Raw genomic sequence first — 103809 nt, 5'->3', positions numbered from 1 at the left:
TGAGAGAATAAATCTTTTTAAAATCTCATGAACAAAGAGAGATAACAAAGAATCTTATGGTCCTTGCCTAAGCTTTGAAGTGTTAGTAGAAATATCCCCTAAAAATTTATAATCATAGTTTGTATCATTAAGTATAGGGTTTAAATTAATACTACCTACTTTGGCCAGTAACTCATATTACATGAAATTACATTAAAAACTAATCCTGATAGATTTCTGAAATAGTCACAACAGAATTAGTAGGAAATGACATTTAAAAGTTATTACAATCACATCTGATACATCTAAAAGGTTAGTGGAGAAATGAAGGATATAAAAATGACCCAAATCAAACTTCTAAAGATGAAAATTTGTAAGGTGCAATAAAAATACATTGGATGGGATTAACAGCAGATGAGACATTACAGTAAAAAAGATGAGTGAATTTGAAGACAGCAATAGAAACTATTCAAAAAGGAAACACAGAGAAAAAGAAATTGAAAATAAATGTGCAGGATTGAGAAGTCCTGTTTTCTTCACTTACTAGCTATGAGACCTTGGGCAACCACCTAGCTTTTCTGAAATTCCATTAATTCATCTGAAAAATGAATAATGCATAGTTGCTGTAAATACTACACATGCATACAACATAAAGTGCATACAACATAAAGTACATACAACAGGGACCAGGATTCAGTAGTTGCTCAATTAATGTTACTTTTCCCCTCCTCTAACTTATTTGTGAACCTGATTATACCTTTTGTCAATAAGGGAGTTATTAATGCATAAATTTGTAAATATGACATACTATAACTAGGAGAAAGACCTACAGTGCCAAACTCCTTCCAAGTTTTTTGTACATAACCTCACAGAAACTTGCTAACAACAATCAAGTTCAGAAGCTTTTTACCACAGAGAAAGCAGATCCAATCCATTGTATATTTCTGAAAGGAGGTTAACCGGTGGGGGTTAGCAAGTGAAAAGAGGGTATGAAAAAGAATCAAGGAGCCTGTCTCCAAATGAATACAATATACCTTATTTCTCACATGCATTGCCTGATAGTTTGCTTATATGTGCCTAGGAAGAGCCCTGACCATTCTTCCTTAGGTAATACAACAAGTTAGTACACATTTTCCCCTAACTTGAAGGATGTTGGCCTCCAGAATAACACAACTATACTAGCTACCAATCCCATAGAGCTCCCAAGGGAGTCAGTCCAATTATCAGCTTTGATGCTGAAGTTCCTAGAAAGAAGAGAATCCCAACCCCCACCTTGTTGTAAAGAACCTTCTAAAGGACTGCTGACTTTAGAGGATTACAATTTCCAGGTACACAGGAGTCGGAAGTCCCAGGAAATTAACAGTGACCACTGCAACGTGTGTTGATATCATCCAGGTACAAGGGATGGCAGTAGAAAACAACGAAGCTGTGGTGCTGTCCAAGGTGCTAGTTCCAACTCGTGTCTGTGGAGCTCTCCAAGGTTCTGGGGCTGCCTCGAAACCATCGTCCTCCAACCTTGTGCTACTCCCCTCTGTGAGCGGTGGTTCACACCTGTAATTCCAGCACTTTGGGAGGCCAAAAGCACAGGGGGGCAGATCACCTGAGGTCGAGAGTTCGAGACCCACCTGACCAACAAGGAGAAACCCCGTCTCTACTAAAAATAAAATTAGCTGGGGTATGGTGGCACGTGCCTCTAATCCCAGCTACTTGGGAGACTGAGGCAGGAGAATCGCTTGAACTCAGGAGGCGGAGGTTGCAGTGAGCCAAGAGTATGCCATTGCACTCCAGCCTGGGCAACAGAGCGAAACTCCATCTCAAAAAAAAAAAGCAAGGTGTGTTTAGGAGATAATATCAAGGGACATTTCGTTACCTCCATTTTAACTGGGAGGTAAGGAAAGGCTTGAGGAAGTGACCTTGGACTGAGACTTGAGAAATATGAGTGAGATATCTGGGCACATAATCAAAGAGAGAACATTCCAAGCAGGAGGAATAACATTTGTAGGCCCTTCTGTGGAAAAAAAGAAAGCTTGACACATCATGGGTAGAGAAGAGGGAGGAAGTGCAGTCATTAGAGCTTTGCAGCCCATGTTAAAGAGCTTAGATTTTATTTCAAGGTCAATGGAAACATATTGAAATTTTTTAAGAGAAGCATGTTATGTTTTATATTTTTAAAAGCACACTCTGGCTGCTGATTGGCAGATAGATTAGAAAGATTCAAGAGCAGAAGTGGGAAGACTACTTAAGGAGCAATTGTGGTAGTCTGGGAAACAAATGTTCGTGGCTCAGAACAGGGTGGTAGCAGCCAGAACTGGAGAAAGGCTCCATGTTGCTCATCAGTAACCTGCTCTATCATCATGTGCTATCAGCTAGCATGTTGCTTAGCACACAGAAGTCACTAAATAAATATTTGTTGCCAGGCATAGTGACCCATGCCTGTAATTCCAGCACTTTGGGAGGCCAACGTGGGATGATTGCTTGACCTCAGTTCTAGGCAAGCCTGGGCAACATAGTAAAACTCTGTCTCTACAGAAAATATAAAAATTAGCTGGGTGTGGTGGCACATGCCTGTAGTCCCAGCTACTAGGGAGGCTAAGGTATGAGAATCACTTGAGACTGGGAGGTCAAGGCTGCAGTGAGCCACGATCATGCCACTGCACTCCAGCCTAGGTGGAAGAGCAAGATCCTGTCTCCAAAAAAATTTTGAGTAATTAATAAAATCATTTATTGTATGTGGCACACTTCTAAGGACTCTTTCATTTGCATGACCCCAAGTGCTCAGTTTAGTTGATAATCTGAGGGACATGCCTTGCCAGCTCCTCCTCACAGGCTGATCACTGTGATATTTACCATGTTTTAGCTCCTGAATACACAGAGCTAGTTACACAAATAACTTAGTCTATTTAAAATTATGCACATTACTGATACACAGAAAAACATTGTGCCCCACAGCACAGTTTCTCTGAGAGGAAGCTTCTTTGAAGCAGAAATCAGAAATGTGCAGCCACCACTGAAAACAGAATGGGATTCCATCACAGAAATGCTTATTGGGGCCATCCTCTAACATCTAAAAGATTCCAGTTGAGTAGACTACTCATATTCACTACTGGAATATAAGACACATTCTCATTGCCTGAAGGTTCTGTCTTCCTCTCTTTAGTTTGGGTTCCCATGAAGGCAGGGCTTGAGACAAGGACTCGAATGCCCATTTATTCAGGAGATGATCTCAGGAAGCAGGACTGAAAGAACCCTGTGAGTGAGACAGAATAGGAGGAAATTACAATATAAAGTGTTGTAAAGGTTGATGCTATCAGCACTGGGAGCTCCAGAAAAGAGTAAAAAATTCCTCCTCTAATTGTCCATTTGAAAGATGAGAGACTGGAACCTTAATCCTCAAGCTCTTGTCTAGCATTATTAAGGGTTTTTCTGGGATTGCTAACTTGCCCTGTGTATTCCCAGGCTGTGCTTCCTAGTCAAGTGAGCTCTTGAAAAGCGCCTGAGGCAGAATGTCAAAAGGCATGCGGAGTGTCTGAGCAGTGCAAGGGAGCTCTAAGTTAACATACAACTGTTCACCACAGCTACAGCGAAAGCCAGAGGTGTGCCAAAGTGATGTGAGTGCATTTCAGAGGCATCTGCTGTATCCTCCCATCAATGTGCTGGATTTCACTGTTCCCAACCTGTAAACTGGGGATAAATATAACACCTATCCTAGAGTTATTACACATATTTAAATTCAAAGAGCACAGCCAGCTGTACACCAAAGTTTTTTTGTTATCCGAAGTTTTTAGACATGTAGAATTCAATGGCAGTCATACACCATGGCAAAGGCTGCTAGTTACCCACTCAAACATTTGCTCTCCTTCCTCCTCCTAAACAAACTGTGAAGTCATTTGATGTAGCACACTGCCACTCAACTAGAGGATATAGTGTCCTTGGCAGCCAGGTATAGTCATGTGACTAAGTTCTTGACACAAACATTTAACTGGAAGTGCTCTGCAGTACTTACAGAAAGTCTTCTTTAAGGCAAAGTAGAATGCTCTTCTTCCTCTTCCTCTACTGTCCAGAACAAGCTCTTGGTAGTTGGAGTTCTAGGAGCCACCTTGGATATGAAGAAAATGGCCCCATTAAGGATGGCCAAGTGGTAATTTGGAAGGAGATTGGGTCCCCACTGACATTATACAACTGCCTTAGCTGCCTTGGGCTATCTCCAGACTCCTGAGACAAATTCTATCTTGTATTAAGGTGTCTTGTTTGGGGGGTTTTCTACAGATGAAGCTCAGTGACGGTGGTGAGCTGAATAATAGCCATCCATACCAGGTCCTCATTCCTGGAACCTATGAATGTTGCCTTAAATGGCAAAGTTCTTGTAGGTGTGACTAAATTAAAGGTCCTAAGATAAGGAATTATCCTGGATTATCTGGGTGGGTCCTAAATGCCATCACAAATGCCCTCATGAGAGAGAGGCCAGGGAGATTGGACAGAGAAGGTGATATGAAGAGAGCAGAGGCTGGAGTGATGTTGCTACTAGGGAATGCTGGCAGTCACCAACAGCTTAAAGAAAGACCAGGTTCCACCCTAGAGCCTTCTGAGGGAGTGTGGCTTTGCTGACAAACCATTTCTGCCCAGGGAAACTGTTTTCAGATTTCTAGCCTCTAGAACTGTGAGAACAGATTTCTGTTGTTAAGAAGCCAAAGAAAACTAATACATTAATCATAACTGATTCAGGGACAGTTACTCAATTAGAGGGGGCTTCCTGACAGTGGCACTGGGGTAAGGGCAGAGGGAGCTAACTACTCAGTAGTGAAGTCCTGAAGAAAGGAAACAAACCTCACTCAGCTATCCCTACACCTCAAAGCTGACGTGAGGGAGTCTCACTTGGACCTCAGTGGAGCCAGATCTCTGGTTCAGGCACATGACATGAAGACACCCATTTCAGACGGTGTTGAGAGATACAAAGCCAATTAAGTAGGGAACCAGATCCTCTGCATACTGGAGGCATGCTACCTCCTTCAAGACAGCTCTGCTGGGACAGTCTGTACTGGACATGTCTTATGATTCCATCTCAACCTATAGTTTCCTCTCTGATGCCAATTTCCCACCTCCCATTGTGTGAAGCCAAGCACAGCCTCCCCAACTTGACTTGATCCTAATATTCTCCTCCACCCCAAAGGAGCATATCGGTTTCTTCCAACAGTCTCTTGTTACCAAGACACAGCGTCACATACTTTACATACAACCTCTATAGGGCCATAGCGTGCAACAGTTAGAACACAAGTTCTGAAACCAGACAGCCTGGGTTTGAATACCTACTCCACTACTGCATCCTTGGGCAACCTAATTAATGATTCCTCAACTGTAATATGGAGCTAATTATAGCATGCTCTTCATAAAGTGATCATACTGAGTAAATGTGTGATTAGTGTGTCATATGTTAAGTGCCAAAAAAATGTACTGCTGTTATCATTTACTACAGGGTAGCTGGGCTGATGCAGCACCATTTGAAGCAGCCCCTGACCACCATTACTTTAAACAGTTTTTTTTCTGGGTGGCTTTTAGATTTTCTGCCTCCAAAATGATCCCCCTTGAAATAACCCAAATGCCCACCAACAGTAAGCAATAAATTGTGGTATATTCATGTAATGAAATACTACATAGCAATGAGAATGAATCTGTACTGATTATTCCATTGACACAAAAGAACAAAATAATTTCTGGTGACAGAAGTCAGGGTAGAGGTTCCATAAGAACCGTAATAAGGTACAGGGAGACTCGCAAGGTGCTATGTTCTATTTCTTTATCTTGGTGATTATAAGGCTATGTTCTTTGAAAAAACTCAAGTTGTACAACCATGACTCACGGTTTTTTTGTTTTTTTAGAGGGAGTCTCGCTCTTTCACCAGGCTGGAGTGCAGTGATGCAATCTCAGCTCACTGCAACCTCCACCTCCGGGGTTCAAGTGATTCTCCTGCCTCAGCCTCTCAAGTAGCTGGGACTACAGGCGTGCGCCACCACACCCAGCTAATTTTTGTATTTTTAGTAGAGACAGGGTTTCACCACGTTGGCCAGGATGGTCTCAATCTCTTGACCTTGTTAATTGCCCGCCTCAGCCTCCCAAAATGCTAGGATTACAGGCGTGAGCTGCCGCGCCCAGCCAACTCATGCATTTTTATGTTTGTGCTAGATTTCAATTAAAAAGCATTTACTTAATTCCCCAAGTCTGTCATTCATTGTTCAACCAAAGCACAGGATACAACTGCTCATTCATCTGCTGGCAAGTATGAAAGAGGTGGTGAAGCCACCCAATTGTTAGACTCAGTAAGCCATTAAGTCTGAAATTGGGTAAAAAGATTCCAACACTGGCTGGCAGCAGGAGGGCACATGGGAGAAAAAGAAGTGTGCAGATTATGATTATCTCCAAAGAAAAGGGCCAGCTCTGTTTTCCTAGTGAGATATCTCTACAGTGTCTTATGACTAAGAACCATAGCATTTCCTTGGCTCCCTAGCCAGGTCAAAGGCCAAAGCGAGCATGCTGTCCTAGGAATTAAAATGGCAAATGCCAAGCTACAATAGCCTGGCATTTCCCAGTTTAATGCCTAGAGTAGCATTCATTCCAAATAAAAAACTGAATAAGCAGAAAATAAAAGCTTTAAGAGTGAAAGCCTTTAGTTTCCTAGTTAAGACTTTCCTTGAGAACAGATTCACCGGTGCAGATATAATTTTGTTATATGAGATTTTTGTTACAGAGCTCAAGTTGTTAGAACTTCTATTTACTTGTGGTGTCTAATACAACCTGGGCTCTCCAGTGTCACAGTGGGCTTCTCAATCTCATTACAATTACGGGGTTTAGGAGCCGCCATGGCTATTACTAAAGACTTTCCTACGTAACATATGCACAAAACATTTCTCCATCCGTTCGGGTATGTTATTCCTGAAGCCTTTTCAAATAAGTCTTCAGGGATAACGTGTTGAAGACTAACAACACCGTTTAAGTCAAAATTCTGTTCCAAGGGAAGAACAGTCAACTCGAATGTGCCAAAGCCAAAAACGGCCAAACAAAAATGGAATTTATTGGCTACTGCAATTCAAAACCCATTTGTATTTTTTGGTTCAGTCATGGTCTGATGTGGCTGTTCAAACACTACCTTCAGTCCTTAACTGCTCTCCAATTCTCAGATGCCTTTTTTACTGTGTTGACTTCATTCTCAGCCTCTGTGAGAATCTAGTTCTTCTCAGCGTTAAAACCAATTGGGGTGGGGAAGGAGAGTATTTCTTCTGATTAGCTCTTGCAGTCCTGGAACTCTAATTAGAATATCTTTGGTCATATACTAACATGTGAATCAGTAAATGTGGCTTGAGGGATAATCAGAGGCTGAGCCAGGCCTGTGTCACACATTCCATTCCTGAGTAGAAGACAGAATCCACTCAGTACATTTCACTGGAGTGTACTATTACCAGTAAAAGGGGGTAAAAAATTCCGGGAGGCCAAAACGACAAACATCCAGCACAGGCTTCTCTCCAGAGTGCACATGCTCAAGATAACCTAGCTGGGAAGAAGTCCTAAAGGCCTTCTCATACTTGCTACACCCATAGGGTTTCTCTCCAGTATGGATTCTTTGATGCTGATGAAGGTTTCTTTTGCTAGTGAAGGTTTTTCCACACTCATCACATACATAGGAAGATTCCTGAATATGAATTCTCAGATGCCTTTTTAATTGTCCCTGGGCACTGAAGGCTTTTCCACAATCTACACAGTCAAAGGACTTCTCCTCACTGTGAATTCTCTGGTGCCGAGTTAGTTTTGTATGACAACTGAAGGCTTGTCTACATACTTTACAAGAATAAGGCTTTTCCCCTGTGTGAATATGCTGATGTTGGCTTAGATGGGAAATCCTTCCAAAGCTTTTGCCACACTCATTACACTCATAGGGTTTCTTTCCAGTGTGGATTTTCTGATGCCGAAGTAGGGGTGAATTGCCAACAAAAGCTTTGCCACACTCGTTACACTCATAGGGTTTCTCCCCAGTGTGGATTCTATGATGTATAACAAACTCAGAACTACTGGTAAAACTATTTCCACACTCTATACAGTAATAGGGTCTGTCCCCACTGTGGATTCTCTGATGCCTGATCAGATTTGCATTATCATTAAAGGCTCGCCCACACTTCTCACACTGATAGGGTTTCTCTCCAGTGTGAATCCTCTGGTGCCGAATAAATGAAGAATTGCCATTAAAGGCTTTTCCACACTCTTTACACACAAAGGGTTTCTCCCTAGAATGGATTCTATGGTGTCTAAGATAGTAAGAAAAATAGCTGAAGGATTTCCCACACTCCTCACATATGAAAGGTTTCCTTGCACAGTGGATTCTTGGAAACTTTCCTCGGATGTTTTTTACTGTGGGGATGTCCTGGTACTTCTCCACATCACATGTTTCTGGGAAGTCAGTTCTCTGAGGGACACTCTTCAGCTGCCCATGTGACATCATCCCATCTCTTTCTTCAGAAATGTTCTGGGTTAATGTGGACTCGCTGTCAGTGTTGGTCTCAGCATCTGACGTTAACAGAGAGAAAACACAAACAATGCCACCTGAAAACTATACTAGATAGAGCACTGAAAATTACAAGGCTTTAAAACAGATCATTTCAACTTTCACATCAGTACCTGGAACTCATCTGCAGGTTAATCAAGTTCATCCTATGAGTGTGAGTTAAAGGAGTAAGGGAACTCCAAAGGAGAATGCTGGGAGAGGAGTAATCTGAGATGGAAGTAAAGGTGGTAACCAAGAGTCTGAAAAAGAATCATCACCAGAGAAAGGAGTGTGAGAACAGACCACCACGTTCTCAATTGTCTTGATGATTCTTTTTCAGATTCTTAGAATAAGAGACTGAAGTGCTGCCCCAGCTTTATCACTTTCCATTTACTTATTCTCTGCAGACCAACTGCACTGAAACGCCTGTCTCTGCCTTCAACCTCACTATTTGCTCCTGGTGGCACCCATCTGACCACTTGACTGTCTACTTTCTCTTCCTTCTCTCACTGAAATTAAATATACCTTAATGGTTAAGATTCAGCCCTCCTTTTTTTCTCCCTGGGGGTCATTTCAGCCCAGCTGTGTTAAAGTACCCTTTCAGACCTGCCTTTTATCTCAGACTCTCCACCCACCTTCTCAATGGCCTGCTCTAGTCATCCACTTGCCTATTCTAAAGGAACCTCCCATCCTGTGCTCAGTTCTGAATTCCTTTGAATTAAAAAAAAAAAACTCCTCTCATGCCCTGACTTCCCAGTGTTATCTGACTCAGCTCTCCCCGTTTATGGCCAACCTTTGGGAAGACCTGGTCCATTTTACCTTCACATTGTCTATCCTATTCCTAATAGCACTTAAAACTTTTCTTTTTAGCTTTTTACATCTGTCTCCATAACTTGTATCTTCCAGAACTTCTTAAACAAAGTTCAGTACATAGCAAGTTGCTCAAAAACTGCTCCTGAATAAATCCATCCCAACCAAGGAAGACCACTGAGGTAGGCAATGTTGCAGCTAGGAAAGGGGCAACGGATTCAAGGATTGTTGACGAGACGTACTGAGTGGTTAAAAGTTAGTAAGAGTTAAGATTGGTGGGAAAGGTTTCATATTTTAGCTATTAGGTGAAATCATCTATTATATTTAAATCCTGCCCAGCATGGTTCACTTTTAAATACAGTGCTCCATAAAACTCTATAGTTGTTGGTTCTAAACCTGCCTCACCTACCTTTACAGATGTTTTTGGTCCCCTCTGCCAGGGGATCATCCTGTGCTTCCAGGCCCCAAGCCATGTCCCCTCCCTCGAGGAGTGAGATCAGTGCAGGTTTGGGAACTAGGTACCCTGAAAAGAGGAAGAAAATGGTACTTTTCAGCCCTGTATCTGGTGTTTCAAAAGAAGGAAAACCCTAGGAGTCTCAGTAAGAATAAGACCCAGAGAACAAGAGTTCTTGACTGGGGAAGGCCAAAGAGATTCTGATCAAGAGGAAACTGAGCATTTGTGACTTCTTCCTAAAAAACAATCAAGAAACATTAAGTTAGTGAGATCTGCAAGGCATGAGCAAACACAGGGAAGAAGTCACATTCTTGCCCAGACAACAAACACTACTTATTCCTTTCTGGGCAGAGCCCCTTGGAAGAAAAATCATACTCCTACCAGGGGACAGTAATTCCCTACACTGGGAGACCAAAGTGACTCAAGACCTCTCCCTACCCAGCAATCTTTGAAGTTGGTCACTGAGCCTCAGCCCTGTAGTCTCTCAGTGGAGGACACAAGAGTCAACTTCTCCTCTCCACACCACACCCATCACCCAGTCTGTAAAAGAAGGAAGAAAACTGAAAAGTACAGATCTGAGTCCTAGGAGGAAAATGGTCTTACCCATAGCAGTCAGGTTCCCATAATTCTCCAACATCACACTTCTGTACAGGGCCCTCTGAGCAGGAGAAAGGCCAGTCCATTCTGTCTTAGTGAAGTGCACAGCCACATCCTCGAAGGTCACCGTCTCCTAAAACAACAGGTTCCTGCTACCCCAGAGCCAATCCTCTGGCTACGGGCCAGAATATGGGGCAGAGAGGGCAGGTAGGGAGTTGAGGGAAGGTCCTGTGAGGGATGCGTAATGAGAAAAGGTGAAAAGAACTGGATGTTAGACCACTATATGACTATTTCTACAAGCAAAAATCTGGAACTTCTCTCACCAGCAGAAGAGCTTCCATTAGGATACAAAATTTACTGTCATAAAATGTGATTTAACATTTTTATACCCTAAGAAAGAAGTTTCTTATTAGTTAACCTTCCTATGGCAAAATCTTTGATTTAGTAAATATTTTCAGTTTTTTGGTGTTGCACCTACAAGTGAACAATTTGCTTCAAATGGTATCTCAGGACTTATGCGTTCCTATTAGATACTCCCTACTCTCAGCCAATCCATCTCTTCCCCACATGTGCTCACCCTGCCCCAATCCTTATGCCCATGAAACAAGAACAGAATCATGGTTTGCACTGATTGGCCTGTCTCATTCAACTCCCATATGATTCTTGATAAAGGGCTGTGCTGCCTGTGCCCAACAGCATCCTGCAGAGGGAGCTGAGCGTCTCCTGGTACAATCCATGCTGCTCCTTGATGGGTTTTCCCAGAAAATGATGCTTCTAGAATTAAATGGCTGCTGCTGGGTAGCTCTTTCAGCTCCTTATCTTTATACCTCAAGACAATCTGTAATAGCTTCTGCCAACCAAGATTCATGCATCTTGGGGTTTCAGTTTTAGTTTTTGTTATTTTTCTCCTTTTTTGTTTTTTGTTCTTTTTTGACAGTGTCTTGCTCTGTCACCCAGGTTGGAGTGCCGTGGCACAATCTCAGCTCACCTCTGGCTCAGATGAGACTCCCACCTCAACCTCCTGAGTAGCTGGAACTGTAGGTGCACACCACCATGCCTGGCTACTGTTTGTATTTTCTGTAGAGACACGATTTTGCCATCTTCCTCAGGCTGGTCTTGAACTCCTGGGCTCAAGGGTTCCGTCTGCGTTAGCCTCCCAAAGTGTAATCCCAAAGTGCCGGGATTACAGGTATGAGCCACCATGCCCAGTGCCTCATGCTTTTTCAATAGATACTCTTTTCCCTCCCTGCTGGCCTCAACTCTACCTTTCCACAAAGTCCTGGCATCTGGTTTAGAGCCTCTAGCCACTCCTCAGATGTGGGTATTAAACTTCATTACCAGGGTGCTCAGGGAATATACTCCCACCTTCCAATGCCTCAACTGATTTTGCACATCTCCACATCCCCCTCACCCCAGCACTGCCTCAGACTCTCTGGATGACCCAATACACTGGCTCATCATGCAACACCAAACTTATCTTCCCCCAAATGGCTCCCATTCTAATTTATATAAACTAAGTGGCATAGTGAGTGACAGTATTTTTCCCTCTCTGTTAATAACACCAATTTCAGCCCACTCTCTAATGCTGGAACTTGAGATTAATCCTAGACATTCAAAGCCCCATCATCACTAACTGCTGATAGTTAATACTCAAGTCCTGCCAATTTTATCACCTACATATTTCTGGAATCTGACTCTTCCTCACCATGGTACAATCAGCATACTAGGTCAACAGCTGGGGACACTTTAGCTCCACTTCCAGGCTGGTCCCACAGTGAATCTATCCTCTGCCCAGCTGACAGCCTGACCCCATCAACTCCTGAAGGAACCTCTTGAATGAATTGCCACAAACTAGAACAGTGGTATTCAGGGTATGGTCTCAGCCTCCCAAGTAGCTGGGATTATAGGCATGTGCCACCACACCTGGTGCATTTTTGTAAATTTAGTAGACACAGGGTTTCATCATGTTGCCCAAGCTAGTCTCAAATTCCTGGCTTCAAATGATCCACCCACCTCGGCCTCCCAAAGTGCTGAGATTACAGGCATGAGCCACCGCACCCAGCCAAGTCATGCTTTTAATAACTACACTAAATTCTTTCCAACAGTAATCCTAACAGAAATGCTTTTAGAACTTGGCAAAATGATTTTAAGGTTAATATAAAAGAATAGACAAGAATGGCCAAGAAAAATCAAGTAGTCTTCCTTTACTCGGATCTGGGGCAGGCATCTTTTTTGTTCATTGCCCCATTCAAGGGCCCAGTGATAACCAGAAACTGACTACCCAAAAGATTCTGAAGGGCCACCTCAACACACTAAAACACTGGGTTTATAGTTTTTACTATATCATTCCCTATGGACACTTTATATTCTTGTAGCTGGTGCATCACTTGGGAACTTGTTAGGCAAATTCTTGGGCCCCATTGTGAGAGCAGTCCTCACTGCAGTGAGTCTTCCAGGTAATTCAGATGTACACTGAAGTTTGAGAACCCTGTATTGGAGGATAAAATCCACACTCAGGAAAATGAGGTGTATCAGTTGACAAGGTAATGGGAAGGTACACAACTATACATAGAGAATCTATCTAGGAAGCTCTGCAAACAAAATCCCAGAGAAGGAATGACAAACTCTCAATGTAATAGAAAAGATGGCCCAAGTGAAAGAGGGAGAAGAAAAAACAAGACTTCGTGTCTCTGTAGAAATGGTATTTGGATGAACACAGTCAATGATTACACAGCAATTTAGAAACTGATTAATCAGGACTACAATATAGTGTGATGTCAGAGACTTGTGGAAAAACCAGAAGAGGGTAGGAACTCCAAGGAAGCTGATGTATCAGTGAGACAGTCACATAGAGAAAACTGAAGGATGTGAGAAATACGAGATTGGGACTTGGGATATGGTTAATGGGTACTAAGTTACTAGATAAATAAGTGCCAGGAGGAAAGAAATGACCAAGCATCAACTCCGGCTCAAAAAGTTAAATATAATTCAGGAAATCAAGTCCCCTGTCCCATAAATGTAATGTACTTATGTGCATTTACAAATGAATCCAGTTAAGATGCAAAGCAGTCAATGACTTGCTCAAGGCTACCACGCTTCTGAGGCCTAATGAAATCCCTAACTCCAGGTGTCCTGTCCTAGTGTAGACTTTCTGATCACAGCCCACTGCCTCGCTTAGGCAGCAGTAGTGACCTCAAGGATATATGTTACCTGATTCTGAAGCCCAAACTTCCTTCTTTGTTTTGGAGGACAAATGAGATAGGCCCCCTTTCTTGTCTTCTTCCTGCTGTCCCTCCCCTCCTACTTTCCAAGAACCTTGTGCCCTTGCTGATCTTGATCACTTCCATCCTGTCCTCGATCCCTACGTCACCAGCCTGGGTCCCTCATTCTCAGAATTCCCTCTGCAGGAGGACAGCTACTGAACCTGGGGATTCTCCAGCCCAGGAGAAATTCTCAGTATTCAGGAGGCTGTACTTCGGCTTTCCAGGTAACTCTCTCCTGTTTCCATCTTCACTGGCCCTAGCTCTTTCCCCAGCACCCAGTCCTACCTCTTTCCCCAGCACCCAGTTGAGGGAATCAACAGGGGTCTTCTTATTGTTTTGGCTTTAAGACTTGCCAGGATCACTGTTATCTACCGACTCCCACCCCTCACTACTTTCAAATCAGAATTCCATAAAGCTGACCTCAGGGATCCACAGCTCACCTGGCATTGAGCTTTCAGAGGTATGGCTGCCATCACCTGGACTCCCTCTTAGGAGGCAAAGGCTGAGGGAAGAAACATAGAGAACCAACAGTGAGCTCAGCCCAGTAAAAGGCTTTCTTTAATACAATAAATTTGCCAATAACAAGCAGCAATCACTTACTAAATGCTCACTGGATAAGTGGTGTATACATACGTACTTTTTAGTCCACACCATACCATGAGGCTTTTAATTCTGAGGAAACAGATTTTGAAAGAATAAATAACTTATCCTAGGACACCAGAGCCTGTCCTCACCAATACCAAGCTAAATGAAGAGCAAAACAAGCAAAAGACACCAGTAAACTCAGAGCAAAACTTAACAAGAGGAATCCCAAACCTTTATTTTTAAATATCAACTTTACTGAGAACATAAAAGTTTAAAAAATAGGAAGTGTCATGTTTTTGGGTGGAAAATGCTATTATTTAGTCCTCACAACAATTTTTCAAACGTTTAATTTTTCCCAAATGAGAAGGCTAAGAGAAAAATTTCTTCTACCAAGACACTCAGCCAGCGAATGGATGACTTAGATCCCACACTAGATCTGCCCGGCTTCAAAGGTCATGTTTTAGTTTTTTTGTTTTTTGAGACAGAGTCTACCTCTGTCACCTGGGCTAGAGTGCAGTGGCACAATCGCAGCTCACTGCAACCACTGCCTCCCAGGTTCAAGCAATTCTCCTACCTCAGCCTCCCAAGTAGCTGGGATTATAGGCATGCATCACCACACCTGGCACATTTTCATAAAGTTAGTAGAGACGGGGTTTCATCATGTTGTCCAGGCTAAGTCTCAAACTCCTGGCCTCAAGTGATCCACCCACACTGGCATCCCAAAGTGCTTGGGATTACAGGCATGATCCACCGCACCTGGCCAAGTCATGCTTTTAATAACTACACTAAATTCGTTCCAATAGTAATCCTAACATGAATGCTTTTAGAACTTGGCAAAATGATTTAAGGTTAATATAAAAGAATAAACAAGTATTGGCCAAGAAAATTCATGAAAAAGTCCCAGAGTAAGTCTTCCTTTTCTTGGACCTGGGGCATGCATCTTTTTAGTTCACTGCCCCATTCAAGGGCCCGGTAATAACCAGAAACTAACTACCAAAGGATCCTGAAGGGCCACTTCAACACACTAAAACATCTGGATTATTGGTTTAACTATATCATCCCCTACAGACACTTTGTATTCTTTTTAAACAGCAATATTCTATAAAAAGCCAGCATCTTCCCTACAGGGACTTGATGCATGATGCAGTTTTCTGCCAGCCTCATCTTGTGCCACCTTTCTCTTTTCTCTGAGTTTAGCTACAATGGCCACCTTTCAGTTTCCTCTATGCTAACTCAGGACCTTCATATCTACTGTTTGTTCTGTATGAACTACTCTTCTCCAACCTCAGAACCACTGTAACTGAGATTCTCTACCTGTCATACTCTCCAGTAATATAGCCACCCTTCACCTTCAGATCATGATCTGTCTCTACAGGCCACGTCTGGTGTCCCTATTAAGCACTCCACTCATACCATATTCCTTTTCCTATATACCACTTATCCCAGTTTGAAATTATACACTGGTTTGTGCTTTCTTCATTCAACAAACATTTATCACATACCTATTTCATGCCTGGTCACATGTGACACAAGAGATGAAGTAGAGAGAGAAGGGGCACGATCCTGTCCCTTGAGGAGCTTTGTCTAAAGGAAAAACATACATTAACCAAGACTTTGTCTAAAGGAAAAACATACATTAACCAAGACTTTCTCAAATAATTTTTTTTTTTTAGACGGAGTTTCACTCTTGTTACCCAGGCTGGAGTGCAATGGCACGATCTCGGCTCACCTCAACCTCTGCCTCCTGGGTTCAAGCAATTCTCCTGCCTCAGTCTCCCGAGTAGCTGGGACTACAGGCATGTGCCACCATGCCCAGCTAACTTTTGTATTTTTAGTAGAGACAGGGTTTCACCATGTTGACCAGGATGGTCTTGATCTCTTGACCTCGTGATCCACGGCCTCCCAAAGTGCTGAGATTATAGGCGTGAGCCACCGCGCCCAGCCTCAAATAACTTTTAAGTTCACAACTTTGATCACTGCCAGGGGAAACTAACCTTGATGGGAAAGCTTAAGAATATAAATTAACTAAGGTATAAAGGAAATCTTTACAAAAGTAGCAGCATATGCAAAAGCTATGTTCTAGTAGTGAATCGTTAAGAAGACTGTGGTAGCACAGTCAAGGGGGAGTGTGCTCCTAGATGATGCTGAATAAGTCACAAGGGACAAAACCATGCTTTGTGCAGGTCAAGAACTTGGTCTTCGATCTACATGCACTAAGTCACGGGCAGGTGGAGTGAAATGACCAGAGGTGATTGATACATGCCTTTCCCATTGGGCTGAAAGCTCCCTGGGGGCGGAGTCCACGCCCTGTCAGATTGATGGCTGCATCTCCGGAATCTAGAGCAGCAAGTGGCACTTAGTTGCTCAGTAAGCAGCTGTGGCCCAATATGCAGATGAGGTCTCGGCTGTGTCAAGAGCACAAGCGTCCTTTCCATCCAGCCGCCTATATCCACAGTCTCCATTACCCAAGGTTCCGACGCGGGCGTTGGGGAGCGAAGGCACCCAAGGGAGAGCGTGACGGGTCCGCGAGCAGCCTTCGCTCCCCGGACCCGGAGGGGCCACCCTGACTCCCTCCACTGCGGCAGCAGGGACGAAGCTGACAGCCTTCTCTACAGCTGAAGTGCCTGCGCCTAGCAACGACTCCTGGGCGACAAACCACAACACTCACCTTGGGAAAAACGGAAAATGCTACGTCAACGGAAGTGTGTCATTACGTCGGCCTTGCGCCCAGCATCGCGAGCTTCCTCTCTAGGATGCCGGAGCGCTCTTCTCAGTGGTTCTACTCCCAGGAGGAGGTTAACCCCGAGGGATCCTTAGAGACCTTGAGTAGGAAATAAAGTATATCATTGTTTTCGCTAATCCCTAACCGAAATTTAGCATTTTCTTCTGTTATATGTTGGCAACAAACTACAGTAGTATCAGCTATACCTGTGACTGTCACCGATAGAAATCACAGATATTTTCATATCACATTACAATTTATGCAGCTCTCAGAATACCGCTATTCTCGTCACCAGTTTGAAATTATCCTTGTTGTTATTTGGGCCCACCTTTAAGTCTCATTATTTCATTTCATCACGTTGGGAAAGATGCAGTTATATTTCTGTATCACAAATTCTAAAAAACTTTTAATTGTATTTTAATTGGTTTTGAAAGTGTCATCAGATTGCCAAAGGGTCATTGGACAAAAAAAGCTATCCTCCTTAGAGGTAAACACTCAGACACATTAAGAAAGAGCAGGTCTGAGGAGGGATATATTAAGTAACTATTTAGGAAGTGAAAATGGTGAACATTTTAAAAAATAATTGAATATGAGGCAGCTAGAGCATCTATGATAGCCAGGAATTTTGGATGATCTAACAGCTGAGATCAGGTATTGAAGAAGAGGAGCTGGTTTCAGAAAAGAAGGTGAAATAATTTAGTTTTAGAAACACTGAACACTCACACATACCGCTTTATTAACATTTAATTCACACACCATGCTATTCATCCATGTAGAGTATAAACGTAAATAGGTTTTAGTGTGTTCACAGACTTGTGCAAGCATCACCACAGTCAATTTCAGGACATTGTCATCTCCCCAAAGGATATCTCATAACCATCAGCAGCCACTCTCCTTTTCCCTGTGGTAAGCAGAATAGTGTTTTTTCCCCTCAAAGATGTCTATGTCCCGATCTCTAGAATCTGTGAGTATGTTAGGTTACATGACAAAGGGAAAATGAGGTTGCAGGTGGAATTAAGATTGCTAGTCAGATGACTTTAAGATTACCTTGGGTCTGGGAGCAGTGGTTCACATCTGTAATCCCAGCACTGTGGGATGCCCAAGTGGGCAAATCATTTGAGCCTGGGAGTTTGGACAAGCCTGGGCAACATGACAAAACCCTGTCTCTACCAAAAAATATCCCAAAAAGGAACAAAAATTGGCCAGGTGTGGGCACAGGCCCATAGTCCCAGCTACTAGCTGAGTTGGGAGGATCACTTGGGCCTGGGAGATCAAGGCTACAGTGAGTCTGGATTGAGCGACTGCACTTCGGCCTGGGCAACAAAGTGAGACCCTGTCTTAGAGGAGGGTGGGGAAGGTTAACATGGGGAGAAATGCCAGATATAGTATGCATCTAAAGTAAAATAAATAAATTTTTTAAATTATCATCTTGGATTATTCAGATGGGCCCAGTGTCATCATAAGAGTTCTTGAACATGCAAGAGGGAATTGAAAGAGAATCACAGAGATGAGTGCACAAAAAGGACTTAGCCCAACTTCACTGGCTTTGAAAATGGAAGAAGAGGCCAAGGGTCAAGGACAGTGAGTGGCCTCCAGAGAATAAAAAAGGCAAGGAAACAGATTCTTTCCTTAGTCTAAATCCTGAATTTATATAAATGAGACCCACTTTGGATTTCTGACCTCCAAAACTGTAAGATAAATTAGTGTTGTTTTAAGCCACTACTCACGGTAATTTGTTGCAGCAGCAATAGAAAATTAATACACATAGAAGTATACACACTCTCTTCTTCCCCCAATTCTAGACAACCACTTTCTTACTTTATAGATTTGCTTATTCTGGATATCTACATTACATAAATGTCCATTAAGTCTAGGTATAAAACAAAAAAAAATTACTAATTGTATCAGTTTTTAGAAACATGGGAACCTGTGTGTTTACTTGGTGAAGAGTTGAGCATATTCTTGGCCAGAAGATGGGAGCACTAAAATAAAAAACAAAAAGAGTTGGGAATAACTTGTTTTTCTTTTGCAGGGAGTGGGAAGGAAGAAAATTTCCACTCTCATTTGTCTAGAAAGTCTCCCAGTTTTCAAGATGATTAATAGTAATAGCTAATTCACACTGGCCTGGCTCCCCAGCCATCGTATCACCTCTAAGGAAATATATACTTGATATGGTTTGGCTCTGTGTCCCCAGGCAAACCTCATGTTGAATTACAATCTTCAGTGTTGGAGGAGGGGCCTGGTGGAAGGTGATTGGATCATGGGGGTGATTTCCCCCTTACTGTTCTCTTGATAGTGAGTTCTCATGCAATCTGGTTATTTTACAGTTTGTAGCACTTCCTCCTTTGCTGTCTCTCTCCTGCTGGCCATATGAAGATTGTGCCTGCTTCCCCTTTGCTTTCCACCATGATTGTAAGTTTCCTGAGGCCTCCCAGCATGCCTCCCGTACAGCCTATGAAATTGTTAGCCAATTAAATATCTTTTCTTTATAAATTACTCATTCTCAGGTATGTCTGTATAGCATTGTGAGAACAGACTAATACTATACTGATATTCATGTCTATCACAGTCTCTCTCATCAAACATAATTATTTTCAAGCCTGACCATTCCTTAGATTCGAATGGGAGCCACCTTTCTGGTTACCTCACAGCCTAACTACCCAGGTCTCCCTCTAACTCCTACAATATCTTTAACTGAAGCTGTGAGTAATAGCAGATTATGGTACCCTGGCTATAGTATATGATCATGGCATATTTACTCTTACTCCTAACTTGAAAATGGTGGAAAAAATACTATCTTCTCTCCCACATCTCTGAAAATCCTAGCCACAAATTGGCTGAGTCTGTGGTGGAACTTAAGTATCACTCATGAAGTCATTTTTGTCTTGGCTGCCAAATATGTGTAGTTAAGCTAAATATTGTGCTGCAGTAGCTATACTGACATATAATTCAATGTTATTCTCTCCTTGCAGCTGAAAACATACTTAATGATGAAAGACAGAATGTCTTTCCCTCCAATATTGTGAATATGGCAGGTATGTCTGCACTTACTACTACTATTTAACATCATACTGGGAGTCCTAGCAAGAGCAAGGCCAGAAAAAACAAATAAAAGGCAGACAGGTCAGACACAGTGGCTCACATCTGTAATCCCAGCACTTTGGGAGGCCACGATGGGTGGACTGCTTGAGGCAAGGAGTTTGAGATCAGCCTGGCCAACCTGGCAAAACCACATCTCTATTAAAAATACAAAAATGAGCCAGGTGAGGTGGCACACACCTGTAATCTCAGCTACTCCGGAGGCTGAGACATGAGAATTGCTTGAACCCAGGAGGTGGAGGTTGCAGTGAGCTGAGAATGTGCCACTGCACTCCAGCCTGGATGACAGAATGAGACTGTGTCTAAAAAAAAATTTAAATAAAAGATACACGGATTGGAAAGGAAGGCCAAAACTGTTACTATCTGCAGGTGACATGATTATATATATAAGATGTCCCAAAGAATCTACAAAACAAGGTCCTAAAATTAAAAGTGAGTTCAATAAGGTACAGAATAGAAGTCAAGGTACAACATGCTAATTTTCTACAATGTATTTCCTACAATGCAATTTCAATAATTATTTTTAAAGTGCCATTTACAGCAGCACAGTAAATGCTTAGGTGTAAATCTAACCAAATATGTACAAGATATGCAAACCAAAAACTACAAAAAATAACAAAAGTAAGGAACAGCGAGCTATACCATGTTTATGGATTACAAAAGTCAATATTGTTAAGATGTCAATTCTCGGCCAGGCACAGTGGCTCACGCCTGTAATACCAGCGCTTTGGTAGGCTGAGGCAGGCAGATCACAAGGTCAGGAGTTTGAGACCAGCCTGGCCAATATGGTAAAACCCCGCCTGTACCAAAAAAAATACAAAAATTAGCCGGGTGTGGTGGTGCACGCCTGTAGTCCCAGCTACTCAAGAGGCTGAGGCAGGAGAATTGCTTGAACCCAGGAGGCAGAGGTGTGGTCAGCTGAGATTGTGCCATTGCACTCTAGTCTGGACAACAGAGCAAGACTCTGTCTCCAAAAAAAAAAAAAAGTCAATTATCCCAAAATCAATCAAATATTCAAAGCAATCCCATTCAAAATCCCAGTAAAACCTTTTGTGGAAATCAAGTATGCTACTCATATAATAAAGCTGAGGAAAAAAAAAAAACAATGGAGAAAGGAGGCATTATTCAATAAATAATAAAGGAACATTTGGATATCTCAATAGGAGAACAGAATTAGATTCTTCACACAATTACAAAAATTAATTCCAGGTGGATTAAAACGCTAAATGAAGTAAATCTAAAACTCTGAGAAAATATGGGTGGTATGATATATACCAATAAGCTTCATTTTGTCTGCCCCGACATCTGATGGCTAAACCCTGGAATGAACATCTTAACAAGGGGCTGGGCAGCCTGTGTTCCAGCACTACCCCCAGATGTCTCCAGAGGTATCTCAGATGGCCTCCCTGTGTCTGTACCCACTTGTAACCTACCTTGCCATAATAACCAAATGATACTGATTGCCAAGTCCTGTGTTTTCTCTTAGCTCCTCCTCTCTTCTCCTCCAACTTGTGGTGATAGTGAGGATAAGATTCTGCTCTGAGGGCTACTGGAGCCCCAGCCATTCCCTGAGGATGTGTGTTTTCCTGCTACAGGCCAGGGATACAAGTAAACATCCTACAGTGCACAGGACAGCCCCACCAAAAATGATCAGGTCCCAAATATCAATAGTGCCAAGTTTGAAAAATCTTGCTTCAGATTGTGAACCAAAAGCTCCCTAACCAGATCAAAGATCAGGAAGGGCATGCTGTTCTAGACATGATTATGATAATGTCAAGATTTTGCAAGTAAATGAGTAATAATAACTCTTGATAGAGGTTTTATAGACCAGTAAACTTGGGAATGACAGGGGCATATGTTGAAAATATTTTTTAAATAGGGCTGGGTGTGATGGCTCATGCCTATAACCCCAGCACTTTGGGAGGCCAAAGAGGGAGGACTGCTTGAGGCCAAGTGTTCATGACCAGCCTGGTCAATGCAGCAAGACCCTCTCTCTACTTACATACATATATATACAGGAAAGATCATTTGAATATATTTCTGAACTAATGGATTTTTAAATGTCAGTATGGAATTATAAATCATCAACATTGGCTCAAGAAGAAATTGAAAATGTAATTTATCAATGCCATGGAAGGAATTGATAAAGTTATCTTCCCTATTTCTACCTATAAAAGCATTGGCTCAGGCAGCTCTATAGATGGATTTTGTTTTCAAACATCCCAAGAACAGATAACTGTTTCTCAGCCTCTCCAGAATACAGAGAAAGAACAGCCTCTGAACTACATTTAGTAAACTGGTATGATCTAGTGCTCAAGTCTTCACAAAGATGGTGGGAAAATTAGAGGGAAATGTCACTTATGAATATAGGTGCCAATATCCTAAATATATGAACAAATACAATCCAGCAGGAGCTAAAGAAACTTAAGGCTGGGCACAGTGACTCACGCCTATAAAGCCAACATTTTGAGAGGCCGAGGCAGGTGGATTGCTTGAGCTTAGGAGTTCAAGACCAGCCTGGGCAACGTGGCAAAACCCCATCTCTAAAAAAAAATCACAAACGGCCAGGTGTGGTGGCATGCACCTATAGCCCCAGCTACTTGGAAGGCTGAGGTGGGAGGATCACCTGCACTTGGGAGGTCAAGGCTGCAGTCAGCTGTAATGATACCATTGCATTCCAGCCTGGGCAACAGAGTGAGACCCAGTCTCGAAAGAAAGGAAGAAGAAAGAGAGAAAGAAAGGAAAGAAGGAAGGAAGGAAGGAGAAAAAAGAAAGAGAAAAAGGAAAAAACTTAAGAATATCCAACTAAATTTATAAGAACATAAAGATGGGGGACCTCTAGGGGAGGAACATCCCTCAGATGTTCCAGGGCCCCAGAGTTCCAGCCCCATGGAGGATGAGCGACTACCCGGCTGACATTCACCCAAAATTCCTCAGGGTCCTGGGAACCTCTGGAGGAAACTTTATCCTCAGAGACAGATCAACCACCAACATCAGACTTCCTCCGCAAATTCCAAGAAAATGTACCTGGAGTGCGGGCTGAGACAAATTCCCCAGGCTTGGCAAGTCACTGTACCCCAGTCGTGGTCCAGGTATTGGCAATGGCAACTGCAGTCCAGGTACGACAATATCCCATGAGCCAGGAAGCCAGATGGGGAATTGCTCCATATATAACCAGACTCCTGAAAGGAGAGGTCTTTACTACCTGTAAGTCCCCTTGGAATACCCCCTTACTTCCTATCTTAAAACCAGGCACAAAGGACTATTTGCCTGTACAGGACTTAAGGGAGGTAAACAAATGAGTGGAAACTGTCCACCCTTGGTTCCAAATCTGTATGCCCTCCTAAGTCTCTTGGGTGCAGAACACCGCCATTACACTGTCTTGGATCTCAAGGATGCAGTCTTTTACATCCCACTGGCCCCTATTAGCCAGCCCATATTTGCTTTTGAATGAACTGACCCCAATACTGGGGTCTCAGGGCAACTCACTTGGACAAGACTGCCTCAGGGGTTTAAAAACCCCCCACTCTGTTTGATGGGGCACTTAGCCAAGATCTTGCCACCTTCCGAGCTGAGTTCCCCGAGTGCACCCTACTCCAATATGTGGATGACTTACTCTCGGCTACAAAAACCCAGGAGGCCTGTAAAGAGACCACCCAGTCATTATTAAAGACCCTACAGACTTTGGATTACTGGGTCTCAGCTAAAAAGGCCAAACTCTGCCAACCGAAAGTTACTTACCTGGGCTATATCATAGAGAAGGGCAACCGAGCACTGGCACCTAGCTGAGTCCAAGCGGTGCTGCAAATACCCACCCCCACCAGGAAATGCCAAGTTTGAGAATTCCTGGGGGCAGTAGGGTACTGCAGGCTATGGATTTTGGGGTTTGCCAAGATAGCCAAGCCCCTGTATGCCTGCACTGGAGGAAATCAGCCCTTGACATGGACAGAGATAGAGCAACGGGCTTTTAACAAGCTCAAGACTGCCCTGACTACAGCCCCAGCCTTGGCCTTGCTAGACATCTCTAAACTTTTCCAGTTGTTTGTGCATGAAAAACAGGGAGTCGCTAAGGGGGTGCTCACCTAGACGTTGGGACCATGGTCCCGGCCAGTCGCCTTCCTTTCAAAAAGACTTGATCCCATAACCTCTGGGTGGCCAGGTTGTCTGAGGTCAGTGGCAGCTACAGCCCTGTTAGTCAAGCAGGTGGACAAACTAACCTTGGGGCAGGAGTTAAATTTACTAACACCCCACGTGGTGGAGTCACTACTCCCTGGAGCTCCAGGAAAAAGAATGTCAAATGCCCACATAGTTCAATATCAGGCTTTACTTTTGGACCAGCCCTGCATAAAGTTTTTAAAGGCTACAGTTTTAAACCCCGCCACACTGCTACCAGACAGCGAGCTGGAGGAGCCCATACACGACTGCCAACAACAATGGACGTCCTCCATGCTGCTCAACCAGACCTCACCAACGTCCCCCTGCAGAACCCAGAGGAGGTACTGTATACGGATGGCAGCAGTTTCATGGTCGATGGAGTCAGGTATGCTGGGGCAGCTGTAGTCACCCTAGAGCGGGTTGTCTGGGCCCAGCTCTTCCACATGGAACCTCAGCCCAAAAGGCAGAACTCATAGCTCTGACAAAGGCCTTAGACTGGGCGGAGGGAAAAACTGTTAACATCTACATGGATAGCCGGTATGCCTTTGCTACAGCTCATGTACATGGAGCCATTTGTAAAGAAAGAGAACTACTTACCTCAGAGGGAAAAACCGTCAAAAATAAAGAAATCCTAGCCCTACTAGAGGCTATATGGAAGCCCAAGGCAGTGGCATTAATACACTGCAAAGGACACCAGAAGGGAAATTCACCAGAAGTGAGGGGAAATAGGGCAGCTGACCTACAAGCCAGACAGGCAGCCTTGGGACCAGTAAAACCTCTGACTCTTCTTGTAACTCTGCTGGCCCCAACCCTGCCCCCTACCCCTACGTACTAATGAAGAAAACTTTGCTAAACAATAAGGGGGTGCACAAGATTCCACAGGATGGTGGATTCTACCGGACACAAGGATTGTGGTCCCCAAAGCTCTAGGATGGGCCCTAGTTAAGGACACACACCAGGCCACTCACTTAGGACAGACCAAACTAACTGAGCTGCTAAAAGCCAAATACTACATTCCTCACTTACATGAACTTATCAAGGACATTACTACTCGGTGTGATGTATGTTTCTGAGTAAATCTGGGAGGGAACAGGTCTAGCCAGGTAGGAGTAAGACTCAGAGGGGCTAGCCCTGGGGAGCACTGGGAAGTAGATTTTACTGAAATAAAACCCCCAGCAAATGGCTATAAATACCTCCTGGTGTTTATAGATACGTTCTCTGGATGGGTTGAAGCCTTCCCCACTAGGTCTGAGACTGCTTTGCTGGTCACAATAAAACTATTACAGGACCTTGTTCCTCAGTTCGGCCTCCCTCTAATGCTGGAGTTAGACAATGGGCCCGCCTTTATTGCACAAATTTCTCAGGGCCTAGCCAAGGTCCTGGCTATATCCCGGAAATTACACTATGCCTATCATCCCCAGAGTTCAGGGCAAGGTGAACGAATGAATCGGACCTTAAAAGAAACCCTGACAAAGTTCTTTCCTAAAGACCGGTGAAAACTGGGCCAGCCTACTTCCTTTTGTCGTCCTCCACGTCCGATGCACACCCTATCAAAAGGGTTTCTCCCCTTTTGAAATCATGTTGGGTAGATCCCCTCCCTTACTCCCCAAACCTGTGTATACTATGCATGCTGAAGTCCACAACTATACACTCCTTAAGTCCTTACAGGCACTCCAGTCTGTTCAATCCCAGACACACCAGCTCGTTAAGGATACCCATCCCACCCACTGGACCTCACAGAGGTCCCTTCCAGCCAGGAGATTCTGTCCTTGTTAAAGGATTCGCCACCTCCGGCCTCACCCCGCCCCCGTTGGAAGGGACCCTACATGGTTATCCTGACCACACCCACCGCACTCAAGGTGAACGGACTAACGGCCTGGATTCATCACACCCACGTCAAGACTGCCCCACTGGAAGGACAATGGAGCGGCAAACACTCATCCCCCGATTCACTAAAGCTAAGACTTGTGCGCTCTTTGCGGTCACCACCCTCGCCACCCTAATCTGTGCTGTAAATCCCTATAGCAACCCCCCCCAGAACCCACCTACTATTAATGGGTCCTCACCGAGGGCTCCACTGAAGGATATGTTAGTTCCTTAACCGGGAAGGGATCCACCCGAGTCAACTTAACCCTGGAGAACATTCCAAAGAGCCCCATTACCTTCTCCCTAGACCTCTGTGCCCTCCTGGGCCCCAACCTAAATTTCAGAACAAGTGGAAGTGTAGCTGGGTGCGGCAGTTCAGGGGCAGAACAACAACTATCTGCGTCCAGGATCCACCCCCCCCCAAAAAAAATGAATTCTTTTGCCCCCATTGGGGTTGTGAAACTATCTCCACTATATCAGGGTACACCAAAAACATAGACTGAACCCTTAGAACCAACAAACAGTACTAACCTGTTGGAGGAATCAATAATTTAATTCCTGTAAATAAAACAAGGGGGGAATGTGACATGGTAAAATACCTCTGCTCTCTATAACCCAAATGTGAATAAGTAATTACGGACTGTAATTTCCACCCTACCCAGACAATGTGTAAACAAATGCTAATCTTGACTTTTGTGAACCACGTAAGTAACAATCAGAGTGTCAAAAAGTCCCCTGGCCATGCCCAGCTAATTTTTTGTATTTTTAGTAGAGACGGGCTTTCATCATGTTGACCAGGATGGTCTCAATCTCTTGACCTCGTGATCCACCCGCCTCAGCCTCCCAAAGTGCTGGGATTACAGGCATGAGCCACCAAGCCTGGCCCAAATTTTTTTAGATTAAAAACACATAAGACTAGATTCAAATAGAGAGTTAATTTTTTAAAAATTCTCACCAGAGGTGAGAGCACATAGGAGAGCTAAGTATTGATCTGAAACTTTGGTTTCAATTATATACACAAGTGTATATACTGGATTGCAACATAAAATGGATTTCTTACCGTAGGTTATACTGAAAACCGTTTGCAAAACATTGGCTTAGCTACTATTTAGTCTTTCCTTTCACTCCTAAACCTCACAAAAAAAGGCTTCGTAAGTGCTGCCTCGATTTGTTCAGTGCCCAATTACCCCTCAACTGTCTTATTCGCCACTGCCCACCATCATCCTTGAAAATCTTTCTGCCCTTAGCTTCATTTCACCCTTCTTTCTTGGTGGTGCTCCTGGTTATCTCTACTTCACCTTCCCTCTCTTCTTAACCCTAAGTATTCCTTAAGATTCTGTCCCCTGTCCTTTTCTCTATTCTGAAGACATTTCAGCTACATAATCTTTTAAAGAGAGCAAAGTTTCTTAATCTCAGCACTATTGACATTTGAGGCAAGATAATTTTTTACTCAGGGAGCTGTCCTGCACATTGCTGAGCACCATCCCTGATAAAATAGCAGCTCTTTTCTCTGGTTTGGACACACAAATATGTTTCCAGACATTGCCAAATGTCCTTTAGAGTACAGAATTGCCCTCGATTGAGAACTCCTGGTTAGAGGAGTCTCACATATACAGGGTGACCATAGTCTGGAAACACAGATAATAATATTTCTTAATAGATGGAGGATGTGCCTAACACCATTATATATGTTTGCATATGTTTCCAGACTTTATGACACCCTAATTCCAGACCCAACCATGTCCAACATTATAGAGTGTTATTGTCAACAGCCTATTACACCCAGGGAGTTGTGTGTCCCAAGGAAGCCTCATCTCCACCATAAAGCTGTTCTTAAATCATGACTTCCCTTTGTTATCTAATTTACACTTTTCCTTTGTCAATGCTATCGCCACACTCCTCACAATCCTTTCATCCCTAATTCCTAGTCCCCACCCTTGGGTAGACCGCCAATGTCATTAACTGAAATATAAAAACAATGCAACAGAGTTTTATGCCTTTGTTTTCCCTTCAGTCCAATCAACCCACATACTTCATGAATATTACAGGCTTGTGTCATAGTAGCAAGGTCGCTGCTCCTGCTCCATGCTCTGTCTTGTCTGCTCTCTGATTTCCTCTTCGCACGTCATGAGTTCCCTGGGACAGAACTCTTCAGGTCTGCAATGATTCTGTTCTAGATTTTCCACCTACACCAGTGCTGTTTGTATATGGCTGGCTAGGTGAGGGCACTGAAGAATATTACTATGGTTTTGCTGTGTCCCCACCCAAGTCTCATCTTGAATTGTAGCTCCCATAATTCCTATGTGTCATGGGAAGGACCTAGTGGGAGGTAATTGAATCATGGGGGTGTGTTTTTTTCATGCTGTTCTAGTGATAGTGAATAAGTCTTATGAGATCTGATGGCTTTATAAAAGAGAGTTTCCCTATGCATACCTTCTTGCCTGCTGCCACCTAAGACATGCCTTTGCACTTCCTTCACCTTCACCTTTTGCCTATCTTTGCCAACATTTTTAAAAAGAAATGTTTCTTTTACAGCTAAATCCCCATTTTGCCCTATCCCCCCTCTTTTAAAAAAAATATGTATCCCAAGTCATCAAGCAATCCTCTTTTAATCCATCCCTTTCACCCCTTCCTGGCATAAATAACTATACTGGGTTTAGTATGTATTATTGAACCATGCACGTTTTCTTTTTAAAATATTAATTTATCTGTTTATTTTTAATTGATAAATCTTTTTTGGCTTTTGCTATGTGTCTGTGTCCATAATTATCCATAAGTAATACAACTCTTTAGGATTTACTTATTTTTAAGTGTAGAAAAACTTAATGCCATATCCTTTGCCACACACTTTTTATTTAACTAGACATGATCTTTATGATGTAAATAAACATACATAAAAAGTTTAAAGGCACCTATGGGCACAATGTTTAAGAACTCAGAGGATGACTACCTCTGGAGCCACAGAGGGAAATACAATGATGACTTCCTTTGCGATGGAGAGATTTACTTAAGCGTAGAAAAACTTTATGCCATATCCTTTGTCACATGCTTTTTATTTAACTGGACATGATCTGTATGATGTAAATAAACATATATAATAAGTTCAAAGGTATCTATGGGCACAATGTTTAAGCCACAGAGGGAAATACAATAAGAAAGAGGTACAACAACTCCATCTGCAATGCTTTAGTTCTTAAAAGCATGAAACTATAATAAAAGGTTCAGATTTAATCAAGAAAAGGGTAAATATGTATGTGTTCGTTATTCTCTATATTTTCTTCAACTGAAATAGTTCTAAATTTAAGGGAAAAAATCCCAATGATACCACTAGAAGAAAAATAGGAGACATATCTTCCAAAATAATAAAGGATGCTAAAAGAGCAAAGAAAGCAGCGTCCATATAACAAAAGGGACAAAATAGGAGCAAGTAAGCATTAAAAACTAAAAGCATTTAATATGACAGATGTCAGAGCAAAACTTACAATAAACATAAATAGATGGAATAGCTATTTTTAAAACTAACATACAATAAATAGATGAGCCAGTCTGACTCAAGACTAGGATACTTTCTGTAAGTCCAAAGGTAAATAAGCACATTAATAGGGTGAAATAAGCCTGTGACTAGGGTTATTGTCTTCGTCTAGAATAGATCACATAAATGAGAGCCCTCCTATTTCTAGTATCAGGAGAGTCCTTTTTTTTTTTTCCCACTGAGAACAAGATCTCACATGCCCATGCAGTATACTTCCTTCAACAGAAATCCCTAAACTACTAATGCAACAAGTGGTCTCTTCTCGCTAACCCTCTTCTATAGCTCATCTACAATCTGCTTTTCCTGTATTTCTTGCTAGAGCTCAGGAATCATTGAAGACTACAGGGACAGTCTACAGCCATGCTACCCTGGACCAGCCTGATCTAAGAAGCTTAGTAGGGTTAGGCCTGGTTAGTACTTGCAAGGGAGACGGCCTGGGAATACAGAGTGCTGTATAGACTTAAAAAGACTACAGAACAATGACGTGTGTTTGGACGCAGGTCCCCAAATCTGCCTCTTCAAAAGAAATGGTAACTGCAACAGCCTTGGTTAAAGACTCAGCCTTTGGTAACACAGTCCAGGGAGCTGTTGAGTCTCCAGGGCCAGGAAGTTTCCTCAACTAATAGTGGGGACAGCTTCCCTGGAGGTAGGAATCAGCTGGAGTCCCTGCCTCTCCCCTTCTGGTGCCCAGGTAATGCCATCTGCAGACACTTCTGTCATCCTCCCATCCTTGGGGGGCTCTTTCTCCAGCTCCAATTCGCGCGGGTCAAAGCTTGCAGCTGTACAGCCTCCAAGAAGCAAGCCCAGGTCCCACATGGCCACAGTTGCACAGACACGCCCTCCCCCTGTCCAGTTCTCTGAACTGCGCGCAAGGGATCAGCCTGGGCTGCTACACTGTCTCACTCCCAACGAAAGCTCTACCCAACTCTGAGTCCTTGCACATTAGACCCTTTGCCTGAGGGCGGGCGCAAAACAAACAGGCCGGAAGTGCACCACTAGTAGGAGGTGCTAGGAGTCCGAAAGTGCGTCACGCACGTGGGGCGCTTGGAGGCCGGAAGTGCGTCATGCACACGGCTGCTCTTGCTTTCTAAGGTGCAAGTCGTCCACATCTCGGCGTTTCTGATTGGGAGACATCCACCTCCCTTCCTTGTACACACTTTTTTCTCTTCTCAGGAACTTCATGCCTGGGTCATTCTCGATTTGGGTGGGTCAGGAAAGCGGTCGCATCTGCCTGGGATCAGTTGACTGTCAGGAAGGAATTCATGATAAAACTGCTGTCACTACAGGCCCAGATGGTGACGTTCGTTTCCTGGGTGCTTTCTTACTGGTCTTTTTGAGTTTGGGTTCACTTCACACTGAATCAACTTCCTTTCACAAGCTCTGCCACTTACAGGCCATCGAGGAAGACCCTTGTGTCTCTGAGGAGCTTTCGTCTTCTGTAAAATGAGCCTGTCAGATTATACCATTTAAGGTGTCCTTAATTCCACGCACTGTAATCTGCAATGACTTGCCACTATCCCTAGAGTCCAAGTCAGCATTCAAGGCTCCTCAGAGCCTTGCCCTCCTTCCCCTCTAAATGATAAGAAAATGCCAAAAGCATAGGGCATATGCTATGCCAAGCTTGGTAAGAGAGAGAGCTCCAAGGTGTTAGTGCCTGTGGCTTTCTGGGTCCACAGAAGAAAACTCTGGCCAGGATTTTGCCTGACTGTCAGAACGTTTGTGATCACTGTCACAGAATTACATAACAAACAGGGGACTTAGAGCTTCTCATTCCCAGCTCCTTTAAAACAGTATGACATAGTGGTAAGGAGCACAGCCTGGCATCAAGATGCTTTGTTTCAAAGGCCAGAAGACTACTCTGTGACCTTTGGTACATTATTTAACCTGTAATTTCTTTATTTCTAAAGTTGGGATAATAATAGTATTTATTCCTGGGATTGTGAGGATTAGATATTAGTACATGTAAATCAGTACAGTGTCTAGCACATAATAAACACTAGATATTAGCTGTCATTACACTCATTCAATATTAGCTATTAATCCAGTGCTCAACCCTTTTATTAAAACCTTTGAAAATGATTATTGTCCTCAGTGGGTTTGGGCATCTGTACATTTGTTACTACCAGACCAGATAGTATAAGCAAAGCCTGGTGGCAGTTCAGGGTTGGTTCTTAGGAGATCAGAATGCTAAAATGGCTAGCTCATCATGAGCTGAGGACTTCCAGGATGACTAGCTGGACTTGCTGTTCAGTTGGGATTTCTACAACACTAGTCCAGTGAAATGGGACCACGACCCAGGTCTTCAAGAGCAACCCTCAGGTTTTCTGCAGAGTGTAAGCTCCTCAAAGAAGAGGCTTTTCTATCTTGTCTATTACTGTATCCCAAGTTTCTAGAATAGTGTTTATAACACAGTTCATAATCAATAAGTATTTTTTGGATGAATAGAGTTGGACATAAATGATTATATGCCCTTACTATAAGGGAGAGTGGGACAGATAATATAGGCACTGAATGAAGAATGAATCATGAGAAAGAGAAAAATCAAGACTCAGAAAGTTGCTGTAAGGTCACGGCATATAATAGGTAGCAGAGTTAAGACTTAAACCCTAGATTCTTTCCACCACATCAAACTGGCTTTCCAGAACAATATACTAGATGGTATTCCAAGTTCCAATAAGCTTTTTTATGCTCTCACACCATGGGCACAAGCTCTCTGACCTCAGTCCCTTCAGTAAGAGAGAGAGAAGAGTGACAGTAATTATAAGAGGAAAAATCATCAAATTCTTAAATAAGGGCCAAAGAACCATATGAGATGACACCATTCCCATTTTACAGATGAGGAAACTAAACACAGAAAGATTAAATAACTTGCTCAAAGTCATGCACAGCTCCTATGTGGCAGAGCCAGAATTCAAACCATGATAGCTTGGTCTCAGTGTACACCCATAAGCACTTTATCACTGCCTCAGAAATGTAGTCCTATGTCTCATAGTGAAGAAAAATTTGAAATACATTAAGTCAAACTAATGTTTCCAAGCCTCCATTTACTAACTGTGATTTGGGGCAAGTTACCTAGAGTCTCTGTGTCTTCAATTTTCTCACCTACAAAATGGGTACAGTATTAATACCTACTTTGTAGGCTGTCGAGAAGATTAAACAACATATGAAAAATTTATCTTGTGTCTAACTTACTGTAAACATTCACTACATTTCTAATTGATTGTTTCATTTTTATTGAGTTAAAAAAAAATTTTTTTTAGAGTAGAGGTCTCTCTATGTTGCCCAGGCTGGATTTGCACTTCTGATTCTCCCCAGTCAGCCTCCCAAATAGCTGGGAATATAGGTGCATGCCACTATGCCCAGATGAGGGATAATTTGAGTAAAGAATACAAATCTTAAGTATACAACTTCATGAACATTTATATATGTAACTCCAACCGATCAAGATATAGAATATCTCCAGCACCCCAGAAACTTCTCTCTTATACCCTCTCCTAGTTGGTAGCCTCCCCAAAATAATCACTATTCTGACTTCCATCACCTTAGCTTTACCTGTATTTAAACTTTGTATAAATGGAATCATATTGTAATAGAACCATGCAGCTGGTTTCTTTCACTTAATATAATATCTTTGAGATTCATCTATTGGATGTAACTATAGTTCATTCATTTTTATCATTGTTTAATAGTTCATTGTTGAATAAACCACAGTTTTTTCCAAAAAAATCTACTGTGCTAGATATTTAGATGGTTCTTACTTTTTGGCTCTTATGAATAACCTTGAAGTTTACTTATGAATAATTGCAATAAAAATTTCCACACATGTCTGGTGAACGTAAGTTCTTATATCTCTTAAACATACCTAAGAGTGAATTTGCTGAGTCATTGGAGATCATACATTTCGCCTCAGTTAATAACTGCCACCAGACCAGGTGATATAAGCAAAAATATAACACAATTATCATTAATACATTTTTTCTTTTTTTATGTTTTAAAGATGTTGTCCAGGCTGGTCTTGAACTCCTGGGCTCAAGCAATCTGCTGCCTCAGCCTCCCAAAGTGCTGGGATTACAGGCATAAGCCACCATGTCCAGCTAATAACAATTTTTAATATCCTCTAATTCCCAGCCATAATCCATTTTCCCTGATTGTCTCAAAAATATCTTTTTACAAGTGGTTTATTCTAATCATGACCTAAACAAGGTCCTCGTGCTGCATTTAATGATATGTCTCTTAAGTCTGTGTCAAATGCAGTTTTTCATAATGCTTGTACCAATTTACCCTTTACTAGCAGCATATGAGAGTACCACCCGTTCTACATCACACTGAATAAATGTGAACCATTATGAGAATAGTAACTCTAATTATTTGGTGAGTCAGAGGAGGAAAGCTAAAATTATACTGGGTTTTGCCTGGGTGATGTTTCAGCGGGGAGGTGGATAAACAATAATGAGCTTTTGGTGTCTGCATGGAAACACATCTACTTGGACATATCATCTGAAGCCCAGGGGAAAGTGCAGGGCAGAGGCAGTGATATGGGTGGATAAAGATCTAAGACCAGATGGGATCACACTGAGCCAACAGAGAATTTGTAACCAAATAGCCTAGCCTGAAAATGCACTAAAACTTTTTTCTGTTTTTTCGCTAGTCTCAAGATACAACCTTGAAGCTTACTGCAGATACTATTGTTTTCTTCTCCTTCATCTTAAAATATAGCCTTGAAATTCACATTCTTTGAAACACCACGCCCCTCCCTTTCTCACCATACACTTCCTCACACCATGCACATTTGTCTAACTATATGCTTGTATCTAATTATGTGATTATGTAGAAATTCCAGGAGCTAATCTTGAAACAGACCAAGCATAGGGACCTAGCAGCAAAATTCCAGAAATTCAAGGCAGTTAGTCAACAACCTGGCCATTGTTGAGATGATGCCGGCCCATGCTCCAAGTGGACCACAGCTCAAGATAGCTACTGTAACAAGACACGCAGACCTTGTACTCAGCAGCCCCTCACATGACTCCCACACCAAGTTCCACTTTTTAAGCCCCTCTCCCCAGCCCAAAATTTGAAGTGGTTACTTTGGATGTGAATGCAGCCACTTCCCCATTGCAAGTTTTGGTAAATAATGTCACTTTCTTTCTATCATACCTCACTCTTGTTACTGGATTCTGCAAGCAGCAGAGACATGCATTCGTTACAGGTTCAAAGGCCAGGTGGCTCATTTAAATAGAATAGGGGCCTAGGCTTCTGCATTTTTTCACATGTCCCCTGCATGGTTATGACACACAGCAGTGTTTGAGCACCACTGATGTAAGCAGTGGGTTAAGGGAGGAACCCAAGAAAGCAATGACATTTTAAGAGGAAACAGAAAGAAGAACCTTCTCATGACATAGATTCAAAGTAAGAGAAGAGAACCAGGAGAATGTAGAATCTTGGAAGACACAGAAGTAGGGTTTTATGGAATGGGAGTTCAACTGTGTCAAATCAGCAGTTTAAATAAAAATGATATTAATAAAATAAGGATCACAACAGCACCACCTAATGGAACCTTCTGGGAGATGTAATCAGCTGTCCTCTCTCTTGCTCCTCTTGCCTGGAATCTAATCCTAACAGGAGGAAGAGCCATTGGTCAGTGCACTTGCAGAGATTTCATTACATATCTGTGTCCTCCAAGTTTCATTCCTGAGGTGTTTACCTTTCTTCACAAGCAGACCCAAAGTTTGCATCTAGTTTGTTATTTGCAATGTTATACCCTACTTCATGTGGTTTTTTTTTTTAGATGCTGTCTCACTCTGTCGCCCAGGCTGGAGTGCAGTGGCACAATCTTGGCTCACTGCAACCTCTGCCTCCTGAGTTCAAGCAATTTTCCTGCCTCAGCCTCTTAAGTAGCTGAGATTACAGATGCCCACCACCACGGCTGGCTAAATTTTGTATTTTTAGTAGAGACAGGGTTTCACCATGCTGGTCAGGCTGGCTTTAAACCCCTGATATACCTGCCTCAGCTTCCCAAAGTACTGGGATTACAGGTGTGAGCCACCATGCCTGGCTTACTTCATCTTAAATATTTAATTTAGGGTCTTTTCAAACATAGCTTGAATCTTTTCCCCATATTTGTTTGCTTTAATAATATAAATGTGGTCTCATACTGGGTAGAATTATCTTACGTGTTGCTCCTTGGAAAAACTTCTATGATCCCTGTCAGGTGAATATCAGAGCCCAGGCAATGGAAAGTGGTTGGCTTGCAGGTGGTAAAAAAATAATTTACAGTACAAGTTTGTAAAAAGAAAGTTCTGTTATAGAAAGAACACAGCAGAAGAGTGCAGTGGGGCACTTCAGCAAGAGACAACTGAGCGTGCTGGTGGGTTTGCCTTAGGGGTACTAATGAACCTTAAAGTGGGGGTTTAAGGGTAATTTGGACCACACTAGCAACGTAGGTCATGAAAAATGATCACATTTGTAGACGTTTTGGTGCCTGGATGTCAGCAAGGGTTGCACAATGAGTTTCGACGTGCATGTATTCTGGAGATGTATACAAATTCTAGTTACTTATAAATTTGGGGGAAAGCAGTCTGGTTCCAGATGCCAACTTTCAATAATAGGGAAATCTAATTACTTCCAAATTCCTCAGACAAAAAGTTTTGCCGCTGGACGGTCTGATAGCCACCAGGTGATCTCTGCTCCCTTCCATCATTATTAGTATCGTCATTTTTGAACCAGACCATATTCTGGCATCAAGAGAGAAGAAAAATTAACAATCTTCAACCATCTAAAGGGCCTGACTCTGTCCTGACTATCAAGTAGCACTCTGAGAAGCAGCTACATTTACATAGCAAATGGTGACATCTAGTGTCAGCTGGATAAATTTCAGGTAGCTCTGCAATTTACCTGAAATTTAAGCACAGGGTCTCAGTGCCTCAGAATCCTTGCCTCAACTTCCTTCAGGGCCAAGAAACATTTCCTTCCAACTTGTAATTTGCCTTTGGATTTTCTTAACAATCGCTCTTTAATTTTGTACATTATTGGGTTTAAAAGTAATGTACAATAGACCAGAGATGTTTAGAGTGTACAATGTAATGAGTTTTGACCAGAGAACAAAATAGAAAAGCAAACAAACAGAAAACCCTTGTCCACATAGAGCTTACATTCTTAATGGCCAAAATTATGTCACATAGCTGCTCTTGACAGGCATCTGGAAGGCAAGTTTTTTACTTTCTTGCTTCCATAGTAGGAAGAAGATGGAAAGGAGGTTGCATGAGCCCGTCCACAATTCCTGTCACAGTGAGACTGAAAAGCACTCCAATTACGTAAGTGCTTACATACAACAGTTAAGGTTAAAGCATGTTTCAGAATTATTGACATGCATGATCGTTACATCAGCCCTATTTATTATTCTACTATTATTAACTTAGATGCTTTCATATTTGATGGCATGTAAATACATCCTCTAGCACAAGACCTTGATTCACAGAGGATCTCCAGTCAATGATAGATCTTATGTTGGCACCAATAATGTACACCCTGTGGTTTTATAGTGTTGATTAGACCTTTCATTAGTTTGCATACCATGTTCACTGTAAAGGTTTTCTGTATGCTACAAGCTTGTCTGGCTTTGCTGGGTCTCAAATTGTTCATATACTGTTTGTTTTCCAGACTCCCCTTGATGGAAAGAAACAGATATATACAAGGTAGGATGAGTGGGTCCACTCATCTGGCTCAGAATATATTCATTCTTACTGAGTAGATATTATATCACAGTTTATAAAAGTGTACTCCAAAATTCCTGGGACTTACCACCAGGGTACACTTCCCAAGGGAAAAATCCAAGTTTGAGAATCTTGGCTGCACATTGGGATTACCTAGGAAGTTTAAAAAAAAAAAAACATAGTGCCTAAGACCCACCCCCAAATCAGCAATTCTTGATTAGGTGATTTGCCCCACTACTAGAAATACATGGATATGTCTTTTGGTCAGTACAAATAGGTCAGTGTGCTACTGGCATCTAGTGGGTAGAGCCCAAGATGCCTTTAAACAATCCACAATGCATGGAACAGCTCCTATAGCAAAGAGTTATCTCATTCCAAATGTCTATAGTGCCAAGGTGGAGAAACTCTGTCCAAAGAGGCAACTCTCCATATGCAATCAGCCTGGCATTGGATTTTTAAAACCTCCCCAGGTGATTATACTATGCAGTGAAGTTTGAGAACCACTGCTAGAGACCTGTTCCTGGAGAATATTCAATTATGTGGCTAAATTACTCTCAACCCCATGCCATTGAGCTCGAACTGAAAATTTCCATCTCTTCTTATTTGATTTGGGAGTTGTTTGTTTGGGAGGTGAGGGTGGTTGGAAGGAGGAAGAGCTAGTTGCTTCTGTGAGAAAGCCTGGGTTTCCCACAGCATGCTAGAAGGGGCATCTCCACAAATAGAAGTCTTGCTGTTATTATCCACCTTGTGAGTAATGATCCTCCCTGGCATAGCTCAGGAGGATCATTAACTACAGTCAAACACACACGTCCTGGGGTACAGGTCATTCAAAATTACATGTGGGAGGAGCAACTCCTTCACAAATGAACACTCCCTGATGTTTCACAGAATAACAACTTCTGCCACCTGTGAAATTAGGGGAAGCAGTCACATAGAATGCAATGCAAATGATGCTCCCAGGCTCCGTGGCCCTTAAAGTAAATTCTACATTCACCAGAATGCCTAGATTTCAAACCAGCACCCCCCCACACACACACACATACACACACACACACACACACACAAAGTGATTCTCCTACCTCAGCCTCCCAAGTAGCTGGGACTACAGGCACACACCACCATACCCAGCTAATTTTTATATTTTTAATAGAGACAGGATTTCACCATGTTGGCCAGGATGGTGTAACATGGTGAAATCTCTTGACCTCATGATCCTCCCAGCTCGGCCTCCCAAAGTTCTGGGATTACAGGCATGAGCCTCCACACCCAACCATATATATATATATACATATATTCAGAGACAGTGTCTCACTCTCTTGACCAGGCTGGAGAGTGCAATGGCACCATCATCACTCACTGCAGCCTTGGCCTGCTTGTCGAAAGCAGTCCCCCTGCCTCCGCCTTGTGAGTGGCTAGGACTACACATGCATGCCACCATGCCTGGCTAATTTTTAAATTTTTTTGTATAGCCAGGGTTTCATCATGTTGCCCATGCTGGTCTCAAACTCCTGGCCTTAAATGATCCTCCCGAAGTGCTGGGATTACAGGCATGAGCCACCACACCTGGCCCAGTCCAGGCCACATGAAATATTTAAATACTTTGGCTACATGAAAATATACCACTAGCTCCATGTGAGTGGAATGAACACAGGCATTTCCTGAGTCCCATAACATGACGCTTAAAGGACAAAAAGGATGCAGATTCACAAGGACAAGAGAGTGAGAAAGGAGACAAAAGCAGATGAGAGATGTTCGTCTTCACAGTTTGTGAAGATGGAAAAGGATGGAGACGCAGTAACCAGAAAAAGCCTTGCCTGGGAATGGAACTGGGAGGAGTGTAATCAGGACAATGGGTGGTACCAGGAAGCAATCTGATTCACCCAGTGGAACGGCGGAGGGATCGGGCATCAGGGACTCCACAAGGCAGAGGCAAGCCATGTGACAAATGTATAAGGAGCAATAGGACTGGCCAATCCCACTCCCGCCTGCAAAGCCCAGAGACCTCTCCTCCCAAAACTGTGTAACACAGGAGCTTTATTCTCTGGGGAAAACACAAGTGGAGGGCCAGATAGAGGCAGTGGATTTAACACAAGGACATGATTAACAGTGCATGCTGAACACACAGACATCACAAGGCCTTGCCACTGCCCCAGCCCCATTCTCCCACCTGGCTCTCAAAATACTATCAAGCAGGTTTATACCCTCTGCACAGGAACCTTAGAGGCAATGAATAACCCCAGATAAATCTACAAAACATCTAGGGTAAGGATCTATCTGCAAAAAAAATGCCACAGTCTCACCAATTCTTTACCACAGAGGACTGGGCGTGATTCTAGGATGTCAAACACAGCCATGCCTATAGGTAGCACAAACATAATAGAAATGACAAGGAAGGAGAGAATTTCTAGAAATAACGATCAAAAGTATACTTAGCACTAAAACTAGTGATCCAAGGGACACACTGGTAGGAGGTCATGGGGAACCATGGAGGATGTCAGACTGAGATGGACAGAGATGAAGGCGGAGCAGAAGCAGCACCCAGGATGTCTACCTCTTAATTCCCATCAAGGAGACAAGGGGGGCTTGACAGAGTTATCATGGGACAGAGATCAACAGTGACCAACCTGATTTAGCAGACACCTTGATGTACCTACTATGCACCAGGTTCTGTGTCAGGGAACACATAGGGATTTAGAAGTAGGATCTGTCCAACGATGTAGCAGTGCATCTAGGGAGATTGCCACTCATGACGTTCCCTGCTTTCCTAGAGTCTGGAGACTTTACAAGAGTAGGAAAGTCCTACTTTCACAGCTCTTTTCCCAGCCAGAAATCTATTTGCCTACATGCTTCCTAGTTCCCTCACTTTCCTCCAGCCTGACAGAGAAGTGTCTTTCCCAGTGCACTCCCACTAAAGAATATCTGCAAGGATCACCACTGAAGGTCCCTTCTGCTTGTCATGACAAACCAATGAACCAGCATGGGAAACATTCACTCTGTGCAAGGGACTTACTTCGGCATTCAAATTTCATCATACAGGATAAAGAAAATGTGGTTCATATATACCATGGAATATTACACAGCCATAAAAAAAGAATGAGATCATGTCTTTTGCAGCAACATGGGTAGAGCTACAGGCCCTTATCCTAAGCAAATAAACACAGGGAAAGAAAACCAAATACCACAGGTTCTCACTTATAAAGTGGGGACTCAACATTGAGTACACAAGTACATAAAAAAGGGAATGACAGACACCGGAACCTACTTGAGGGTGGAGGGTGGAAGGAGTGTGAGGATAGAAAAACCACCTATAGGGTACTCTGCTTATCACCTGGGCGACGAAATTATCTGTACACCAACCCCCTGTGACACACAATTAACCTATCTAACAAACCTGAGCGTGTACCCATGAACCTAAAATAGAAATTTAAAAAGAAAAACCAGGGGGCTCGAGAACTGAGCAGAGCTGGTTGAGCCTCCCAAGTCCTAAAACGCGCGGCCGTGGGTTCGGGGTTTATTGATTGAAATCCCCCAGCGCGGGAGCCTCTGCAGAGAGAGCGCACGAGAGATGGAGATGGGCAGACGGATTCATTTAGAGCTGTGGAACAGGACGCCCTCTGATGTGAAAGAACTTGTCCTGGACAACAGTCGGTCGAATGAAGGCAAACTCGAAGGCCTCACAGATGAATCTGAAGAACTGGAATTCTTAAGTACAATCAACGTAGGCCTCACCTCAATCGCAAACTTACCAAAGTTAAACAAACTTAAGAAGCTTGAACTAAGCTTCCAGTCTCAGGGGGACTGGAAGTATTGGCAGAAAAGTGTCCGAACCTCTCGCATCTAAATTTAAGTGGCAACAAAATTAAAGACCTCAGCAAAATAGAACCACTGAAAAAGTTAGAAAACCTCAAGAGCTTAGACCTTTTCAATTGCGAGGTAACCAACCTGAACGACTACCGAGAAAACGTGTTCAAGCTCCTCCCGCAATTCACGTTATCTCCACGGCTATGACCCGGACGACAAGGAGGCCCCTGACTCGGATGCTGAGGGCTACGTGGAAGGCCTGGATGATGAGGAGGAAGATGAGGATGAGGAGGAATGTGATGAAGATGCTCAGGTAGTGGAAGACGAGGAGGACCAGGATAAGGAAGAGGAAGGTGAAGAGGAGGACGTGAGTGGAGAGGAGGAGGAGGATGAAGAAGGTTATAATGACGGAGAGGTAGATGACGAGGAAGATGAAGAACAGCTTGGTGAAGAAGAAAGGGGTCAGAAGCGAAAACGAGAACCCGAAGATGAGGGAGAAGATGACGACTAAGTGGAATAACCTATTTTGAAAAATTCCTATTGTGATTTGACTGTTTTTACCCATATCCCCTCCCCCGCTCCAATCCTGCCCCCTGAAACTTATTTTTTTCTGATTGTAACGTTGCTGTGGGAAAGAGAGAGGAAGAGTGTATTGGGGGTTGTGGGGGAGGGAGGGCAGGAGGGGGTGGAATAAAATACTATTTTTACTGCCACTCTTTTATTTTTTCCCCCTACTTTTTCTTTGTGTCCGGTTTTTGTCCCTGTAAATGCGATAGCTAAGTACACACTAAGTGAGCATTTGTTCCTGACTCTCAAAGAGGATGGTTTGGAGTTCTCTTACGTCTCCTGGTATTTCCCAAGTCTCTTGGGTTGAATGGAAGGCCATGGCTGGTCTCAGGTTACTCAACGCCGAGGAGGGGCTGAGCCCCAGCCATAATCTTTTGCTTTGGTTCATATGATACCTGCTTTTCTCGGGCCTGCTAGAGGCATCCAACGCCCTGGTTTGTAAATAGCAACCTAAAGGCATATTTTGGCACTGGTTCGGGGACATTCCCCATCTCTCACCCCTTTTCCCCTTCACAGATGGTGGTGGGCTTCGCTCTACAAAGAGGACTCTGATGTGACTCTTGAGAGCTTATGAGCCAGAGAGCTGAAAACTGCAGGCTTGTGAGTTACAAGGAAAATGGATTTATTTGGTAATAATTAAAAGAGAAGAAACAAACCCTCAAACTTCAACTTCTTTAAAAGAAAAAAAAACTGTCCTATCTTGTTCTGTAAAATATTAGAACGCTTTGTTTTACAAAAATGATGAGAGAATTCTTCCACATGTACTTCTGTGCTTAGAAAATCTTTACAGACCTCGGCCGGGCGCGGTGGCTCATGCCTATAATCCCAGCACTTTGAGAGGCCAAGGCAGGTGGATCACGAGGTCAAGAGATTGAGACCATCCTGGTCAACATGGTGAAACCCTATCTCTACTAAAAATACAAAAAATTAACTGGGCATGGTGGCACGTGCCTGTAATCCCAGTTACTCAGGAGGCTGAGGCAGGAGAATTGCCTGAACCCAGGAGGCGGAGGTTGCGGTGAGCCGAGATTGCACCATTGCACTCTAGCCTGGGTAACAAGAGCGAAACTCCGTCTCAAAAAAAAAAAAGAAAAGAAAAGAAAATTTAAAAAAACCTAAGTGCTGGAGACGTTGTGGCATGTCGGCTGGATTTTTTTTTTCATACACCCGAGCACGGAAAAACTAACGCAAATTTGTATTTTCTTACCTAGTGGAAATCTGAAATGACTGCAAATTCATAGTGAATATACAGGTTTGCTTTTGTGTCCCTCTTCTGGTTGCTTTAGAAGGGACGTGTAATTTCTGAACCCATGTTTCATCTGTATAAAAGAACATCTGCACCAGTTTTTCTCCTGCCCCTCAGAAGAGCCAAACTTTGAGTTTTATGTCTGTCATTGATAAATTTCAATAAATCTTTTTATATAAAAAAATAAAAAGAAAAACCAAATTTTATCATAGAGGCTTGAAATCTTGGCATTTATAAAAATATCTTCAAAACAAAGGAGGACTAATTTAGCAGATAGGAGAGAATGATGATTTTGTTCATAACAACTACTAAAAAGGAAACTGTTTTTAAACATTTTTTTAGCTCTGCACTTGTAGAAGAGAGACGTGTTCCTCAGACAAACTCACCTGAAGCCTTGGGGTCATAGCATGATCCACTGGAGAACAGTGGGGTACTTTGGACAAGATCGTCACAGTGGCTTAGGCTTACAGCCAACCTCTTTTTGTTTGCATACCTATTAAAACAGTTTCATGAAAAAATTAGACAGTCATGGCCAACAAGCACATGAAAAGATGCTCAATGTCATTAGTCATTAGGGACACACAAATCATAACCAAAATGAGGCCGGGTACAGCAGTTCATGCCTGTAATCCCAGCACTTTGGGAGGCCGAGGCGGGTAGATGACCTGTGGTCAGGAGTTCGAGACCAGTCTGGCCAACATGATGAAACCCCGTCTCCACTAAAAATATAAAAAAAAAAAAAAATAGCTGGGCATGGTGGCAGATACCTGTAATCCCAGCTACTCGGGAAGTTGAGGCAGTAGAATCACTTGAACCAGGGAGCTGGAGGTTGCAGTGAGCAGAGATTACACCACGACACTCCAGCCTGGGCAACAGAGTAAGACTGTCTCAAAAAAAAAAAATGCGCTACTACTTGACACCCACTAGGTTAGCCATAACTAAAATGGAAAATAACATTGTGGAGAATGTGGAGAAATTAAAACCCTTGAGCACAGCTGGTGGAAATGTGAAATAGTGCAGTCACTGTGGGAAAGTTTGGTGGTTCCTCAAAAACTTCAGCATAAAATCACCAGCAATTCCACTGCTAGGTGTACAGTAGTCCCCCCTTATCCTCAGGGGATAGGTTCCAAGATCCAGAGTGAATACCTGAAATCATGCACAGTACCAAATCCTATGTACACCAAGTTTTTTTCTATACATACATACCTAAGATAAGGTTTTATTTATAAATTAGGCACAGTAAGAGATTAACAACAACAATGATAAAATAGAACCATCATAATAACCTGCCAGCATCACTACTCTGGCATTTTGGGGTCATTAAATAAGGGTTACTTGAACACAAGCTCTGCAATGTGATGACAGTCCATCTGATGTCTGAAACAGCTACCAAATGACTGACAGGTAGATAGCATCAACAGTGTGGATACCCTGAACAAAGGTGTGACTCATGACCCGGGCAGGACAGGGTGGGACAGGGAGAGGCTGCATCATATTACATGCAACTGAACAGGCAATTGAACAGAATGACATGCAACTGAACACCTATGAATTGTTTACTTCTAGAATTTTCCGTTTAATATTTTCGGGCCATGGATGGCCAAGAATAACTGAAATAGAAGAAAGGGGGAATACTGTGTACCCAAAAGAACTGAAAAGAGGTATTCAAACAAATGCCTTGTAGAGGAATGTGTGTTGCAGCAGCACCAGACTCAATAGCGAAAAGATGGAAACAGCCCAAATCCCCATCAATTGACAAATAAATACAACGTGGTGTATTCTCATACAATTGAATATTATTCAGCCATAAAGAGGAATGAAATACTGAAACATGCTACAATGCAACGAACCTTGAAAATGTTATGCTAAGCGAAAGAAGACAGACAGAAAGGGCCACATGCTGCATGATTTCACTTACAAAACATTCAGAACAAACAAATCTCTTTCAAGACAGAAAACAAGCCATGGCAGGAGGTGTGGGGTGACAGAACGGAGAGTGACTGCTTCCTGGGTACAGAGTTTCCTTTTGAGGTGATAAAGATGTCTCCGAAATAAATAGAGGTTGTGGCTGCACAACACTGTGAATGTACTAAATGTCACTGAATTGTAATCCTTGAAATGGTTAATGGTTAATTTTATGTTATGTGAATTTTACTCAATTAAAAAAATCCATTATATAAACCCAGACCCCCATATGTTTTAGCTAATATTTAACATTTTCAAATATAAGTGTAAATCATTGCAAATGATGTAATTTAAAATAAAACTATTGCATCATTCATTTAAATACAGCCATATAGTCTTAATGCACTATTAACTTCAGACTTGATCACCTATTTTTAAAAACATATGAACAACCCCTTCTTTAACTGTCATTTGATATCCTTCCTTTTCCTCCTTGGAATTATGTTTCCGTTACACCTCTCCACAAACGTTCACCCTTGTATAATTTTTTTAGGTTTGAAAGTCTTCTCCCAATTATCTTATCATATATAAAATATGTATTTAATTCAAATTAGAAACTTTTGAAAACTGTACTGACACCAAAGTCTTTAAATAGTGGAAACTTATTCTGGATTGGTTATTATCATTGGTATTAGTATATAACTAACCAAAACAACATAAATATTACAAGTTTTGATAAATAGCATAAATATTAAACACAAAAAAATTGTTTAAAATACAGATATTCTAATAGGTTAAGTGGGGCTTTTTTTCTGTTTGTTCACACATTTGTGGATAAATATTATGTTAGAATGAGAGTTCAGCATAAACTTTTTTTTTTTTTTTTTGAGACAGAGTCTCACCCTGTCGCCAGGCTGGAGTGAAGTAGTGCGATCTCCGCTCACTGCAACCTCCACCTCCTGGATTCAAGCAATTCTCCTGCCTCAGCCTTCTGAGTAGCTGGGACTACAGACGCGCGCCACCACACCCAGTTAAGTTTTGTATTTTTAGTAGAGATGGGATTTCTACTAGATGTCGTAGATGTTGGCCAGGATGGTCTCAATCTCTTGACCTTGTGATCTGCCCGCCTCGGCCTCCCAAAGCACTGGGATTACAGGTGTGAGCCACTGCACCTGGCCCATAAACTCTATTTTTAAATTTTGTTTCTAGAACTATAAGCACTGTTTACACATACAAGAAGATGGAAATGGAGTTTTGAGATATCAGTGTCAGTCACTCAATCCTTTTGAGTTTTATGCCCCAAATCACACAGTTGTTAATTATAAAAAACAAATTATCTCTTGTTTTGAGACAGGGTCTCTCCTGTCACCCAGGCTGGAGTGCAGTGATGCAATCCTCGCTCACTGTAACCTCGAATTCCTGGGCTTAAGTGATCCTCTCATCTCAGCTTCTCAAGTAGCTGGGACTATAGGCACATACCACCACACCCGGCTAACTTAAAAAGGTTTTTGTTGTTTTGTTTCGTTTTTTGTTTTTTCAGAAATAGGGGTCTCACCCAGGCTGGTCTCCAACTCCTAGCCTAAGGAGTTGGGATTACACCTGCCCAAACACTGGGATTACAGGCCTGAGCCATCATAACCCTCCTAAAACATTTATCTTTAGTGATCAGTTCATGGCTAGATTAGGTATTCTTTCAATGCATAAATTTGATGTTTAGGTTTGTTTTTTATTTATTATTTAATTTTTATATTGACAAATTCAAGATGACGCAAATATAGAAGAATGAAAATAATCCCTGTGTGCCTATCACCAGCATCAACAATGTTATCATTAACCTGTGCCCAATCTTCTTTCATCTCTACCCTTCCCATCTGCTCTCCACCCCACACCACTTCAGCACTGCATTTGCTGGGATTTGAAGCAAATCCCAGGTTACACACCTTTACTTCATCGGTAAATACATATATATATATATATCTCAAAAATAAGAATGTTTTGAAAACATAACTATAAACCAGTAAACCTAAAAAATACAAGTCATTCAATATAATCGCCTCACATTTTTGTTTGGATTTGGTTTAGATTTTAGGGTTGGTTTTTCTTCTCTTTCTTTTATTTTCTTTTTTTTTTAGGGTTGCTTTTTTTTTAACTCAAGATCCTAACAAGACCCAAAAATTGCATTTGGCTGACATTTCTCTTAAGTCTCTTTGCATCTCCTTGGCTTACTGTTTAACATGCTCTTCTGGCCCCTGAATTTCCTGGAAATTGATCTCTAGATCTCAAGGCTTGGTCAGATTCAGATTTTATACCTTGGCAAGAATCCTTCATAGGTAGTGTGTGCAGTGGGTTCAGTGTCATTAGCTTTTCATTTAATGGTTTTAGCAGCCATCAATGACATGACCGGGATCCATCATTCTGAAATGGAGTTCCTCCTTCAATTTTAATGCAAGTCAGTAAATGGAAACCTACAAAAGAATTTGTTTCCTAGTTATTAGGGTCACCACTCTCTTAATTTTTAGAAACTAGTATACTCAAAGAACTTCAGGAATTATCATTAATTATATTAATTATTAATTGTAAGACTTGTCATGTAATTATAATTAATTATACCAGTTCTTCTTCTTCTTCTTTTTTTTTTTTTTTTGAAACAGAGTCTTGTAAGTCACCCAGGCAGGAGTACAGTGCAGTGGCACAATTATAGCTCATTATAGCCTCAAACTCCTGGGCTCAAGTAATTCTCCCACCTCAGCCTCCCGAGTAGCTAGGACTACAGGCATACACCACCATGCCCCATTAAATTGTTTTATTTTTATTTTTATAGAGATGGGGTCTTACTGTGCTGTCCATGCTAGCCTTGAACTCCTAGCCTCAAGCAATCTTCATGCCTCGGCCTCCCAAAGCACTAAGATTACAACACATCAGCCTGCTAATATTCTTTCACTTAAGATACACCTTGTTTAACGTGATATACTCAGAAAATATTGAAAATTCAAAGTATTCATATCAAACCATCATCACCAATTCAATATTTTTTCAATAAAAATATTTTTATCTCATCCCATGTTTTAAATACATTCTTGTTAAAAAGCCTTGGAAACTTATTTCACCTGTGAAAAATACCTACCATATAACCTAACTGGACACTCCGATTCTTATTTTCAAACTGATAACATAATCAGAGTTAATTTCTCTCTGACTTTTAAATTTCAAATAAATGTGTGTCTTAGTATGTTTGTGCTGCTTTAAAGGAATCCTGAGGCTGGGTAATTTACAAAGAAAAGAGTTTTATTTGGCTCATAGTTCTGAAGGGTGGACAAGAAGCAGGATGCCAGCATCTGCATCTGGTGGGGGCTTCAGGCTGCTTCCAGTCATGGCAGAAAGCAAAGGGGAGCTGGCATGTGCAGAGGTCACATGATGAGAAAGGAAGAAGAGAAAAGGAAGGAAGATGCCAGGCTCTTTTTAGCAATCAGCTCTTGCAGAAACCCATTAGTCGAGAACTCACTCATTACTGTAAGGATGGCACCAAGCTATTCATGAGAGATCTGCCCTCATGGCCAAACACCTATTAGACCCCACCTGCAACACTGGAGATCAAATTTCAACATGAGATTTGGAGGGTAAATGTACTATAGCAATGTGTTAATAGACACTATTGAGGAATATTATTAAAATTACTGAGAAGGCCAGGCATGGTGGCTCATGCCTATAATCCCAGCACTTTGGGAGGCCAAGGCAGGTGGATCACCTGAGGTCAGCAGTTCAAAACCAGCCTGGCCAACATGGTGAAACCTGTCTCTAGTAAAAATTAAAAAAAAAAAAAATTAGCCAGGCATGGTGGCAGGTACCTGTAAACCCAGCTACTCAGGAGGCTGAGGCAGGAGAATCTCTTGAACCCGGGAGGCAGAGGTTGCAGTGAGCTGAGATTGCACCATTGCACTCCAGCCTGGGCAACAGAGCAATACTCTGTCTCAAAAGAAAAAAAAACACTGAGAAATAAATTATGGAACACATCTTGTAAGATACATACCAAAAGGAGAGCTTACTTAGGTGAGGTGGTGTACACCTGTAGTCCCAGCTACTTGGGGGGCTGAGGTGGGAGGATCACCGGGGCCCAGAAGGTCAAGGCTGCAGTGAGCTGAGATCATACCTGGGCAACAGAGTGAGACCTTGTCTCAAAAAAATAAAAACAAAAAAGTGGGAGGGATGTGAACTAAAAATAAAATTCGAAGCCCCTCATTTTAGGCCATTGTTGTGTTGCTATAAAGGAATGCTTAAGACTGTGTAATATGTAAATAATAAGAGGTTTAATTGGCTCACAGTTCTGCAGGCTGTACAGAAAGCACGGTGCTGGCATCTGCTCAACTTCTGGTGAGGCTTCGGGAAGCTTATAATCATGGTGGAAGGCAAAGCAGGAGCAGGTATGTCACATGGAGAGAGTGGATGCAAGAGAGAGAGAGATGCCACACTCTTAAACCACCAGATCTCATGAGAATTCACTCACTATGGAAAGGACAGCACCAAGCCATTCATGAGCGATCCACCCCTATGACCTGAATACCTCCCCCAGGCCCCACCTTCACCACCAGGAATCGCATTTTGACATGAGCTTTGGAGTGGAAAAACATCCAAGCTATATCACCCCCAGCAGCTGAACAAACCCAGAGAAATCTTAAAAACTGAGTTTTCAGCAATGATGGAACAAGAGGTCAGACATGCCTCATTATATCCCATCCCTTTTGCAATTTATTCAAACTGACCAGCATTAATATTAAGATAGAGATCATAAGACTGACAACATAGACTTTTTGGGGCAATAAGATACCAAATTATAAACAGTACCTAAAGCTGCGCCAGGCAAGGATTAAGTCATGCACCCCTACACTTAAAGAATCGACTATGTTCTAACTGACACAAGATTTTTTTTTTTCTCTAGCAGCTAAACAAGCACTGGTCTCAAGATAAGCAATGTTAAAATAATCTGCAGCTCATCCACCACCAGGCACCAACTTACTGAGTTCACCCGTTCCACAAGCCATAACTACAGCTTTGATTGGACAAGAGACTGATTGTAGTAACTTTCTCCAGCTAAGAGACCACAGACCGTGGACTGGTTCTGGCTGGTTTACAGAGGCTGTGCACTTTATATCCCAGCTTCACCTTTTGATGTACAGGACCTAATGTAATAAATTTAAATGTTAAGTCTCCACCCCAAGTTGAACATGGGTCATAAGTAACAGGCATGTTTGTTCAGCATGCATGCATTAGGGTCACCTTCATGAATATTCATAGCTTCTCTGGTAACATGTTGAATATATGAAACTGGCCAACACATTCAGCTCAAATGACTGCCTTACCCCTCCTTTCCTCAAAATGCCTGCTTCTGGCCTTTGACCAAAGGCTGTTAGGATGGCCACCCTGCAGGCTGTAGCCCTTTACAAGAAATAAAGTCTCCTTTCAAATTTGTATTGTGATTTTTCAGTTAATACAGGCAAGATTAAAATAATGTAGCTCTTGCTGGATGCAGTGGCTCACACCTGTAATCCCAGCAGTTTGGGAGGCTGAGGCAGGTGGATCACTTGAGGTCACAAGTTCAAGACCAGCCTGGCCAACATAGCAAAATCCTGTCTTTACTAAAAATACAAAAATTAGCTGAGTGTAGCACTCACCTGTGATCCCAGCTACTTGGGAGGCTGAGGCACGAGAATCACTTGAACCAGGGAGACCAACATCACGCTACTGCCCTCCAGCCTGGGGGACAGAAGGAGACTCAGTCTCAAAAATAATAATGTAGCTCTTATATGATTAATTTATTCACATTTAGAATAATTTATGAAAACAAAATAATTATGCCACCTGCTATCACTTAATTATAGTACTCCAATGTTCTGTGCAGCTAATATTGTAAGTTATTTACAAAGCAAGAAATACAAAGGAAGACCTGATATTCCTTTGATATATGTGTGTGCATAAATCAAAAGAAGATACTCAGCCTTTCAGAATAATTAAATACAATGAAGTATAACATCAGAATTAACTTTACTAATTTTATCAGACATCTTGATTGAACTTTTCCTGTGAAAGAGAAGGGTATATATTGTACAAATTGGTCAAGCACTTGTATCATTAAACATTTATAACAGAAAATAAAGTGAAGATCAACTTCTATTGGAATTAATAATTCATGATATGTTTGATAAAACTACCTTATCAGCTATCATATTGATCAGTGCACGGAGCATCTGAAGGAAATCGCATAAAGCTTTGTTGGCATTTTTATCCAGTATATCTTAAATAATTTGTTAGTCCCATAACAAATTCCAGTTTCCTTGAAAATAATCATTGTCAAGTTCTATCCCTCCCTTTGGAGGCCCTTTTCTTTTCACAAAAGACATGTCTCGGAAATGTACTGAATAAAATGGTTTACCTTAAATATCCAGATGGAAGGACATCTTTGGGATTTAACGCCTGCCTTGCTTTCAAGAGACCCTTGCTAGAAGCAAAGCTTTCTTCAACAATAAACTAGAGATGAAAGAGGTAAAGTAACTTCTATTCCACTATTCCTACTCTACAATATTTAATTCATAATATCCATTTGCAGGCCAATTCTTCCCAATAGGAAAACGTACAAGAAAATGGAAGATAAATGGTAGGCAGTTTTTCCCTGCTTCCCCTTTGATTATTAAAAGAGCCTTTTCAGAAGTCCATAACTCAGAGTGTCTCTTTGTTTGATGCCCAGAGGTTTTGCCTCCCAGGGGCAATTCAGGGCAGGATAAGGGTATACTCTCCTTTTGCAAAGCAAATGAACAGATTACAGGACGTGCTTCCGAAAGGAGAACCTGTGTGAGCAACCAGGCCCACTCCCAGAAGACTACACGTGAAGTTGAGGATCTAAAAATGGATTCTCTTAGAACTGTCCACTCTGCTCTTCCCACTTTGAAGACTACTAACTGCTGACCTCTTGCTTTAAGAATAATTCCTCAAAAGACTGGAAAAAAGGCAGATAACAGCGGTCCCAACCGTTACTGACTTACTTTGAAACTTGGAGAACATTCCTTAGTGCCTTACTGTGCTAATCTGAAATTGGAATCAATATCTAGTTTCCTGTTTCCTTCTCATGGTATTTTGAGAATCGAACACTGTCAACAAAAGGAGTCAAAACCCTGTGAAATATTCGAAGAGATTTATTCTGAGCCAAGTATGAGTGACCATGGCCCATGACACAGCCCTCAGGAGGTCCTGAGAACACATGCCCAAGGTGACTGGGGTGCAGCTTGGTTTTATATATTTTAGGGAGGCATGAGACATCAATCAAAAACATTTAAGAAAGACACTGGCTTGGTTCAGAAAAGGCAGAACAACTCGAAGTGGGTTGTGGGATGGGAAGCTTTCAGGCTATAGGTAAATTTAAACATTTTCTGATTGACAATTGGTTGAGTTTCTCTAAAGACCTGGGATCAGTCAGGCACGGTGGCTCATGCCTGTAATCCCAGCACTTTGGGAGGCGGAGGCAGGAGGATCATCTGAGGTCAGGAGTTCAAGACCAGTCTAACCAAAATGGGGAAATCTGTCTCTACTAAAAATACAAAAAATAAGGGTAGCGCATGCCTGTAATCTCAGCTACTCGAAACAGGAGAATCGCTTGAACCCGGGAGGTGGAGGTTGCAGTGAGCCGAGATCGTGCCCTTGTACTCCAGCCTAGGCAACCACAGTGAAACTCCATCTCAAAAAGCACAAATAAATAAAAATAAAATAAAGACGTGGGATCAATAGAAAGAAAATGTTCAGGTTAAGATAAAACACTGTGGAGACCAAGATTCTTTTGAAGTCATATGGTGGCTGCCCTAAGAGACAATAGATGACAAATGTTTCCTATTCAGACCTTTAAAAGGTGCTAGACTCTTACTTAATCTCTTCAGGATAGGGAGGGCCTGGAAGAAAAAGATCGAACTATGTGAATAGAGATTCTTTACATGCACATTTTCCCCCACAAAGGACAGCTTTGCAGGACCATTTCAAAATATGGCAAAGAAACAAATTGTGGGGTAAAATATTTAGACTTTCTTCTTTGTCACATGTTATGCCAGAGTCAGACTGGAAAGTAAGTTACAATATATAAGGTTATGTAAAACCCATCTGATGAGAATTTATAGTTTGTATAGCATGACTCCCAGACCCCTTAGATAGGAATTTGGGCAAGAATAAAACACCAGAGGTCTGTTTTGTTTTGTTTTGAGATGGAGTCTCGCTCTGTTTCCCAGGCTGGAGTGCAGTGGTGCAATCTTGGCTCACCACGACCTCTGCCTCCCAGGTTCAAGTGATTCTCCTGCCTCAGCCTCCTGAGTAGCTGAGACTACAGGTGCGTGCCACCATGTGCAGCTAATTTTTGTATTTTTAGTAGAGACGGGGTTTCACTATGTTGGCCAGGCTGGTCTTGAACTCCTGACCTCGTAATCTGCCCGCCTCAGCCTCCCAAAGTGCTGGGATTACAGGTGTGAGCCACCACACCCAGCCCAGAGTTTAGTCCTCAGCATAAAGAAGAGTTATAAGTACTACTTAGGTTTTGAACAGCACTTTTAACTTTCCGAAAGACTTTGCTGCCTGGATCTTCTGTTTCCCTCTCAACTGTCCCTCAAAGGCAAGTCTCTCCCTTGTGCAACAGGTGTGGGTCACAGAGACCCAGGGCAAGACTTGCCAAAGATCACACAGCAAATAGGTGACCTGGTTGGGAAAAGAACCTGCATTTACCTCCTTTCTCCAAATATATCAGCACAAGAAAATACGGAGAAAACAATGAAAGCAAAACCTGAAGAAATCACCAATTAAACACCAGCAAATAAATAAAAAGTAGACTCAGGATATATACTATATATAATATATAGTATTGTTTATGTCTATGTTTACACTTGATCTTAGCCAAAAGGATAAGAAGTAATCGTATGTCTAAGTTTACAGTACATAAGATTTTTTTTTTGAGATCGAGTCTCACTCTGTCATCCAGGCTGCAGTGCAGTGGTATGATCTCGGTTCACTGCAACCTCTGCCTCCCAGGTTCAAGCAACTCTCCTGCCTCAGCCTCCCAAGTAGCTGGGACTACAGGTGCACATCACCACACTTGGCTAATTTTTTCTATTTTAGTAGAAACGGGTTTCACCATGTTGCCCAGGATGGTCCTGAACTTCTGAGCTCTGGCAATCCGCCCACCTCGGCCTCCCAAAGTACTAGGATTACAGGTGTGAGCTACTTCACCCAGCCAAGAGTTTTTAAAATAATGTTCACAAAGTAAGAGAGGCCAATTAATATTCTTAGTTTATTCCCCCAAACTATGATTCAGATATCTGAAGGGGGGAATAAAAACAAAACCTGAAGTTCCCAAAGGTAGTCTCCATCCTAAACTGCACCTCCTTCTGCACAGTCCCGTGACCTTTGACATGCGTTCTGCTTCCGAACCCACCTGTAAAATGATCCTCTCCTGAAAGGAGTGCCACTACCAAACAAGGACATTCTAGATATAATCACGTTTCAGGAGACACTTGTGTATGGTTTGTTTTTTGTTGTTTTTGCTTCGCTTAAAGCAAATTTTTAATTTAATTCCTTTAAGACAAAAGCTATTACAAAAGAGGTAAGATTTTTTTTCCCCTACTCCTTTTCTCCTGCCACCCAGTTCCTTTCCCCAGAGGCAATCAATGAGAAATCATTTAGAACATAAGATACGTTGTAATTCCGTACAGGCCATGGCAACAGGAAATAAACCATTCAGGGCTCCACTGGAGTCCAGAAAGTATTTGGATATTGGGAACAACAACAACAAACCTTTGTTTGGTAAGACAGTATAGAAAGTTAGAACTGTGTACTCCAGGATCAAGGTAAAAACTGACAAGTCACATAAGCATGAAAGAGAATGGGGGGACCAACATGGAGGAACCCTGTCTCTACTAAAAATTCAAAATTAGCCAGGCATGGTGGCACATGCCTGCAATCCCAGCTACTCTGGAGGCTGAGGCAGAAGAATCATTTGAACCTGGGAGGTGAAGGTTGTGGTGAGCCAAGATCATGCCATTGCACTCCAGCCTGGGCAACAAGAGTGAAACTTCTGGGCTCATGTGATCCTCTTGCCTCAGCCTCCCAAGTAGCTGGGACTAGACCTCCTCTTTGCCCCTTAACCAAATTGAGAATGGGGAATAAAGGAATGAAATGAGGCTACCTGGGAGCTATGAGTGAGCCCAAGACAGGAATGGGAATTTCCGGAAGTTCACAGAGCAGTTAAGGCCAGAATAAATCCAGGTAACCAAGACCAGTCAGGCCATGACATGGAGACAGACCCCAGGGCTGCCCCTCTTTTCCAAGCTGACCTGCAGACTGAGAATTTAGAGCAGTTACAAATGATCTAAACTGCCTCAGGAGTTAAGAACTTTTATATTTCAGAGCTGCGAGGAAACAAATATTATCTAATACCTCTATTCTCAAGCATTTTGTTCCCAGGGCCCCATAATGCTTGGAAAGATACTGAGAATCCCATAGTGTTTTTGTTTATGTGGGCTTCTCTCTATAGATATTCATCATATTAGAAATCAAAACTGATAATTTAAAAATATACATTTATGTGAAAATAATTATGAACACATTACATGTTGACATAAATAATGTCTTTATGAAAAATAACTATGTTTTGTTTTTTTAAATTAAATGGAACGTTTAGCATTATTTTACATTTTTAAAAATCTCTTGGCCGGGAATAGTGTCTCACAGCTGTAATCCCAGGACTTTGGGAGGCTGGGGCGGGCGGATCACAAGGTCAAGAGATCAAGACCATCCGGGTCAACCTGGTGAAACCCTGGCTCTACTAAAAACAAAAATTAGCCGGGCATGGTGGCGCATGCCTGTAGTCCCAGCTACTTAGGAGGCTGAGGCAGGAGAATCGCCTGAACCCGGGAAGTGGAGGTTGCAGAGAACCAAGATCACGCCACTGCACTCCAGTCTGGTGACAGGGCAAGACTCCCTCTCAAAAAGAAAAGAAAATCTCTTTAATGTCTGCCTTAATAGAAGACAGCTAGATCCTCTTTTCTGCATCTGCATTCAACGTGATTTGATATAGCATGACACATAGCCTTAGGAAAGCCACCATACATACACATGAGAATGAAGAAGGCAAACAATGTCCTAGTATGATTATAAAAATGATTTTGTACCTACAGACCTCCCTGAAAGGGTCTTGAGGACCACACTTCGAAAACTATGGATCCGATAATAATTTAGGATTGCATTCTCCTGTAATGCCGCATCTTAGCGATGTGACCTTGGTTGAGCTACTTAACTTCTCTAAGCCTCAGCTTCCTCTGCTGTAAAGCAGTACTAAGAATAGAAGGCCACCTTTCTGGCTGCATGTGTTCCTATAATCTGGGTATCTTCATGGTCATTAAATGTATCAGTGAGGTAATGCCTATAAATGTTTAATACAGTACTCGGTCCCCAGTAATCACTCAAATAACAACTCTTCCTACTAGTATTGTTAATATTTGTTATTACTACATAGCAAGCATTGTGCCAGGCACTGTGTGGGTCATATCACAGGGTGTGGCCCTAGTTGCTTAACAGTAGGGGACATAGAACAAATACCTACTTATAGAACAGATTTGTCTAGAATGATACAAACCAGGAAGAGGTCACATTCATTCACTCATTCAGCAAATATTAATTGATTGTCTCCAGTGTACCAGGAACCACAGGGAGGAAGAGGCCAGGGTTGCAGAGCCTGGGGAAATGAGGAACAGCAGGAGGTGAAGGGGCCAGTGAGGGATGGGCTGGACGTGGCCAAATCAGGTAAAGCTTTGCGGGCCCATGTAATTGAGGATATAAGGAAATGTTTTAAGAGAAGGCTGCATTTGAGTTAGAACTTCAAGAGGCCGGTGTGGTGGTGGGTGCCTGCAATCCCAGCTACTTGGGAGGCTGAGGCAGGAGACTCACTTGAACCCGGAGGCAGAGTTTGCAGTGAACTGAGATCATACCACTGCACACCAGCCTGGGCAACAAAAGTGAGACTCCATCTCCCCTACCCCGCCCAAAAAAAAGATCACCGTTGGGTGACTTATTTCTACAGACTATCAACTTTACGCTTATTGCCTCACAGCCAGGAGACACCTGTGCACACCTAGGGCTCACGTCTACATTCTAGACAGGAAACTATGGAAAGGTTAATAGCTGCAGGGCACATGCATCACATGAAGTAAAGATGTGGAAGCACTTACAGTCTCCAAAGGTCTTGGTTCATGTGGGTTGCTCTGCTTAAAGCACCCTCTCTCCTTTATGGCCTGGCTAACTTGCATCTTCTCTGTCAAGATTCAACTCAAGTCAGCATCACCTTCTCTGGGAAAGCATTCCTTATGTCCCTAGACTGAGATAAGTGCCCCTGGTCTGTGTGTTCAGATCCCACAGCGAATTGCAATGATGACCTCCATCCTCCCACCTTTGTATCCATGCCCTGTGACGTATAACTCCGTCTGGTGTCTCAGCTATGCCACTCGCTTTGATTGTTGGGATGTGTGTGTGTGTATATATATGTGTGTGTGTGTGTGTGTGTGTGTGTGTGTGTGTGTGTGTGTGTATCTCCATCTGGGGATCAGATCCATCCTAGGAAAGGTCACTGTAGCTGCAGGGTAGACTGGGAAGGCTGGAGGGGTAAGATTGGGAATATGGCAAAAAGTGAGAGGTTGTTGGCAGAAATTCAAGGAAAAAATTGAAAGGCAGATGGAAGACAGTGGCTGCTGACATAAAAAGAAGGAGGGCAAATTTGACAGCTATTTAAAGGTAAAATACACAGACACCGGTGATCGATGTGATACATGAGGTTAGGGTCCAGCACAAGACACCCTGATCATCTCCCCAGATTTCATCTAGAAACTCCTTAACTAAATCACCACGGTTCACCTGGAGCAGTCTCTGACAGTTTTTGGAAGACCAGAGGTAGAATTTCAGGAGCCTGATACCAGATAAAGCCACAATTATCCAGCAATGTTATGTTCCTGAACCATCAAAGACATACAAGAGATGCCTGAGCTTTACTAGGAGTTCCTGGCTCATTATTTCCTACTTTCCCATCCTCTCTGCCCTTCAAAGGAGCAAGAAGAAAGCAAGAACCAGGAAAAACTTCAAACTGTGTTCATTTTTTTCCCTCATCTTAATCTATTCTAGTCCAGCTTATTCTCCCACTGTTGAAACAAATACTTCTAACATAGCTAAGGGACATCCTATTGCTGGGGGATTCCCTACACAGATGTTCACTACCAGGGTCCAGCGCAAGGAATAAGGTTCTACTGAAAGCAATTACCCATTTGATAATAGGATTTACAGCAGCCAAGGTTTCCTTCCTGGCTTGATTCCGAAGGCACTGGCTCCCTATGATGCTAAGATCCAGTCTCTACAGCCTTCAGAAACTTAGCCAAACTACAAAGTTCTATCTCTCCAGAATGTATTATCTAAACTCAGTCACTTAGCCAGTGACCTACTCAGGCCAGACACTGGCTTTGGTAAGCAAAACAGGGTTGGTGACCAATGTAGGGAGTGACATGTTCCTCAACAGTTTCAGCTCTAGACATCTGCATTGCAGGCTGATGCTCAGAGCAAAATGAGGAATCCTAGAGCCCCCACATAAAAAGAAACTCAAGGAAGCCTCACTGTCCTTTTAGTGTCACTAGGGATGGAAAAGATGTGTAAGTAAGTGTGGAAGTGAAGAAGCTGCAATCTCAGTACACAGGAGTGATGGTCAGAGTAAGGTAGCACGAGCAGATAGTATAACCAGCAGAAAGATCCTTTTGACCCCTGAGAAAATCAGAGTGTAAATCAGTAGCTGACCCCAGGTCTCGTCACCACTCAGGGGGTCCCCAGACAGTAAAGACGGTAAAATTCCAAGGGCAAAGCTGAGACCAGCCACTCTGCTGAATATCCCCAGGAGACAAATGTCTTTAAACCACTTGAAGTGCACACAGCCCTTTGTAGGGATTTTAAACCTGGGATTCCTTGACATCGCACATGATTTTGTGTTTATGTATGAGCAACTGTACATTTTTCTACAGAGGTCCATATCTATCATCAGATTTTGTGAGACTCAAGAAGAAAATTAGATCTCTCACTTGACTACACAATACAATATGGTAGCACTAGGCACATCTCAGGTGTTCAGTGGCTGCATGGATAGTGGCTAGACAGAGCAGATATGGAACATTTCCATCATCACAGAGACTGCTATTAGGCAGTGCTGCCTTAGAGACATGGACTGCAGGACTTCCACAAGAAGGCCTGGATATCAGACACCAACATTCAAATTTCTTCCCAGTGCTGTGGAATGTGGTAGACCCTTGGAAGTCCAGTTTCTGAACATGCTGGTCATCACTACATACTAATGACTAGAGAATGCCTTTCTTCAGCTGCTTGGCATTCTGCCAGCATGAATTCCAGCAAGGGAAAGATGGCAGGTGATCGAAATTACTTGGGGGTTATCGTGTATTTGAGTGACCTCACCATATTTAGGAAGGCTTTGAAAAAACATGAAATGAATGTTAGAAAGCGCTGGAGTAAAACTGCAGGAGTCCCCCCTTTATCCACGGTTTTGCTTCCCACAGGTTTAGCTACACATCATCAACCATGATTTGAAAATATTAAATGGAAAAATTGCAGAAATAAACAGTTCATTTATTACACACCATTCTGAGTAGCATGATTAAGCCTTGTGCCATCTCACTCGGTCATGCCAGCACCTGAATCACCTCTTTGTCCAGAAAAGCAAAACTACCGACTGCCCAGTTCCAGCGCCTCCAGTTACACCTCTGCCCAAAGTCCTTCACTGGAGGAAGAGAAATTTCTCTTCTCTCTGCCAGAGAGAAACAGGAAGGAAGGAAGAGCCAGACAATTGAAATCAATACAAGGCAACCACCACAGGTTCTTGTCATTTGTGCTTAGTGGACTTAGCTGATGGAAATCAACAAAGATCATCTCAGAGCTCTCACAGCTTCCAAGGTCTGGGAAAGGAACTGGCAGCTGAGTTGCAGGGGAGGGGAAGTAAACCACCACTTCTTAACTCATACTGTGTTAGGAGCTTCATATGTATTAATCCTAACATTAGCAACAATACTGTAAGATATATATTGTTACCCTTATTTAACATTGATGATATTCTCAGGCTCAAAGAGGCGGCATGACTTGCCCAGTGAGATTTCAAACTTGAAAATCTGAGGCTCCCATTCTCCACCAGTTTACGTTTATTCATGGGCATCCATTGTTTCAGACTCATGACAACCGTGTAAAGTAGCACAGAGTCGGTACCTGATTTGACCAAGGGCACACAGCAAGGGAGAAGTTACAATCTTTAATGATAACTTGTTTCTTTTTTTCCTAAGGGGGATTTTTTTTTTCTCCTGTACCACCAAGCCAGTACATCTATGTCCTCCCAGAAAATATTTATTACCTCTTATAGCAAGGGTGAAGATATTGAATATGACACAGAGGCTCAGAACCGTTACCTCCCTAGACCCAGGGTGGAGTGAGCAGGCAGGTGCAATGCAAGAAATAACTTTCATGTTTTCTCCTCGGAGATAAGATAAGGTCTAGGAATTGGGTTTGAGATTTCGTGGCCTTTCTGGTTGTGTCATAAAATTTCCCTGTCAGCCTCATCTACTAGTTCTCCCTGTGTCTCTTTCTCTCTTTTTCCCCCTTCCCACCCTACCCCAAGGGTGTTGACCTTCACAGTTGCCTTTCACGAGTCAACATTCCAGGATGCCTCCAGCCCGGGAGAAAATGCTTCCTTCTGCGCTTCTCCCAGCCCACCTCAAGCAGTCTCCCCACACCTTGGGTCTCACGGATGGTAAAGCTGTTATTGTTACAACTTCCTGGGAGCAAGTGCTTTCTCAAGCACATCTTGCAAGGTGGGTCCTTTTTCGTTTTTATTCTGGCAGAAGGGAGAGGACAGTGAAATGTGCTCTCAGGAGGGACTGTTATGCAAAACTAAGTAGGAGGAGGAAGCCAAGAGGGGAGTTGGTGAGTCAGAGGAGAAAAGCGCACCGCCAGGCTAGCAAGGAGCCTCTCAAAAGCAGCAGGGAAGCCCAAGCCACAAGGTAAGAAGAGAATTTCTCTGTACAACTCCAATACAGAGCCATTATCCCAGAGCTGCTGGAGCAAGAGTATCAGATAACCTCTGACAGCTAAGTTGGAGATTTTGGTGGCAAAGGGGTTTTGCGTAGCAGGGATAAATCAGATCACCTGGGGAATTTTCTGGGGAAAATAAAACACAAGCTGCTTACCAGCAGCTCCACAGCCCCACCAGCTCTGCCCTTAAATGTGTCCAAGAGTCCAGAAAGCAGGTCAGACTTTTCTGATGTGTATTTTGTAGATGGTCCCCTGGTGTAACTGACTCGTTCAGATCCAGGCTTAGGAGCTCAAATTTCTGTACTTCCTGCAGCTTCTCCTTCGTTTTCTGCTGAGGAGTGGAAGACAGGAGGTGCAAGAAGCTGTAGGTTTTCTCTAGCTCAGGGGAGGGAGAGTGTGATCATTGAAAACCCTCAGCCCTGGGATCCCCAAAACCTGGGTTCTGATCCAGAAAGAGCTATTATACCAGATTAGCCTATCAATTAGTTTCATTTATTCTGAAAAATGAGGGAGTGGCCCATCAATGTCTAAAATATCTAACTGGATCATTATCATCACTGCAGCTAAAAGGGCTTTAAAAGTGTGGAACACCATGCACAGTGCAATATGATTAAGTTTTGGTGCCAGCATATCAGCTAAGGTAGAAGATACCTGTATCTCATATGGCTTTGGACAAGTTTGGAACTTCTAATTGGAATTGTAATACTTTCCTATGTGTAAAATAAATATTGTCAATGAAAAGAGTCAGACTCTGACATATATGAAGAGATTTATTCTGAGCCAAATATGAGTGACCACGGCCTGTGACACAGCCCTCAGGAGGTCCTGACAACATGCCTCCAAAGTGGTCCGGGTGCAGCTTGGTTTTATACACTCGAGAGGGAGACATGAGATTTCAATCAAATACATTTAAAAATTACGTCTGGCCAGGAGCAGTGGTTCATGACTGTATCCCAGCAATTTGGAAGGCCAAGGCGGGTGTATCACCTGAGGTCAGGAGTTTGAACCAGTCTGGCCAACATGGCGAAACCCTGTCTGTACTAAAAATACATTTAAAAAAAAAAAAAAAAAAAAGCCGGGTGTGGTGGCAGGTGCTTGTAATCCCAGCTACTGGGGAGGCCAAGGCAGGAGAACTGCTTGAACCTGGGAGGTAGAAGCTGCAGTGAACACAGATCCTGCCATTGTACTCCCGCCTGGGCAAAAGAGCAAAACTCTACCTCGGAAAAAAAAAAAAAAAACCACTGGTTTGGTCCAGAAAGGCAGGACAACTTGAATAAGTGGTGGGAATAGGGCTGGGGTGGAGGTAGGGGTGGGAGGTTCCAGCTTATAGGTAGATTTATAATTTTTCTAGTTGACAATTGGTTGAGTTTATCTAAAGACCTGAGATCAAAGAAAGGAATGTCTGGGTTAACATAAAGGATTGTGGAGACCCAAGTTCTTATTTGCAGAGGAAGCCTTCAGGTAGCAGGATTCAGAGAGAATAGGCTGTACAATATTTCTTATCAGACGTAAGGTCTGTGTTGGTGATAATGCTGGAGCGGTATAGTAAGGCATGTCAGACCCCCACTTCTCGTCATGGCCTGAAACAGTCTCTTGGGTAAAAATTTAAAAGACCCCTGGCCAGGTGCAGTGGCTCAGAGCTATAATCCCAGCACTATTGGGAGGCTGAGGTGGTACAACACTTGAGGTCAGGAGTTCAAGACCTGCCTGACCAAATAGCGAAACCCATCTCTACTAAAAATACAAAATACTAGTCAGGCGTGGTGGCATGTGCCTGTAATCCCAATTAGGAGGCTGAGAGAATTGCTTGAACATGAGGAGTGGAGGTTGCAGTGAGCTGAGATAGTGCCACTGCACTCCAGCCTGGACAACAGAGCAAGACTCTGTCTCAAAAAAAAAAAAAAAAACACAGAGTCTTGGCTGAGGAGGAAGTCCATTCAGATGGTTGAGGGTCCTTAGAATTTTACTTTTGGTTTATAATATCTTGCCCAATCTTGCTTTCCCAGTCAATGAGGACACCTCATATAGTAAAAAACACCCTACAATATATGTTCGCTTGGCATTTGTTCATAGATGTTCCTTGAGCACCTACTATGTGCCAGGCACTGTCCTTGGCACTAGTGACACAGCCCTGGCGGAACCCAGGTTCAATCCTCCTGACACTGTCTAGGAAGAGTTGGCCATATGGACTCCCTTTGCCCAGGTGCTTGGCTTCAGAGGTTTTCCAGTCTTCAAGCTATTTGTAAAGATGCCAGTTTCCCCGACCATTCTCTCTTTGTTCGAGGTATCTTCTGCTGTATCTAATTTCTACTTCTAGGGGGCATAATCTCACAGGAACCCTACGTTAGAAATGTATCCAGTGGCTGGAATCCAGACTTCTTAAATTAATATCTGTCTGGTTTTTTTCCCTCAGAATTTCCCATTTTGTCTCTAAAAGGCTACATGGTACCAATTTGGGGGACATCTATAATTCAGCCCTCTATAATCAGCTGCTCCATGAGGTCACCCATCTGGCACCTTCATGGTTCCTTTACCAAACACAGATTCTCCCTTCTCACCTTAAGTGATGTTTTCAAGATCCTAAGGTTCTCTTGACTCCTCAGAAATGGCTGTCGTTTGTGTTTTAAGATGATACCGCTCAACCCATCATTGCAGTAACATGCTTTTAAATTTTTTGGGGTGGAGATGATAGAATGTGCTGAGGTTATTTGTTTTTGTGTTTTGTTTTGTTTGTTTTGCTTTTGCTTTGTCAACCTAGTAACTGAGCTGATTCAAGCAGATAGCCTGTCACCCAGCAATGAGGCTTTTATTTTTTAAATGTTTGCTCAAATAATTTTCATACTAGGAGGAAAAAAATACTTTCCCTTCTGGTTGTAATTAACGCATGCTTGGTATGGTAACTGTTTTTTTTTTTTTTGGACAGACGGTTACTGTGCCATTTTGCATTTAACCTGTGCCTCTGACTTTATTAGTAGTTTGGTTCAAGTAACTGAGACAGCATGGGTTATGTGCTCACTGCTCCATGTAATCACATAACTTTTACTCACTGACGCTAAAGATTGTCCAGGTGCATTTCAGAAAAGGATACTTACATTTCAGTCTCTTGAAAGAGTTCCTTTGGTTTTCTGCTTTCCAGCAATGACTGTGCCTCTTCCCATGCTCAACTATTTACTCACTGACTCACCTATTCAGCAAGTGTTTAATGAGCCCTGATCATTTGTAGAATTGTTCTGTACCTGTAAGCAAGATAAGTGACAGCCTTTCCCTCAAGCTATAGCTGGCCAGAGAGAAGAGAGGAACCCATACAGCTGTTTACTGTTGAGACAGACAGCTGCTAACGGAAGGTCTGGGAGAACAAATAAATCTCAGGAAGGGGCCTGGCACAGTGGCTTATGCCTGTGGTCCTAGCACTTTGAGAGGCTGAGGCAAGTGGATCGCCTAAGGTCAGGAGTTCGAGACCAGCCTGGCCAACATGGCGAATCCCCATCTCCACTAGAAACAAAAATTAGCCAGGCGCAGTGGCTCATGCCTGTAATCCCAGCACTTTATGAGGATGAGGTGGGCGGATCACCTGAAGGTGGGGGTTCAAGACCAGCCTGACCATCATGGAAAAGCCTGTCTCTACTAAAAATACAAAAAAATAGTGGATGTGGCAGCACATGCCTGTAATCCCAGCTACTTGGTAGGCTGAGGCAGGAAAAATCGCTTGAACTCAGGAGGCAGAGGTTGCAGTGAGCTGAGATCGCGCCATTGCACTCCAGCCTGGGCAACAAGAGCAAAATTACATCTCAAAGAAAATAGAAAGAAAAAAAAAAAGAAATACAAAAATTAGCCAGGCATGGTGGTGCATGCCTATAATCCCAGTTACTCAGGAGGCTGATGCAGGAGAATCACTTGAACCTGGGAGATGGAGGTTGCAGTGAGCCAAGATCACACCACTGCACTTCAGCCTGAGTGACAAGCGAGACTCCCTCTAAAAATAAAAAATCTCGGGAGGAAGAGAGACAACTTCTTTCAGGGAGAAGGCAAGCTGTGGTCAGATTTTTTAATAAGGAGTGGCTGTCCTGCAAAAATCTCCGGGCTTTTAAATAACAGGACAAGTTTAGAAGAATGGAAAGTCAGGAGCCTAAGGCACTAAAATGGAGGAGAGTGATGGGAGATCAAGAGCAGGCCATGAAGGACCCGGGTGCAAGGCGTGGGGATGTTTATTTAATCCCGTATACACTGGAACTTTATTGAAGAATTTTAAGCAGGGATTTGATAGACTTGTGCTTTTAAAAGATAGTTGTGGCCAGATATGGTAGGTCACACCTGCAATCCCAGCACTTTGGATGGTGGCTTGAGGCCAGGAGTTAGACACCAGGCTGGGCAATAGAGCAAGGTCCAGTCTCTAGTCAAAAATGAAAAAAGTATCTTGAAGGAGCTCCTTCAAGAGTAGGTGATGGGGAGATGCTGAGACAGAGTGAGAGCCCAACTCCAAAAAAGGAAAGATAGATTTTGGGCCAGGCGTGGTAGCTTACACCTGTAATCCCAGCACTTTGGGAGGCCAAGGTGGATCACTTGAGGTCAGGAGATTGAACCAGCCTGCCCAACATGGCAAAACCCTGTATCTACTAAAAACACAAAAATAAGTTGGGCATGGTGGCATGCACTGGTAATCCAGCTACCTGGGAGGCTGAGGCATAAGAAAGAATCGCTTGAACCCAGGAGGCAGAGGTTGTAGTGAGCTCAGATCACTGACAGAGCGAGACTCTGCCTCGAAAAATAACAAAATAATTTTTTTTAAAAAAAGAAAAAGGCAGTTTTTGGCAGCAGTGGGTAACGGGGAGATGTGGAGAGACAGAAGAGAAAGGTCAATGTCAAAGGCCACCCTAGAGACAAGTAACGGAATTCTGGCAATGGGCGAGCGGGATTGGAGGACACTATTGAAGAGTCTCCTTCCATGAAGCACCCTGGTGACTTGTGTCACCTCCATTCTGCCAGGGCCCAGGAGTATCTGCCTCTGCTGCTCATTACAGTCTTCAGAATGAGTTTTGCCCAAGACACATCCTGAAGTGTCTCCTGGCTCTCTGGCCAGCCCATCGTGTGTTGTCTAGATCCAGATGTGTCTGGGACTCAGTGACAAGGGATGGGACTTGCTTCCCAAAAGCATACACTTTCTAGGGAGGACAAGTGCTCATGGAAAGAAAAAGAAGTAAGAGGATTTCCACAGGAGTTGCTGAGAACTGTGGACAACTAACACCTGGGAACAACTGGGGGCAGAGAGGAAGCCCAGCTCCAGCTTGGGGAAGAAATGGGCTTGAGGCCAGTAGCAGTTGGCAGGCAAAGAGGGCCCAGAGCCATCAAACCCCACACAGGACTCAGAACTGGCCAAAGCTGGGATGGAGTGAGGGAGGGTGTCGCTTTGAAAGGTCTATTCTCTTAATCCCTAGGAAATGTTAGCTTTTTCCTAATTATAAGCCCTGCTTTTATAAGAATTTTATAATTCTATCACCATTTCCTTATAACTGTATACAGGTTAAGTGCTTCTCATTTTCCTCTCTTTTTGATTTGGCTCCATTGCTGCCTATTTTTGTTCCAAACTTTTTCTCATACTCACATGGCCCTTAGGAGAAGCTCTCTTGCTAAAGTCACCTCTTCAGTCTTTGCAGGAAGGGAGGACATCCTTGGCTATGATTAATAATGGCCTAGTTTCTAATAATCATTTTCCTCTTGGACTCAAGTTTTAAGAACTAGGAGCACATCTTAGCTGGCCCTGTTCTAATCTACAGGGCTAAGACTACAAGGCAGGAATTACCACCCACTGACATTTTCCTGCCGTACAGCAAGTGGTTTTCAGTCATAAAGATGAGATGATCCTCATTGTATCTTTTTAGCACATCCAGAGGAAAAGCATTGTTATTATGAATGGAAGAGAAGGGGTTTTTCTGCTATTGCCACCCAAGGTTTAGCTTGAGTCATTACATACTTCCCAGAAGGTTCAGGGGACTTCCAAGGAAAACCCACGAGCTGGCAAAACATGTTCTCCCTTCAGGAAGAAAGCTATAAATGCCAAGAGTCTCCTCTGCGGCTTCTCAGCGTCTCCCCTAAACTCCACTCCGGCAGGTCTCTGGAGCCCTGAAGGTAGAGAATAGTTTCTGATCAGTATGAAGGCTGCCTCCATGCTGATGATACATGTGTGATCTTACATACATGTGTGATGGTGTGTGAACATAAAGGTCATCACTGAAGCATTTGAAATGGCAAAAGACTGGAAACAACTCAAAAGCCCATCAATGAGGAAACTGACTAAATAAACGGGTTAATCCATACAATACTTCTTTAAAGCAATAAGGAACGAGGAACTGCTTTACAAACTGCCCAGGAATCTCCCTGAGATATATTGACAAGTAAAAATAAAGGGAAGCACAGCACAGACAACTTGTAAATTTTTTTTTTTTTTTGCATTTTAAAGACGAAAATAAATAAGAACACATATACATTTGAATTTTCTTGTGTACAGATAAAGCAACTGAAAAGACAGATTAAAAAATGAACTCAGGCCAGGTGCAGTGGCTCGCACCTATAATCCCAGAACTTTGGGAGGCTGAGGCAGGCGAATCACTTGAGGTCAGGAGTTTGAGACCAGCCTGGCCAACATGGTGAAACCCCATCTCTATTAAAAATACAAAAATTAGCCAAGTGTGGTGGCAGGAGCCTATAGTTCTAGCTACTCAGGAAGCTGAGGCAGGAGAATTGTTTGAACTTGGGAGGCGAAGGTTTCAGTGAGCCAAGATTGCACCACTGTACTCCAGCCTGGGCAACAGAGCAAAACTGTCTCGAAAAAAAAAAATGATCTCAGTTGCTATCTGGGGCAAGTTGAGAAATGGACAGATGCAGTCAGGGGCTGGAAGTAGACTTTTCACTGTACACTGATGACAAAATACCAGCTAGCATTAGCAGCTGTCGGTATGTAAAGAAGGGGGAACTGATTTATCAGCTAGTGAAATTCTTAGGTTTTCTTTCCTCTGGAAAAATAATATGACCTGTTTTAAGATATGTCACTACCCATGTTTACAAATGGCTCTAGAAGTTTCCTAACTTCTGACTGCAGGCCTCCCTCACAGGCACAAGTGATTGATTGTCATAAGATTTCCCCTCCCCAGTGACATATGTTAAAAGCCTAGGGTGTGTCAGGCTGGGCTGCAGACTGCCAGGTACTCCTTTCCTTCCTGCATGTAGAATCTGAGAAAATGCTTGTTTTAAATTCTGAGTCTGTAGACACTTTTCAAAACAATTTGAATCATGTAACTATTACCTATTAAAACCTTTTTAGGCTGAGCACAGTGGTTCATGCCTGTCATCCTAGCACTTTGGGAGGCTGAGGCAGGAGGATCGTTCAAGGCCGAAAGTTCAAGGTCAGCCTGAGCAACATTTTTTTTTCTTTTTTGAGACAGAGTTTTGCTCTTGTTGCCCAGGCTGGAGTGCAATGGCACAATCTCTGCTCACTGCAACCTCCACCTCCCTTGTTCAAGGGATTGTCCTATCTCAGCCTCCCAAGTAGCTGGGATTACAGGTGCCCACCATCATGCCCAGCTAATTTTTGTATTTTTAGTAGAGATGGGGTTTCACCATGTTGGCCAGGCTGGTCTTGAACTCTTGACCTCACATGATCTACCCACCTCAGCCTCCCAAAGTGCTGGCATGATTACAGGCATGAGCCACTGAGCCCGGCCATGAGCAACATTTCAACACCTCGTCTCTGCAAAAAATAATAATAATAACAAAAGATTAAACCTTTTTTTAAAAAAAAAATTGGTATAAGACCTGCCACCAGAAAAATAGCAGATCCCCAAATCTAGCCCCAGTTACTATCTGGAATTCTAGCCTCTATTTTTTTTATTAAAGCCAGAAGGGAGAATTTCTTGTGTACATAATGATATACAAATGAACACTTTACTACTACTATGAATGTTCTACTATGTGCAATAGCTATTCTCTCTCTCTCAGTAGATTTCAGGAGGTCACTCAGAATGAGAGAGTCACGTGGGAAGAAGGGTTAAAATCCCCCTTGGAATACCACTCTAGCATGGCACTGGGAACCGTGATCCTTTCACATGAAGCAAGTCCTGACTGCAAAACGTTGCCATCAGTCAGTATTAGACTTACTGTGAATCACAAAGTAAGACTCCTTTCTCTAGATGTTTACAGTCCATCAACTAGAAAACCATCTCAATATACTTTTTTGTTTGTTTGTTTTGTTTGTGGGTTTTTTTGGAGATGGAGTCTCTCTCTTTCACCCAGGCTGGGATGCAGTGGTGCGATCTCGGCTCACTGCAACCTCTGCCTCCTTGGTTCAAACAATTCTCCTGCCTCAGCCTCCCAAGTAGTTGGGACTATAGGTGAGCACCAACACACCCAGCTAAAATTTGTGTATTTTTAGTAGAGACAGCGTTTTGCCCTGTTGGCCAGGCTGATCTCAAACTTTTCACCTCAGGTGATCCACCCTCCTCGGTCTCCCAAAGTGCTGGGATTACAGGCATGAGCCGCTGCATCTAGCCTTCATATATGTACTTTGTTGGGCTAAGATACTTTACTGTCACCTACAAAAAACATCTTAAAAATAAATATCTAAATTATTGATGGGATGGCATTCCCTAGGGTTGTGTGATACACACTTGCCCAACTGTACTGAGCGGTCCTGAGTAGTTTGTCCCACGTAGTCATGGGACACAAGTATCCCCAATGAGAGTGACACAGCTCTGACATATGTAGTGCCTAGGGTGGCTTGCAGCACTTTCTCAGAGTCAGCCGGTAAGGAGACTCTAATAGCTTAAATGACTCTAATTCTGCTCAAATTCAGAGAGTTTATCACCTACACAGATACAACTCCCCATGGCCTTAGTTCCATGGGATGACACCAAATCAAAGAGCTTTGCTATCTGGGGCAAGTTGAGAAATGGGCAGGTGAGGTCAGGTGCTGGAAGTAGACTTTTCACTGTACAGTGATAACAAAACACCAGCTGACAGAAATAGATGACAAGCACCATGGGCACTTGGTTCTGCCTTCAAGGAGACAACTCCAACTAAAGCCAAGCAGTTGTATGGCCTGCAGCCCTATTCCTTGTGGGACTGGAGTTGAAAGTCCTATGTTTAACTGCAGTGAGGGAGGGAGGTGAGACACAGTCTTGGCTGCAGCCTCCCTTATGATGGAGGGCGGGTAAGCAGTGGTCTCAAGGCAGTTCCCCACTAGGTAGCTATCTCCCTGTTTCTGCAGGAATCACAAGACATTCAACCAAGACTTGAGTCAGAATGAGGTGAAGCTTCCCCTAAGTGGCCCATCTGAACACATCCTTGTCATCAGGGCCATGATGGAGCCATTTCCTTATGTTGATTAAATATGGCTGAGTTCAGATATTTTTGGTAAACCAATGGGCAGAGTGGCTTGGTTTAGAAAGATCAGGAAGGAGGAATTAAAGACCTTGAAATAGAAAGTATCAACACACTAAGTCTAAGGGACAGGAATTGATTTAGAGCGGGATTGGTGCCAGTGTTTGCAGGAATCCTCTGGCTTTCCATGTTGCTCCCTGGTAGGGGTCAGAGAGCAGGTGGCTTTGGCCAGAAGGGAATAGAAGGCAGACACTAAAACAGCAGCCTAACTCAGCCCTTTCTGCTTGTTCCTTAAAGGTCTTCCACTTCAACACAATGCTACTGCCAAAAAAAATGAGGCTCCTGCTGTTTCTGGTTTCCCAAATGGCCATCTTTGCTCTGTTCGTCTACCTGTACAGCCACAACATCAGCTCCCTGTCTGTGAAGGCGCAGCCCAAGCACATGCACGTGCTGATTCTGTCTTCCTGGCGCTCCGGCTCTTCTTTTGTGGGGCAGCTTTTTGGGCAACACCCAGATGTCTTCTACCTTATGGAGCCTGCCTGGCATGTGTGGATGACCTTCAGGCAGAGCACCGCCAGAACTCTGCACATGGCAGTGCGGGATCTGATACGGGCCATCTTCTTGTGTGACATGAGCGTCTTTGATGCCTACATGGAACCTGGTCCCCGGAGACAGTCCAGCCTCTTCCAGTGGGAAAACAGCCGGGCCCTGTGTTCCACACCTGCCTGCAACATCTTCCCACGAGATGAAATCATCCACCAGGCTCACTGCAGGCTCCTGTGCAGTCAACAGCCTTTCGAGATGGTGGAGAAGGCCTGCCGCTCCTACAGCCACGTGGTGCTCAAGGAAGTACGCTTCTTCAACCTGCATTCCCTCTACCCACTGCTGAAAGACCCTTCCCTCAACCTGCACATCGTGCACCTGGTCCGGGACCCCCGGGCTGTGTTCCGTTCCCGAGAACGCACAGAGGGGGATCTCATGATTGACAGTCGCATTGTGATGGGGCAGCACGGGCACACACTCAAGAAGGAGGACCAACCCTACTATGTGATGCAGGTCATCTGCCAAAGCCAGCTGGAGATCTACAAGACCATCCAGTCCTTGCCCAAGGCCCTGCAGGAACGCTACCTGCTCGTGCGTTATGAGGACCTGGTTCGAGCCCCTGTGGCCCAGACTTCCCGAATGTATGAATTCGTGGGGTTGGAATTCTTGCCCTACCTCCAGACCTGGGTGCATAATATCACTCGAGGCAAGGGCATGGGTGAGCATGCCTTCCACACAAATGCCAGGAATGCCCTCAATGTCTCCCAGGCTTGGCGCTGGTCTTTGCCTTATGGAAAGGTTTCTCGACTTCAGAAAGTCTGTGGCGATACCATGGATACGCTGGGCTACCGCCACGCTGGATCTGAACATGAACAGAGAAACCTGTTGCTGGATCTTCTGTCCACCTGGACTGTCCCTGAGCAAATCCGCTAAGAGGGTTGAGGAGGCTTTGTCCCCACCTGGTGTCAGCCTCAGTCACTTTCTCTAATGCTTCTGAGCCTTGCCTACATCTCTGAGCCTTAATTACCTGCCTGTAGGTATCACTGTTGAGTGTGAGTTGTGCCCACACATGTTCAAGCAGAAGGATTTTTGTGTCCATGCTTGTGTCTAGAAAACAAACTTGGGAAACTTGCTCACTGATGTGAGCAGCACGTCCCATCAGTGAAACAGGGTATTGCTCTTCTTCTCTTCTTCTTTTTTATTTTTATTTTTTATTTTTTGAGACGGAGTTTCACTCTTGTTACCCAGGCTGGAGAGCAATGGCACGATCTCGGCTCACCGCAACCTCCGCCTCCTAGGTTCAGGCAATTCTCCTGCTTCAGCCTTTTGAGTAGCTGGGATTACAGGCACACGCCACCATGCCCAGCTAATTTTTTGTATTTTTAGTAGAGACGGGGTTTCACCATGTTTACCAGGATGGTCTCGATCTCTTGACCTCGTGATCCACCCGCCTCAGCCTCCTGAAGTGCTGGGATTACAGGCGTGAGCCACCGCACCTGGCCTCTTCTCTTCTTCTTAATCTTCCTGTCTGGGCTGACTTCAGAGACTTTGTGGCCCTGAGGCCTATTAAGGATGACACAGTATCAGTGGAATTGATCAAAAACCTCCCTGTCCACATCTTGCCCAATGGGGAATCTTTCACCAAAAAGCTCACCAGTGTTTTCCACAGAGATACAAGTTCTGAGCCCTCGGAGTTCCCAGTGGATTCAAAAAAGGAAGTGGGAACAAGGTTGGATACCTACTTCTGAGCTTGAACATCACAGCTATCAGCTATCACAAATATGAAACAAAATCTCTGCACAACAGAGTAAGCTCTTAAGTTCATGGGGTGCCTGGGCTGCATTTGAATGTCATTTCCCCTCCACATTTTCCTATCACATAAAAGACTTTGGCTGGTGAAGCTGCCATCTGTTAATACTAAAATTCCAAAATAAGATTCTGTTTGGAATATCCCTTTTTATGCTTCTTAATTACTAGCAGCAAATGTTCATTCTTAGGGGGTCCTAACCTAAGAACAGATGTAATCCTCTTTATTCATTTTTTAAATACCTTTTCTATTATCTGTCAACCATGTATAGAGAAAATTGCTACAGTAATGTTTGGTTTCAGATGATGAACTAAGTCCGTACCCTGTTAAGAATTGGTGGAGGGCATTTGGTCAGTGGGGACCCACGCGGGTTCAACATGTGTATGGAGAAGGGTTATTTCCGTTCCAGGCCCATCTACCCTGGCCACGGCATGATGTTCGTACGCAATGATTGCAAGGTGTTCAGATTTTGTAAATCTAAATGTCATAAAAACTTTAAAAAGAAGCACAATCCTCGAAAAGTTAGGTGGACCAAAGCATTCCGGAAAGCAGCTGGTAAAGAGCGTCCAGAGGATAATTCATTTGAATTTGAAAAGCGTAGAAATGAACCTATCAAATACCAGCGAGAGCTATGGAATCAAACTGTTGATGCAATGAAGAGAGCTGAAGAGATCAAACAGAAACGCCAAGCTAAATTTATAATGAACAGACTGAAGAAAAATAAAGAGCTACAGAAAGCTCAGGATATCGAAGAAGTCAAGCAAAACATCCATCTTATCCGAGCCCCTCTGGCAGGCAAAGGGAAGCATTTGGAAGAGAAACTGGTACAGCAGTTGGAAGAGGATGTGGACATGGAAGACGCTTCTTAAAAATCTCTGTAAACATTTCTTTTATGTGCATTTGAAAATGCCCTTTGGAAACTTGGAACTGCTAGGTTATTAGTTTATTTTTTACATAAGGTTACTTAAATGAAAAGTGATTAAAATATATCTTTTCTACATTGCCATCTATAAAACATCAGATATTACTGATGTTATACTGCATCTCAGTGTTAAATCTTCACTGACAGATGTACTTATGCAAATCATGAAAATTCTGCTTATAACTATAGAAGTGAATTGTGAATGTAAAATGCTTATTCCATTTGGATAATGGCACAAGGCAGCCTTTGTATAATAAGTAATGGCAAAAATTCATGGTTAGTGATGTATAAAATAATATATTCTTTGCAGTAAAATATTCCCTTTATTAATGTTATAGAAGAGGGAATATGATAAGGAAATAACAATTTGTATGACAGTGTCAAGTACTATTTTGATTTTAGTACTTCCTGTTTTGGTTTATTTGCATCTCAGAAGAGCATAATGAAATTGTTTGATGAAGCCTAATTGCGCTGGACTGTTTTGACCTGGTTTAACCCTTCTGATAGGTAGTTTTGAAGGTTGGGGAGGAGAACTGAATACTCTTTGCCTGCAGTGACACTACACTCTAGAATTTCCACTTTGGAGCACACTCAGTTCCAACTTGTGATTCCTGGTAGAACAAACTTTATTTTTCTAGCCTACCAATGATCTAGAAGCAGAGGAATCCCAATACCTTTTAAAAGTTACATGGTTTTCTTTTAAAAAGCTCCTATTTTTGGAAAGTAGAATTTATGGGTACAACATCTGTTCATTATTTGCACATAACATAAAACCATTTAAAAAGTAAAAAAAAGAAGAAGAAGAAGAAAAGAATTGGTGGAAAGTAGACAACCAGCAGCTAAGCCCCTTCTTTCTTGCGTTAGGTATAAGTTGTGATGATGCCATATGCATCACCGTAGGGTCTGGGCAGAGAGTTCTTTTACGCTGATCCCTCGGCCCGAGGACCTCAGTTCTAGTATGACTGGTGCTGTTTAGCTCCTCCTGGACCCTTCTCCTAATAAGAAAAGTTGTTTCTTTCAGTCTTGGCAGGAGCCCCCAGACCTAGTTTTACAGTAGAATCTCACCTGTTAAAAAATGTGGATTGCCAGGCACAACCTCATATCTGCTAGAATCAGAATCACCCAGTGTGGGGGCTGGAGTTCTGGTGACTCTTCTATGGCTAGCGTGGCACTAGCACACCTTGCACCAGGCAGCAGTACTGCTCACCTTCTTGTTCTAAGAAAGGTGACTCTTCCACAAACACAGGGTATGTATGCCACTTGCTCTTGCCACTGGTGCTGTCCTCAGGTTGGGAAGAATAGAAGGAAGCTCCCTATATGTCTGGAATTCCATGGCCCTCTGAGTCCTGACTTTTAAATATCTCACTTTGTCCCAAGTCTGACAGATTGTGTCATTTTCTCTTTCTTTTTGTTCCCACCTTTTGGCGAGCTTTATAAAGCTTCCTCCATGTCAGGTCAGAACTCCCCCACTCCATTCTGCTGAGTAGTGACTGAGCTTCTCCACTGCCCGAGATACTTGAGCAGCTACTTCCCTGGCTGGGTCTGTTGAAGTTAATTTGTATGTGGCTTTAAAGAAGCTCATTTATTCTGATGTCCAAATCTTTAAAAACTCCTAAAAAGGATAGGATCTCCCAGGTAAATGCTTGCCTCTACTTCCTAAACAAGGTCAGGGTAAAATTTCCCAGCATTGAAAATAAGACCGGATGATGGTGTGAACAGGGCCAGTGAGCGAACAGTGATAGACTCAACCATCTCTGACTTCCCATTTGCAAGTCAGACCTCTGAATTGTTTTAAACGTAGCAACCTCTTTATGAGCCATCCCTATGTGATGCCTGCTTGTCCTTCTCCAAAAAGATCACCCTATTTTGAGACAAGAAAAGAGACTAGCCACATGGAAGTCTCAGGGTCTTATTCAAGATCCACTTTAGAACAGTTTTAAATTTCTTTTTTTTAATAAGGCAGTGGTTTTTTTAAATTGCATTTTAGGTTTTGGGGTACATGTGAAGAACATGCAAGACTGTTGCATAGGTACACACGTGGCAGTGTGATTTGCTGCCTTCCTCCCCTTCACCTATATCTGGCATTTCTCCCCATGCTGTCTCTCCCCAACTCCCCACCCCCCGCTGTCCCTCCCTTATTTCCCCGCAACAGACCCCAGTGTGTGATGCTCCCCTCCCTGTGTCCATGTGTTCTCATTGTTCAACACCTGCCTATGAGTGAGAACATTCAGTGTTTGATTTTCTAGAACAGTTTTAAATTTCTTACACTCCAAATCTGAGATACCCAGTGAAGTCCAGTATTTAAGAGCCACACCCTTGAAGAAAATATCCGTGCTCTCTGATAGAATAGCCACAAGCCACCAGTAGCTGTTTAGATTTAAGTTAATTAAAAATTGATAAATTTTTAGCCCCTCAGTCACACTAGCCACATTTCAAGGACCCAATAGCCACATGCAGCTAGCGGCTACTGTATTGGGCAGCACAGATATAATTTCCACCATTGCAAAAGTTTGACTGGACAACTCTGGTCTAAATTCATTTTTATATGTGTGTCATGTAATCCCTAATTGAACCCCATCCCCCTAGGCCAAAAAGTTTAAAGAATATATAATATCATGGCATTTTTATATGGCATAAGGGTGCATAATATAAAATGCTGTATAGGCCAGGTGTGATGGCTCATTCCTGTAATCCCAGCACTTTGGGAGGCCAAGGTAGGCAGATCACTTGAGGTCAGGAGTTTGAGAGCAGCCTGGTCAACATGGACAAACCATGTCTCTACTAAAAATACAAAAATTAGGCATGGTGGTGCACACCTGTAATCCAAGCTACTCGGGAAGCTGAGGCAGGAGAACTGCTTGAACCCAGGAGGTGGAGGTTGCAGTGAGCCAAGAGAGCACCACTGCACTCCAGCCTGGGTGACAGAGTGAGACTCTGTCTCAAGGGGAAAAAAAAATGCTATATAGTCTTAAAAATCTGACCAAGTGTTGAACAAGACTGCAGTGAACAATGGCACAGTCTCTTGTTGAAGTGTTCAGGAGGCTGGCGCTGGGATTCAGTGGTGAGAGTGGCAGCACTCAATTGTGAGATATGAGGAGTTTGGGGACATGAGAACTGGTGACAGGCATAGAGGATAGTGTTCTGCAAGACATCCTTCCTAATTCAGAGACATCTGTTCTATCCCCAACCCCCAGCAACAGAAAGGTGTTTCTTTCTGCCTCAGCCTGTCTAGTTGTATAGGGTCTGTGCATGAGTTTAAGCCTAGATGAGGGGTGAGGGGGATCAAATTTCTCAAAGCTGATTTTCAGGGTTTAGGGAATGAGCCTCTCTCAAGTCTAATGTAACCATAACAGCCTGAAATGCCTAATTGCAATACAGCAATAGATTTCTTCATAAAATGTCAAACTAGGCAACTGCTCCATGTCCTACAGTTTGCAATTGGGAGTCAAGGGGTGGAGGTCTCAAAAATTATAAACAACTATCTATATGGTGAGAAAGGAATAGGTTTTAGGCAAAGGGATGTGAACAGTAACTTAAATATGTTTCTATCTATAGTTACTATGTGGCTTCATTTTCTTTTTCTTTTCTTTTCTTTCTTTCTTTTTTTTTTTTTTTTGAGATGGAGTCCCACTCTTGTCACTCAGGCTGGAGTGCAGTGGTGCAATCTCTGCTCACTGCAACCTCTGCCTCCTGGGTTCAAGCAATTCTCCCTGCCTCAGCCTCCTGAGTAGCTGGGATTTACAGGCATCCACCACCATGCCCAGCTAATTTTTGTATTTTTTAGTAGACACGAAGTTTTGCCATATTGGCCAGGCTGGTCTTGAACTCCTGAGACAAGAAAAGAGGCTGTCCACATGGAAGTCTCAGCTGTTCGTTCCACTTTAGAACAGCTTTTAATTTCCTACATTCCAAGTCTGAGATCTCTAATGAGGTCCAGAATCTAAGAGCCACACCCTTGAAGAAAATATCTGTGCTCTCTGATGGAGTAGCCACTAGCCACCAGTAGCTGTTTAGATTTAAGTTAAATGAAAATTTAGCCCCTCAGTCACACTAGCCACATTTCAAGGACCCAATAGCCACATGTGGCTAGTGGCTACTGTATTGGACAGCACAGATATAATTTCCACCATTGCAAAAGTTTGACTGGACAACTCTGGTCTAAATTGGTGATCTGGTGATCTACTCTGGTGATCTGCCCACCTCAGCCTCCCAAAGTGCTGGGATTACAGGCATGAGCCACCACGCCCAGCTGTGGCTTCATTTTCTATGGAATGAGAGCAGTTGCTAAGTTTTTAATACATTTTCATTAAAACTAACTGTTTCAACTCATGAATAGTGGTTATGGGGAGAGAATCAACTTCTGTTCATTTTTGTGCAAAAACCTACCATTGTGTTGTCTGTAGTATGTTTCTAAAAATATCATTTGTAATTTACTATGTGATTTATAGCCAAGCTAAATATAAATTAACTTCATTAACTATGTACATGATCATGACATTGAGTTACTTTCAGAGACCAACAAAGCAAAATTAAAACCAAATACTATGAGGGACCTAGTCCAGTTAACAATAAACCTCTGATAGGCATTAGCTGAGGATCGATCCCCAGTACATTGCCCCTCTGTCAAGCGCTATGCCCTACTTCTGGATAAAGGTCCCTGGTCATTCAGAGAAAGGTTTTTTGTTTGTTTGTTTTAATGTAGTGGTGAGAAAAAGTAGTAGCCAATAACCAGAGTAAGGAAATTTGAATATAGCACTCAGCTAAGGGGTGTATTCACTTCTTCCACACACTTAGTGGGCATCTACTATATGCCTAGGAATGTTGTAGGTGCTGTGGATACAGCAGCAAACACAACAGGCAAAGCCTCTCCTTTCATACAACAGCCATTTTAGTCTGTTGGGGGCAAGAGAACAAAAAGTGTATGTCAGATGGTAAATACTATGAAGAAATATAAGGGGAAGGAGCTGGGCAGCGAAGGAGGGTGCTGTTCTACAGAGGCAGTAGGAGACCTCTTCACAGAGAAAGTGAGATTGCAGCAGAAACCCCTTCCAAGTAAGGGAGCTTGCATGCAGAGATCTGGGGGCACTGTGCCCCTGTAGATGCCAATGTCAATATGGAGAGAATCAATGAGTCCAGTGAGAACCTATTGTGCGTTTGGTATTGTGCTGCGCCCCCTGGAGGATAAGGAAGTACAGCCGTGACAGTAAGATGGAGAGGTCATGCACTCATGAGCACTTGGACACTGGAACCACGCTGCCTGGGTAACTCCGCTATTACCAGCTAGGTGACCTCAGGCAGGTTCCTCAACAACCCTAATGTCTCAAATCCCTCAAGTATAGAATGGGTGGAATAAGAGCAGGACGACTCCTTGGAGTTGCTGGGAGGGCTAATGAGTGAATGTGTGGAACGTCCTTAGCAAGCACTCACTCAGCGTTAGCTGTGAACATCATGATTACAGTACTTTCTCCTCATTTCTGATCTGAACCCCTCTATGGCATCTGAGCATACTGAAATGATGAGCTTTATTCTTCCTGATCTTCTAGGTTCTCTACATCAGTGGTTCTCAATTGGAGGCAATTTTGTCCCACAGGGAACACTTCAGAATGTCTGGAGACTTTTTTATTTTATTATTTGAGTTGGAGTCTCACTCAGCAGCCCAGGCTGGAGTGCAGTGATGTCATCTTGGCTCACTGCAACTTCCACCTCTTGGATTCATGCAATTCCCCTGCCTCAGCCTCCTGAGTTGCTGAGACTACAGGTGCGTACCACCACACCTGGCTAATTTTTGTGTTTTTAGTAGAGATGGGGTCTCACTATATTGGCCAGGCTGGTCTCAAACTCCTGACCTCAAGCGATCCACCCACCTCAGCCTCTCAAAGGGCTGGGGTTATAGGCGTGAGCCACTGTACCCAACTATATTTTATTTTTAACGGATAATTGTTTATATTTATCTGTAGACATTTTTGATTGTCACAACTGGAGAGTGGGGGATTCAGTGTTACTGGCATCTACTGTGTAGGGGCCTGGGATGCTGCTAAATAAACACTTTATATTTGTTTCCTATAACAAATAATTATTTGGTCCAAAATGTCAATAGTGCAGCTGTTGAAAAGCCCCTCTACATCAACCAGGGATAAGGATAAATAGCTAATGACTCAAATGGATTTCCCAGGGGTAATGATAAAGAGCTTGGTTTATGATGCATCATAAAAAAACAGGGGCCTTTTTCCTCTCAACATGTTTCCATCAGCAGCAGTTAGCCATTGAAATCCACACTGATTCAGGGCAGAGCAAGGGCTAACACTGAAAGGTACCTCTTTTTTTTTTTTCTTTTTTGAAACGGAGTCTCACTCTGTCCTTCAGGCTGGAGTACATACTACATACCTATTACAATCTGTCAGGAGAGTATTTTGATAATCCTTATCAAAATCCTTATCCCAGGGATAAGGATAAAGAGCTGATGGCTCCAATGGATTTCCCTTTCATCCAACCTCATTCAAACGGCTATGCCACCAGCTCAAATGTCCTGACTGGGGAGATATAACCAGGGATTTTAGATACCCACTCCATTGGTAGCCATCTCAAGAGGAAAGTGGTAGAGCAGCTGTTATAAAACTACAGAGCAGCCGGGCGCAGTGGCTCAAGCCTGTAATCCCAGCACTTTGGGAGGCCAAGGCAGGTGGATCACGAGGTCAAGAGATCAAGACCATCCTGGTCAACATGGTGAAACCCTGTCTCTACTAAAAATACAAAAAATTAGCTGGGAATGGTGGCACATGCCTGTAATCCCAGCTACTCAGGAGGCTGAGGCAGGAGAATTGCCTGAACTCAGGAGGAGGAGGTTGCGGTGAGCCAAGATCATGCCATTGCACTCCAGCCTGGGTGAAAAGAGCGAAACTCCGTCTCAAAAAAAAAAAAAAAACAAAAACTACAGAGCTGCATCACACGAGGTGGACCAAGAAGAGACTGGGGAGAAGAAGTGAGGTGCAGCCAGCCTTCCTGGGACCAGTCACTCACTGTGCCTTAACTAGTCATGGCTCATGTCCACCCTAATTCAGGCAGCTGTGGCCAGAAGAGGAAAGGGTTTAAAGAAGCAAGATGTGGCTGGGTGCGGTGACACAAGCCTGTAATAGCACTTTGGGAGGCCCAGGCAGGCGGATCACCTGAGGTCAGGAGTTCTAGACCAGCCTGACCAACATGGAAAAACCCCATCTCTACTGAAAATACAAAATTAGCTGGGTGTGGTGGCACACCCCTGTAATTCCAGTTACTCAGGAGGCTGAGGCAGGAGAATTGCTTGAACCCGAGAGTCAGAGGTTGCAGTGAGCCGAGATCGCATCTTTGCACTCCAACCTAGGCAACAAGAGTGAAATTCTGTCTAATAAAAAAAAAAAGAGGCAAAACGTGATCATTTAGGGCCTCAGGTAAAATGGGCAGGACAAATGAAGTGTGAAGCAAATGTGCTGGACAAACATGTGTAAGTGACTGGGAACACAGCCACTCACCAATGCCGAAAAGCTCTGTAGGTACCTCAGGATTGAGACCAGTGTTTCTCAAACTTTTTTCTTTCTCGTTATCATCCCCCACCATCACTCCATCTAGCCCTACAGACATTATTTTTCCAATCACCACCAACTCCCATATAAAATTTTAATATCACAAATATACTGTTGGAACTGGTGGTGGCTCACACCTATAATCCCAGCACTTTGGAAGGCTGAAGCAGGTGGGTCACTTGAGGTCAGAAGTTCAAGACCAGCCTGGGCAACATGGTGAGACCCTGTCTCTACAAAAAAAATACAAAAATTAACTATGAGTATTAATGCGCACCTGCAGTCCCAGCTACTCATGAGGCCAAGGTGGGAGGATCTCTTGAGCCTGTGAGGTCGAGGCTGCAGTGATCCATGATCACATCACTGCATTCCAGCCTTTGCAATAGAGTGAGACCCTGTCTCAATACAAAACAAAACAAATATACTGTTAATTTATTTATGCCAGTTGCGGTCCTACCTGCAATCCTAGCACTTCAGGAGACTGAGGCAGGAGGATAACTTGAGGCCAGGAATTTGAGATCAGCCTGGGCAAAAGGGTGAGACCCTGTCTAAAAAAAAAGAAAAAAATTACATTTTATATTGCTAGTATAAAATAACATTTTCTCTTATTATTGATGAAAATTAACATTTTAAATGGTATCTCACTGTATTCGTTAAAGTAATGGTAATTGTTACAACAAACAGATACCAAATGCTTGATAGTTCAAACACAACTGAAGTTTTTTATTGCTCAAATGAAGACCAATATAGTCAATAAATGGCTCTTCTCCAAGCAGTAATTGAAGCACTCAGGCTCCTCTCATTCTATAGTCCTGCCATCTTCAACTCAAGGAAGCACTGGTCTAGTGTTTGTAAAGGGATTACCAAGACAGTGCTGAGGCCCTAGTGAGGCCAGAGACCAGGTACCAGTGGCACCCATTTACCTTTATTTTTACTTTAAGTATAGAAATGGAGAAGGTTCAGGATCAAATTAATTCCAGGGAGAGGCCGCGCATAGTAGATGCCATAGAATGATAAGGAAGCTAAGAAGTGGAGGTTGCTGTTGGGAAGGTGGGCAGAGCATAGCACCATGGGGAAACAAAAGAAGTGTTAACAATGCAAGGGAATTAATGGACTTGGGAAATGTTTGAAGAGATTAGAGGGCTGAACGATGTCCAGGTGTCATATTGTGAGTCAGCTGGAGGGTGAGCAGCTTGCAGTTAGTAAGGTATATGACAGGGCTTAAGATTCCTAAGATAGTCTAGTTCAGATGATGACAAGGAACACAGGTGTGGCTTTGGGAATGGGTGGCCATTGTGGGGTAGAATGTATACCTCCTCAGGTTTGGAATAAGCAAGGGGACTTAGAGTGTAGGTGAGGCCATCCATGGAGATGTTGAAATTGCCCACATATCAGGCCCTAAATAAATAAGGGAGTGTGCACAGAAATGATATAAAGTAATTCAGCACATATTTCAAAGGAAGCTGGTTATTGTGTGAGTGGGGGAGTATCCATATTAAAAAAACAATAAGAGTCTGGGTTATGTGGGGAAAAAAGCTGTTTCAAACAGTGATTTTAGGGGAAGAGCTAAGTTACAGTTAGAGCAAAGAAGTAAACGGTTTGATAATGGCAGATAATTTTACCTGCTATGGAACAAATATTTTAAGCAGGGGAGGATGGAAGGAGGAAACATGAGGATGGAGGGATGTAAAGAAGTATAGAGATTTCCAAAGCAACATCACAAGATAGATATCTAACAAACGTTTTTTCACATTCAGAGCCAAGCTTGCAAGAGAGTACATGAATCCCCAAAGAAGCAGAAACAAAGAGGGGCCTGAAAATTTGGAAAATAAGAATTTGCTATCTCAGTAGTCATGGGTTTCAAGTTTAACACGAGCAGAGGAGGACTTAGACCCATATACAACAGGGATTTAAAATTTAGGCCTCTCCACAAAGCCAAGACCTTCCAAATGTTAAGCCTGAGTAACAAGATGGATTGAAAAGAAATCCTTCTTATTCTGTCCCCTGGGAAGGAAAAAGAAAATTCTCCATGACAGTTTGTAAGCACAGGCAGTCCTTTACATGAGTTTAGTGTTCAAATGTATCCTACCTGTATGGTCTGGAAACCCTGAAGTTGAGAAATTCACTGAAAAGTGATCCTGATCCATTACATCTGCAGTTTTAATACTAGAAAAGAAGAAGAGAAGGGCATTAGGGAGCAACCTGCCACATCAGTCTATATTTTTGTGGCAGAGAAGTATGACCAATAAAATACTTTCAAAAATAAGGATAACGTTAACGTAAAACTGGGGTCAAACATAAAGTAGAAATACAAGATGAAAAAATAAAATTATCCTGGTACTTTGGGGGGCAGAGAAGTATGATCAATAAAATACTTTCAAAAATAAGGATAACATTAACGTAAAACTGGGGTCAAACATAAAGTAGAAATACAAGATGAAAAAATAAAATTATCTGGTACTTTGGGAGGCCAAAAGGGTCACTTGAACCCAGGAGTTTGAGACCAGTCTGGACAACATAGTAAGACCCCAGCTCTGCAATAAATACACAAATTAGGTGAGCATGGTGGTGTGTGCCTGTGGTCCCTGCTATTCGGAAGGCTGAGGTGGGAAGATTACTTGAGACCAGAAGGTCAAGGCTGCAGTTAGCTGTGATTATGATCATGTCATTGCACTCCAGCCTGGGCAAAGAGCAAGATGCTATTTCAACAACAAAGAAGAAGGTAAATTTCTGGTAAATATCCAATATCATCTCTGTTGAAAAATGCATGCTCTAGTTAAATGAACAAGTAAAAATGACACTACAAGGAAGCAAACAAACACATCCAGAATGTAGGACATTTTATAAGACAACTATTTCTGCAACAAGTCAATGTTATGAAAAGAAAAGGAAAAAACAGGAGCTTTCTCTAAATTCAGAGAGATTTAAGCTTAAGACATAAAACTGAAGAGTAATGATTAGATTTAGTTTGGATCCTGATACAAATAAACCAACTGTAAGAAGACATTTTGGAGGCAGCCAAAAATATCTGATTATTTAATGTGATGTAGCACTGTGGTTAAGAAGTTATGTGTTTAGAGATGTGTACTGAGGTGTATGGGGAGAACTAACATGATGTCCAGGATTTGCTTTACAATCTTTTGGCAAAGAAAACAAGAAAAAGAAGGAAGGGACAAATATGGCAGTATCTTGAGAGTCATTAAATCTGAATGATGTGTATGTTGGTGCTAATTATGCTACTGCTTCTACTTTTGTATATGTTTGAATTTTCAGTCAAGAATTCTAAATTATTTGAGGCAGCACATGAACAAAAAAGTCTAAAAACCACTAGTGTAGCACATATGCTAATTCTGCTATTTACAATAATATCTCAGATGTTTTTCTAGAAATTTCTTCTTGCTTCCAGTGTGGAAGCCCAACTGAAACTTTGCCCTGCTTCCATTATGAAATGCTAGCGTCAGTAAAAATAAGCACTTTGTACTCTTGGATGAAACAACAATGATGAGGTCACCCCATCTAGTTCTAGTTCCCAAACTAAGTGATTCCTATAAATGTGCACTCCTTAACTTTAAAAAATGAAGTTATCTCTGCCTTTTAGAATGACTGTTTCTGAATAACATCACAATGTTTGTGACGATGATGAACATGAGGTTAGTTTTCCACCGTGAACAGATAGATACAAACTGGTAATCTCATGTGCTTTTTCTTCTCTTTAAAAACCTAAAAATCCTTTAAATGCCACACAGGTATTTGAGTTGATCTTCCCAGAGTCTGACTCCTTTATATCTTTTTTCTTCACACACAAAAAAAACAGTATTGCTGAGATACAATCTACATACTACACAACTCACCCACTTAAATTGTACAATTCAATGGTTTTTAGTTTCTTTAGGGTGTGTAACCATCACCATTATAAATTTTAGAATATATTCATCATTCCAAAATGAAACTCTGTACCCACTAGCCATTGCTCTCCATCTCCCACATATGCCCTCACCCCAGCTCTAAAAGTAATTAATCTATTTTCTGTCTCTAGGAGTGATATGGTTTGGCTCTGTGTCCCCACCCAAATCTCATGTTGAATTGTCATCCCCAGTGTTGAAGAAGGGGCCTGGTGAGAGGCGATTAAATCTTGGGGGCAGACTTCCCCCTTGCTACTCTTGTGAGAGAGTTCTCCCAAGATCTGCTTGTTTAAAAGTGTTTAGAACCTCCTCCCACCCCTACTGGCCATGTGAAGATGTACCTGCTTTCCCTTCACCTTCTACCATGTTGTAAGTTTTCTGAGGCCTCCCCAGAGGCAGAAACCTATACAATCTGCAAAACCGTTAGCACAATTAAACCTCTTTTCTTTATAAATTACCCAGTCTCAGGTATTTCTTCATAGCAGTGTGAGAATGCACTAATACAGAAAATTGGTACCATACAAGTACATTACTATAAAGGCATTACTATAAAGATACCTGAAAATGTGTAAGCAACTTTGGAACTGGATAATAGGCAAAGGTTGGAACAGTTTGGAGGGCCCAGAAGACAGGAATATGGGGGAAAGTTTAGAACTTCCTAGAGACTTGTTGAATGCTTGTGACCAAAATGCTGGACAGCGAAGTCCAGGCTGAGGAGTTCTCAGATGGAGATGAGAAACTGTGAAACCCTAATATCTGAGACAGGTCTCAGTGAATTTAGGAAGTCTATTTTGCCAACATTGAGGACACACACCCATGACACAGCCTTAGGAGGTCTCCCAAGTAGCAGAAACTACAGCTACTGCACCTACCTCTTTGAAGATGTGTGTGTGTGACAGGGTCTCCCTATGTTATCCAGACTGGTCCCAGACTCCTGGGCTCAAGCAATCCTCCTGCCTCCACCTCCCGAATAGCTGGTTTTACAGACACACACTACCATGTCCAGCTGTGTAAAAGTTTTTATGGAACATATGTTTTCTTTTCTCTAAGAGTAGAATTGAAAATCAGACAGTAACCACATTTTTTAACCTTTTGAGAAAATGCCAAATTGTTTTCCAGAGTGGCTACACTATTCTACATTCCCACCAGTGATGTATGAGGATTTCAATTTCTCTACATTATTCCCAACACTCATTATTGTCTGACTTTTCTATTACAGCCATTCTATAAGTGTGAAGAAGTATCTCATGGTTTTAATTTGCAATTCCCTAATGGCTAATGATGTTGAACAACTTTTCAAGTGTTTACTATTTCCTTGCACCTCTTTGAAACTGATCTTTCTAAATGCCTTTGTCTCTGTGTCTTTCATCTATTCTAATAATATCTTCAATTAAACTTAACTTCCCCTTGCTGTAGTTCACAAGAAGATAAAAAGTAATGGCAACAGATTAGTCTTTGAATTTTCCCATTCATTCATTCATCAAATATGTACTGAGAGGCTACCCTATCCCAGTTGCTGTTCTAAGCACTGATCATATAGAAGAAAATAAAACAGACAAAAAATTATTGTCATCACGGAGCTTACAGGGGTTTTTTTTATTGTGACTTTTAAAAACACATATAAAGCTTACCATCTAAACCATATTAAGTGTACAATTCAGTAAAGTATATTCACATTTTGTGAAATAGATCTTTAGAACTTTTTCATCTTGCAAATCTAAAACTCCATATCCATTAAACAACTCCCTTTATCTCCTTCCCACAGACCCTAGTTTCTGTCATTCTATTTTCCGTTTCTATGAATTTGACTACTTTAGATAACTCATATAAATGGAATCATACAGTATCTGTTTTTTTGTGACTGGCTTCTTTCACTTAACATTATGTCCTCAAGGTAAAACATTCAAGATCCTGACTCAAATGAGTTCCTTCTTCTTAAGGTTCTATCAGGGACCCTAGCAACATTAATGTGGCAGTATATTTTTATAATATTTGCAAAAATAAGATATTGTAGAATTCTTTTACTTAAAGACAGTCCCCAGAATTTTATGACCTTCAGGCCTGGATCCACTCCTGTGTGGCACAGAGTTTTGAAAAACACTAGCCAAGGAGACCAGAGTTCCTGGGTTCCAATCATGTTACCACTCAGGCCCAAATGGGCAGCATAGCACTTGCCCTGCTTTCTTCATGGGAGTGGAGATGGGGTAGTGGTGGTAAATCTTATCTATGATATGGGATAATCATCGCTGGTTCTCATGGCTGTTGAAGACAACACATAAAAAATGTGTCCCCCACAAAAAAGTGACAGGAGGTGACATGATTTTTTTCCTTAAGTCTATATAATATGTTATTGTATGTATATACCACATTTTGTTTATCCATTCACCCCTCAGTAGACACTTTGGTTGCTTCTAATTCTTGGATATTGTTATTGCTGCTATGAACCTGACAGTACAAATACCTCTTTGAGACTCTGCTTTCAATTCTCTTGGATATATACCAAGAAGTGGTATTGCTGAATCATATGGTAGTTTGGCAGTTTTCAACAGACTGCCATACTATTTTCTACAGTGGTTGCACCATTTTGCAATCCTATCACCAATGCAAAAGGATCCAGTTTCTCCACACACTCACCAACAGTTGCTATTTTCTGGGTTTTGATGTTTTTTTAAAAATAATGGTCATACTATTGTCCTGAGGTGATATCTCAATGTGGTTTTAGTTTGAATCTCTCTAATGGTTAGTGATGTGCATATTTTCATATGTATCTTCAAAGAAGATACACCATCTGTGTATCTTCTTTGGAGAAATGCCTATTCCAGTTGGTTTTTAAATTGTGTCGTTTGACTTTTTTGCTGTTGAGTTGCAGGAGTTCTTTATATATTCTGAATGTTAATGTCTCATCAGATACATAATTTTCAAATATTTTCTTCCATTCTACAGGGAGAATGACATGCCTTTTCATTTTAATTACGTTCTTTGATGCACAAAAATTTTAAAGTCCCATTTGTCCATATTTGCTTTTGTTGCCTATGCTTTTGGTGCCATATCTAAGAAATCATTGCCAAACACAATGTCATGAAGCTTTCTTCCCATGTTTTCTTCTAGGAGTTTTAGAGATTGAGGTCTTACATTTAGGTCATTAGTCTGAGTTAATTTTTGTATATGGTGTAAGATAAGGGCCCGGCTTCTTTTGCATGTGGATATCTAGTTTTCCCAAAACCATTTGTTGAAGGCACTTCTTTTCCCATTCAGTGGTCTTGGCACCCTTGTCAAAGATCATTTAACCATATATACAAGGGTTTATTTCTTGGCTGTTCTATTTCATTGGCCCATTTATCTTTTTTTATGCCAGTGCTACACTCTTCTGATTACATGGTTTTGTAATATCTTTGAAATCAGGAAGTGTGACTCCATCTTTATTCTTCAAATTTTTCTTTTTTTTGGGTTATTCAGGATCCCTTGAGATTTTGTATGACATTTTGGGTGATTCTTTTCTATTTTTAAAAAAAAAGCCATTGGGATTTTGATACGGATTGTGTGGAAATCTACTGATCACTTTGGGTAGCATCAACATCTTCACAGCATCAAGTACTGCAATCCATGAGCATGGAATATCTTCCCATTTATTTGTGTCTTCTTTAGTTTCTTTCAGCAATGTTTTGTAGTTAGGTTTACTCCTACGTATTTTATTCTTTTTGATACTGTTGTAAGTGGAATTGTTCTCTTAATTTTCTTTTAGGATTGTTTGTTGTTCATGTATAGAAAAGTAACTGACTTTGCATATCCATTTTATATACTACTACTTTGCTGAATTTGGTTATTAGTTCTAACAGAGTTTTGTGGAATCTTTAGGGTTTTCTTCACATAAGATCATGTCATCTGAGAACAAAGATAATTTTACTTCTTCCTTTCCAAATTGAATGCCTTTTATTTCTTTTTCCTGTGTAACTGCTCTGGCTACTACTTCCAATACTATGTTGAATCAAAGTGGTGAGAGTGGGCATCCATGCTTTTTTCCTGATCTTAGAAAAAAGCTTTTAGTCTTTCATCATTGAGTATGAAGTTTGATATAAGCTTTTCTTGCCCCCCTTTTTTTTTTTTGAGATGTATCTCGCTCTGTCACCCAGGCTGGAGTGCAGTGGTATGATCTTGGCTCACTGCAACCTCCACCTCCTGGGTTCAAGTGTTCTCCTGCCTCAGCATCCCAAGTAGCTGGGACTACAGGTGTGCGCCACCACGCCCAGCTAATTTTTGTATTTTCAGTAGAGACAGGGTTTTGCCATGTTGGCCAGGTTGGTCTCAAACTCTTGACCTCAGGTGATCCACCTATCTCAGCCTCCCAAAGTGTTGGGATTACAGGTGTGAGCTTTTCATAGATGGTCTCTGATATTCCAGGAAGTTGGAACATGAGCTTTTACTATCTTGAGGTAGGTTCCTTCTGTTCCTAGTTCATTGAGTGTTTCTATCATGAAAAGGTGTCAAATCTTGTCAACTAATTTTTCTGCATCAATTGAGACAATCATGTGGTTTTTATACTTCATTCTATTAATGTGGCGTATTATATTGATTGATTTTTGTATGTTGAATCTCAGTAATAAATCCCACTTGGTCATGTTGTATAACCCTTGTAACATACTGTTGAATTTAGTTTGCTAGTACCATGCTAATCTTCTCTGTATTGTTCCAATTTCAGCATATGCACTGCCAAAAGGACACTCTTGCAATTTTACTTTTTAAATATAGTATAATGTAAAAATACATTGAATTTAGGCTATCAAATGAGTTAACAACCAAGAATTCTTTTCTACATTTGAAACACACAAAAATTAAGACACCCAGGTGCTAGTTCTTCTGTTTATTGTTTTCTTTGAGGAATTGGGCATCACTTCCTGTATAATATACTCCAACCTTAACGTTTGCAAATGACTGCCTCTTTGGAAGGTGCTGTGAAACAACTTGACCTACAGAGAGCATCTGTATTTGTAGGTTCTATAACATTATAAGAAACTTGTTTGTAAATAAAGTTGTTTAAAATAAATAACAATATAAATAATATGTACTAGGAATTCAGTTCTTTTCCAACATATGCAATAATTCAAACTTTAAGCTATGTAAAATACAATCCTTCTTGCAGAGTAATGTGCCCAATATGTGGAGTAACAGATTCTCTCCTTGACCAAACTCTAGCCAGGCTCCGAGCCATTTCCGGACTAGGCCTCAATAGACTTGAAAAATTCTTAACAGTCTCTAACAGTTCAAGGTAGCATCTTTAGAATGCCTCCAGCCACTCTTTAAAGGGACCTGCCTGAAAAAACTCAGGCTGCCAAAGGAATTTACATTCCAGCCAACACCTGAAGATATGGTCCCTGTTTCCCAGCCTCTGTGGGAGGGTAAGAGTTTAACTTCCAGAAACACCATTTAATAAACCCAGATGGGTTTCACGTGGACTAACCCCCACCTCCCACTTTTTGTAATTTTTCACTTCCCTCACTCTTCCTAGCACCCCCTCATTCCTCTCCCCTCTCCCGATTCCCTCATTTTTCCTTTAAAGTCTGAGTAACCTTTGTACAAATCCAAGTTGAGTTCAGTTCGTGCTGGATTCTTCGCTATTCCATTAGGATATTACCGGTTAGAACGTGTCCTAGCCGCTTTACTGTCCTGCTTTGCCTTTGACAAGAGCAGGCGAGGCGGATTCATTTTTCTTACTGAGTAGAGATCCTAACGGCAGGTACTCCGAAGAGTGAGGGCCACGATTCTTTAAAGTCTAGGGGGCAATACCATTTGAAACTAACACCAGCTAAAAGGATTTTCTGCTCTGCGTCACAACTCATGGAACTTGCGGGTTCTGATCTAGAGTTGGGAAATGTTAACAGGTGTTTAAAATGCCAAGGATGTTTTGTCAACTTCCTGGAAGAATTCCACCAGTCATAGCCCAAACCAGGGGGCAAAGAGGAAGAGAAACTCGAAGCAGGGTGTGACTAGGGTAAACAGGCTGAAAAAGGAAACAAAATATAACATCCTAACAGAAAGCAGGGACTGAATAAAGACACTCACCCTCGCGGGCAACTCAGATTCTACGCGGGCGCCCAGAGGGGCGCCTTGTTGCCTAGCGACAGCGCATGCGTACTGAGCAACGCAAGCCCCGTAAACTTGCGTCTGCGCCTGCGCAGCCGCGGGTCGCCGGGTCGGGGTGTGCCTGGGACTGCTGTGGGGCGCTTGTTGGCAGCCTGTCTTGATACTCTCTAAGTTACCCGGTGGGCGGTGCTTGTACACAGAAAAGTTGAATTCGCAGCTGAGAACCCTCGTCTCCGATTTTTTTTCTTTTTGAGACGGAGTCTCGCTCCGTAGCCCGGGCCGGAGCGCAATGGCGCGATCTCGGCTCACTGCAACCTCCGCCTTCCGGGTTCAAGCGATTCTCCTGCCTCAGCCTCCCAAGTAGCTGGGATTACAGCCGCGCGCCACCACGCCCGGCTAAACTGTATTTTTAGTAGAGACAGGGGTTTCAGCATGTTGGTCAGGGTGGTCTCGAACTCCTGACCTCGTGATCCGCCCACCTTGGCCTCCCCAAATGCTGGGGTTACAGGCCTGAGCCATCGCACCTGGCCTTCTCTGAATACGTATTATTTGTGTTACCTGAAGACATTCTGATGCCACCACCCAAAGCAACTGGCAGTTGACTTTTGGGAATTTTAAGCTTGTGTGGGAAGTAGCTGCCACCCGAGAATTCCTTTTTTTATCTAGAGACACCCATGACGTAGGGGACACCCCAGCAATGCCATCCCTCCTTTGACTTTCATTGCGTGCAGAATTATAAAGTTGAGTAGTAGTTTATTTGGAAAAAAAAAGGAAAAGTACACACACACACACACACACACACACACACACGCTTACATAGGCACAGGATATATGGATATATGACCAGCAATTGATAACTGATTCCCTCAGGGGAGAAGAAACTGGGTGGCTGAAGGAATGAGAATGGACTGTTGTGTTAGTTTGTATCATTTGAAATTGTTCAGTGTACATGTGTTCTTTTTAAATGTTTGAAGGGCCATTGACTCTCTTACAAAATGTAAATACCAAGGAAACTTGGGAATTTAAGAGGTCTAAGTAGAATTCTATAATGTGCTGGACAGAATTATCTCTATGTGTGAAGCTAAAACGTCTTTTGTAAATCGCTGAGTCTTCCTGTTTATTTCTGGATAGAGATCTTTGGGGGCTTGGATGGAGGAACAGGAAAAGAGGAGCCAGGCTTTTTTGGAAAATTGTCGGTGGTGGTGGCTTACAGGAAACTGAAATCTTTAATTTCATTCTTTGTATATTTATTTTGGATTTGCTGAAGAAAATTAAAAAGTAAATTTTGCTGTGAGCTCACAACTCAAATTGAAAGGGGACATTTGCTGTTTATTTTTGTGAAGGACATTATAATTGGTGTGACTGGCAGGGTTGAGCCTGAAGTTCCTCTTCTAGATAAGGAAAATTTCCCTTGGTGAGAAATCTCCAGACTGGTTATGATAGATTCCTAATCCCCCAACCTTGAAGGGTTAACTTCAGGCTCCCTCCTCTAAGGGAAGTGCTGAAGAAAAATTAAACAGGCACCTGTGCCTATGAAGATTTGCAAACAAAAAGCCCATGCTGAAAGAACATATGGGACACTTCTCATTAGCTGGGTCAAGCCAGAGCAGTCAACTTTGTGCCCTAGTGAGTGGTTAGCGGATCTAGGCAAGGGGTAGGAACTTGGGACCAGAGGTTAGGGATCCAAAAAGCTGAAAATGTAAAGACAAAGGCCAGAGGTTATAACTTGCTGCCTCTTGATTTGTAAGTAGGAAGCCAGAAGTTGAGCTCCCAAATAAAATGTTTTAGGAATTGTGGTTCTTAAGTAACCCAGAAAGTCAGTATATTTACAAAGAAGTAAATGAAACCTCATAGGTAATGGAAAAGGGACTGAGCAGTGCCTAGAATTAGAAATTCCCATGCAGGAGAGAAAAAAACACATCACTGCAGAGCCATACTTCGTAAAGTTTATTTTTTAAAAAAAATACAGAAAAACAATAATTTATGCCCTTGGCAAAATAAAAGATCTTGTCAATATAAATGTTTCTTAGAAAATATATGAAAAGATAATATATATTAATAAATCAATATTAACATCATAGCAAAAGTAATGATTCTATAACAATGACAAGTGAAGATATTTCTGGCCCTTACACAGTAGTATTTCATGAAGGTCTCTGATTCCTGCTTGCTCTAGTACAGATGTGCTGTCACTTTAAGAAAGCCTGATGCCTAATCTTTAAGAAAGATGTGGTGGCTCACACCTGTAATCCCAGTGCTTTGGGAAGCTGAGGCAGGGTAGGAGCGGGGGAGAAGGGGAAGACTGCCTGAGGCCAGGAGTTTGAGACCAGCCTGGCTAACATGGTGAAACTTCATCTCTACTAAAAATTTAAAAATTAGCCGGGTGTGGTAGCACACACCTGTAATCCCAGCTACTTGGGAGGCTGAGGCAGTAGAATCACTTGAACCCAGGAGGTGGAGGTTGCAGTGAGCCGAGATCACACCACTGCACTCCACCCTGGTTGACAGAGCAAGACTCCGTCTCCAAAAAAAAGAAAGAAAGCCTGATGCACACAAATCTAAATTTAGGAAGTCGATCAATTGATCAATTAAAGGATATTTCTTTCCATCGCAAAATAATTCTTTACTCCCCCAAAAAATCAAAAGTTCAAATAGCAACTTTTCCTAATGTATTTAAAATATAATCAACCAAATATATGTGTCTCCAACTCCTTTGTTGGATCCTTAGTTAGGATCCCATGGCATAAAGTGAGGTATGCCTGAAGTGAAGCAGTAAGAGAGGAGCTCCAGACCTGCCTGGACAGAGTGTGTTCTTTTTTACAGTCTGAGGAAATGGTTGGGGGCACAAGTTCTCTCAATCTTTTATTTTTCCCTCATCCTGAGCTCTCATTTTCTTGTGTCACCTGCTTTCTGGTAAACTTTGTTCGCCTGGTACTTTCAAGAATAAAGGAGGAAATCTTAAGAGAGGTGGACAGATGAATGAATTAGTGAGTCACTTTGGTAGTGCAGAGCAAGGGAGAATCTGGGGTGTGTATGTGGATGAGGAAGATCTGAGTGTGGTTGTGGTTGTACTTGGGGAAAAGCAGGTGTAATCTTGAACTCTTGACATGGTGCATTTGAGGCCCCTCTCCCAGTAGGGCCACCTAACTCCCTGAGGAGCTGCAAGGCCTAGTTCAGCCCTCCCCAGATGGGACACTTCCTCGGAAGAATGGATGCAAGCCTATTTATCACACTCCTCCTGGCTGCCTTCAGCACAGTGGTAGTGCTGCTCACAGAACTCCCGGATCCGGCTACATGCCTCCAGCATTATCACCTCAGGGACTGTGATGACCACTCGCATGAAATTCTGGTACTCGAAGCACTGCAAAAGAGAAGAGCCTGTTATTTTCAGAGCAATTGAGTCTGGTACTGGACCACCATAAAATGGTCAGGACCCTGATCTACAAGAAGTGGTACCATTTCATCAGTGCTATCAGTTCATTCACTTCCTGTCACTAGGATGCTAAGTCAGCAACTGAGTTCGTTCATCTTAAAATGACTCTATTTCCTCTCACCTAGAATGTTTGTTTATAACTTTTCTTCCCAGGATGGATGGGATTATTAAAGGGGGCATAACCAAATTTTAAATAGGAACCATGAGACACATCAGTTTGAATCTTATCAAATGAGAAGACATTTTGGTGGAGGAGAAAAGATCACACTAAAAACCAGCTCAGAGGTTGCTGCTGGGGCTCTAGAAACTGTTAAGAATGTCCTGAGAGACACAGGCACCCACCGTTGCTGGGAGGCAGTGAACAGATTGCTCAGCAACTAACCGCTCCGTGAACTCCACGTCGTTCTCAAATTCTGGGAAATGCTCCATCTCAATTCCAACCTATACCAACAGGAGGGAGAGGCCAACTTATCAGAAGGAGGGAGAACCAGCCAACTTCCTATGCCAGAAGTTAAGGTAGGGGCTACTTTTAAAGATATCTTGGAACTGCACGACTGATAACTGATAAATAAGAGTGCTTATACTTAAGGAATTTTTCTCAGGGAAGAGAGGATATATTTATTTTTATTAATAGTTTATTAAAAGAGTTCCTTCCTGGACACTGATAAATAAAAGCTGGAAACAGAATGCTAGTATGTCTCAAAAGAGACAGTATTGGCATTAGGGCCAGGCAATCCTTTATGACATGAGACTAGCCCGCCCGCCCACTGTAGGATATTTGACATCCCTTACCCACAGAATAACAGCCCCAGTCATTCTGAAAACAAACAAAATTCCCATGCATTCCCAGATGTTCCTCGGGAACCAGTATCACTCCCAGTTGAGAATTTACATTGGTATGAAAAGCCCCTTATTGGTGTCTTAAATCTTCCCTGTACCTACATAGATAAAATGATTCTCTGTACTGAAGAATTAAATGTTCTTTGTTTCTTTTCAGATAGGGTCTCACTCTGTCTCCCAGGCTGGAATGCAGTGGCACAGTCATGGCTCACTACAGCCCTTGACCTCCCAAGCTCAAGTGATTCTTCTGTCTCCACCTCCCAAGTAGCTGGGACTATAGGAGCAAGCCACCATGCTAGCTAACTTTTTTATTTCTTGTGGAGACAACATGTTGCTCAGGCTGGACTCTAACTCCTTTGCTCTAGTGATCCATCCACCTTGGCCTCCCAAAGTGCTGGGACTGCAAGCATGAGCCACCATGCTCTGCGTAATTAAGTATTTTAAAGAGTTTTATGAGAACTGATAGAGGCTAAATTACGTCAGTGGAACAATTCAGAATAAGACAACTTCTGAATTGCCTGGCTCAGGCACCTAGCTGGTCGTCTTTGTGCCCTGCGTAACTGCCTGTGGCAGTTCTGCTGAGTGACTGCCCACTGCCTTAAAACATGCATAGACCTAGTGCCTGCCACCCACATACTCACCATGAGGTACATGGCCCCAGAAGGGCGGACTGGCCGGAGTCCAGGGACGGCAGCCAGTGCCCCATAACAGAGATCAGCATTGGACTGCAAGAGGAGGCAAGAAGAAATCAAGGATTGGAATTTAAGTAAAAGAAAACCCAAGTCATTAAAAATAGACCCCTCATTGAAGACTGGGAATGTAGGTGTGATGGCATGAGGAATCTAAGAGAAAAAGCTCTCTCACTTGAAGCTTTCAGCCAGGGGCAGAGAGAATGGCCGGAAGTGAGAAATGTGTGGGCGGATGCTTACACTGATGCCATATCCTAGTATTAGAACATGGCCCAGAAAGAAGAACCAATTATTCCTAATTCCACAGGCGTCATTCTCTGACTCCAAACTTCCAAAATGGAGAGCAGGAGCTGGCCTTACCTTGAGGAAGCTCAGAGTATTCTGGTAAAACTCTTGTGGGGTGCGCCGTAGGATGCTTTTTAGAGCTCCCTGGACAATGGTACAGGGTCCCAAGATGCGCTGACTCAGCTTCACCAGCCCATCTCGGATCTAAAAGACCCCCACAAGAAACATGTTGTTTAGCTTTTCTTAAGCATCGCTGTCTTCAGGTTTCTTGTTCTGACATTTCTATCAGATTTTTATTCTTGGGAAGTGATGGTGCCTAGTGGCATTCTTAGATCAGACCCTCTGGGTTTGTAGCCCAGCTCTCCCACGTACCTGCTGTGTGACTGACCAGGAGAAAGAGGAGAAAAAAAAAAAAAGCCTACCTTGTCCCCACTGTGCTCACAAAGTAAATATATACCCTAAATTAGACATACTCTTTCATACTGTTCTCACCTCATTGCCAAAAATGTCTCTTCGGTCATGAATGAGGATCCAGCCCAACCTCCAGCCAGGAACCAGCCAGCGCTTGGCCAGCCCTCCACAGGACAAGATGGGGACATCGGTGCTGAGGGTGGCCAATGGTTCATGTTTGCAATCCGAAAACACCTGAGAAGAAGTGCTTGTTATGGTTGCCTTCTCTACCTCTCACCGCAATCCCAGATCCCATGCCTCCCACCCTTTTCCTTCTATCACTAGGGACAGGGACTGGGATTAATGGAATCATCCTTACCCTGAAGCATGATTGGGATTGCAAGAGGCTTTGAAGGGGACTACACAAGCACATTTAATTTGGTGTCTAGACTGGAATAAAGGAAGCCTAAAATGAGGAAACTAGGAAACTGACCCTAGCCCAGTAATCATGTGTACAACTCCATGAAGCTGGCTCTATGAAATTTCTGTCTATAGGACTTACAGATTTAAAAATAAAGATGAGTCCACAATCCCTTATATGAAATTCCTGTGACAAGGTATGTTTCATAATGAAGAATGGTTTGGGCTTTAGAAAGGCCAAGTAGCACATTTACCGTACGTTATGTAACATTCCCAGAGCTGTCTAGGATAACATTCCCAATCAAGAATATTAGGATTTCTGCTACTTCCCCCATACTCTTAACAAATATATAGAGCCATAAGTGGGATAAATAAAAATCTACAAATATCAAGTCAAATAGGTTTTGCAACCAAATGAATTCCAAGAATCTTTGGATTTCCTAAGTTCTTTGGGTTTTGGAAAACTGGCTAAGGAGTTGTGGGTCTGCATGTTTGTTAAAAGTGCAGGGATACTGATTTGCTGTACTGAAATGATTAGGAGTTGCTTCTGATTATTGCACTTCTCAAGTTTCCATAAAATAATTTGAAGTTGAGCTTATTGTACTGATATAACCTGATCAAGACTCACCATGTCTCCATAGATCTCATCAGCTAAGATGGGGACACACTGCCTTGCAGCCACTGAAAATGAAAGAAACATTCCAAAATCTGTTTTACTGTGAATTGCTTTATCACTCTTATGCTTTATCACATAAGAGTCACAGTATATCATGTAATTTCCCTATCCCACAATATTAAGAATTTACAGTTCTTAAGAAGACAGAAAGCACAAACAAAGTGTGCTATGCATTTCATGTTTGTGTGTTTTGTCCTATTTAAGAACTGTATTTTTTTTTTTTGAGATGGAGTTTCGCTCTTGTTGCCCAGGCTGGAGTGCAATGGCACACTCTCAGCTCACCGTAACCTCCGCTTCCCAGGTTCAAGCAGTTCTACTGCCTCAGCCTCTTGAGTAGCTGGGATTGAGTACAGGCATGTGCCACCACACCCTGCTAATTTTTTATATTTTTAGTAGAGACAGGGTTTCTCTCTGTTGGTCAGGCTAGTCTCGAACTCCCGACCTCAGGTGATCTGCATGCCTCGGCCTCCTAAAGTGCTGGGATTATAGGCATGAGCCACCATGCCCAGCCAAGAATATTCTTCCAGAACGCAGAGCCTGAATTCACCATTTAACTAACTAGATATCTCAGACCCTCTCTTCAACATGATGGGAGTGATGAAGAGGCAAGTATTATTTCTTTTTCTCCTGGGAGTGATTAAGAGGCAAATATTTCTACTCTTTCTTCTTCTAGGCAAGTCCTACCACTCCTTTGGCACAGTATTGATGAGAGACATCAATGGAGTTCCCCACCTCCACCCCAGGCTTAGAACTTAGGGAATGACTATTTTTTTTGTCATTCCACACAGCAGCTGAAGGATTCTGTCCCCATCTCATCCTCTGTGAAGTCTGCTGGATGTACCTGCCAGAATCTTCTGAAGATGATGTTTGCTGAACACTGACCCACAGGGGTTTGATGGATTATTGACAATGAGACAAGCTGTCTTTTCATCAATCAGAGATTCCAGTTGTTTCAGGTCAACTTCCCAAGACTTCTCTGGCTGGAGAGAAAGAAAAGATGAAACTAAGATGATTCTGAAACATTTAGAGGGAATCCTCACTTATCTCAAGGGAGCAATGTAAGCAATAAAGTGTGTCTCTGAGTTCAACCACCATTTTGAGACCTTCCTCTGCTGAAGTAATAGTCATATATATTTTTTACAGGTTAGTAACTGAGCATTTGAGTCCAAAATTAAAAAGTCATTTACCAACAAATTGTAGAATTTGACCTCAATTCCCATAGATTCAGCCAGAGTCCTGTAGACAGAGAAACCAGGTCTCGGAACCAGGATGTTTTGCCCTGGGTTAGCCAACACAGCTAAACAAAGTTCAATAGCTTGACTACAGCCACTTGTCAGAATGACATCCTGTGAAGGAAATAAAAGGTTAATTTCATTAGGGGTTCCAACATCAACAGGAGAAAAGAAGTTGTCAGATGTGTGAGTTGGGAATAATTGTGAACTTCCTTTAACAATTTGTAAGTAGAAGGAAATGTACAAAGCCAAAACCAAAAGAAATTCGTATATGTTAATATCTATTATGGAAATGTTGGCCACTTAAACAAATCACTTTAAAAACGACAGGTTGGCTGTGACTCAGCAGACTTCCATGAGAGAGCATGCTGACCTTGGACTTTTTTCACCTGGTTATTTATTTACTTTTGGCCAGAGATTTGAAGCCTGGCTCTTTTCTGACATACACACGGCATTTTCTAACGGACACATATTATGTTAGAAAATGCTGACGCCACACAGTAGACGACGAAGGGAAGGACATCATTTAAACTTGGCACTGCCATCAATTCAGTATGTCCTGGTGCTTCTGTCTTTCTCTCTAAATGACCTTACAGTAAATGAGAAAAGCTACAAATAATAATTTTTTAAAACCTATTGGTAAAATTTAAAAAAATAATTTTTTGGTGTTTATGAGTTGTTCTCATATGATCTTTTACAGACAACCAAATATACATGCTCTCTGGATCCTTTTGGCCTCCTTGAGACAGACACCACATTAAGCTGTATGAGATGGTCATTATCACACTGTAATGACATTAGACTATAATCACTGATTCGTGGCCCCAACTATATAAGAGGTCTTCAAATTGCTAAAGAAAAGTTATTTTTAGCTTTTTCCCCTCTCACACCTGTACTTCTTGTGGAACAGAAATAAGGAAAAGGGGATAGTCTGCCCTAAATTACTTCAGAGCCGGTACCTTGTATAAGGCTCACCTTAGCTTCTAGGGGTGCCTCAGGACAGTGGTAATAAGACACAATCTCCTCCCGACTGGATAGGTAGCCTGAAAGAAAAGAGTGGAAAGTGGAGGTTTTTTTGATTTTTAGAGACATGTCTCATTCTGTCACTTAAGCTTGAAGTGCAGTGGCACAGTGATAGCTCATTGCAGCCTCAAACTCCTGGGCTCAAGGGATCCTCCCACCTCACCCTCCTGAGTAGCTGAGACGATAGTTATGCACCCTTATACCAAGATAATTTTTTATTTTTCTTTTTACTTATTTTTTTTTTGTAGAGATGGAATCTCTGTCTGTTGCCCAAGTGGATTTCAAACTCCTGGGCTCAGGGGATCCTCCCATCTCAGCCTCCTGAAAGTGCTGAGATTACCGGGGTGAGCCACTGTGCCTGGCCTGAAGGTGGAGTTTTCATCCCTCTACTGACACCTGTGCCCTGGAGGGCCAGCGTGGGCTTCCGACTGCCTCTGCCCCTGCTCAGAGGGCATTCTATGTAGTTCAGCTCTCAGCCACTGTGGATAAAGGAGATTCACCTCACAATTTTATATACTACAATTTTAGTATAAGCACAAATGTATAAACACTAACAAGGAAGAGCTCCCCAAATACTCTGCACCATCTTGATTTCTGCAATTATATTTTATTCTGTGTAAAATAAGGATTTCTATTATTCCTAAATCTACTTTAAGGGCTGTATTTTTTAAGAAGTTGTAATCAGTGCATTCAATTCATGTGGTCCATTTTAAGTTTTTTATGTTATGTAATATTGCTGTCAGTATTTTTGCACAAATTTTTATTTCATATTATTTTTGTCCAGTATTTCCAAATGTTAGCTTATAAGCTTGAAATGTCAGCAGTTTCATGCCCATTACAATATTTTGCAAAATGTATGTTCAAAAAGACAAGTTAGCAACATAATGTTTACTAACTTAATAGGTATAGATGGGTCTCTCAGAATTATATAAATTAGTACTTCCTTAATTATTAATGAGGAGGAACACTTTTCTAAACATATATTACCACCTGTATCTCCTTTGGAATGAAACATTCAGAATCTTTGAACATTTGTCAAATGGAGACTTGATTTTGGTTTTTCAGGTTAAATCAGTTTCCCAATACTTTGGATATTAAAGTCATTATAAACTTTTTTTATAACTTAAATTTTGGTCTTGATTTTGTTTTGATTTTTTTTTTTTTTTTTTTGAGACGGAGTTTCGCTCTTGTTACCCAGGCTGGAGTGCAATGGCGCAATCTCGGCTCACCGCAACCACCGCCTCCTGGGTTCAGGCAATTCTCCTACCTCAGCCTCCTGAGTAGCTGGGATTACAGGCACGTGCCACGATGCCCAGCTAATTTTTTGTATTTTTAGTAGAGACGGGGTTTCACCATGTTGACCAGGATGGTCTCGATCTCTTGACCTCGTGATCCACCCGCCTCAGCCTCCCAAAGTACTGGGATCACAGGCGTGAGCCACCGCGCCTGGCAAGAAACTTTAAAAAATTTAAGTCATCAACCTTAAAAAACACGAAGTCCCCGATATAACTCTTTAAAGTGTTTTTAAAATTTGATTTTATCATGAAACTTGGGTTTTATTCTGCATTTAGAATTGTTTCTATGTACACATAAGGAAAAAAATGTGCAACACTGAAAGTCAAGGAATCATGTACTTTACCAAAATATTCGGGGTAGAAATTTTTAATAGAGAGAATTAAACCTAAAAAGAAGTAATTTCTATCTATCTGAAACAACCTTCCATCCTTCAATTTCACAGCCCATTTTTTTCTTGTTCTTGGGTGTTTGTTTAACCTCTTGAGTCTTAAACAGTAACAATTGCATTTCAATGTGCTCAGGGCCATAATGAAAATAGGCCTTCAATACATAGAGAAGAAATGTAGCAAAGAGGCTATGTACACAGGGTAATAAGTAAAACCATTTAGCACCTAGAAGGCTTAATAAACACAAAGCTCCTGCCAGACACAAGACCTTCATATTAGAATTAGTAATGATAGGAGGTGACCTTTATTTGACAAATAAGTATGTTTGGGAGCCTAGAGGGAAAGTGCCCATATGCCAAAGGAAGCCAGGAAAGAAGCTGGACCTTGATGCCTTGTATTTAAGCATCCTGAGACCCCTTTTCCAAATCCAAAGGGCCATGTAATCTTAGCTTCTCCTTAGAAATTAGACATCAGGAAAGTGAAGAGAATTGCTAGACATTTGGTCCTGTTATAACAACACTAAACATTGGGCAGCCACCAGGTACAGAGTCTCAGGAGGAGCTTACCAATGGATGGGGCATAGCCATTATATTTGCCGGAGTCCAGGGCATCTTTCATTGCCTGGGTAACTTCAGGGTCTGTAGGCAGGTTTCCAAATACAGTAGGGTCCCCTTTTTATGGAAGGAAAAAACAAAAGGAACCAAGAGATTACTCTCCCATATTCAGTACTCAGCCTCACCCCCCACCTCCCATCTTCTCCAACCAGCCTGTGAATATGAGAGCAGAGGGGACTATAACATTCCCTCAGTAGTATCCCCAACTCACCAATGGACAGAGAAATCATGGTTTTGTTTGGATTTGGTTTCACCTTCGTGTTGTCCACAATGGCTCGGATGGGGTTGAAAGTTTTGTTGGCCATGTCTGAGGGCCTCACGGACCACCTGGCCTTCCTGCCTTTCACTTTTCCCGGCACAGAGCTTCTCCCACCAACGTTGACATGCGTGTCCAGAATTGAGGGGAGGTTGCCTTTGCTGTTCATCTGAATCACGTATGGGTCCATCACAAGTGAAGCCTGGGAGGGGGAAGAAGAAGGTCCCTGAGATGTTGGAAACATAGCACTGGGGGAGAGAGAAACCACATTTGGACCTAAACATCAGGGTGACTTCACTGAAAGTGTCTTTCCAAACTCTCTCTTTCTTTTTTTTTTTCCTACTTTCTCTTGTAAAGTATCTTTACTATGAAAGGAGTTGTTTTTTTTTTTTAACTTAAAAACTTAAGAGAGTTTTAAAGACTTTTTACTAAGATGGAAAATAAAGCAAGAACTCATTCTACAGTGTTAGTAGAAAGCATTCCGTTGAATACTTGAGTAGGATTTGCTACACTCATGTGTAATTCCTGTAAAAGCTGAACCATGCTTTGTGTGAAACCAAGAAGGAATAATATGAAAATTGTTAATCATCAAAGCATAGGCGCTCCCTCATTTCCATGCGAGCCTATCCAACAAAATCTACTTAACGCTTTGACAATCTGCGCTTTGTCATCTGAATGGACCAGGAAGAACTACTACTCCACCTTATTAGAAGCTCCATGTAAATATCATTGTTAGTAAAAGTAAAACCCTATCCCATAAGCCTCTTATGGCCCTGGTTGGAACAAGAAATCCATACACCCAAAAGAAAAAAGTAAACAGCCCAATCAATCACCACCACCTGATCAGCTTGGGCTTGAGATTTTTACCTTCCAAGTAAAGGAGAAGCAGCCTCCAAGAAGCCAACCCCAAAAGCTCCCTTAGCTCTTCTCTGGCAGGTTTCAGTGGCAATGAACTCAGATGCAAATCCAGACTCCTGAAATAGTCTCCACAAATGGGCGTTGGGCCTGAAACGTTCATGCCATTGGTTGGGAATGAGAGCTCAGCAGCCAACCCTCCCCTCAGCTTCTTCCCTCCTCTCCCCTCCTCATTGCCTCTCATCCCTAAGCCCACCTCCCACCCGCAAAGCAGGAATTCATCCTCACTTCAAAC

The 103809-nt window shown here is 42.5% G+C and overlaps 3 protein-coding genes, 2 long non-coding RNA genes and 3 pseudogenes across 31 annotated transcripts; 3 read left to right on the top strand and 5 right to left on the bottom strand.

The window, feature by feature from the left end:
• Positions 1 to 2047: 2047 nt before the first annotated feature.
• ZNF19 (zinc finger protein 19) lies at positions 2048 to 16907 on the bottom strand. Of its 24 annotated transcripts, none has more exons than XR_013530138.1 (9): positions 16476 to 16907; positions 15715 to 15796; positions 14265 to 14299; positions 14068 to 14129; positions 10371 to 10592; positions 9723 to 9836; positions 7118 to 8526; positions 3983 to 4075; positions 2048 to 3226 (listed from the first exon to the last, which is right to left on the bottom strand). XR_013530138.1 is itself a non-coding variant. In XM_078357670.1 (7 exons), exons 5-7 carry the CDS (start codon positions 10402 to 10404, stop codon positions 7424 to 7426), a joined length of 1251 nt encoding a protein of 416 aa, XP_078213796.1. In that variant the 5' UTR covers positions 10405 to 10592; positions 14068 to 14129; positions 14228 to 14299; positions 15715 to 15796; positions 16476 to 16907; the 3' UTR covers positions 7004 to 7423. The 24 variants fall into 24 exon arrangements, 16 of the variants coding, with proteins under 16 accessions (XP_078213796.1, XP_078213800.1, XP_054104694.2 ...); XR_013530134.1 differs by having other exon boundaries at positions 10371 to 10497; XR_013530136.1 differs by having other exon boundaries at positions 14228 to 14299; positions 16881 to 16907.
• A 23853-nt stretch (positions 16908 to 40760) lies between these two features.
• Positions 40761 to 42312, top strand: LOC100895217 (acidic leucine-rich nuclear phosphoprotein 32 family member A pseudogene; annotated as a pseudogene). The gene has a single exon (XR_008478218.2). The product of XR_008478218.2 is annotated as an acidic leucine-rich nuclear phosphoprotein 32 family member A pseudogene (transcript).
• Positions 42313 to 43337: 1025 nt separating this feature from the next.
• Positions 43338 to 59640, bottom strand: LOC144580531 (uncharacterized). Its single transcript, XR_013530144.1, has 3 exons — positions 59508 to 59640; positions 50481 to 50562; positions 43338 to 43402 (listed from the first exon to the last, which is right to left on the bottom strand). It is a non-coding gene; the product is annotated as an uncharacterized LOC144580531 (long non-coding RNA).
• A 1204-nt stretch (positions 59641 to 60844) lies between these two features.
• CHST4 (carbohydrate sulfotransferase 4) lies at positions 60845 to 74052 on the top strand. The gene is made up of 2 exons (XM_078357677.1): positions 60845 to 60914; positions 70612 to 74052. The coding sequence occupies exon 2, from the start codon at positions 70630 to 70632 to the stop codon at positions 71788 to 71790; it is 1161 nt and encodes a 386-aa protein (XP_078213803.1). The 5' UTR covers positions 60845 to 60914; positions 70612 to 70629; the 3' UTR covers positions 71791 to 74052.
• Positions 61101 to 91152, bottom strand: LOC144580530 (uncharacterized). Of its 3 annotated transcripts, none has more exons than XR_013530142.1 (5): positions 91099 to 91152; positions 83229 to 83305; positions 81597 to 81687; positions 66914 to 67062; positions 61101 to 61276 (listed from the first exon to the last, which is right to left on the bottom strand). It is a non-coding gene; the product is annotated as an uncharacterized LOC144580530 (long non-coding RNA). The 3 variants fall into 3 exon arrangements; XR_013530143.1 differs by lacking the exon at positions 61101 to 61276 and adding an exon at positions 68607 to 68686 and having other exon boundaries at positions 66942 to 67062; XR_013530141.1 differs by lacking the exon at positions 61101 to 61276 and having other exon boundaries at positions 65479 to 67062.
• Positions 73042 to 73533, top strand: LOC103789488 (putative ribosome biogenesis protein RLP24 pseudogene; annotated as a pseudogene).
• On the bottom strand, positions 89663 to 89758 carry LOC118149789 (U6 spliceosomal RNA; annotated as a pseudogene).
• Positions 91153 to 93051: 1899 nt separating the features above from the next.
• On the bottom strand, positions 93052 to 103609 carry TAT (tyrosine aminotransferase). Its single transcript, XM_002761128.6, has 12 exons — positions 103527 to 103609; positions 102615 to 102861; positions 102356 to 102460; positions 100060 to 100127; positions 99040 to 99198; positions 98694 to 98832; positions 97805 to 97857; positions 96859 to 97011; positions 96442 to 96570; positions 96034 to 96117; positions 94895 to 94993; positions 93052 to 94480 (listed from the first exon to the last, which is right to left on the bottom strand). The coding sequence occupies exons 2-12, from the start codon at positions 102847 to 102849 to the stop codon at positions 94340 to 94342; spliced, it is 1365 nt and encodes a 454-aa protein (XP_002761174.4). The 5' UTR covers positions 102850 to 102861; positions 103527 to 103609; the 3' UTR covers positions 93052 to 94339.
• Between the last annotated feature and the right edge of the window lie 200 nt (positions 103610 to 103809).

The sequence above is a fragment of the Callithrix jacchus genome, chromosome 20, assembly GCF_049354715.1.
Source record: "Callithrix jacchus isolate 240 chromosome 20, calJac240_pri, whole genome shotgun sequence".
NCBI classification, from domain to species: Eukaryota; Metazoa; Chordata; class Mammalia; order Primates; family Cebidae; genus Callithrix; species Callithrix jacchus.
The sequence above is the reverse complement of the archived record's forward strand: the minus strand, read 5'-3'. Positions and strand labels throughout refer to the sequence as shown.

Coding starts and splice junctions, on each gene's coding strand:
- TAT (XM_002761128.6), bottom strand. CDS start 102,849: ATGGACCCATACGTGATTCAGATGAACAGCAAAGGCAACCTCCCCTCA. Junction 102,461..102,614: donor CATGATTTCTCTGTCCATTG/GTGAGTTGGGGA, acceptor TTCCATAAAAAG/GGGACCCTACTGTATTTGGA. Junction 96,571..96,858: donor GAGACATTTTTGGCAATGAG/GTGAGAACAGTA, acceptor GGGGTCTTTTAG/ATCCGAGATGGGCTGGTGAA.
- CHST4 (XM_078357677.1), top strand. CDS start 70,630: ATGCTACTGCCAAAAAAAATGAGGCTCCTGCTGTTTCTGGTTTCCCAA.
- ZNF19 (XM_054248719.2), bottom strand. CDS start 14,100: ATGGCAGCCATACCTCTGAAAGCTCAATGCCAG. Junction 10,498..14,067: donor CTCTGAAAGCTCAATGCCAG/GTGAGCTGTGGA, acceptor CTGTTGTTTTAG/GAGACGGTGACCTTCGAGGA. Junction 9,837..10,370: donor TGGGAACCTGACTGCTATGG/GTAAGACCATTT, acceptor TCCTCTTTTCAG/GGTACCTAGTTCCCAAACCT.